The 144,179-nt window shown below is 40.7% G+C and overlaps 5 protein-coding genes and 1 long non-coding RNA gene across 11 annotated transcripts; 4 read left to right on the plus strand and 2 right to left on the minus strand.

Annotated features, from left to right (window-relative positions):
• The first annotated feature begins 243 nt into the window (after nt 1-243).
• prrc2b (proline-rich coiled-coil 2B) lies at nt 244-26,537 on the plus strand. Of its 4 annotated transcripts, none has more exons than XM_085414015.1 (31): nt 244-422; nt 5,758-5,935; nt 6,047-6,224; nt 6,538-6,640; nt 6,974-7,037; nt 7,206-7,349; nt 7,898-8,211; nt 8,351-8,475; nt 8,579-8,742; nt 9,739-9,826; nt 9,919-10,087; nt 10,736-11,075; nt 11,173-11,363; nt 12,062-12,245; nt 12,416-12,623; nt 12,869-14,908; nt 15,090-15,256; nt 16,374-16,489; nt 18,681-18,822; nt 19,381-19,457; nt 19,605-19,877; nt 20,016-20,117; nt 20,501-20,693; nt 20,783-20,880; nt 21,000-21,127; nt 21,271-21,511; nt 21,685-21,852; nt 22,004-22,083; nt 22,227-22,308; nt 23,770-23,979; nt 25,789-26,537. In XM_085414015.1, the coding sequence occupies exons 2-31, from the start codon at nt 5,821-5,823 to the stop codon at nt 25,954-25,956; spliced, it is 6,672 nt and encodes a 2,223-aa protein (XP_085270141.1). In that variant the 5' UTR covers nt 244-422; nt 5,758-5,820; the 3' UTR covers nt 25,957-26,537. The 4 variants fall into 4 exon arrangements, with proteins under 4 accessions (XP_085270141.1, XP_085270144.1, XP_085270143.1 ...); XM_085414018.1 differs by having other exon boundaries at nt 15,093-15,256; XM_085414017.1 differs by having other exon boundaries at nt 12,419-12,623.
• Nucleotides 26,538-27,852: 1,315 nt separating this feature from the next.
• Nucleotides 27,853-30,003, minus strand: LOC146666167 (uncharacterized). Of its 2 annotated transcripts, none has more exons than XR_014912747.1 (2): nt 29,864-30,003; nt 27,853-29,416 (listed from the first exon to the last, which is right to left on the minus strand). It is a non-coding gene; the product is annotated as an uncharacterized LOC146666167 (long non-coding RNA). The 2 variants fall into 2 exon arrangements; XR_014912746.1 differs by having other exon boundaries at nt 29,807-29,946.
• LOC146666168 (uncharacterized) lies at nt 29,905-32,979 on the plus strand. 2 transcript variants are annotated; one of them, XM_085414019.1, is made up of 4 exons: nt 29,905-30,058; nt 31,997-32,135; nt 32,234-32,338; nt 32,633-32,979. In XM_085414019.1, exons 2-4 carry the CDS (start codon nt 31,998-32,000, stop codon nt 32,795-32,797), a joined length of 408 nt encoding a protein of 135 aa, XP_085270145.1. In that variant the 5' UTR covers nt 29,905-30,058; nt 31,997; the 3' UTR covers nt 32,798-32,979. The 2 variants fall into 2 exon arrangements, with proteins under 2 accessions (XP_085270145.1, XP_085270146.1); XM_085414020.1 differs by having other exon boundaries at nt 29,918-30,058; nt 31,978-32,135.
• A 3,842-nt stretch (nt 32,980-36,821) lies between these two features.
• On the plus strand, nt 36,822-41,207 carry edf1 (endothelial differentiation-related factor 1). Its single transcript, XM_085414021.1, has 5 exons — nt 36,822-37,065; nt 38,109-38,160; nt 38,303-38,463; nt 40,432-40,525; nt 40,624-41,207. Exons 1-5 carry the CDS (start codon nt 36,988-36,990, stop codon nt 40,683-40,685), a joined length of 447 nt encoding a protein of 148 aa, XP_085270147.1. The 5' UTR covers nt 36,822-36,987; the 3' UTR covers nt 40,686-41,207.
• Nucleotides 41,208-45,169: 3,962 nt separating this feature from the next.
• prag1 (PEAK1 related, kinase-activating pseudokinase 1) lies at nt 45,170-65,563 on the minus strand. Its single transcript, XM_085414022.1, has 6 exons — nt 65,319-65,563; nt 60,431-60,769; nt 58,623-60,343; nt 51,887-52,032; nt 50,011-50,774; nt 45,170-47,677 (listed from the first exon to the last, which is right to left on the minus strand). The coding sequence occupies exons 2-6, from the start codon at nt 60,692-60,694 to the stop codon at nt 46,532-46,534; spliced, it is 4,041 nt and encodes a 1,346-aa protein (XP_085270148.1). The 5' UTR covers nt 60,695-60,769; nt 65,319-65,563; the 3' UTR covers nt 45,170-46,531.
• Nucleotides 65,564-119,984: 54,421 nt separating this feature from the next.
• Nucleotides 119,985-132,179, plus strand: tmem38b (transmembrane protein 38B). The gene is made up of 6 exons (XM_085414023.1): nt 119,985-120,420; nt 127,529-127,685; nt 128,064-128,248; nt 128,394-128,481; nt 128,948-129,065; nt 131,184-132,179. Exons 1-6 carry the CDS (start codon nt 120,297-120,299, stop codon nt 131,478-131,480), a joined length of 969 nt encoding a protein of 322 aa, XP_085270149.1. The 5' UTR covers nt 119,985-120,296; the 3' UTR covers nt 131,481-132,179.
• The last annotated feature ends 12,000 nt before the right edge of the window (nt 132,180-144,179 follow it).

Consider the following 144,179-nt stretch of genomic DNA (forward strand, 5'->3'; position numbering starts at 1 on the left):
AAATATCTCTCAGTTTAACCGCATTCACTATAAAATATTTATGAAAAAATCTATTTCATACTTTAAAAAACTGCTGTGCTTCATTCTATCGTGTGTAGGGGTCAATCAAAAAGGGCTTTTGGGGGTTAAGGGCCTAGAAATATCAAGGGAAGTGTTTTTGTGATTTCTGAAATTAAACGACAGGAGGCGATGTTGTGCTGGCGACGTCCCTCGGTGACGTAGGACGTAGTGAGCCGAGCCGATCCAGCCTCCACTCTGCCCTGTTCATTCTCAGGCCGGGTAGGACCCCAGCAACAACATTGCAATCGGTTAAACCTAAAGAAGATTCGGCTGTACAATCGCAAGCCATCCTTTGAGTAGACAACATTTTGTGGAAATTTCTCACCGTCACTGATCAGAAGACACTCCAAGTTGTTGAATCGGTGAGTTATACGTGCAGATAGCTCCGTGGGAGCTCCCGGTTCGCTCGTCTTCTCCGCTGCCCAGTTTTATTGTTGCTTTGTTCCTGGCAGCAGCCATTTTTAATCGTCTTGTCCTACATTCCCATCGCTGTGTTCAGGCCGTTCAAAAAGCCAAGCGGGATTGGGGAAAAAATAAGCACAGGTCAGAGTATTTTATAGAGAATTTCCACAGAAAAGCCTGTATATCCCCAGTAATAAAAGCACCACTGTAGAAGCACTGAAAAAAACACCGGTTGTAATTTGTCATCACTGGAAGTTTTACGGGATTGGCGTTTCGCTAATTTTCCAACAAGCTGCCAGAGTTAAGGCTGTTAGCTGAAGCTAAATTAGAGCTGTTGTTAGGGGGGAAAAAAAACAGAAAAGTAGCAGTTTACATTTTTTTTGTGTGTCTTCGTCGTTTAACTGTGAAGTTAGATGACTCTACAGGATCCTCACTACGACCATTTGCTATATACATAACCATAGCCAGCAGTTAGCACATTTTGTCGCCGAGTAGTAGCCGCTACATCTTTGGTAACGTTTGTGTGAATCTCTTGCAATTTAACAGACAGTTAGCCCGTCTTGATAGGTGTGTTAAACAGACCTGAGACGATCGATTTGTAGTCTAAACGATTGCATTAGCCTTTGACTTTCTTGTTTTTGTGCAGCACTCGCTAATGTCAGTTTTGTGCTGGAGAGCTTAGCATGTATGCTAGCTTAAAAAAATAAGAACAGTAACTCGGGGTGAAACTAAAATCCAGTCCAAATTTTTGTTTTACGATTACATAATGCCCACTTTATTGCTTGTGGTGTTTTCTTTGGGTTTTCTGGTGGATGTAGCCTTTTGAAATTCACACAAAGTCAAGGCGGAGCTAGCGTTAGCCGTCAAGGCGTTAGCTTACACATCTCAATGTATTTAAAAAATTGATTGTGTTTGGAGAGGTTGGTAGATTTTATGTTTTTTTGGAGTAGTGCGAGCGACCATAACAGAGTGTATTACATAACTAAATTTAGCTTGATGGACATATTTATGGCTACAAGTCTTTGTAAAACGCCTATGCGGAGCTTTTAACCGAGCGGCCTCCACTGTGCTATGGATTGACGGGTGTTAGCTTCAAATGATATTTACTATTATTTAGATTTGCAAATACGATAATCAACTATCCACTGATGGTTGAAACCTGCTTAATTTCATTCACACATGAAAATACTCCTAGTATACACTAGTGCTTGTGTCCTGTTATAAATCTATCAAGATGTATTTTGTTTTGATACTGTGTTATCCAACACTGAAAAATATGCTCATGTAGCCATCATGAAAAAAGACGCTTGACCAAGCACAACAACAATAATTATAACACTGGAAAAAAGAATACATGAAACTGTTTAAATGAAGACAAAGAAGACATTTGTAACTGTGTTACCAAGGTTGTGTATTGCTTAATCACACCGAAAAAGTAAGTCACCATAATACTATTTGTTTACATGTGGGGTTGATAAGCCATCTCTAGTTTTGTTCATGCTATGGCTTCTGTCAGCTTAACTTGATGTTTCTCACTAAAGTATCCTGTAAATTTAGATAGTTTCTGCAAACCTCCATCATTTGTTCAGAATAGTTCAACACTGAATAAAGAATAGATGGAAATGGAGTTTGAACTAGCCAGGAAAGAGAAGGAATTCTTGGCATTGTAACATTTGCTTCCTGTCAATATGGACATGCTTGAGTTTGATTTGAATTTAACATGTCACATTATTTTTCTCAGGTTGGATTGCATAAATTTTTTTTTCTGTTACCCAGAGATATTTAGCAATACTGGCAATTATAATTAGGTGTCAAGACAACTGCTTCTGAGATATTGGGACACAGTGCCACATGTATTTTTATATATTGAAACATTTTTTAAAAAGCAATATGTTGCATACCAAAAGCAAGGTTCCTGGCTGTAATAATCATACTGGCTTACTGTTTTCAGTGTAAACTATTTCCTATTAATCATAAAAATCCATCCATTTTCCTAGCTGCTGGTCCATTTCAGGGTTGTGGGGATAGTGGTTGAGCCCATCCCAGCTGTCACTGAGTGAAAGCCCCGGTACACCCTGTAGGTTGCCGGTTTAACATCAGGCGAACACATTAAAGACAGATAACCATTCTTCATGCTTACATTTAAACCTGCAGCCATCATTCATGTCAGGACCTTACTGTGGTAAAGTGGCAATGTAGGCCTAAGTGCATAAAAGAAAAAAAAAAACATAGGGATGTGCTTAATAATTGGTGTGAGGTGGTATTATTTTTTTCCCCCGATCAGTGTTTCTTGAAATGGTAGGGGAAAACTGGGTTTAACATAGGATGACATTGTTATTGATAATTTCTTGAAAGTTGGTGGCATTGTTTGGTTTTAGCACTAGACATCGACCTGGACATAATATCAGATATTCATTTAGAGACTGTCTTAAGCTCTGCATTTTTTTTTTTATTTAGCTCAAATATTGTGAGAGTAATTGATGTTTTTAAAGTTTATAGTGTTTTGTATCTCACGGTTAGTCACCCCGTAATGTTTTGTTGGCTGATGTTTACCTGCAGAAGATATTTGAAGACTGCATAAAGATGTTCTATGCATGCGTACTAAAACATAAGGTCTGTGCGTTGATAGTGTAAATTTTCTTTTTTGGGCGGGTGTTACATCTCTTTTAAACCATATCCTCAATACATTTTCCTGCTATAGATGAGAAATGGCAATTTAAAAAATGTGCAGAAATTCACCAGGAAAAAAATGTGTAAAATCATGTGAAACAACACGTTGAGTTACAAAGCAGATTTGGATCGCTTCAGAAGAAATTTAGTGTATCACAGTAAAAACTACACTCATGGATTTCTTGTATTACCTTGTTTCATGATTCATATAGAAGCTTCTTTCAGCACTTCCCTTATTCACAAGGGGTCACCACAGCAGATGGATCCACATATGCAGCTACTACCCAGGGATCAGAATAGATGGCAGTATTGTGGTTCAAGTTTATGTGATAAACCACTTGAATAATGTTGACTTGAGATCAGGGCTGGGCCATATCATACCGTTCACGGTAATACCGGTATAATGTTGGGCAACGATAAGAAAATGAAATATCGCGATAGAATATGGGTAAAACGCACATGCGCAGTGCCTTTGTTTTCATACGCACATGGCGGAAAAAGTATGACGGAGAATAAGAAGAGCGAAAGTGGATCGCTGAATGAAACGGATGAACCAGAAGTGGTTTGTAAAAATGCTGCAACTTCAGTGGTGTGGAACTGGTTTGGCTTTCGTCCGTCAGATACACAACAAAGCACTATTTTTGGTAGAGCATGCTAGCGGGCCGTCGTTATTACCGTGTTTTTTGGAAAATACGGCACACTTACAATCAATCCTTTGATTTTTCTGAAAATCGACAGTGCCCCTTATAATCCTGTGTGCCTTATGTATGAATTCTGATTGTTTTTACTGACCTTGAAATGATTTTATGTGGTACACGGCGCTCGAAAATCTGTCAAATGTTTTAGTACGACTTTGCTAATCTACGAAGCCGCACTGCTTGATGGATTGTCGGAGCATTGTGGTTATCGTAACCTCTTTTTAAGTTTTGTGGATATTATACATGGTTATGCTGAGGATATGTCGGCCAATTTCCACTGGAAATGCCTTTAGGTTAAACTGTCAGCAAGGAATTTGCATTTGCTCTGTTAAATTTTTATATAACTTTAATGCACATAAAAAACAGCTGCTTGTTTAAGTGAAAATACATTGATGTTTGTTTGTTGTTGTTGTTTTTTTTTGCACTAATAAAGTTGTGGAGTTGTAAAGTATTTCGTCTAGTGTCAATTATATCGTCAGTTATATCGTTATCGCAAATTTTCAAATGTTTTCATGATAAATATTTTTGGTCAAATTGCCCTGCTCTACAGTTGTAGGACAGTTGTTCAAGTATTTCCTGTCACCCAAAGACTTGTTCTTTGTAACACATGTGGTGTCTGAAGGGAGCATCTTTAAATTTGACAGTACAATATATATTGGATTGAAATTTGCAGTGAACAACTTGTTGACAAGGATTTTAGAGCCTATCTCCTGCATTGCTTCTGAGGTGCAGTTAAATTTATTTGTACAACAATTTCAGTAAATAACTGTTGTTGTCCCTGCCTCAAAGACATTTCTGACAATGTTCAGAGGTCAGATAGAAGGGAAAAACAAAACTCAAGTGAATGTCCACAATAGATGGTGGACAGGGGATATTTGCTTCAAAGAAAGAATAGCAGTAGTGGTTTCAAAATAATTGCATTTAGATAAAGTTTCCGCTACACAAAATGTGTTTTTATGTGGTTAATTATACCTTTGCAGAAGCATTGCCATCTTTGTTGAGTCTAGCTGGAAAGTATAAAATTACTTTTAGCACTTAAATAAATGAATTGCCATTTGTAGCCGTTTCGTGTTGGTTAACACAGTTCACCATATGGGTATTGTGGAATACTTACTTGGCCTCATTATTTATTGATATATCGAAAACACAATTCACACCAAAATGTGTTGGTCTTTTGGTTCTTGGTAGGTTTTAGGTTATGAAACTCCTATACATGTGGTAAAGAGACGCATTAAAATAAAACCCTGACCCCTGGCACCCACACTAAGGGAATCTGGTGACCTTGTTTCATTATGATGTCGGAGGCATTTTTGCTGCCATGGTTTGGGTTTCTTCTTCCCTCAGTGTGAATGGTCATTGTAATTCAGTGGAAGAGTTGATGAAACATTTCTGTAGGGAGCCGTGGACCGATCCAGAGAGGATGTGATATCACTAAAGTGTTTCGATCATATGCTGTCAGTGGGTCTTGAACCAACCGAAGATTTTGGGACATGTGTTTGATGCCACACCACTTAATCTCTTCTGGAGATAATGCAGTTTCAGGGACTTGTAAAATTGTTTCTAAGTGACTTAATGGCTGTTTTGGTTTCACACTTTGCTTACATGCCCTACTGGCTTACTTGGAGTGCATTAACTGATATTAATAATATATAATATTTATATTATATTAACTTGTATATTGTTTACTCATGTGTATTATTCCTGTGAACATTTATCTTTATTTACATGGGTATTTTGTAAACCAGTATTACATGTAGAATATCTCAGTTACAGTGTGCTGTGTTGTATAGTTATTGGTTTGGTCTATATTGGCAGATTAACACTAAATATTTACAAAGGTTGTGAATTAACATTGTTTATTCTTGAGGTTTGGTTTTTCCTTGGGTGACTTCTGTACTAAGGTGGATATTTCATTTCCTCTTTTTAGAATCAGAAGGCACTGGGAAGAGGCGCAAAGAAAAATTTCCATACTAGATGACATTACATCGCAATGTCCGATCGTTTGGGGCAAATAACCAAGTCCAAGGATGGAAAAAGCAAGTATTCCTCACTCAGCCTATTTGATAAGTACAAGGGAAAATCAATAGAAACTCAGAAAAACACAGGTAAGGCTCATTTTGTTTCTCCACTCGATACTTTTTCTTCATCTGTTATCTAGTTTAAGCCCCTTTACTAATGTTGGTCCTACTTCTTTATCTACATGTTTTGCCTCCCAGTAGTTCCGCGACATGGCTTGCAGAGTCTTGGTAAAGTGGCCACAGCCCGGCGTATGCCCCCACCAGCTCATCTGCCGAGCTTGAAGTCTGAAAACAAAGGAAACGATCCCAACGTGATTATAGTGCCCAAAGACGGTACAGGATGGGCGAACAAGCAGGAACAACCCGATCAAAAGAAGTAAGGCGTGTTTTATAGACCCGCTTTCTCCGATTTAAAAAATAAAAATATGTATGTCAAGTAAATTAATTATGCTATAATGTTTTATATTCAGACACCCTTTTTAGTTGATTACAGTGGCTGAAATGGAAATGTCCTTCCTGAAGTATCAACATTGACATTAAACTCACATATTTTTCAGGGATCAGTGTCAGGATAAAATAAGTTAAAGCTTTGATCTTGATAGAAGTCAGCTGTTCACCAGGAAGAAAGAGAAGCAGTTTAGAGGCTTTTGAGGGTTGATTTCTCACAGTTGTCTTTTTATTTTTCGTAGTTCTGTTGCATCAACACCACAGCTGCCGGAGTTGCAGCCGCCGCTGCCTTTGCAGAAATCTGTCTCCAATCTTCAGAAGTCCTCACCGGTAGCCAACCAGGAGGTGTGTATGAGTATACGTATGCTTATAAATCTGCTTCAGTCATATATTTATTGCAGATTTTCATTAACACATTGATTGTGTTTAAGTGTTTTCGGTTATTTGCTAATTGAGAGCTACTCGTATACAAATGAGTGTCTAGTGGATATTCTAATGAAGACTAATAATGGTAGAAGAGCAAAGAATTATACCTTCTTTATGGAGGAAAGCTCACACTACCAAGTTGAACAAGAAAGGTTGTGAATATTTAAGATAATTTCTCATTTGTGCCTCAAAGGTAGAGAAACTTCCATTAGGTCTGTGGGGATGGTGACTTTGGTTTCTTAATTTTCACAGAACACAAACACAAGTGGACCAAAGCAATGGGCCCAGCTAAATGGAAAGGCAGTAGAGCAAGATGGTGAGTCATTCATTAATTCAGAATAAAGTCTGTTTAAAATGAAATGTCACGCAGTTAGTGTTCAGTATGCTGTTCAGATTTCAAACCCCAGTTGAGAAAATGGCTTTCTGTTTGCTCAGCTCAGACAAGCATCTCTCTTTATGCGGTGTCTTTCAATGTCTACATCAGGTTCAAGGGCCTCAAACCGACTTCAGCCCTTCTCTCACGAGGAATTTCCCACACTGAAGGCAGCTGGAGAACAGGACAGGGCTGGCAAGGAAAGAAGCGGCTTCGATCCGTCGTATGGGCCCGGACCAAGCCTCCGCCCCCAGAGTAACTTATGTTTTGTGTATCACCTTCTTTAAAAATTGGCAGTCTCACAGATAAGGTAACACCTCCTGGAAGGCAAAGCTTTAAACTGGCAGACATTACTTTATTTAAGAAATACAGGAAAGAGGGCGTTTTTTTTTTTTTGTTTTTTGGTTCCTCTAACCTGCATTTCATGCTTCTTGATGTCATTTACTTGCATAGTTTCCAAGCAAGTTGTCTTTCAGAGCAGAAATCTGACAACTTTCTTACTAACGACTCCTGGCTCACACCTATGCAGGCTGGGAACTCGATTAAATATTTCTGATTAAAAAAAGTATGGAACTAATTCACTTGCAATTAGTTCTTGAAATTACCGCATTGAGATGAGATGAAACAACATGGTCAGTGGATGTTTTTAATTTATAGTCATTGCTTGTTTTCAATGAAAGTTGTTACCTATTGCTATTTGAAATTCAGTGCAGTTCCTAATTTCACAGGGCTTTAGACATTTTATTAGTTTAGCTTGGTCTGGTCCTCTAATTTTTTTCCCCCTTTTCCTTTTTTACTTCTAGATGTGACAAGCTGGAGGGAAGGTGGTGGCAGGAACCTTCAGCCCTCATCCCTGACCCTCAGCCTGCCAGCAGATCCTGAGGGTAAGGCCACTGCCCTGGCTGAGACTGGCACCCCTCCAGCCTCGTCTCACCCCTCCTCCGCCACAGTCACCACCTCATCTAATACGGTGACGGCTCCGTCACCAGGCCCTGACCCCAAGGAGCTTTCCCTGCGACCTGCTCAGCCTGTCCGCAGAACAGCCGTCCCTACTGCATTGCAGTACCAGCTTCATCACACTTCAACTGCTGTCTACCATGACATGTTGCCTGCCTTTGTAAGTAATGTATGACTCATAACATTACAGGTGATTGTGGAAGAAAACAACATGGCCTACTTTTAGATACAATCTAAAACAGAGTGTTTGGCATTTGCATGCCTGATATGATCGTCCCGTGTGGTGCTGCTGTTTTCAGATGTGCTCTAAAGAGACACGTGAAGCTACGGGTACAGACCATGTTCCCACCACCGTAGCAGCCCCCGCCCGTTTTGACAGCAAACCTACTTTTAGGCAGAGCTATGCCAAACCTGAGCTTGTAAAGTAAGTTCATTTTAAATATCCAAGTAGTTATCCATTTTTCAGCAGTTTGACATAGAGATCTGGGATACTTGGCAGTTGTTAATTTGCCATAATCTCATTGCAGTGGTGACGTAAGGAGAGAGAATCGCTTTGTCCGTGCTGCGCCTCGACTTTCTTCGCAGCCTATCCGTAGACCTACCGACAGACCAGTTCGCCCAGCCATTATTAATCCAGAGGATTTGAAGGATCTGGATGAGCTTGACAATGATTGTGAAGATGGATGGGCTGGTCAGTATATCTTAGACATGTGTAATGGTCCCAGACACTTTCTCACTGTGAGATTCTTCTATAGCTTGTGAATATCTTTCACCCTTATATTTTTATGTGTGGAATGCTGTATTTATCACTTTCTAGTATTCATTGTTGGCCATAGACTTATACATGATCAGTCTGTTAATTTATCTTACAGAAGGTGATGAGTATTTCCCATCATTTTTGACCATTTTAACAAAAAATATATTTCACGGTAGATTTCACTGTGACTGCAAGCTTTAAATTGCAGTCACAGTGATCTTTTTCCTTTGGGAGAGGGTCACAATCTCATTAGTGGCCATTAAAATTTCTTATATGGAAGAAAAACCCTGCGGATGCATGATATGTCTGTGGCTTATAAGTAAGAAAATAAATGTTAATGTTACTTTATTGAATGTGTAACATGATCAAGAGATTCCAGTTAAAGGCTTGGAGTGGTGCTTTCTCTTTATCTCGTCATATCCTCAATGGTGCAGCCTGTGTACTTTAGGGTAATGCTAATCTTCCTCACACACACTGCGAACGGTTATGTGTATATTTCCCAAAGCAAAGCCACAGAGGACGCAATCAGATGGGCTTTGTATGTACTATGAAAACCAAATACCAGCTCGGTATAATTTGGCAATTGCTGATGAGATCCAGTTCCAACTGTGGCTTTTTAATAACAGTTTTCTGGTTGACTGTTGTTAAATAAATGGGATGTCGGCCTACCTGTTTAGAGCAAGTCAAGTGACTTATTCACCACAGTCTGACAGATAAATGGGGAAAAAAGAGTTGTTTTAAACTGTGATTCTAAAGAACAGGGTGACTGTTCTTCACAATACAAATATGACCCAGGAGAACAAACTGTTTGTCTGCTCAACCTCACAGCTAGTGTTACCTCACTCTATAAATACAGCCAGGACAGTATAGTTTAGACCTCACCCTGATTCACCACTGTGACTGACTGTTTTGTTTTCCCCCTGCCCACAGGACTTCATGAGGAGGTTGATTATAGTGAGAAGCTCAAATTTAGTGATGATGAAGAAGAACACTCTTCCAGTGACAAAAACAAGATCTGGTGAGAGCGCGTCCCTAAAGGCTGCTTATTACTCTAAACACTCCAATTTTGTCTTTATTTAAAAATGTTTCTGGCTTTATTTTTCTTCATAGGGCTGACTGGGAGAGGGAGAGAGATAACCAGCGGGACTGCCATTCCTCCCTTAGCTCGGGGGAGGCATCTTACCCACAAGAGGGTCCAGAAGAGAGTTACTCTTTCCAGCATCACCACCACGAGCCTCCCAGGAAGACCAACGGCAAATATCTCTCCACAGACACCCAGGTAACCATGCACAGGGCAGTGTTTTTCCATTTCAGCCCTCTTTTGAGATTACTTACCTAAGATCAAATTATTATGATGATCACAGTCAAAACACACCATTTTCTTTAATTCCTTTGTGACTGTGGAACGTTAGAGACACCACTGTAGAGCATATGAATAGCTGTCTGCCTTTACATAACCTGAAGTGAGTCTGTCATTGCGAGTTAGGAGATATGACCTTGCGGTAACCATAGTGATATGTCTAAGCACTTTTCATTTGCCGTGTTTGTTAGTTGCAATTCATTGTAGAAAATTTGTCAAACCACTTATTTAAAATAAGCTAAAGATTCCACAATATTAAAATATGTCTTACAATAAAAACAAAGCTTTTATCTGTTCCCAGGGTAATTGTTTATTTTAGCAAGAGATACTATAGGATATGCAATTTAAGAAACAGGACAAGTGTCCTACGGGTAACAGCGAGTTTGAGTAGCAACTAATCTGGGAGAAATAGTTGCTAGTCCTTCCCCCCCCCCCCCCCCCCCCCCCCCCCCCCCCCCCAAAATAAATTTAGAGTGAAATAAAATCTAATGGACCTCCTTAAAAAAAAAAAAAAAAAAGTAAGGAATAATCTTCATCACTCAAGTTCCTCCCCTTTAACTCCTTTAGGTCCAACAGAGAAACCAAGGAGACCCACTTGCTGACCAGGATGATCACCAGCGGCAGTCTCAGGCACCAGCTAGGGCCAAGTATGTGTCGCCTGAGCTGTCTGAGGCTGTTGAGAGAGCCCGAAGACGGCGGGAGGAGGAAGAGAGGCGTGCTCGTGAGGAACGTCTGGCAGCATGTGCTGAAAAGCTCAAAAAACTGGATGAAAAATTCGGGAAGACTGAAAGGCAGACATCAAGGACGGATGACAGCCAGAAGGAGGTAGAGGGAAAAGAAGTTCCACTGTCCCCAAGTCGGGAACAGAGTCGAAGCCACCATGATAACTGGCACTACAGCACAAAAGGTAAAAAGAGTCCTTAGTCCTTTTTTATTTTATATAAAATATAGTTTTAAAAATGCACAAATGCAACTATTCAAGCGTGTTTTATCACGATTTCCAGATGGAAGTGAGTGTCCCTCGGACATTTCCCCTGGCCATAGTTACCGTGAAGAGTCTGGCTTCTCTACCTACCGTGGCAGTGAAGACGATGGCCCAGAGCCCTCCTCACCATCAGGAGACTACAGTGGGCGTCAGCCAATCAAACCAGTGCCACCCCGCTTTCAAAAGCAACCACAACACCACCAGCAGCAGGTGAGCACCAGCTGATGCCAATAGCTTCAACTCCAAATTAAGGAGAATTCTGGTTTCATTGCACTGTTCTTAATAATGTGGCCCATGGTCATGTTAACATTGCACTGTCCACCTTGGTTGTAGAGATTTAGGAAATGAGGAGCTGCACTAAAACATCTATAAATAATGTAACAAATGTGTGACAGTAGCCTATGGTGTATATTCGGGTGAAAACCATAAACTCCCCGCAGCTTTACAGAGGCACAAATTAGCCATCTGGAACTTCTAGTGTTACTGCATTCAGGATCTCTTAGAGATGGCTTACTTGCTGACCTTATTATGCGGCATTAGGCCACTAATACACCTGGGCAGCCCAGGCAAGTACAGCTTGTGTGTTGGAACTGGTCACCTTCATAAAGAACAGCCTCTTTGATATTGACCATGATGGGGTTGTGCTAGAGAAGTGAAACTAGGATATTTAGAACGTTAGGTCTAATTTCTTGAGAAGAGAATCTCCAGCATCTTCTTGGTTCATTCTAAAATATATGAGAATAAATGTACTTTGATTTTTTTGTTATGAATGCTAAATGGGGAACAATATCCTGCTGACTTTGTTAGCTTAGCCTGGAAATGTCTTCAATTAGTTTGTCTCATTTTACACAAAACAGACAGTGTCAATTTTGCCCATTTGTTGAATGTCTATTGTGTGGATTTTAAAGGAACAAATGTTCAAGATGCAGCATTGGCAGCAGTCAGGTCACCCTAATCCATCAGGGTCAAGCCACACTCAGCGGGGCTACTACCCTCCACATGTCCTCGGTTTTGATCCGCGCTGGATGATGATGCCACCTTTCATGGATCCCCGCATGACCCAGGGACGGTCTCCTGTTGACTACTACCCTGGTAATTACTAAATCCTTATATACTTATGTGTATTAAATTTAAACAAATAACAGGTGGTTTGGCCAGACACATTTGTTTCGGTATAAACAAACTATACAGTCAATAACGGAAGGACAGACACACCTGAAATCATGTTTAACATGATTAATATGTGATTGATTGATTTTCAGCAGGAATGATAAAACCTATGATGCACCAAGATCACTTGAACAGTCCCGGTTCTGATGAGGGATGCCATCCAAACTTCCCTCAGGAGAGACGAGCGCCTTCCACTGAGCCTTACCCAGTGTGGAATCAAGATGGCTATCCCTTGCGTAGCTTTACTCCACCTTACCAGAGACAGCGTGAAAGCTCGGAAAGCGGACATCCCGATGACAGGTAAGTTTATTTTGTTCGAATTCTGCAGTCCTTAAATTAAGGCATGAGGCCCTCTTGTGTTTTAATCTGTGAAACTGAGCATTTTAATAATTCCTTCCTCAACGCTGTAAAGTCCATGTTTTTTTTTTTTTTAATGGAATCTATGTTGTTAAGGGCATGAGGCTCTGTTAATGGGCCTCTGTCTGGTTTTTTCATTCCTAATCTTTTTTTTTTTTTTTTTTTTTAATGTCTCCTCGTATCCACAGAGGTGATATGGCCTCTTCCCAACAGGACTCCTATGAAGAGAGGGCCAGTGATTGTTTGTCCCACACTCAAGATGATCTTCCCCATCACAGTTATCAGAGCAGAGGTTCAGACAGAGAACAACATGACCAAGGCTTGCTCACCACCGCTCAGAACCTCTCTCAGAATTATTCAGATAGTGAATACCCAAAGCAAGAGTCGAGAGACAAGCATCTGAAAGATGGCCTTGAATCCCACGACGAGGCCTTAGATGGCTCCACAGACAACTGGAAAAGAGATGGTAGCCAGAAACAAGACGGAGGGGTTAACAGTGCCCAAAACCAGTGGTCTGAAGCCAGTTCCAGTTCAAGTAGTGTCAACCAGCCATCTGAGGCTAGTGGACGCACCTTGATACGCAGAACTGGTCCCATCAAGAAACCAGTTCTTAAGGCTCTCAAAGTGGAAGACAAGGAGAATGAAAAGCCTAAACCTGAGCCTGAGGAGAAGCCTGTCCCCTACCGCCTGGAGAAAGAAGTCCTTACTAACGTTTATGACTTGAAGAAAGACAACCAGCCTGCCAACAATAGGCGTTCTGCATCACCTGTGGTTGAAAAACAACCTGAAGAGAGGCAGCGCCAGTCTCCAGCTCCCAGTAAAATGGACAGACCTCTGAGCACCCACAGCGATGACTCTCCCAAGGAGAACACTTGGAGCAGTGCTAAAAGCCAGTCACTTAGAGTCAGTCAGGAGAACCGAGAACCCCAGGCACCACGGCGCAATAACTGGATCTTTATTGATGAAGAACAGGCCTTTGGTGCAGTGAGGGGGACGGGTAGAGGCCGCAGTCGAGGCTTCCGGGAATTTAACTCCAGAGGTGGAACCCGCGGTGGCCGCGGTGGAGATAATCTCAGAGGTGTTTATAACAACAATAACAACAGCAGTGGCAGCAGCACTCAGCGAGCAGGCAGAGGTCGAGCACCACCCAGGGATCTAATCAAGGTCGAGGAGTTTCAGAGGGGCAAACCCCGTAGGCGAAATGTCAGTGAAACATTGAGTGAAGCCTCAGAGTATGAGGAACTTCCCAAGAGGCGTCGCCAGAAAGGATCTGAAAATGGAGAAGGCTATACAGAGTCTGGGGATGTCCGTAAAGCTGATAGAGAGTCTTGGAGATCCAACAAGGTGTACACAGATGATCAGACTGCCCCAGATTCCAGAGAAAAGACCAAGGTCACCAGAGGCTTTGGAAATCGCGTGCTGCCTCCACGACTGAACACCACTGGTAGTTACAGTCGAAGCTTTGGAGGATCTAGAGATATTTCTACATGGAGGGGCCGTGGGCCTCAATTTAGTGGCAGCAGTAGCGGCTCGATGCAAGAAAATGGTTATGGTCCTGGAGCAGAGACTGCTTACTCCCGCAGACCCCCAGTTGAGCGTGACGCTCTCAAGTACACTCCTAAATTTACTGGCTCCTTCATGGAAAATGGAACAGAGGAGCGTGAAGGAGAATACTACTTTGACAGCGAGAACCCTGACAGACAGATTTTAAGGAGAAGGCGTCCTCCACGTCAAGACAAGCCTCCGCGCTTCCGTCGTCTACGACAAGAGCGTGAACCTGGCTCAAATCAGTGGACAAGTGATGAGTTCATAAACGGAGACTTTGCAAATCCCTGGCCAGGTCATTCTAAAAGCACTGGTGATGATAACTGGCCCAGTGGCCACTACTCTGGACGTCCTAGCCAGCATGGCCAGACAGAGGAATGGGAGACGGGTTCAGACAACAGCGACTTTGGTGACTGGAGAGAGAAACGGAGTGGAGGTGGAGGCATTGCTACACAGGGCCATGGCGATATTCCCTCAGACTCTGGCCAGGAGCCAGGCTCCAGTGAGAAGAGGGAGCTTTCTAAGAGAAGCTTCTCTAGTCAGAGACCATTGGTGGAACGGCAGAACAGGAAAGGAGAACCATCACTGCTGGACGCAAGCAAGATGGTGCGTGCACCTGATAATCCCCCCACCTCATCGAACAGGAGTGACAGCTGGCAGAACGGAGGCACTTCTTGTAAAAGGTGAGGCAAATAACTTACTGACCAGTCGTCTGTTATAGCTACTTAGAAACCAACAACACTTTGTTATTTGTATGATGATGACTATAATTTTGATTACAAGGACACCATTTTCAGTTACTCAATTTGGTTTATTTTGGAAAAAACACACAATTTAAGCACTTTTTCTATGTCCTGTTCACAGCAGGAGTCCAGATGAGTCAGGCTCTGTATACAGCATAGAGCAGCTGCCAGAAGAGAGGGAGCCCATTGAGCCCGCTGGGAAGAAATTAGACAAGGAGCTGAAGCCAGGACCTGTCAAAACAGACATCACTGAACCACTGTCCCCATATGAGCTCAGCAGCTACCCAAGTGAGTCCAACTTTCTTTCACATCTTTATGGAATGCATAGGGAATGCACTCTGATGGAAACAAAGTGTTGGCAATAGTGTAGTTTTAGTGTTAAAAATACTGTAAACACATTTGCTTTCATTCATTCCTCTAATCCCCTTGAATCTTGTTTGTGTTATGTGATTTTGTTTTTCTTAACATGTGTGGAATCAGACTAACTTGTTTAAAAATTAAGTTGCACAGCTGCAGAACAGCAACTCCAAGGTGAAGTTCATGTCTGTTAATATAGATTGAGAACTAAACACTCAGATAACGTGTTAGAGGTGTGAGGCCTACAAATAGTACTCTAATGTGCTCTTGTCCCCTGACAAGCTGAAAAGTTAGTAAATAACTTTTTATGGCAGTGTCCCCACAGCAGTAGGACAATCCTGTTTGCACGCAACCCAGCTAACGTGGCTAACATGATGATTAACTTTGATGTCATGCCCACAGGCCAAAGCTATGGGGAAAATTTAATGCTGAGGGATAACCATGGGTGGTGGAAACAGATTTGCAAGCAATAAAGAAGTTCTGGTGTGGGCTACTTTCTTTTTTTTTTTTAATCTCACTTCAGTGCGCTGGCTTCCTGTTTGCAATTGACGTCTGTTCTTTTTTCTCTCACTCTCTGTGCTCACATATGCTATATTTTATATACACATTTCTACCCCTCAGCTGTAAAAGGCGCCATTACCATGCTGGTGTAGGGGGTGAGGACACAAGTTTCTGAAAGCGATAACTTGAGAACAAGGAAACACAGGATTTTGAAATTGATACTATAGGTGTGTCTCGTAAAGCAAAAAAAGCTTGAGTCTTGGTGACCTCCTTTTTTGTTTTCAGACAGCAGAATAACTGATTTTTTTTCTAGGTGCAGTGAGAATACCATTAATAATTTTTAAATAGTAAAATTAATTGAAAGGTCTCATATTTTAGGTTTAAACTGGGAGAAAGTCTTTAGCAGCTTTACATTTTAGGTGGGGTAATTTAATTCACGGTAAAATGTATTAATGGAGCATTTTACACAGGTACAGATGCGATTCAGCACTGCAGCTTTTACTTGAGCACTCTTGATTTTTCCTCTGACAAAAACTTTGTTTTGTAGTTGAAGGAGACGCAGGGGGACCAGGTTCAAATGCAGATGGATACCAGGATGCCTTGTCCAAAAAGCAAAGACGCCCACAGGAAGATGACAGGAGGAGGAAAGAACAAGGGGCAGCTGTAAGTTTAACATACACCAAATTCTAAATACTCAAAAAATATTATTAGTTTGCTTGTTTTTTTAATAAAAATGGCCCTCTAAAATGTGTTTAATTCGGAAAGTAATTTTTATGACACTGTTGGCCCAATATGTGAACTGCAGTCCTATAAGTGCCCTATTGCTCCCTTTATGAGTCCTGCAGTGGTTGGTTGTTAATGCTCTTTAGTACTCAGTCACCAATCAGTGAGCAGTTGCCAGATGTTTTCAGGAAAGTCACTGTCTACTATGCAAAATACTGCTGACCATGGCAATCTCCCTGTGAATTCACAAGGAGGTTTTTGGGCAAGCTGATTTTTTGCCACATATTTTACCTGGCAGCAGCCAGTTAAAGCTACTTCACACCCCACTGAGAAATATACCTTTTTCCCCAGGCGACTGGTCGCCAAGGGTTAGCTGACCGATGTGATCTTATCTACCTAGAATGGTATAATACAGTCTTGACAAGGTTTACTTGAGCAAATCAGTTCAGCAATTCGCTAAACCCTTGCTTGTAAATTGGCTCGCCTCCCGCTTTCAAACAACTTTGCTAAAAAATGCTACAAACTAATCGTCACATTCATGCATTGTTGGAGTTGGAGAAAGCTGCAAGCTTACTTAATTGTTAAGTGATACAGCAATGACCTTCTGATAATACTGTTTGAGTTCAAGCTCCTTCTGCATTGGCAAAGCCTTCTTGTCTTTCCAGCTTGCTGCAGCACTGCTCATTTGTTTCTCTACAAGATGTAAGTCCTAAAAAGCGAGTCAGTTGTCAACCCCTCTATCATGACCTTCTGGTAGTTGACTTAAATCACACAGCAACTTCATGTTTAATGTTGTTTTATTTAAGATGCTCTGTTGGCTGCCATGCTGTCAGTTTTTGTTGCGTCTTTTCCTCCATATAATTGTCTCTGCCTGACTGACTGCTGAACATGTGCTAAATTTGAGAATAATTCAACCCTTACTTTAACATGTCCAAACAAAACAAACGGGCACAAATACATGGCAGTGCTACTCTTTTTGTATTACACAGATGATACCTAGTTTAGTAAGTGCTGGCTGTGATGCCTGGACACTGATCTCTGGGAATGTGGCTGCACTGATCCCTTAATTACACTCACTTAATTTAGGGCTGTGCGATATGACCAAAATCTCATATCCTGATATAAGAATTCTATCATCCGATAACATTATAAATCACAAAAATGTAACATTTTCTGTAAATTCTGTGAATCTCGGGCAGCTCATCTTGCTGGAAGTGTTTCCAGCTGCGCGTCGTGTAGCTGGAGTCGAGTGTTTTAACAGATGCATGAAACTATACATTTTTAGACATAAGTTGTAAAGCCCGTTTTCTTTGAGTATTTATTACACAGCGTGCTGCGGGTTGCTTGTTCTAACGTTTGAGTCTAAGGTTTATTTTTTAGCACCTGGTGGATCTTTTTTTACTTCTCATCCGTAAATAATCTGCTCTTTCACGTGATTCAGTTTATTTTGAAAAGTCTCAACAGGATCTTGAGCTTTATTGTGAAAGGTTTATGTGGAACATAAACAAGCAGACACGTGATGCTGTTACCGTCATTGTTGCTAACGACAATGCATAAAAACAGGCGCTTGTCCATCCGTAGTGTGGTTATATTAAATATAAGAGAAAGAGATAACTTTAAGAAATTAATATAGCCACTACAGTTTATTTTGCGACACCACGAAACAAACGATAGCATAAAATGAAACGATAGACGTTTTTATATCGTCACCCGATATATATATCGTTATATCGAACAGCCTTAACTTAATTACACTGTAATTAACTCATTACATCAGACTTTGCAAGCACATCGGCATGTGAAGAAGAGAGGGAATGTGTAATTTTTTATTTTTTTTTATCCCTCAAGCGTAAAAAAGTGATGGCATAGGAATTTCACATGTGTACCATAGGTACATTTACCAAAACTCTGGGACAAGTTAAAATTTCAGGGATAACTCAAGGAAGTGATCTAGGATTTTCACATTTCTAACTCAGGTGCATGTACAAGGAAGCTGAGGGGGGTAGCACTGGAGGCCGGCAGTATTTTCTAGGATATATCACATTATGTTTACACAAAAGTGTTCGTTCCATTTAGTTGCTTGCCATTTTTACACAGCGAACCTTGAAGCTTTTTCTTTTAACCATCTTAGGTACCAGTGAAAAACAGGACAGTCACTTCCAAGATGCCACCACGCTTTGCCAAAAAGCAGGGAAGCATGAGCATTGAACAACCCGAGGAAGGAATTTCTTCTAACAATCTGGGAACTGAAATCTGGGAGACCAACAGCTCAGGTATTGTTATTTATTAAATTTTTGGTCAGTGCTTCATTGAGATATGCATTTTGTTATATTAAACATAAACCTTTAGCCTCAACACACACTGACGGCACATACAGTCAGGCCCCATGAATTTTTGGGCAATTACACTTTTTGAAAGGTTACCTTTGTTCATCATCACAGTGAACTTGAACAATGAAGGCATGCTTTAAGTACAGACTTCTATATTTAATTTTAGGGCTTTAACAAAACGTTTTGCACCAACTTAAAGTAATTTTACTCTCCTTTTTCCTGGGACTCAAAATTAACTAAAATTAACTGACAAGTCCTTTCATAGCTTGTGGTGAAGCCTGGGCACTCGTTACTCCATGAGAGATTAATCATATAATCTAACCTACATATAGAACAAGAGCATTGCAGCATTATTCCTAGTATTTATGGCAAAGTCCATAAAGAACAGATGTTGTAATATGAATGTGCATAATATGAAAGCTTGAGTTTTTTGTGAACATTTTGTTTTTCAAATGATTGCATTTTTCATTAATAACAGTGAGGTTTGTGTATCTGTTTAAGCTCTTTCAGTGCAGTCTTCAGGGGGAGACTCATGGACCAAACAGGTGTCTTACACTGGGAGTGAGCCCAACTCTGAGGTAGTGTGATGCAGCTGCTACTAAACTGCATGTTTTTTTGTTTGTTTGTTTTTAATCTCATTTTAACTTTCTTTTTCACATTAGTTTCAGTTGTTCTAGTATTGCTTTCAAAAACATAGACTCATAACATTGCATGTTTTGGGACAGGACTCTGATGCGGGCCCAGAACAAAACAAAGAGCAGCACAAACCAGGGCCCATCGGAAATGAACGCTCCCTGAAACACCGGAAGGGCTCAGAAGGTGTCGATAGGCTGGAAGGTGGCCCTATCACACCAGTCAATGGTGTGGACCTCCATGTGGACACTGTGCTGCCTGTCCCACCCATTGAGTTTGGTGTCAGTGCCAAAGATTCAGATTTCAGCCTGCCGCCGGGTTCTACCCCAGTACCCGTGTCCAATCCTGTGAACAAGCTTCAGGACGTAAGTGACTTATTGTACTTTATAGAAATCAATGAAATTAGCTGTAATACACCTGAAACCATTAATGGAATAGTGTCTTATTTGAAAATAAGATATGTTGATTTGTAAGTATTTATAATCTTCTTTGTCCTCAAACAGACTGCTTTGAATCAGAGTATCCCCATTTTGCGCTCCAACCACCTGCAGCCTGGCATCAACCTCAACCCCATCTCCTTTCCCAGTGCTGATCTCACTCTCAAGGTATTTAAATCACAATCCAATGTCAGATAGTTTTGGTTTTTTTAAATATATAACTTAGAAAGAATGGTACTCCTGTTGATTTGTGGTGCTTTTAGTAGGAAACATTAATAGTTTAATAGTTTAATTATTTATATAGCACATTTAATTACAACAGGAGCGTTGACCAAAGTGCTGTACAAGAATACAACATACATAATAAAACAACTTAGAGTATTAAAAGCAAACACCAAATATGAATTAACAAATAACTCTCATGCTGTATTAAAAGCCAGTAAATAAAAATGCGTTATAAGATAAGATTTAAAAAGATTGACAGTATGAGCCTGTCTGATGTAAGAAAAACATTAGAAAAACTCTGATCTGAAATGTTTGTGTCTCTGCAGATGGAGTCAGCACGCAAGGCGTGGGAGAACTCCCAGTCTCTTCCTGAGCAGGGCTCTCCTGGTGGCAGCGCTTCAGGTGCTCAGCCTCCCTGCAGTGCCGGCTCATCCACTGGTGTCAGTTACAGCTCGTTTGGAGGCGTTTCCATGCCACCAATGCCCGTTGCATCAGTAGCACCTTCCATGTCCATGCAAGGTAAAACTACATTTTGTTTCTTGAGTTTGATGAAGGATTTATCTTAGAGGAGTAAATGAAAGCTTGTCTGGGTCTTGCCCCTGATGCAGGGAATCATATTCCCCCGCTGTATCTGGATGGTCACGTCTTTCCAAGCCAGCCACGCCTTGTACCACCTACCATGACCCAGCAGCAGACTTACCAACAGGTAACACACACACACACACACACACACACACACACACACACACACACACACACACACACACACACACAGGCTTGTGTACCAGCAAATTGTCATGATGCTGCATGTGCTCACTCATTCAGGCGGCTGCAGCCCAGCAGATTCCCATTTCTTTACACACGTCTCTTCAGGCTCAGGCCCAGTTGGGGCTTCGGGGAGGTCTGCCTGTTTCTCAGTCCCAAGAGATGTTCAGCTCCATCCCCCCCTTCAGGTACTGCTTGCTTAAAGAATTTCCATATTGCTTCACTTCATTTATTTAGAAAGCAGATAAAATCTTTTTCGAGAGTTTAAAAAAAAATACTTTTTCCTTTCGCTCATTGTGTCACTCTGCTTTTCTTTTCCTTCCTTTTTCAGGTCCCAGGTTTACATGCACCCCAACTTGTCACAGCCCAGCCCCATGGTACTGTCAGGTGGAGCCCCTCTCAAGGGCCCATACTCAGCTTTCCCTGGCATGCAGCCATCAGACATGGTTAAACCCCAGTCAGGCTCACACTACCAGCCTATGAATGGCAGCCAGCAGCTAGTCTATGATAGTCAGATGAACCAAGGGCCTGGCATGGGCTCTTCACAGTTAATGGACTCTCAGCTCATTCAGGTTTGTGGGCTGTTGCTGCTCAGGACTAAAATATCCATTTTAACGTATAAGAGGATTTTAAAATTGTTCATAGTGTTTGTTTTAGCCTAACAAATATAAGCCGTCATATAAATGGCATAATTGGACTGTTGTCTTATATTAAAGGCTTACAATCAATTCTTCATTCTCACCAGGTCACTATGCCCCTGCCTGGCTCTCAGCTGCGTTATGGTTCAGCTCAACAACACCTCATCCTCCCACAGTCCATCCAGCTGCAGCAGGGACAGAACTTGTCAGTGGGAGCCCCACGCCGAATGCTACCACCAGGGTCGCAGGCAGCTGTCATGACTGGCAGCAGAGAGGTGAGCCTTACTGGCTTCATGTTACTCAACTTTCCATCCATTAGATATCTCAGCACTGGTGTGCCATTTTTACCTGTTACACCGCTGACCATTACTGAAATTCCACTACAGTTGTCTGACAATGTACCTCTGTGTGTCTCTCCACTGTCAGGGTCCACAGATGGAAATGAAAGGTTTTCAGTTCTCTGAGAAGCCCAATCATTCCCCAGGCATGTCTGGAGGTTCTTACAGGTGAGTGGAAATAATTTGAGGAAGGTAGTAGAAGTTAGTTATGTAGATCTTTTTATCACTTCAGATGTGCTCCACTGTGTAACAGTGCACAGTTGGCTAATTCATTTGTAATATTATTATTATTATTTTTTTTTTTATATCAGACCTGGCTCTGCTAGCCCCGGCGGGAAGCCCTCTGGTCCTGGAGGACCTGTAGGCCCTCTGCCTACACATTTTGCTCAGCAGGTATGGATTTTTCACCTTAAAATATTACCATATTTTTTTTCTTTTTATGCGACCATTGTTTTAAAAGTGGGCCACACAATATATTCCTATATGTATGTTTTATTTTCTAGGTATGATTAGTTAAATGCACCATTATGCAATTAGAATAGGGCTGTTCGATATAACGATATATATCGGATGACGATATAAAAACGTCTATCGTTTCATTTTACGCTATCGTTTGTTTCGTGGTGTCACAAAATAAACTGTTTACGGCAATATTTTTCATCTTTTTGATGGTCACTGTAGTGGCTATATTAATTTCTTAAAGTTTTCTCTTTCTCTTATATTTAATATAACCACACTACAGACGGACAAGCGCCTGTTTTTATGCGTTGTGGTTAGCAACAATGACGGTAACAGCATCGCGTGTCCACTTGTTTATGTTCCACATAAACCTTTCACAATAAAGCTCAAGATCCTGTTGAGATTTTTCAAAATAAACTAAATCACGTGAAAGAGCAGATTATTTACGGATGAGAATTAAAAAAGAGCCGCCAGACTGAAACGTTAGAACAGGCTTTTCCCCACAGCACGCCGTGTAATAAATACAAAGAAAACGGCGGCCGTTACAACCTATGTCTAAAAATGTATCGTTTCATGCATCGGTTAAAACACTCGACTCCAAATACACGACGCGCAGCTGGAAACACTTCACGCAAGTCGAGCTGACCGAGATTCACAGAATTTACAGAAAATGTTACATTTTTGTGATTTATAATGTTATCGGGACGATAGAATTCTTATATCGGGATATGAGATTTTGGTCATATCGCACAGCCCTAAATTAAAATATAGTATACTGTAAAAAAACAAAACAAAACAAAAAACCTTTCCAGGACCATTACCTTGGTTTCTGCTCATACAGAGCACTAAGTACGAGTAAGCTCTACACTTTACTTTAAAGAAGAGACGGAGAATCATTTTTGTTTTTACATACGGTATGAATTTCAAAGTCATAGGAGTTTTAAATTCATACCGTATGTGTATTTACTAGGAGGCTGAGGGGTAGCACTGGCAGCCCCCCGGTATTTTATGTCTAAGCCAGTATCAGACTTGGATTTGAACGTTATTCAAGTAAACTGTCACAGGTAAATACAAATACAAGAATATGCACTTACTCGCTTGGGCTTTATTATTTTAAATAAATAACAGGAGGACCAAGATGTTTTTTATTTTTTTAAAAGGTATTTGTTACTGGTCTCTTTTCTGCTCAGTGAGAGTCTTTGATGCATACTGCTGCCAATATCATATCCTAATGTAGGATCGCTACATCCTTTAGCCTGAACATCAGTATTTGGAATCTAAAAGTCAAGTCTAAAAATGTGTTAAGAAATTCAGCACTTGCTAATTATTTGCATTTCATTTATTTCCCAACCCTTCACCTGCTTTTCCTCCTGTTGTTTCCTCTGTGACCAACAGGTCCCTCCTGCTCAGGGCAGCATGGTGATGCACATGCGTCCCCCCACCACAGGCCCCTTCCCCAACCCTATTCAGAGACCTGTTATGCAGGTCAATAAGCCCGTCATCATCCGTTCCCCCCCTTACCCCAATCCTGGCCGTGACCCTCCCCACTCCATCCCTCCTTCAGCTTCCGAGCCCCCAGTTAAAGGGCAAGAGGATGGCATGAAGGTGAGCCACCCACTGTAAATATAGGTAATTTAATTTAATCCATTTTATCTTTCTCTTATTTTGAAATGCTTTTCATGTTCACTGTTGTGTGATTTGACTTAAAAATGTAACATTTTTTTAGTGTTGAATTCATTTTCAGTAATGTGAGACTTTTATGGTGTTACATAAAACACTTGTTGGTGCATATACAGGGAGTGCAGAATTATTAGGAAAATGAGTATTTTGTCCACATCCTCTTCATGCATGTTGTCTTACTCCAAGCTGTATAGGCTCGAAAGCCTACTACCAATTAAGCATATTAGGTGATGTGCATCTCTGTAATGAGAAGGGGTGTGGTCTAATGACATCAACACCCTATATCAGGTGTGCATAATTATTAGGCAACGTCCTTTCCTTTGGCAAAATGGGTCAAAAGAAGGACTTGACAAGGCTCAGAAAAGTCAAAAATAGTGAGATATCTTGCAGAGGGATGCAGCAGTCTCAAAATTGCAAAGCTTCTGAAGCTTGATCATCGAACAATCAAGCGTTTCATTCAAAATAGTCAACAGGGTCGCAAGAAGCGTGTGGAAAAACCAAGGCGCAAAATAACTGCCCATGAACTGAGAAAAGTCAAGCGTGCAGCTGCCAACATGCCACTTGCCACCAGTTTGGCCATATTTCAGAGCTGCAACATCACTGGAGTGCCCAAAAGCACAAGGTGTGCAATACTCAGAGACATGGCCAAGGTAAGAAAGGCTGAAAGACGACCACCACTGAACAAGACACACAAGCTGAAACGTCAAGACTGGGCCAAGAAATATCTCAAGACTGGTTTTTCTAAGGTTTTATGGACTGATGAAATGAGAGTGAGTCTTGATGGGCCAGATGGATGGGCCCGTGGCTGGATTGGTAAAGGGCAGAGAGCTCCAGTCCGACTCAGACGCCAGCAAGGTGGAGGTGGAGTACTGGTTTGGGCTGGTATCATCAAAGATGAGCTTGTGGGGCCTTTTCAGGTTGAGGATGGAGTCAAGCTCAACTCCCAGTCCTACTGCCAGTTTCTGGAAGACACCTTCTTCAAGCAGTGGTACAGGAAGAAGTCTGCATCCTTCAAGAAAAACATGATTTTCATGCAGGACAATGCTCCATCACACGCGTCCAAGTACTCCACAGCGTGGCTGGCAAGAAAGGGTATAAAAGAAGAAAAACTAATGACATGGCCTCCTTGTTCACCTGATCTGAACCCCATTGAGAACCTGTGGTCCATCAACAAATGTGAGATTTACAAGGAGGGAAAACAGTACACCTCTCTGAACAGTGTCTGGGAGGCTGTGGTTGCTGCTGCACGCAATGTTGATGGTGAACAGATCACAACACTGACAGAATCCATGGATGGCAGGCTTTTGAGTGTCCTTGCAAAGAAAGGTGGCTATATTGGTCGCTGATTTGTTTTTGTTTTGTTTTTGAATGTCAGAAATGTATATTTGTGAATGTGGAGATGTTATATTGGTTTCACTGGTAAAAATAAATAATTGAAATGGGTATATATTTGTTTTTTGTTAAGTTGCCTAATAATTATGCACAGTAATAGTCACCTGCACACACAGATATCCCCCTAAAATAGCTAAAACTAAAAACAAACTAAAAACTACTTCCAAAAACATTCAGCTTTGATATTAATGAGTTTTTTGGGTTCATTGAGAACATGGTTGTTGTTCAATAATAAAATTATTCCTCAAAAATACAACTTGCCTAATAATTCTGCACTCCCTGTATGTACGGCTTACCAAGCACTGCTGTCTCTTTAATAAGTCCTCTTTCTTTTTTGTACAGAATAAAACAATAAGAGATGTACGCAAGGCGGTGGGAGAGGGCAAAACACCGTCCGGGGGCATGACCAGCAAACTCCAGGAGCCCCTACCTTCCACAGGCCAAGCCAAACCAGCACGCACTGGAGCCATCAAACCCCAGGCTGTCAAAGTAGAAGAGGGCAAGGCGTAATAATGGACCTTAAAATCCTCATCACCACCAAGCCTGCCAACACAAAGCTCATTGACCACTGTCAGCCTTTTTAAAACCCACCTTACCCCCAAGGCTCCAAGGCCCGGGGCCTGCAGGCAGACAACATAATGAAATGCCCCCTCTTGAACTTTCAGAACTGGACACTGTTATTTCACATCACGTATAGAGATATATAAATATATATAAATATATGCATAAACACAGTCTTTTAAACAGATCTCTTCAAGGTCCTCTTTAATTTATTATTAGTCACTTTTAAGGGGATATTGGTAAGAAGAAAAGACATTTTGTTTTTGTGTGTGCGTTTTCTCTGAAGTGGGGGAAGAGGAAAATGGCCAGCTCACATGGTTCATTTTCCATACTGTTTTGCCAAACTGTAATTACTCCCTGTTTATGGACTGCATCCCTTAAAGACCCGACAGGAACTTCATACAACTGAGAAACAAAGTCTGTTAACTTTTTTTTTTTTTTTTTTTTTTTTTTTTTTTTAAATGCAGTGTGGGGCACTTTTTGTTTTTCTTTGGTATTTTTTTCTGGTAAATAAAGTCACGACCCAGACATCCATACTAATGCTAAAAGACTTATTTCATTAACCCAGGAAAAAAATAAAACGCAATTGTTGGGCATCATGCATGTCAAACATAGCAGAAGTCAAGTGGATCACCTCAGAAATGCGTCTTTTTTGGGCTACTTAACCCAACACATGAACTGCGTAAAAACTGCTTAGATTCTTAGAAACATTTTTTTCTCTTTAAACCGTTCTTTGCTTTTAGATTCTGTTGCTCACTCTGTATGTAAATTGAAAGGAGAAAAAAAAGAGATGGAGGTTTTACCAAAATTATGTTGCTTCCATGGGAAGTTCACTGGCATCGATGGCGTGTGCATGTGATGTGTTGAATGTGTGTAAACTTGCAGGACATCTACCTAGAAGCTAGCAACATTTCACAAAGACTGTACCTGAACTCGGCATTTATTATGCTGACGTGTGCTCTGTGTGCGTGCGGGGGTGTGTGTGTGGATTTGGATTGACCACGCTGAAAACATTTGTGGGTTCATTGTGAAGTTTTGGAGGGCTGAGAGGTGGGCATTCAGTTGCTGTAAAAGGACTCTCAGACAGCTGATTGAAATGTTTGCTTTCTTATCGCTTTGCTTTGGGCTGTAATGAAATCAAACTGTGTTAATGAACATGTGATGTAAGCGATTTTTCTTTTTTCCTTCTTTAACATCCATTAGCGTTTGTTTTCTTTTTCTTTAGGGCTCCTGAAAGACTTCCATATTGTTCAGATCCCATTTCAAAATCACTGAGGGGAGTTATTGGAAAAAAAAGAAAAAAAAAAAAATCTCATCACTATTTGATAATTCAAAATCTGGTTTCTGAGGTGGCACTAGCAATAAATGCAGCCTAACTATAATCACAATCAGGGTCCAATTAATTTTTTTTCCTCCGTTAGAAGCTAATTATCACATAACGAGGGGTGTTTGCTTGTTAAACTCAAATCCACCCTTTTTTCTTTTCTTTTTTTTTGTGTGTGCGAGCACAGCAGATCCAGCAGACTACGAAGGACTTTAAAACAAACAAACAAAAAAACAAAAAAAAAGTGTTCTGTTTGAAAATGTGAAGCTGATGGAATCATTTATTTTTGTTCGTCTTCTGTTTTTATAACGGGCGCTCAATTTGAAACTCATGACGCCCCTGCCATAACTGTTACTGCTTACTATAATGCTCCATGACACTACAAATGTTTATCTTTACAACAGTGTTTCACTGCTATATGTGTATACGCATACTTAACTGTACAGTTGAGCCTTGTGAGCAAAGGGAGGCTTAAACTTGCATTTCATTTTAGATATTGTGGCACTATAAAGGATTCGATGTTTGAAAAAAAAAAAAAAAAAGGTCACTGTGTTCTCAGAACGGACTGCTTTCACCTGTTAGGTTTATCGGGCTTGGAGTGTGGGTTATTTTTTGTTGTTGGTTTTTTTGGCCTCTTACCCCTTTCTTGAAAGGATCTTGGCGCTTCTCATCATTGTACCTGCACCGCAATGTTGCCCATTTTGAGGTTGTTTGTTTTTTGTTTTTTTTTTAACTTTTAAGATGCATATTTCAGTTTTTGTCAGAGGACCAGTGCTTTCTACAGCTGATCCAGCATTCTATTTATCCTCTCTGACCTTTATCCTTTCAGGTATTTGGTCATTACTCTCCCTTGTTAAAGAAAAAGAGCTTATTGAGAGAAAATAAATAAAGCAGTTGTGATTTCTTAAATGCACAGTTGTTTCTGTACTCGCACTCTCGTACCTCAGATTCTTCTGATGGCAGCAATTATTGGGATGAATAGTTTGCAGTTTGTTGAATGTGTGGTGTCCTTGATGGGCACTAAGGTTAACTGTGTACTAAATATGTGAGTTTCAAAGGAAAGTTTCAAAAAAAAAAAGTTTTTTAAAAGTTTTAGGCTCTGCTAACCATGTTTGTTTTTAACACTGAAGATAGACAAGTTCAGTCTGAGGTGTTTGCGCCACACACCTGAGGACTGCCAGCTCTTAGTTCATCATTGTTTTCATTTTTGTAAGGAGACCCAAGATTGGAAGTCACTCTTAATCAAATCTGGCCCACTGAAAGATGTGAAGGGGAACATGGATTTTGTGCTTCTCCGTTTATTTTTATAGGTTTTACAGCTTTTCCTACTGATAAAGACTTCCATGCCATTCATACTATCCTAAGGAAATGAAGTAATAGATGAACATTAAATTAAGAGAATATGAAAACCTTTTGGCTCAACAGTTTAGAAAAAAAAGAATAAACAAAAACTTTATTTTAGTATTATAGGACAGCCTGGCCAACAAGCTACCATCATTTTTTCATTAGGACACTTTATTTATTAGAGAAATATTTATTATATATTTATTTCTTACAGTTTAAGCCCTGCGAGTCATGTTGACAGATTTCTTTCTTTGTTACAGCAACATTTCTTTATCATGTAGAAAAAAAATGAGACATACTGTTGAAATTATACTTGTTTTTTCTTATACAATGATATCTTAAGGATTTAATGTGTAGTTAAACTTCTTTGTGCTGACAGAAAAGAGAATTTCATTTGGTCTGGCCCACTTAAGATCAACTTTGACATACCCCATGAAATCCATGCAGGAAATACACTTACCAGACACCAGAAAGGCAAGACTGGGTTGGACTCAACCTTTTTCCCTCAGGTTAAACTTTTTTTTTTTTTTTGCATGAATTCAACAAGTTGCTGGAAACATTCCCCAGAGATTTTGGTTCCATTTGTTGACTGCACATCAGGATGCGAAACTCCTGTTCCAGCACATCCCAAAGGTCCTCTGATGGACTGAGATTGACTGTGGATTCATTTCAATGTCCAAGAAAGCAGTTTGAGGTAGTCTGAGCTTTGTGACATGGCATGCTGTCCCGAAGAAGCGCAAACTGTGGACATAAAGGGATGGATATAGTAAGCAACAATACATAGGTAGGCTGTGGCATCTAAATAATGGTTTTTGATATATTTTGTATGATCATCAAGCACTCTGATTAGAAATTCTGGTAAACTCCCCAAGGCCCACAAAATAAATGTAAGGGTCACGAAAACTGAGGAGGCACAAAAAGAAAACTGAAAAAGCTCCACGTATTTTTCTGCCTTTTTTTTCTCCACTCTAAAAAAAACCCCACTCTAACTCTCTTCAGATTTTTTTACACCCACTCTATTATTCGGTCAGCAGTGGACACACAATGCAGGTTTTTGTGTCTTGGGAGCAACGCCTTTGCTGCTTTATTTCTTTTGTGCTGTACATTGTTTAACTGTAATCACAAAGTTACCTTTAGTAAACGTCCACATGTATTAATAACTTCCGTAGTAACAAGACAACAACGCACTTGTGTAGTTCAGGCACGGTGACGTCACTCGGGTCAGAGATTCCGGAGATTTTTGCGGCGTAAAAAAACCCAAAGGAGGCGAGTCTGGACGAAGAAAGTTTCTCCTTCCTTCCTGGGTGCGGAGCGGGAGTTTGCATACCTCACCGCGCGGCTTTCCACGAAGCTTTTGGAGTGTTTCTTATCCAGATAGCTAAGGTAACTTTTCTTTCTTCTTCTTCGCTGTCTGAGGACAGAAAGCTGCACCATCTTCTTCGACGTTTTTCTTCCTGTGCTGCACTCGTGACGATAACGATAAACAGCGAAAAAGTACCGCCTCGCTCTGAATTTATCTGAAAACTTAGATTTAAAAAAAAAAAAATTAATTAGTTAATTTTCTTTTTTTTCAGCATTTTCTACTACAAACAGAATCCAAACAGGGGAAAATGGCTCTTGGCTAAAAGCTGGCTGTTTTTCCTCATTACTGCCTGCTCACACAGACGATAATCGTTAATAGGATTTTTTAAATATTTAATATTCGTCAGACCCCGTTAGCAGTTCACGGAAAAGTTGCTTAAAAAGAAAAAAAAAAATCCATATCGCTCCTTAACAGAACATACGGCAGCCATCTTTGCCGCATAAAGTTAACTCTTCAACTGATTTATGAAAATAAAAAATAGAACATTTATGTTCGAATTATTATATTGTCATTTTTAATTAATAGATGACTGTCGACTGATTTTGATTGCTAAGTTTATTTGCACTCACATATTCAGCTTGCATTTGAAGACAACGCAATGTTATTTATGCTGTTAATATTCAGATGGTCTAGTTGTTTGTTGTATAGTGTGTCTTAACTGATTCAGAATAGATAAAGAAAAGGAATAATTAACACATTTCTGTGCCTGTTCAAAACAAAGGAAAATTCTACATTGTTGTTCATTTGAGCCTTCTACCATAAATAAAGAGCTGGCAAAAAAAGAGAAAAAAAAGCTGCTTGGTAGAGTTTTGTTACTTAACACTATAGAGAAGGTCAGTCTGAGGTGTTTGCTCCACACACCTGAGAACTGCCAGCTCTCGGTTCATCTTTTTTTTTTTTTTTTGTAAGGAGACGCAAGATCGGAAGTCACTCTTAATCAGTGCATTGCAACAATGCTGAAATTGTTGCAATTCAACTCAAGGTGCTTTATATTGCTGGCATATATGGTATCTATATTGGTATGAGCACCTTTATTCTTCACACTCTGAGGCAGGTTTTCTCGTAATTTCTTTAAGTAGTCTCCGGGAATGATTCTCCAAGCCTCTTAAAGAATTACTTCATTCAATAATGTCAAACCAGGCTCCATGAAGGCCAATCCATGACTGATAGTATCAGATTGTGTGTTTTATCTATTCAGGGATCCTTGGGATCATTTTCATGCTGAAAAATTAAGCCATTTTCAATGCATGCTTCCTAAGATGTGACTTTTTTTTTCTGTGTTCATAATTCTGTTAATTGCGACAAGCTTTCCAGTACCACTGGCTGAAATGGAGCTCCAAATCATGAAACAGCCTGCACTGTGTTTTAAATGTGGCTTTAGACACCCACAGTCTTACCTTTTTTCTGGCCTCATATGTATTGATGATGATTTGGATTCATCACTCAGTCAGACTTTTTGCCACAGACTTTCAGTCCAGTTCTTGTTTAATTTTAATTCCCCCCTGTTTCCCTTCCTTAAAAATGTCTTCTTGACAGCCACTTTTCCAGTGAGACCATTATATGTGTTTATGTGAATTCAGATCAACAGGAAGCTAGATGTGTTCCTTTGCATCACAGAAGGCCACTCTGCAGCAAATCTGTGTGGAATGAGAACTGTGTCGTCCCCTGGTGGTTTGTTAATAAACACCAGTTTCTCAGATTTCAACCCCAGAAATACAGAAAATGTTAAAAACCTGCCCAGTAAACAAAACAAACAAAAACAGTGTATTCAAAAAGATTAAAACAAATATCAAAAATCAAAAGCAAAACCTCAGCTAACATATCGAACTGTTTACATGTTCACAAAAAACCAAATGACATTAGGCATAACATGCTCTTGGTTGATGCCAATACATTCCTATAGGGTGGTACTATAAGCTGAAACATCTTTGCATAACAGGTCTGCTTCTCTGATCCAGGATGACCGCCAAAAGTGCTGTCAGGCCCGATGAAGGCCTGATGATGATGCAGGAGCTTGATGACCGCCTGAAAGAGCAGATTGACAAACTGGAGCATGTTCGCCTTGGTGCTGTTGAACTGAAGGATAACTTGTCTGGGGTACTTTCATTAAAATGCTTATCTATCATATAAACAATTGTTTAATAAAATTGTATTATAAACAAACCTTTTTTTGTTTTGTTTTGTTTTAAATTCAGAGCAACAGTGATCTAAGCCAGTCTATCAGTGACCATTTGGAGTGGCTGAATCACCTGTCTGAGCGAGTTGAGACTCTTCACATGAACACCACTGTTTTTATTCAGGTGGGAACGGGATGGGTTGTCTGAGGGGATGTAATAAAACGTCTGTCTTTTTCTCATAACTCATTTTCCAGCATTATCAGTCAAAAAACTGTCACTTCAGCAATGAAGACAGGACTCCCTTCCACTTTTAAAAAATGATGTCATTAGGGTTCGCTTGGGCACTGGTAGGAAGACCTGAAAGTATACACCAAAAACTCTGATGGCAAAAAGATTTAGGATCAGTTGCAATGATTGTTAGGGTAGCTTACTCATGAATTGGAAAATAACCGTGAAAATTCTTTGTATGTTTTCCAGATGAATCCAAAACCTCGTGCATGGGCAGGAAAACAGAGTTCCAAATATGGGTACCGCTGGGGTCGTCTCCACCAAGCAGATGATGCTCTGTCAGAGTGTGGCTGGTCCCCCATTCGCACACGACGTGGCAGCGATGCGGCCTCTGAAATGTCCTGTAATTGGTGACCGTTTAACCAGCTCCATATGTCAGCTGAGGTTTCAAAATAACATGACAATGCTTCACATTTTGTTATAGCTATAGTTTTCATGCATTTAATACTTTAATGTGGTTTTCTTCTGGTGTGTACTATGTTACTGAACACCCTGTATTGTTAATAAAACCATGGCTTTTGATTTTTATTTTGTAAGATTGTCTCTTCTCAGCTCTGTCTTTTAGCAACTTGAACATTTTTACATAGTCAGTTAAACTATCTAAACATTTTTGATATATTGCAAAGTAGGAAATTTGTTACTTTGTTAAGTTATGTTTCAAAAACTGTAAATAGTGCGATGACTTCACTCTTGTTTCGGCTGCCCTCTTTAAGGGTCAGCTACTTCCATCCCAAACATCCTATATCATTCCACAACCACAACTTGTCTACTTATTATTCATTCATGTATTCTGTCTTCCACTGACTTTAATTCTTAATGGAAATCTTGTTCTCAATGATTCACATGTTTGATTAGGTTTTATTATTATTATTTTGTTATTTTTCGGGCTTTGGGGCCGGAAATAATGGTATACTGGCTTGTGTGGTGACTTCACACAAATCTCGTAACAACAATATCCGATTGTTCAGTCTGACGTCACTAGCCGTGTCTGGGTCTAAACTCCGCTGCAGGTCCATATATCAAACAATCACTATGGCATTACTGAGAGTTGAAAAACTGTCTAAAGTCTTTCATCTTTAATAAAATGATCAGCGTTCTGCTCTACCGGGTGTAACAATTGAGTTTAACATCCAGGCATCCATGAAAACGGAATTTATGACATTTAACGGAGTTAGAAGTTAGCAGGAAGTTAGCTCGCTAGCTTCTATCCAAATACAATATAGCATGTCCTGACTGCGGGGTTTTGGAAACAAATTAAAACGTACAGCTCTGTTATCACTTCCAGCATAAATGAAGACAGAAAACTAAATAGCAGTGACGTTTGTAGGGTTACTGAAGTTTGGCTAGCTGGTATATAATGATGTGCTACGTGCTTGCGACACAGCTATGTTAGCATAATATAAACAAGCTAACTTTTTTTCCCACTCGATAAAAGTTAACGTGAGTGTTCTCGGTGGTCAGGAACAAATGTAATCGCATGGCAGGATGCTGTAAAAGGACCAAACTTCAGCCAGGAGAACAACTGAGATAATCCATCCACAATACGAGGTTAGTCATTCATATACTGCTGCATGGGCTGGGCTGTAGTTACATCCTAAGGTTTTAAAAACTGAGCTTAAATAAATGATTAGTGGTAATAAAAGCCGAGGGAGGTCAACAGTGATCACTGACTGTTTTAGGAGCTTTTTGAGATTAAATAGAAGAAAATACATAACATTAAACATGTTAACAACACAAAAGCCATATTAAATGCAGACTACTTTAGACCCGGAAGTAGGATTCGTCGCGTCATCACTGAACAACCGGATAGGGGCACTTGGGTTTGTGTCCGAGACACAGTCTGGTTTTATGACAAACAGACACATCTCCAATAATATTAGACTCGTCTTGGATATTCTGGACTACTCAGCATTAATATCTGATGACTCATTTATCCTTCTCCTGGACTTCTATAAAGCCTTTGACTCAATTGAGCATGAATTGATATTTCTTACACTTCAGAAATTTGGTTTTGGTGATATCTTCTGCAGAGCTATCAAAACTCTGTATTCCAATGCTAATAGTTCTATTAGAATGAAAAATGGCACCACTTCTCGTTTTAGTCTTAATCGAGGTGTACGCCAAGGTTGCCCGATTAGCCCTTATCTTTTTTTACTTTGCACCCAAATTCTTGCCTCTCATATTTCGAATAGCCCTGTGAAGGGTATAAACATAGCAGACAGAGAGATTGTCATCAGTCAATTGGCAGATGATACCACAATTTTTCTTAAAAATGCCAGCCAAGTGCCAATTGCTTTACGTGTAATAGAGGATTTCTCAAAAGGGTCTGGATTGGTCCTAAACTTAAATAAATGTCAGTTATTACCTGTCAAAGAGTGTAATGTTCAGAGTATTTGTAATATAACAGTTAAAAATGAAGCAACATATTTAGGTCTGATTATCTGCAAAGATACAAAAGACAGAATTTTACTAAATTTTCCCCCAATTATTAAAAAATCTCAAACCAAATTAAATCAATGGTTGCAGAGAGATTTAAGTATAAGAGGAAGGGTATTGCTCTCAAAAGCAGAAGGTCTGTCTCGACTGACTTATGCAGCAATTTCTCTGCATGTGGACGGCAAAACTTGTAAGGATATTGACCGAATGCTCTTCAACTTCCTTTGGAAAAACCGGACACATTACAATCTGAAAAAGTGTATTAATGAATGACTATGAACACGGTGGTCTCAATGTTTTGGATTTTACTACTCTAAACAATACATTTAAGATTAATTGGGCTAAACATTTTCTTAAAAATCCGGTATCCATTTGGAATTTTATTCCTCACTACATTTTCTCTAAGTTTGGTGGTCTAAGTTTTATCTTAGGTTGTGATTATAATATAGATAAGCTTCCAGAAAAGCTCTCGATGTTTCACAAACAAGTTCTATTAGCTTGGTCCCTTATATATAAACACAACTTTACACCCCATACGTATTCAATTTGGAATAATAGGAACATAGTGTATAAAAATAAATTATTATTTTTTTCTAGGTGGGTTGACAAACGGATTGTTTTAGTGAATCAGCTGTTTAATCCTAATGGGCAGCTCATGTCCTACTCAGAATTTTTAAACACCTATAAATTTCCAGCCACACCCAAAGAATATGCCATATTATTTGATGCAATACCTACGGGTATTATAATGCTTTTTAAAGGTATTCAACCTTGCATATCATCTGTTTCTCTCCCCAACCCTTTAGATTCACACATAGGAAGAATCTGTCTAACAAACCACAGTAAAAGTAATAAGAATATTCGTGCTTTGTTCCAGACAGAATCTCTAACTATCCCACATGTGGTCTCTTATTGGAATTCCTTTGTCAGTGACATTAACTGGAAAAGAGTATGGACAATTCCTAACAAGTATCTGGTAACGAATAAAGTGAAGGAAGTCTCATTTAAAATATTGCATAAATTTTATCCTGCTAATCATTACATGACGAAGTTCAAAAGGGACATAAATGTGAACTGTGGATTTTGTGGAAGCCATCCTGAGACTGTGCAACACCTCTTCTGGATCTGTTCATACGCTAGAACATTTTGGAAAGACTTCAGTAGATTCATTGCTGGACATCTCTATAATGACTTTACTGTGAAATGGGAAAATGTTGTATTTTGTTTCTTTCGAAGGCAAAAAAAAAGAAGATGTTTACTTTATAATAAACTTATTAGTTATCTTAGCTAAATTTTATTTTCACAAATGCAAATACAGTAACAAAAAACCTAATTTTAAACATTACTATAATGATGTTTTATGTTACATAAAATTGATTAGTGGATCACTTAACAAAAAGGCTATGAAAACTATTACTATTTGTAGTAATTACAAATTATTTGAATGTATGTAATTCTTTGTATTACACCCCCTGGCATATGTTAATTTTGTTCTGATTGTATACATGTTCTGTATACTGTTTCTTAATAAAGTTTAATATTTTGAAACAAAAAAACAAAAACAAAACAAAACTTGGGTTTGTGTCTAATTTTAAACATTACTATAATGATGTTTTATGTTACATAAAATTGATTAGTGGATCACTTAACAAAAAGGCTATGAAAACTATTACTATTTGTAGTAATTACAAATTATTTGAATGTTTGTAATTCCTTGTATTACACCCCCTGGCATATGTTAATTTTGTTCTGATTGTATACATGTTCTGTATACTGTTTCTTAATAAAGTTTAATATTTTGAAGAAACCCCCCCCCCCCCCCCCCCCCCAAAAAAAAACAAAAAACTTGGGTTTGTGTCCGTGTCTGATGCAAGGTGCTCTTTAACCGTGAAATCACCAGCAGAGGTCGCTGCTGACAGGCCAGCATTATGTCATTGTTAACCACATTGTTGTAAATAAAGTTTTGGCAGAACGCATGGTCGATAATTCTGGAAGGTGCGCCTGGTTAGTTAAAGTAGAAACACCTTTCCCCGAAGGAAAATTGTCAGCTAAACTTATTTTTATATATATATTCAACGTTACGGGTATTGTGTGAACAACCGACAAACATGGCAGAAAGCGACTGGGACACCGTAACTGTCTTGAGGAAGAAGGGGCCGACTGCTGCCCAGGCCAAATCCAAGCAGGTTAGTGCGAACGCCGTATTTCGTTTGTGCTTCCGTACTTTTGCTGACTAACAACATTTTCGGATATCTACCTTACTGAGTGAATTAATCGTGTGTAATGTGTTGGTAAAAGCTCTTTGTGCACGTGGTCGTTAGTTGAAGCGCTAAGAACCATCGCACATCCTTCTGGTTTACTTCAATAACAACAGATATGAACGCCCGTTTCCGTTAATGTTAGCTAGCAAGATGAACCGCCTCTAGATGACCGGTCGTATTGGAGACATTTAAACCGTCTGTTTGAGTGTTTTTAACTAAGCAAGTGCTAGCTGTCTTCGAAGGAGGGCTAGCTAGCTAACCTTCCTGCACTAACTTGAAGTGTATTTTTCTTTATGCCACAGTTTCTAGTAGCATATGGTACCTTCAACAAAACAAACTTCACACGGATAATGATCACACTAATGCCGGGGTAGCCTCTATATTATCAGTAGTGGATGGTCAGGATAAAGGCACACTCACTTTGGTGTTTATTTATACGAATGGTGGGAATGCTCATCAGCAGGCACGTAGCGAACGTCTTTAAATGCCACAAGTATAATTTAACTGTAACTTAAAGTGGTACTTCAAAAAAACATTAAAATGACTCGCTAAACAATTAATTTTTGAAGTTTAAGAACTGATTGTGACACCATTTTGACATTTTGTTGTTGCTGTTTTAAACGTGTATTGAAAGGGGAGGGTTCAAGATGTCATTTTGGGCTCATATGGGTTGGTTGTAGTGTTATAAATCCTTAGGACACCTTTCTTAAAAGAGTGGACTTAAATGTCACATTTCTGTGTGTGAATGCTTATTCTATCTTGAGAAATCTGAAATATTGTTTGTATTCAGGTTCAGTTTGTGTGCTAAGGTGAACTGTCTTAAATTCAGTCAATATGCTTTGATAAACAGATTGGTTACTTATTAACTAAATGGCATAAGGCTAAAGAGTGTGTATCAAGAGCTGGGCAATCTGCTGCAATGTTATGACCTGTACTTGTCCTATTTTTTTGTTTTGTTTTTTTCCCAGGCAATCACATCTGCTCAGAGACGTGGGGAGGAAGTTCAAACATCCAAGAAATGTAAATTCCCAGTAGTTGGTTTTACACTATAAGAATGAAGTCCTCTTACTCACCTGTGTTATGATTACTGCAGTCTTTGCATGCCCGGCATTATTCGCATTGCCCAGTGATGCTTTGATTTTATCCACGGCTTGTCATGCAGGGGCTGCAGGGCAGAACAAACAGCACCTTGTGACAAAAAATACAGCCAAACTGGACAGGGAGACAGAGGAGCTGCACCATGATAGGGTTCCTCTGGAGGTGGGCAAGGTCATTCAACAAGGCAGACAGGAAAAAGGCCTGACCCAGAAAGATCTAGCCACTGTGAGTAAACAAATATATTATGCTTGTATAAACAGTGCATAGACTGCTGGAAAATGTGCCATGTCTGGTTTTATAAAGCATCTCAGAAAGCAGTCTACACGTATCGAAAGAAAAAGTAGTACTTAGTAAGATAAACCAAACCAAGTCAGTGACGAATTGTTTGAACGTTGTTGTGAGATCAATATGATCCATGTTTTTAACATGATCACAGTCATGGGCAAAGGTTTCAGCAGTTTCAGCGGTTTGACATGTTTCTGGGGTATAGTGAAGAACAATGACAGGCCTTTCTAGAGCTGGGCGATATAAGATTCTTTTCATATCACAATATGTTTTTTTTTTTTTCATTTCAGGCGATAACGATATATCACGATATAAGCCAAATAACTATATTTGTAAGATTTAAATGTGCCGTTGCTCACGAGTAAAATGTGAAATAATCAGCAGCTTGTTTTGATTGAAATATTTATTTCCCATAATAAGTTCAACAGGGTAGATGTACTTAAGGAACATGAGACTTTTTCAGATAAATAAAGGCAAATATTGCAAACTACACAAAAGGCAGCCGCTAAAGCGTTTAAGTTTCAAAATAGAACAAACGAAACAGACTACTAAATTGTCAGTTCCACTTAGAAATAAATTATTAATTCTAAAAATAAATCTAGTTTGTTTTACAGAAGAACAGACAAAACTGACTAACTTTTGTCAATATGAAATAAACTGAGAACTAAAAGGAAATTCTCAATCTCTCCTTGTTGTATAGCTTAGCTTTTCAAACAGTTTTAAAATAAAGATGCTAACAGAACATTCTTCAAATCCTAGGTGCACATCCAAGGTGCAACTTTATCTATAAAAAAAAAACAAAAAACGTTAGTCGGACAAATGACGAATTAGCGCTTTCAGTTAGAGATTGAGCATGCTCTAGTGGGTGGCACTGCTTCAGGTGATAAAAAAGGTTTATTGTATTTCCAGACTTGCTTTCGGCACAATTTACAGTGCGCGCTACTCTGTTTTTTGTCAGACTTGAAATAGCCGAAACTTCTCTGGCCTTTCCTTTCGACAATCTCTCCGGCATTGGAACCATCATCTGTTTTCTCTTCGGTAACCTTCGGTCACGCTCTCGGTTGATTTTTCTAGTCGGCACACTCATTTCCTCCGTTACCCGGGTGGCACGGCGGCTGGCTGCTTCTCAAACAAATACACATGTACGGCTTGGCACTTGTGCTGTGTGTAACAAGTCACGTGACGTGACGCTGCGGCTGTGATTGGTTCGGCTCTGCGCTACTTAATTTGGATTGGCTGTTCTTTTGGTTTTTTGGTTTTTTTTGAGAGAGCAAGAGAGATGAGGCCTATCGCATTAGTTAAATTTTTCTATAGAGAAAAAGTTTTTTCGCAATGCATATCGTTCTATCGCTCAGCTCTAGGCCTTTCAGAAGTTTCAGAGTTTTATTGTCAAATAATAAATAAAATAATTTATGCAAAGAGGTGTGCTTCAAGGCCAAATCCTGACTGATAGCTCTCCGTTCCCATCTTATCAGGACTCAAAGTCGAGTAAAGTTTGTAGTCTTCTGCTTGGTTCCATTTGCTTTTTAAAGGATTGACCATGTTAAGAGTGTTATCAACTTCTTCAAGCAATCCCAGAGCAACTTGGGGGTGATGTGTGCATGATCATGCACTTTTCTACAAGGCAAACATGATAGCTTAGCCAAGTTGAGAATCTATGGTGAGTTTTTTTTTTCCTCACTGTAATCATAGAAACTTAAAAAAGGAAAGGAAAGTTGTTGAAAAAATTAAAATTTTAGCCATGACTGTACTTTAGCTGTGTTTTTTTTTTTTTTTTTTTTTAAAGTATTTGCTAGCAAAGTAATTTTCCAGTGCAAACCTTACAATGAGTGTTTATTATCACCCTGCAGTTATGTGAAATGTGCTACCCACAAGTTCTAAATGATCTATTCCACACTTTTTCCTCAGAAAATTAATGAGAAGCCTCAAATCATTGCTGACTATGAGTGCGGGAGAGCCATTCCCAACAACCAGGTCATGGGGAAAATAGAAAGAGCAATCGGTAAGTGTGTTACTTTAAATTTTTCCAAAACAAAATGTTGAATTATGTTATTTTCTCGGCTGTATGACCCACATGTTTTTACCTTTGACCATGAACAGGACTGAAGCTACGTGGGAAGGATATTGGCCAACCCCTGGAGCCAAAAACCAAAAAGAAATGAACACAAAGCCTCGAAATCAGCCCTCCCCAACCCCTCCTGTTATCTGTAACTGAATCCTGAATCCCCCTCCCACCTCTTAGAACCCTTAAAAACTTTCCTTTCCCCTCCCATCCGATCCTCTTTCTGGGCTGATCCCACCGTGTCCTGTCATAGGACCTGGTGCTTCACTGCAATGCAGGCTACATACTAACAAGTCATCTGAAACACTCTGAAACACCACAAAAAATGAATGATTGAATGCTCTTTAAAGCATCACAAAAAATGTTCAGTGACGTTCTTTCACCTACGTCTGCTTGGGCTTTGACACAATAAAAGTCAAATTTTTCTTTTCTTTTTTAAAAAAAAAGGTGAATTATTTTTCATCTTCAGACTAATGTTAATTCTGAGCATGATGATAAACCAGAAGTGCTTGATTGCATCTTTTCACTCTCTTCAGACAGTGGGTGGATGTCATTACAGTGTTGAAATGTTTTAATGCTGTGCGTTGTTTTGATCTATAAATAAAGTTTGGCAGTTCATGAATTATTCTTTGTGTGACTTTAAAGCTAGTGTGGCACAGAATGTCTTAACAAAACCAGTGAGATGTATATAGATACAGATAATATATAGACTTTTAAAAACTACGTTTATCCCAGTAACACTTCAGTAACTACTTCAGGTAAATTTTGGCAGCTATCTTTGAAATGTCCCAGGGCGCTTATTTGGAAAGTTTTGTACACATAATTTCCAAGTTAAACTTTAGGTTCAGTGGGCATGAAGACACAAAAAACATGTAAGGAATCACCAGCCAAATCTTTGATTTCTTTGATTGTCTGGCGCCTTTGTAATGGGCATCTGCCAAAGATTTCCATTCAGGATCCTTGGAGTGTTGTTTCTTCGTCATGCTATACCTCTGTCACAAGAGTTGGTGTTTGCTCTAGAGCTAGTTTTTGTATTCTTCAAACACATCCTCCAGAGATGAAGCCCAAACTATATTTCCTCTGTAGTAGACAAAGTTAAACTGAAAGATACTTTAGTTTTACTCGGATCTCAGGAGGTTAAAAGGCTGCCTAAATTATTTTGTTAGAAAATACTATAGCATTGAATACAAAAGTAATGACAGAATTCAGCCACTAGATGTCAGAATACTGCAAAAAAATTCATAGATTTTTGCATTTTGAAGTCTGTAAAAGCAAGTTACACAAGAAACAAGTGTATGCAGGATCAATGGGGGGGGGAGACATGCCTCTGTGTTTCAGTGTTTACTACTGCTGATAAAGTCCAGGTGCATAACTGTAAAACGTTTCAAGCACCTTTTCAGAGAAATTTGTTTTTGTTTGTTTGTTTTTTTTGTCTTAAAAAGCCAAATTTAAACACATCCTAAAATTGAGACGGCACCTTCTAACTTCCAAAGATTGACCTTGATGAAGCAGCAATTTGCATTTCTTCATAGTGCCCCCCTTTTCACAATGACTTACTGATTTAGGGAATATTCTTTATTGCCATAAAGGCTGCCTTATGTTCTTATTAATGATTCATAGAATTGTTGCAGAGCAGCAAGGACATAATGGAAGAGGAAGTGCAAGTGGGACAAAACACGTTCAAGGGTGAAGGACTGAGGAGCTCGTCAGTGTGAGAACTTAAAGTGGGGAAGGACGAAAATTACTCTGACTTCCTATTTAGCTCCAGCAGCAGGCTGCAAGTCCTTCAACTGCTCCGCAGGAAACACCTGAAGGAAGCTGCAGCTGTGTGCATCACTCGTTTGGGATATATGGGAAAGCTGGGTGACATGAAGAGTTGCTGATATCATTGTGATTAATTAAAGACCAATGCCATGTCAGTGACTGTCACTATTTAATTCAGCTTTATTTATATAGCGCCAAAACACCACAGCCGTCACCTAAAGGTGCTGACTATTTCAAGTTAAAGACCCTAGAATAGTACAGAGATTAGAATTACTACTACTTATTAGATACTGAATGGGCCTTTGTCATAGCAAGTATTTTCACTCATAATGTTAATATTAACAATTCTGGTCAATTAAAGTTGTAGTAAATGACACATGTTAATAATATATATAACTTTTATTATTTTTCTTTCTTTGTGGTATGTCAGATGTGTCCTGTGAAAAAGCCCTGTGGGCCTGTTGACCTGAGGCTGATTCTTGGCTATAGGGAAATGGAACTAAGGCCATGCTAGATGTGCCCCACATTTCCACTGAGCTGCATGTAACAATCCTCCTCAGTGTTAAAAGAGCATTTTTTTTAATGGGCAGCTTCATACAGTAAGCACTCTGATATATAACATTATGAATGGGTTTTCTGTCTTTCTTAAGGTATAAAGACCAGAAGGAGATAATAAAGTGCATAACCAGATTTTAGTTTTAGCTTTTAGTCAAGGCCCCAACAAAACAATCATTCTAGAGTTAAATGAGCAATAACTGGTAAATTAGCGTTTTGTTTTTTTTAAAGTCAATTAAATACTCATATCGTTTCCCCCTCACTATAGCTAGATCTTTACCTTAATCATATTTTAGCTGAGCTGAGCCGCTTTGTACTCTCTTATGTCTTCTGCTAAAGACAGTTTGCTGGCATTCCTTTTTTCTCTTAAATAAAGAATGCAACCTCTTGACCGGTGTTCACTGCACAAACAAAGAAGGGGCTTTGCTGTTGTTACCAGGGGGTTATTTAGATTCTTGCTCAACAGGCTGCTTCAGTGTGTGTGTGTGTGTGTGTGTGTGTGTGTGTGTGTGTGTGTGTGTGTGTGTGTGTGTGTGTGTGTGTGTGTGTGTGTGTGTGTGGGTGGACTGGTGAGCTACTGAAAGGGAGAAGAAGACAGAGACTGACTGCTTTCCTGGAAATGCCATTCCATTGGTCAAAACACCATAGCAACATAGTTCCACCTATGACAAGGCAGCAGCCAGTGGTTTTGAAGGAGTGATGTGAAGCAGAAGGCTACACTGTGTGGGGGGAGCAGGTGGGAGGTATTGAGTTTGGGGGGTGTTTGGGGAAGGAGGGGGGTCTGGGGTCTGTTTTGGCCTGAGGCTCCAAACTGAAATTGAGATTCCACCACATGACCAACCTGTTGTCTTCCACAGCGGCAAATGTTTTTCTCTTTTGTCTGACAGGAGTTTTTGGCTCCTTTCATCCTGTACTTATTTTACTTTTTCAAAAAAATAAATAAATCTAGTTTTAATTTGCTCACGGCGCTTTAGTCCCTGCACAAAAAATAGTTTACAAGACATAGAGAAATTATTCTAAATAGAATCAACAGAAGTTAATTCCCTATTATGTTTATGCACAGTCTCTCAGCCAAGCTACAGAAAGGCTAGGACCAATAGGAGGAGGTATCTGCAACATCGTTTACTGCTGTGGATTTTTTTTCAGTACGGAGTTAGTTAGTTAATTTGCATGTGTTTCACACAGTCTTACATAGCATACTTTGGAGTAATAGGATCCACAAAACACACAACAACATAACAAAAGGCTGGTGTTTTCTCCCGTTCATCAAAAACACCCTCTATTTCCTGTGTGACCCCTTCAGATCTGCTTGCTTGATGCAAAACTCCCTTTCTAACACATCCCAAAGGTGCTCTGTTGGACTGAGGAGACCATTTCTTCAGCACAGCGAGCTCACAGTCATGGTCCATGTTTGAGCGTTATACTGTTGTAAGCTGCCATTAGAAGATGGGCACACTGTGGTCATGAACAGAAACAATACTCAGGTAGACTGTGTTTAAACAACGATCAGTTGGTACAAAGTAATCCAGTGTGCAGAACCACTGATACAAGGCAGGATGGATCTGTGCTTCCATGTTGCTTACAGCAGATTCCGACCCTACCATTTGAATGTGGCAGCAGATAGAGACTCATCAGAGCAGGTATTCCTCCCCCGATCTTGTAGCTTGTGTGATCTGTCACATCAGGTTCCTGTTCTCAGCTGGCAGCGTGGCACGCTGTGTGGTCCACCAGGTGTGGAACCTTGAAGCTGTGCCCCATCTGCTTCAAGGTTCAACATGTTGTGCGTTCAGAGATACCGTTGCTGTCCTGTGAACTTGAAATGTTCTATTCCATTCTAAACTCTGGCATCAACAACAGATTTCCACACAGAGAACTGCTGCTCACTGGATATTTTCTCTTTTTCTGACCATTTTCTGTAAACCCTAGAGATGATCTGCGGGAAATTCCCAGTAAATCAGCAGTTTCTAAAATACTCAGCCCAACACGTCTGGCACAACAACCATGTCCAAAGTCACTTCAATTCAAAAATCACCTTTCATCTTTATTCTGTTTGGTTTGAATGATTTCTACGTGCCTAAATGCAAAGAACTGCTGCCATATTTGCGTTAACAAGCAGTTGTGGAACTAATAAAAAGGCCAGGGAATGTATCTATCAGTTGTCACAAACAGCTTGCAGATATTCATTAGCGGCACCTGCTAATAGCCCAATCATTAAAATGGATAAGTACAACAAAACAAAGAAAAAAACTACCTCAACACACCACATCCTGCAGTGAGAAAATATATGCAGTTTATTGATAGATGCAAATAAGAGGCACACACACAAAATAATTCCAATCAATAATGCATTAGTCGTGAGTTCAGGGCGTGTTTTACTTTTCTTCCACATTAGAAACAGTCGGTCATGAATAAAAACCTGCGTGCAGGCTGTTAATGTGTTGCCACACTTTTTGTTTTAATATAATTTATAACTTGAAGCTTTCATGACACATAAAAAAGCCCAGCTGCTGCTGAATATCATGGAAATAAACAGAAATTCCAGTGACTACTACAAGATAACAACTTAAATCATAAATATCATCTTGTTTTTTTAACTACTGCTCATATTCATGGCTTTTTAAGACCTGCTTGGGCCCATTCACTTCTATTATCATCTACAAATCACTGTACAAAACCCCCCAAAAAAAAGAAAAGAAAAGAAAACATTGTTCCTGTGAAAGGCCAGTTTCACAAAGGACAAATGGTGGGGAGTATTTACATTAGGCTCGAGTCACTGTAACAAATACAAAAGAACAAAAGGCACTGTGACAAATGTCAACAAACATTTAAATATATAATAAAATTGAGCGAAGGAGGGAAAAAACTGCATGTAGTAGAACAGTAGTAGTATTTTTTTCCAAAAGGCTGTGTTGATCATTTCCAAGTATACACAGAATAAAAAGAAAAAAAAAAGGATAATCCTGCAGTAATTCTGCAATACAGCACTATGTGCCCATGACAAAAAACATGAGAGTAAAAGGTGCAATACGGTAAAGCCTGCAGGTGACCTCACATTTCCATTAGCAGAGAAATTAGCCGTACAGGTTACATGTAGACAAAGTTAGCTGCACATGTATGTGCGACACAGCATTACTGACACAGAATTAGGTTATGAATTGCTATCCTGTCGTCAGCGCGTATAAATGTCTCCACTGACATATAATAAATACACAAAACACAGTGCCAAACATGAACTTTGGTAAGTGTATTATTATGAATACTGTCCATGTTCTTTTTCCCCCCCTGATGCATCCACCGGGAGCGCGAGAGAAAATGAAAACAGATTCTAGTTGTCATGAGAATCTTTCTGATTATTACAAAATCAGTGGTGTGTTCACAGGTCTTTTTTATACTAAGCTCACTGTCGCAGGATACTGTTGGTATAAATTAAAAAAAAAGTTCAGACTGGACGGCTAGTTTGACGCATGGATCTCGTGCATGAAGTCGATCGAATACACGGGTGCGGGTTTTCTCCAGAGGATTGTGCCTCCTTATCCCATTCTTTGACATCATTGGTCTCTCTTGCACCTACAGTCGCATATAACTATGTTTTCGCCCACATGGATTTTTAACCCATAAGGTGAGCTTTCACTTTAGTGAGTAGAGCAGTTCAGCTGTATGGCAGAGGGACAGAGGGTGAGCTGAGGAGAAGTACTGACAGCACAGCCAGTCCTCCAGCTCTGCGTTCCTCTCTGGCTCCAGCGAGCGCTCGGCAAACTTCATCATCAGCAGCGCCCTTTTCACGTCGAGCCAATTAAGGAGACCCTCGTGTCGGGATCCATCGACAAAGTTTCCCCCTTGTCCTTGTCTCTCCCACTGCTGATCCATGAGGTCCTTCCTCGGTCCCCAGAGCAAGCTCTGCAATATACGCTTGGCCTCCTGGATGTGGATGCGTTTGATGGGGTCAGGTTGGAGAAGGAGCTGGGCCAGCCTCTGGAGGCCAGCTGAATAGAGGGAGACAGAGGGGATTGGAGGCAAGTCCTCACAGCGGTAGTCTTGTTCCTTCAGTGCTGGACTGACCTCGAACGGGTTTGGCTGGTGGAGGAGCTCATAGATCAGGATGCCCACCTGGAACTCATCAAATTTGCGGTACTGGGCTGCTGAGAGGATCTCAGGCGCCAGCCTGGCGTGGTCACGTTTGATGCGAGGGTCCACGTTGGTTGACACGGCATCCTCCGAGGAGCGACGCTTGGCCTTTGCGTAGTTACTGATCAGGAGCCGGGGAAGGTGACGCTGAGCCTCTGCACCGCTTGAACCATTACTGGAGCTGTTTTCAGTCTGTGGAGCGAACAGAGCGGGCCTGCGCTGATGAGGTACCAACAACAAATTTTCTAGGCAGAGGTCACGGTGCGTGACCCCATGCTCTTTCAAGTGCTCTAGGCCATTGCAGAGTTGTAGGAGGAGGAAGCATATGCGACGCTCGTAGACCTCTGGCTGAGCTTTGTGGAATGCCTCCCACTCCCGAACAAAGTCAGCTGCCGTCTGCTGAGGGATCTCAGGTGTGATGACCACCACTCGCTCTCTGTCTTCCGGCTGGCCCTGCATAGACTGAGGCAGTGGCGAAGCAGGTGTGGTTGGCTGGGAGACTTCATCAGAAGGCAACATGCTCTGGGGGACACAGGCGAGGAAGTGACCACAGTCCTGCTGAAGGTTGAAGTGAGGAGGCATGCTCTGCTGCACTGACAGGCCGTAGAGATGGCCCTGTTTGGCTTCAATGCTTGAACTCTTGCAGATCTGCAGAGGTATGTACACAAAGGAAGGGAGAAAGGGGTGAAGCAGAAAAGAAGAAAGGGACAAAGAGGGAGGGAGGGAAAATTCCAGAGACGGGAAGGGAGTGGAGCCAAGAAACATAAGAAAGGAATTCTTGTTAGTTAAGTTCCAAGGTCAGTGCTAATTCAGTTCCTGTTCCTATTCATGTGAAATCAGCACCCCTGATGGACATGTAAGCTCAAGCCTCAGCTGAAAAGCTTTCTCAAAAATACTTTTTATACCACAGTTTGGCAAGTTGATAGCAGTACCAGATTCTGTTGGGATGAAAATAAACTACTACAGCCCTCCAGTGTCCATTCTCAAACTGGTCTGTGTGAAATATTACATCAAATTTTTTAAACAACACCTCCCATTAAATTACATTTATTTTAAGTCTTTGATGGGACTGGTTTTTTTCCCCCAAAAATAATGATCTCGTCTTAGTGAGAAGGTTTAGGTGGCAATACAGTAAACAGCATTACATGTAAAAAAGCATGCTGACTTTTTGTACTGACTTTGCTTAAATGTACAAAATTATCGTTAGCACAGGGATGAGTGTCTTCTAAGTAAGTTTGTCTTGGCTTTGGACAACAGAAAGGGTTTGTCTGGACTGTAAACCCTGCCTGGAATGTAAAGATTAATCAGCCCAGAGATATTAAGCAAGAGTCTGGGCACCCAGGCTGTGGCAAAACACACAATACAAACAGCTGCTACATTGTACAGCACTAATGACTTTCGGGCAAAGATCACATCACCCACACCCTCCTTCCTCGTTATTTGCATTACATGCCTTTAAGGTTTGCGCTGTAGTGGGGCTATCCCATCTGCAGCCTTAGAACAAATAAGACTGCTGCCCAGTTTTAAGCTCCTCATCCTGTCCTCAAACTGTCAAGTACCTGCTTAAAAGTTCAACACCCACTAGGTCAACTGTACCTCAGACAACTGTAAGTTTTCACTTCTCTCAACTGGAACTGACAGTTACGAGCAAGCAAAGTCCCCGACTCTGTTACTATACACTTGCAGGTTATCTTCTGCACAGTTTTAACAACAAATGTTTTCCTTAAAATTTTCCATTTCATTTAAATGTTAGCCTTGCAAATCCAAGTACATTATATGAAAACCAAGAATACAAGTACAATAGGTGGTCAAAGTTTAAAGTTTACACTTCGCTAAAAGTAATGGATAAGCAGTAAAAAAAAATGGCAGCCAAAAAATGTGTAAGTGATTAAAATGAATGAGTAACTATCCAAGTGATAAAGATACAGCTTGCTAATGTTTGGCCAAGAGTTGAAACTACTAGTTAATATTTCAAATCAAACTGATTTATGAATACATTTGCAAACTGTTGTTCTGAAACATGGCTAGCAGTGAATCGTTAGCTAGCAATATGGATTAGCAGCTGACTAGCTAGGTAAAGTTGAAAGTGTTAACAGGGCATATACTGGATAAATGGGTAGAGTTGGTGACACCATCCTTTGATATTAATATTTGATAAATAGAGTGCTGCTAAAAGTATCACAACAACAGTCCCCTCAAGGTGCTTTATGCTGAAAGATAAACTTTACTATTAGCCTATTGCAAACCCCCAACAATCAAACGACCACCTATGAGTAAGCACTTGGCAACAGCTAGAAGGAAAAACAGGAAGAAACCTCCAGGAGAACCAGTTTTAGAAGCCATCTGCCTTTACCGGTTGGGGGCATCCAAAAGTAGCCCAAACCAGTTTGAAATGAATTCTGCTGAATATATATTTAAAGATAAAACATGTTATATTAAAATAGTTTCGAAGTATGTTAGGGGATCCAATGAAAAACATTGGCAACCACTTGTTTAAACTATGTAGGATATTATTAATAATATGAATACTGTAAACTGTACTGTATTGATGATCCTACAATCCCATTTTAATGAGAACCCACTTCAAAAGAAGTCAGAGGTAACTGTTATTTACATTTTTATTTTTTAGTACCTCCCTATTTATCGTTTACTCTCCAAACAGTGCATCAAAGCTGTGTTCAGTTACTGACAATCTAACTGAACTACTGCTTTTTCATGTTAGGTGTGTAGAAAACGGCACTGAGGCTTTTATTTTGAAGTAGTGACAGGAAGCATAACAGGTTGCACACCTGCCACCCTTTCCCTGTTTTGCAGAAAAAGTGCTTGGGTGCTCACAACAACAAACAAAAAGCTAGTTGTTCATTCGGTTGCCCAGTTAGTCTTTTTGGGTTAATTCTGATAAAGTGCTCACAGAGTGTGTTGCGTGCCTGGAAAGTAAAACATCTCTCACTTGCAAATGAAGCTCAGTATTTAGGGATTACCTTTACAGCGTAGGAGCTGCTGGGGTCTAAGGCACAGGCGGCAGAGTAGTATACAGCGTCTCCTGCATTGCAGCTGGGCTTGCTAGACGTGAGCCTGAACAGAGACCAGTTGCTCTCTTCAAACCTCAGCGGGTTCTTCTGTGAGCGAGTGAAGTGATCTTCACATTTTAGAGCCAGGCGCCGCAGAGACTCAGCATAAAGCCCGCCCAGTTTTGAGTACACTCCTTCTCTACTGTCGATGTTGCTCAGAAGGGTCTGGAGCTGCAGGCTCGAGCCGAAGTTTCGCGCTGAACCTGGTTCTGCAGCTGAGAACGGCACGCTGAGCTGAGGAGAAGATAAGCAAGTGATGCTGCTTCGGCAGTGCACGCCCAGCCGACCATGAGTCTTGACTGGCTCGTCCAGCGTCCTGGACCTCAAGGCTCGTCCCAGGGGGGCGTGACAACGTTCTAGAGACTCACTGGAGGAGAAAATGGGCCGTGGATCAACGGGGCTGGATGGCAAACTGGAACGGGAGCTGGCATCAGCGGTCCGGCACACATTGCTCTCTGAGCCGGTAAACGGGAGGCGCGGGTACGCTCGAACGAAAGGCTTTCCGTTTCCGTCGGGAGCGGACACGGTGCGGCTGGCCATTTTTTTCTCTGGGAGTGGAGGCGGCTGCTTACTCGGGCTGGTAATGGAGGGAGGGTTAGGAGAACCTGGAGCTGAAGCCACTGGGCTTCTAGGAAACGGAGAAGAACAAGACATTCGTGTAGCATCCTGAGAATCTATGGAAGAAGAAAAAAAGACGTTAGCAGGTCTACCAATTAAATTAAAACCAAACTCACAGACATAACCAATGAAACACAAACTGTGTCAACTTGGGAATTACAGGCTTCCACATGCACACAAACTAATACAGACAAAAACAGAGAGAAATGTCTCTTGGCAGACTTTCGTTTTCCTGCCTTTGTGGATTCACACAGTGTATCCTTTGTGTCTGTGCGTCCTTCTAAGTTAATTTTCCTTAACAGGATTCCCTGATAGAATATTCCCAGGTGACAGCTGCAAATCTGATTTATCTACTACGCCCCTCATGTCACTGCGCACTGCTCGGCTATAATATAAAGACATACCTTGTTTCTACAGAAGAACTGGAAATTTTCCACAATCCAGGGTCCATGGTGACAGTCAAAACATCTTCCACCCAGTTATGAACCATTTATCAATTAAAGACTTAAACTTGGAACCTGACATTACACCAGAGAAGACTGAAGATATTTAGATAATTGTGCGGTGCAGTCTTCAAGAACTGCTTTCGCAAGGGGGGGTGGACAGTAAAGGTGGGTGGGGGGTGGCTCTAGGATGTAGCCGAGCCCTTTTTCCCCTCGTTATCAGAGTCCATAATTATCTCTTCAAACAACATTGCTCAGGAAGTTGCAGCAATTACAAGTGTCTGAGTGCCACCGAGGTTTAAAGCTGATACGTGAAGGATGACGACAGTTTCCAACGCGAGGACAGATGCCTCTCATTCTGAGCCATGTCTCAGGCTAGAAGACCGTGAAAAACGTGAACTAATGAACCCGTTACAACAAACTGCATGTGCACTGCATGCGAAAAAAGGAACCAGGGACAAGCTGACAGCCACTAACTGTAAATCCCTGCAGAGCTTCCTTTCCTTGTTTCGATGTTGCTGCTCAGGTTAACTCTGAACAAAGTGCACCTTTATGGTTCGCAGTCATAAAAGAGCAAAACAACTTCCACGGATACCCAAGTGTACATGTCAGAAAATTCACTGACATTGCCATGTAGATATGTCATGCTCGTTTCAGTTGGATTACACGAATGTTTATTACTGCTATTATTATTTTTATTAACTGATTCAGTATGAGCTGCTTACCAGTGTCAGTTGCAGCCAGGTTGTCAGTGGAGGCCATTGGGAGGCTGGAGTTGCTCAGGCCCCGTAGAGACGAGGTAGGGCTCTCTACTGACCCATGTTGGCCACAGCGGTCCATCTCCATGTTGCTGCCACTCATCCTACCCACTCTGTCATGGAGAAAACAAAAAAGCAGAGATAATGTTACACAACTTGATTTTTTACCATTTACTTTTCTACAACAGGGCCCGGTGCAGTGTCTCGAGGCAGTCAATCTGCTGATCTGCAGCAGAAATGGGCATTTTTCTTGCATGCCCGTTTGTAAATGTGGAACCATCCCTCTTCCTCTTGCTTGTTTTACGCCTGCACCATGCAATTAATAAACCTGCGGGAAGGACGACATCATTTCAGATGAAACGATGAATAAGTCATGTCAAGTTTCACTTCTTTGTTAGGAGTGCAACGCTTCCTGATTCAACGTTGCCTCATAATTGCAATAAACAAGCCTTGATGAAAAATGTACTGCCAATCACATCGGAATCTAAAAGTGAGACTGAGCAACTGCTGCTGAGCGTTAGCCCCTCTGTGTCCACAAGTGGCAATAAGAGCATAGGTGCAAACTGGATTTCCCTACATTTAGTTGCATTTTCCTAATTTATGCTTGTGGCTAGGGACTCAGAGTTACATTAACGACTAAAATCTGTAAAAGAAGAATAAATGCGAGGACCTCTCTGGTTTTTTATAATCTTTTTAAAAACTGCACTATGGTTCCCAAATATAGCTTCAACTAAAGGCTACAAATTTAAGCACAAAGTACAACCAAAGTTCCTCCTGTCCATTTGCCTGATTACCTGACCATCTAACCATTGTGACTGCGTCTTATAATGCTAGTGAAAACTGTTCATGAACACTTTCTAATAAATTTGACCAATTAGGGTGACTGACAGCTATTCGCTCTTCTCATTACAGCTGCTAATGGCTCAGGGAAGCAGGGTCCCATCCCTCCCCTTCATCTGCCCCTCTCCGTCCTCTCCTCCGTCACAAAATGACTCCTCTATCCATTTATCTGCCGGCCCCTGACTTCAGTTCCACCATAAATTAGGAGAAAAAACAGAGGAGCAGAGGAGAGAAGCACAGGGGGGAGACAAAGGGTTAGGTATTCTCTGTTGGTAGTTAGCTAAAGGATTCGCTATCATTTTACAGACAAAAGAGGCCATGATGAAAGGCAGTGGAAACGCTGAGGCGCAGGAGAAATGGTAATGAGCGCAGGGATTATGAGCGAATGTGCATGTCTGCGCCCGTGCATGTCTCGGTCTAGATCTCTCCGATTTGTATCCAAAACATGAGATTTTCCTATGTGAAAAAAAATAATGGCACTGATTTATACTGGAGGATGAGCATGGATAAGCAAGCTTCTTTAGGAGAGGCACGCAAGGAAGGAGATACAAGCGTTTAGGGTGGTACAATATTTGTCCTCATTATTGTTTGTTCCATTAAATGCACATAAATGTTTCAAGTGAAGATTTTTATTGCTGTGAACACTTGGTATCTGCAGTTTGAATTTAATTTAATTTAAAAGCCCCCCACACACACACACTTTATACAGTGTTGTATAAAATGCACATTATGCACCAAAAGACAACATTTTTTCCAAGATCACCGTGACTAGAATGTCTGATTTTAGACTAAACATCTATTAATAACCTTGGTTTCTCATTTCCTCTGAGTAGATCTGATCAGCTTTCCAGCAAAAAACAAAGCTTACTTGAGATTCTCTTATTGCCCCAGTGAATCGGACTGGCGTTGCAGCCAACTAGCTAGAGATAGCAGTGTAACAGTGTAAAATGAGACATAAACCAAACTGCAGCAGTGTTGTTGTTGTTGTAGGTTAGCCTAATTGAACTGATTTCACTTCCCGACTCTTACTTAGGACGTTCTTTGTGGTAATCACATAAAATGATGCAGTGGGAGCGAAAGCATGCATACGCTTTGTATGTTTACGTGCAAAAGGTCACATGCTCACCCATGTACAAATATACTTGGATTTTCAGGGCCATTTCATGTAGAGATGTAATCTTTTAGTCACGGGCTTAGCTGGTTAAAGAGTATTAAGAATACACCCGATTAATTCATAATACACCGTCCCTCCTTTATGTATGCTGCAGGAAGCAGAGGTGGTAGCAGACACACCATGCAATGAACACAATCCCCGCAAAGCTTGCAGTGTTAGTTTTTATGAGTCTCTGCCAGAGAGGAACGGATTGAACTCTATCTCTGTGATATTATGGACAATATAAATATCTCATGTCCTCCTTTAATATAAAGACTCACAGGAGGTAAAAAGCTGTATATTGCATTTCTGTTACACAGGGTTATATTTTCTCCCGCCTGTTGTGCAACCTCTACATGTTCCAACAGAGAATAAAGAGACACATTGTTTGCCTCCAAAGACTGTAGGACAGTTACCAAGGCTGTACAGTTTTATAAACCAAAGATCCATTAATGTTTGACACAAATCCTTGCTATCTCTTGCAGACTGCTCCAGGCCTACCTTGTCATCATTTGTCAGCCTTTTCCCCCCTTTTCTTATTCACCGCCGCTCAGCTCACGTGTTTAAAAAAAAACCCAAAACAATCTTTGAAATGCAACTCTGTCGCTCCTCCTGTCTAAGAATGTAAAATCTATTAGAACTATCAAGCTTTTCATCTTACCACTTCTTTCTACTGTACCAGCGAGACTTGTTAAAACAGAGAATTAGATCAAGAAAGTGGAAAAACATTACATGAGATTAGAAGAAGAGCAAATGGCAGTTTGTAAAAGAGGAAGGAAACAAATTTGACCACATGCAATGCTACATCTAAATTTTGGCATCTGATGGAGATGTGGGGGGAAAGAAAGAGAGAGAAAAGCAACCTGAAACACAAACTCTTCACCAGCCTAATGACATAGCAGTCCGATTTTGTGTCTCACTGGTGATGCAGGAGAATAATTTGTCGTCAGGTGCCTACCTCATGCTGAGGTCCTTGCTGGGCCGGTTGGTACAAAATGCCCCTGGATCATGCTAGCGGCTCCCTAGAGCCACGGCGTGTGTAGGTAACACAACCCTGGTGCCACACGAGTAATGTGTGTATTTAAAGTGTCTCACAAGAAAAGCAACAGCATCCATTAGATGCGGGGAGTTAAAGCGCCCACATTTCTAATTTCATTCACCTACGAGTTCACTTTAGAAAAGCCTTCAAGTCTGCCAGACTGCAACAAGATGCTATCTGTTGTGCAGCAGAAAGGGGATCAGGAAGGCTTTGTGCAGGGAGGGGCAGCAAATCTTGGAATAGCAGATCACAGAGCGAAGCCAATTCAAACCCAAGTCAAGTTGAGTCCACAATGCTGATCTATAAAATCTACTTCTATCTGTGGCAACTGATCGCCAGGCTGGAACAGTTTGGGAGTTGCCCCGGGGGGCAGCAATCTGTTCACTAAAGCCCCTCCCTCTTTGGCAACATTTACACACCAGTTGACACGCCTTCCTTGTTAAGGAGTAGGCTACTTAATCATGCACACTCATCCATGACGTAGGCACATGCACAAAAGCGAACACCTCCTAGGCCCGACCCGACATATAATCCATTGGATGACCTGTTACATGGAATTAAAGAGCAAAATCTGGTGTTTTATGCCGTGATCAAAGGCTCTGAGAGCCAGATTCTTTTAAACCATCTGTGGATTTTAAATGATTCAGAACTTTAAAATGCTCCTTCAAAGGGGACGTGTACTCATGTCTTTGAGTCGGGAATGTGGAACTACTCTCCAGTACTGTGTCTCCAGTAGTGACCAGGGTCGCTTACTGCTTAAACAAATTAAACCCACTGATAAACTTGGAATGCCACAAAGTGAGAGCTGTCACTGACTGGGTAAAGGCGTGTTCCCACATGTGTCCCAACAAGGTTTTTTTTATCAGCGCAGAATGTTGGCAATGTCATAACAGCAAAAACGGTTCCTTCCTAGAATTACCACAAACATAAAGCCCCACTGAAATGTGATCAGCGGTCTGTGTCGTCTTCTGAGCTTTGGCCGAATCTAGCTCAAGATGAGAAAACGCGTGCTTACGTAGGGGAAGTCACATTGTGTGTGTGTGGCTTGCACCTCATTGCACTGTTATAGACAAAGCAAAGTTTATTTTAAGGGGGGAGGGGGTTCATTTGATGCTCTAATAACTTCAACACAGAGCCTCTTCTCTTTTTCTTGTTTGGAAAACTGACTCAGACAGCACAATGTATTCTTAGACTCACGCAACTTCAGTTTAAGGCAACTGTGCATTTTTTTATAGCTTACATATGACTGGTAAAACCAGGAGTGTGCAAAGAGGAGCATTCATCATTTTGCATATATAGCACATGATGTAATAAAACGTGATTATCAAGCCACACAAATGACCAGCATGTGGACTTCAGCAGAAATATCATACACACAAACAAACAAACAAACACACAGTACTGTGAAAATTTCACCTCTGGTCTCATTTCTTTATATTTTTCTTCAAAGAAGTCAGATTTTCTTGGAATGTTTTTTAAGTGGTCTTGAGCAATAGTTCTCTGGGCTTTCTGAAGTTTTTCAAAGTTTTTCTTTGGATAGTGGCTGCTTTAAAAAAAAAATCATATTTAGTCTAGTCCTTGCATCTGCCCATTTTCTGAGTAATGCTTTTTTTTGGGTTTTGTTTATTGAACCTCTTAACACGGACTTATGAATCACTGAAGGATGAAAAAAGCTCTTAACACAAAGGATGTGAACCAGTGTTGTTTTTACATATAAGAGAAAACTGACCAGGGGGCCCATTTTAAATTGGATCTTTGTTACAGACATAATTTGTTTCCATTCCTTTAGCTGATTGAATCTATGAAACTCACAAAAATAACACATTTTGACAGACATACAATAGTATTTTTCGCACCAACAAAGTGATTCCCAGAGAGATTTCAGCTTGAATTTGGCACTTCTCAGCATGTGGTGCAGTGTGTCCTTAAAATATCTGAACAGCACCTGAAACTCATGTCTTTAAAGAGTGAGAAAAATCTATTACGGTCCTGAAAAGGAGCTGAGAGATGTATTTGAGCCTTTAGTTGATCCAAAGAACTGTTCACTAAAGCCTCATCAGAAATAATTTTAGTGGACAGGTGGCTGTCAAGAAGCCATTCATGCAGAAGGAAATTGGGGAAAAAGGTGGAGGTATGTCACTTTACATAAGAATTTGACTGAAAATCAGGTCTTGGAGCGACTAATCCAAATGTGAAAATTCCGATTCAAACCACTGTCAATATGTACCAAGGACATAAGGAGAGATGCAGAACAGTGACTGGCTACAGTCATCTGTAAAAACATGGTGGAGGCTCTGTCATGATTCGAGCATGCATTTCAGCCAGGGGTGTTGTAGATCTTGTCAAAACTGATGGAATTATGAACACAGAAAAATGCCATCAGATTTGGACCCACTAGCATCTGACTGACAAAGATCCCAACCACAATACAGTAAAATGCCACCAACATCCAAAGAAGAGCTTCGACAGTCTTCCAGGAAGCCCAGAGAACTATTCCTGAAGACTACTTTCGTGCCTAAGAGAGTTCAGGCTGTGTTAATGAATAAATATTGGCTTTCACGCTTGTTAGAAATCTTTTATATAAGGCTCGTTTTTGCTGTGCACACTGTATTTTCATGCATGTTTAAAGATTTCTCCCAATTTTCTATTAAAATATAAAGAAAGGAAGGGCTACTCAAGAGTTTTCCACAGTACTACAAATGCTTTTTGCATTCATCGTCTACAGTGGTGCAGCCAAAACAAATTTACAGTAACTTGACATAGCAGCGGGCTACTTAACAGACGTACTTTGTGCATTAATTACAATTGAAAAAGGTCACGCTGCTAGCATGAATAGAACAAGGCGTGCATTAAGGAATATTCTGCAAGAGTCTGAATGATCACAAGGCATTAGAATGGAGGCTGAATAATGATGCTATGAAAGGAGAAGGCACTGCGAGTTTCACACTAATGACTGCAGTTAGATACTGTATCTGCACATATGTATGGTCACAGACACCGAATAGTGACTTGCATGACATAAATGCATCAGAACTGCCTTTGTGGAGAGCATTACATTAGGCCTAAGTGGATGTTATAAGTGCTAAATTAAATAATATAATCAAACCACAGTCCCAAAAATCCTAATGCAAGTCACTGAGACAAAACAATAGAACAAGTATTTGCTACAACAGGCAATCCACATGTGATAAACCTGCGTTACAGTTAAACTGCATTACAGTATGTCAACAGCTTACCTCCATATAATGCAGTATCTATCACACTTTTTCACTGCTGCCTTTGAATAAACAATATTTCAGTTCCCCTGTCCTTAAGCCACGTTGTGCATTTGTTTGTGTTACATGTTTGGATATTAGATGATCAGCTAAAAGGATTTCGTGCCTGTGATGTTTTCCAGCTACTCTGAACAAAGTTAGTGAACACCTTCTGAGATATTTTGTGTTTGTTGGTCAACATGAGTGATGGAGCAGTGTCGGTGCCTCAGATAGGCTCAGCCATCTTGCTGCTATTCTGCCATTGCTTTTGACAACACGATTAACTGAAAAAGCAGATTTAGTAATAAAAAAAAAGTCATAGATCTTTCTGAGATCTGCTGCATTGCTGCTCTGTCCTGTTCAAGGGTCAACCAAATGTGTGACTGTAAAACAAAAACAGTGCTTTGCTATTCTTACCTGTGCAGTTTCTTGGGTGGGGGAGGCGGTGGATTGGGGTCATGGCTGGTAGCTCCCTTCCCTGGTGCCAGCGGCTCTGATGAGCCACCATGCAACGGTTGCTTTGCCGGCATGCTCCCGTTATGCTTGCCCTCCGCCTCTGCGCCGTTGCCCTTAGTTTCCCCCTGATAGGCACCATTGTTAGTGGCAGCTGGGGGGGCCGTGCCTGGCTCTGTCAGCGGAGGGGGGCCGCTGTGGGCCTTCGAGTCCCTGGCCTCCTTCCAGACAGCAGCACCATTGACTACGCCTGTCACCCGAGAGGTTGCCTCAGCACTGGCGGCTAACTTTTTCTTTTCAGTCTCTTTCCGGTCTCTTTCTTCCTCCTCCTCCTCTTCCTCAATGCGGCAGTTCCAGCCAGAGCTGTGGTGGTGGGGCTTGTGCCATCGCTCGGGCGCTGGGCTCTGGTTCTCAGCAGTGACCTCTTTAGTAGAGACGAAGAAAAGCATGGGGAGTTCAGTGAGAGGGACGGGAGATGAAACAGACGGAGAGAGGCTGGAGGTCAGTAGTCTGGGAAGTTCAGGAAGCGGGACTGGAGAAGACATGGACGATGAGAGGCTAGAGGTGCCCAGTTTTGGGGAGCGGGTGTTCCTCTTTGGAGGAATTGGTGGGCTGGACTGGGGCTTGGGGTGCAGAGTAGGGACACAGCCTACTTCTGTAGCAAGAGAGCCTATGCTGTGGCTGGGGCTGGGCCAACGGAAAGCAGGACTGCTCTGGTCTTTTCGAGCCGTGGGGCTGAAGTGGCACTGGGTGCTAACAGCTGAATCCGGGCTGCTCAAGTAGAAAGTTCTGTTGTTCTCCTCCATGTGAGCAGCCATTACAGTGATGGTGGCCCGCTGACTGTCTCCTGAGAGGTCATGCTCAGAGCTTAGGGACTCCTCAGTCTGGTTTGGGGACTCCGGTTGAGATTGCAGTCCGTTTTCTTGCTGCTTGCGCTTTTTCTTAGTGCTCTCAGCATAAATTGGCTCTGAGCTTTTCTGTCCACTGAAAAAGGTGGGAGTTGACTGTGGGCTACCCATAGATGGTGGGCTTTGGGGGCTCCTCGAGCTGTCTTTTCTTGCTCCTGAGCCTGAGCCTCCAGGAAGTGAATCTGTGCTGCTACGATAAGAATAAGAGGAGTCTGATAGGTTGCTCTGTTTGGACAGGATGTGACAAAGAGATTTAGGGCTAGCAACATCCACACAGGAAGTGGTAGAAGTGCTGGATGTCTTTGTGGTAACACCCGTCGCACTCCCACTGCTCATACCATTGCTGTGGACTGTGGCAGGGCTAGTAGGGACAATATCCAGTGAAAAGGGTATCTCCACAGCTGCCTGTTGACATTCTTGATAATTCGACCTGGTAGTCACAACATTTCCATTAAAAGTGCTTTTGGTTCGGAGAGCGGATGTACTATTCTGCTGCCTGCAGGAGTCTTCATTGGCATTTTTCTTTAAACTCTGAGAACCTCGACCCTCCTCCTGGGTAACATAGATATTGCTGATGATCTTAGAGTCAGTGGGCAGGATAGTGGGGGACAAGGGAGTCAAAGAGAAGCAGTTGTTGCAGTCTTTCTTGGCGTCGGGACTCTGAAGAACTGCGTCTCTGTGGGCCTTATTGCAGCCGCTGTTATCAATGTAAAGAGACGACAGGTCTAAGAGCTGCTTGAGGCGCAGCCTCTCAGTTGGGCTCTTTGTGTTTTCCTCCTACAAACAAACATGAACACACATTACCAAACACACATCCAGCTGACAAAAAAATAAATAAAAAATGGAAACATTTGAGAGGCTCACCTGCTCAATGTTCATGTTGACATCTGCAGCATTGCTGGTGTCGAGGCTCATCATAGTAGGTTTCACAGCTATCGTCGGCTTGCTGTAGGGTGAAGGCGCAGTCACTAAAGCTTCCTCATCACCTCCCGGGCTGCTCTTCAAACACGCAGCTGGTGCGCCGCCATCCCGGAAGCCAACGGTCTTGTGTGCGCTGAACGGGTGGAAGCAGTTCTTACAAGAGCCGGGTTTCCACACGTGTTCTGCAAAGTCGTTGCACGCTGACATCTTGGGTTCGCTAAATCCGGTTTGGTCAGAGGTGGCTCTGGAAGTATCTGGTAGATGCAGGATGACCTGTCATGGCTGATTTTGCGACACGGGGTGTCGGTCGTAGGGCAGCATGTAAAAGGCAGAGAGAAGAATGAAGCACAGGTTTTTGAGTTAGACATATGGCCTAAAAGTGATTACATTAAGTCATAATAATAATTCCACATGTCTTTGTCACCAAAAAAACCCCCAAAAAACAAAACAAAAAAAAATTGATGTATAAATCTCACCCAGCCCTTAAGTTCTTGTCTGACAGCTCATATCTCTTTTGCAGTGCCCGGAGAAAAGGTATCAGACTGTTTTCATTAATTTTGCCTTTAACCTAACATATGCATGATCTTCTGCCATAAATCCTAACAGATATTTAAAAAAAAAACAGTGAAAAGTTCAAGCATCTATTTAAAAACTCAAAGACAAGGAGGCCCAGGCTGACAAGTGTCTCTGACTCCATAGAAGACTTGTTAAGACTCAAGTGTCATTCATGGATGTAACTTGAGAAGACCTGATGCCTGCGTGCACTGCATGTTCCCATGCCCTCTTAAATTAGAGGGTATGTGGTTTCTGTTCAACCAAAGGGTTTTGCCGATGTGAGCCTGGCAACTTAAAAGCCGTCCGGAGCCCTCCGCAGCCCCCAGCGTGCTACCAGAAGACGGAGGAGCCTCAAGCATCCCGGAGGTCGGAATGTCAGGAATGTCTAAAGGCGCAAGTCTCACCAGGGTGAATCTCACACCCACGATGACCCCCCACCCCCCTTCTCTCTTCTACACATGAACACACAAACAACATGTGCGTCCTACACCTCTCACAAACACAACTGAACCACGCACCTTCTTCCTCTCCCTCGCTGAGCCCCGTTTAACTGGGCCGACAGAGAGAAGATCAACACCTTTTCAGAGAGATCATTTGTTTCCTCGCAGCCGGGAGCGGGGTGGGGGTGTGTGTCTCTATTTATGCTCCTGACACAGCTTTAATTGCCTTTCAACAAGGTGATGCAGTGACATACGGCCACATTAGCTCGCTATTTAAGATGCACCGGCTGGAAAACAGTCGTAAGAGGCAGGAGGATCCACAATTCCTCTTATGACTGAGGAAAGTTCTCAGCTAACTTGCGACTCATCACAGAGAAACATTAGAGCGACATCAAGCATTAACGTAGCCATGGATTGAAAAATACTTAATAGAGGTTAGGCCTATTAAGACTCCAGTTAATTCTTGCTTTATGACCCAGTAATGCCACAGGGTATGACGAGTGGTCCCGCTGGCAAAGATAAGATGCATGTTTACATTTTTCTTTGTTCTGTCTGACTCAGTTCATGCAGGAAGGCATCCGCTAGCTCACTGTTTGTTTTACCGTTCCTGCGACAACAGAGGAAACTGCAGCTTGGCCAACATCTTACAGCCTCGTGCATGAGTCATGCGGATAGATGACTGATCAGAGGCGCAAGGGATTATTGGGCCACTGGTTCTCGAGTGCACAGACCTGCTGCCAGTCAACTTTAGTCTCTGCTAAGAGAGTCGCAATCGTCCACGCAGGATTTTCACCTGAGACCACTTCTGGCACTCGTGTCTGCATTTGCACAGCAACACTGGGACACAAATGAAGCTGCACACGGTTTTGGTTATTTTGGCTCTTGTTGGCATGGTCAGAGCTACTTGTTTTAACAGAGATAGACCCTGTGGTCTACATTCCCCACACCTTCTCAAGTTCACCGTTCAATTTCTCTCACTTCCCCTTGCTAAAAGTAAAAAAGTAAAAGCTCTCACACGCAGCAACAAGAAGTTGAAAAGTGAAGCAGTACCTTCGATATAAGACAGACTAGGGCTGGGCCATATTATACCGTTCACGGTAATACCGGTATAATGTTAGGCAACGATAGGAAAATGAAATATCGCGATAGAATGGGAGTAAAACGCGCATGCGCAGTGCCTTTGTTTTCATACGCACATGGCCGATTGTTGAGTGAAACAGATGAACCAGAATTGGTTTGTAAAAATGGTGCAACTTCCATGATGTGGAACTGGTTTGGTGTTTGTCCGTCAGATACACAATAAAGCACATTTTTTTGCAGAACATGCAAGCGGCTGTTGTTATTGTCATATTTGTCGGACTAAGATGCTCTTAAATCTGGGAGTAATCTGGGTCCTAAACTCCGTATGCTTCAGGTCAAACAACACTGCAGCATCACTTAGAGTTAAAAACTGTCTAAATTCTTTCATCTTTAATAAAACGATCAGCATTGCTGCTTTACCAGGTGTAACTATAAAGTTTAACTTCCAGGCATCCATGAAAACAAAAGTTATTACATTTAACGGAGTTAGAAGTTAGCAGGAAGCTAGCGGAAGTTAGCTCGCTAGTTTCGCTAGTTACCTAAGCATGATATAGCATGTTCTGACTGAGAGATTTCTGAAAAAAATCAAACGTACACCTCTGCTATCACTTCCAACATAAATGAAGACGGGAAACTAAACAGCAGTGACGTTTGTAGGGTTACTGAAGTTGGGCTAGCTGGTATATAATGATGTGCTACGTGATCGCTAGCGACACAGCTATGTTAGCATAACATAAACAGTGAAGCTGGAGGACGAACACTAACACTTTTCCACTTATAAAAGTTAACGTGAAGGTTCTTCATGGTTAGAGACAAATGCAATCGCATGGCAGGATGCTGTAAACGGACCAAACTTCAGTCAGGAGAACAACTGAGATAATCCATCCACAATACGAGGTTAGTCATTAATATACTGCAACAACATGGGAATAGAGCAGCTGCCAGAGAATTCAACATTAATGAATCAATGGTACAGAAGTGGAGGAAGCAAGAAGAATGAGTTTAATAAAGTTTGATTTATCTGACTGCTTTGTTTCGCTTAATGTGCCTTATAATCCCGTGCACCTTATGGTCCGAAAAATGCGTTTAATGTTGCAAAGCACCTCTTTTTAACTTCAGTGGATATTATACATGGTTATGCTCAGGACATGTCAGCCCATTTCTACTGGAAATGCCTTTTGGTTAAACTTTCAGCAAGGAATTTGCATTTGCACTGTTACATTTTTATAAAGCTTTAATGTACATAAAAACCAGCTTCTTGTTTAAGTGAAAATAAATGGAAGGTTGTCTTTTTGCGCTAGTAATGTTGTGGAGTTGTATTTTGTCTCGCATCAATTATATCGTCGGTTATATCGTTATCGCAAATTTTCAAATATATATCGTGATAAATATTTTTGGCCATATCACCCTGCTCTAAGACAGACTATGGAGAATATCTCATGAGCGTGTGAGAAGCTGGGGGCTAGAAAAATGACTTGAGGATGGATGTGGAATTTACAGTTTTGAGCCACCACCTCATATAGACTGTGCAAACCTTAACAAGCCTCCGCCCTCATTTCTTTCGACCTTTGTACACACACACACACACACACACACACACACACACACACACACACACACACACACACACACACACACACACTGATATTTCAAACAGATCCAAAGGTAATCTCAAAGATTCTAAACCTTATAACCAACCGCTGAACCTAAAATTGGTTCTTTTCCCTTTGATGAGCAGGGTGTGAGAATGCACTTTGTCTGAATCCTGAATCTTTACGCAGCAGCGCATAACCAAGGAGTCAACCACCTACATACACACATGACACCCCCCCAACCCCCCCCTACCCCACCTCATACCCCGACAGACACACACGCGCGCACATGTACGCGTAAGCAAACAAGCGCAGAGACAGTCGCTATGAAGTGTAGGTCATCTGATGGTTATTACTCGAGTCTAGGGTTACTGTAATCCACCGACTTGTCCTACTGACTGCTTTTTAAGGAGCTGCTCTGTGCCGTGCGAGCAAACGCACACTTAATTGGATGACAGGCCCACAAAACAGGGGAAAAACACACACAAAACAAAAACAAAACACATCCACTCGTACATAATCAAAATAATTGGACAACCTCTAGTTCACGTCACAGTCTGATAAGCAGGTCACCTCAGTGTGTAGTCCCTCACTTTGAATACAAATCCCTTTTCGGGCAACATTTGTCACGCCTGCTCACTCACACGGCCCCGTTCATTCATTCTGGGGGCGCAACCAGGTTTCTCCACAGTCACGAGGGGGGTATTTCCAACCCCGCCACCCTAAAATAACTTGTGAACTTTCTTCTAAACCCCCATCTTAGATAGATTATTGGTCTATTTTGCGAGCATCAGCTTTAACATCCGCTCGACTTGCGGTAAACACCCCACGTGTTTCGGTCTGAGATTCTGTTTTTAGATGAGGTGCGTGAAGATTTGGGTAAACGTTGCTGTCGCCATGCCAAATTTGGTCGGCGATGGGTTGTTGAAGATTAAATGTAAAAGAAAAACGATGTCCTTAGAATATTGCGTTATTTAGAAAAAAAATCTATTACCTGAATGAATAATACAACGCGCACGCCTATAGAAAATTCAAGTGAAACAACTTTGTTCAGCAGATGAAGCAGGTGTCGCCTATGCAAAGGAAATAAAGGGAGGGAGGAAATAAATGGCACCTACAATGAAACCATGCTGAAGTAGCCAAGGTTATCCGCCGACTGCTTACCTGCTCGGACTTCGTCCTGCCTGGTAACACAAAAGCGTTAAAAAAAAAAAGACCTAAAATAATGAATACACGTGCAAATGTTCTCGTGATTCCCACAGATGTCGATATCCGTCTGTCTTCAAGTATTCCACCACCGACAGGTTAAAGACGCAGGAGACTGTGCGCTGCTGCGGGCTGTTTTCGGCTCCAGCCAGGCATGCTGGCGCTGCTGCTGTTGCACTGTGCAGAGGTGGAGTGCTGGAGCGCAGCCCTCTGCAGCAACGTGGGGGAGAGCACAAGGAGGTGGGAGGAGCTCCTAACCAACCAGCCTGCCTGCTGCCTGCCTGCCTGCTATGCAGTCGGCCCAGTGGCCACACTCCTGCTGGCTTACAGAATACACACACACACACACACACACACACACACACACACACACACACACACACACACATACATATATACGTTTTATTTATTAAAAATACACAGCCCAACTTTTCCTAATCTTAAACTTTAAGCTTCAGGCTACAAATGATGGTCACTACTTCATGGCTCCAAGGGCCACTGGCTTGTGCAAGTTTATTCAGAAAGCCCCGAGACTGGATCAAGAGATCCTTTGAAGCAAAGAGAGTGTGGATCAACACAAGCTTCTCTGGAGTTCTGTTGCCCCCCCTCTCTTTTCCTCTGCTACCCCCAGGACTGTGCCTGCTTCTGTTCATCACGGTGACAGAGTAATAGAAAAACACTGCTGCTGCTACTGAGTCTGGCTGGACCCCTGCTGATTTCCATTACTGGCAGCATAGCTCAGGGACTGACAAACACAGTCAGTGTGGATGAACTCAGCCATAGAGATTAACCTTTTAACTGAGTGTGTCTTCTAACATCTTATCAAGAAATGACGTTGAAACGAGCAATAACACTTGTCTCCTGACTAATTTAAAAAGAAAGTACTGTTTAAAACAACACCAGAATTAGTTTTTTGAAGATTTAATGTTGGTTTTCTGTAGTAGGACATAAATACAGCAAAGGAGACAGACTCTGATGGCTCCTTGAAAAATCTAAGAAAAAACAGTACTCAATCTGTCAAGCCTCAAATCCAAGTATCCCATTGATCTGATCTATTGCCTGTGAAGAACACATCCATGAATATGAATTGATTGGACACAGACCCTCGCAGTATCCTGAAACTCACCAAAGATTTATAGCAGAGCTAAGACAATCAGCATAAGTGGCAGAGCGGAGACTGGATCCAGGAAAAGGGATATCTTTTACAAGACCACCTGTTGAATTTGGAAAGAGTTGCAATCCTCTCAAGAGGATTAAGAGTTTGTTGCATTTCATCTATTTTTGGCAGCACAGCACATGTAATAATTCTGCTAATGGGGTAATTCAGATTGGTGCGTTGCATAAGAGCGCTGGATGATGTGTGAGAAGCTTCTAGGCACATTCAGCTATTCGACATAGCCCAGGCAACAATGCATTGCACGGAAAATGTATAGGTTTTTTCTTTTGTTATATGAAATTCGTACAGGAGGTGGTACGTGTTGTTCCTGTACTGAAGTGTATCTGTGCTGAGAATCTTCATTAGCTTCATGCAGTGTCATTTTGCAAAGTCACAGGAGGAAAGGCTGTCATATAAAACTGAGATACTGTGGGAACATCCAAATGAGAGGAACACAGCAGACGGATAGGACCGCTCGGAAACACTGCATTACTACAAGAAGTTTTCCACACCGAATGTCTGAATAACAAGTGTGTGGGGAAATGTGATTTCACTCAATTCTTCCTAATTCATGTTATATCCAAGCAGAAACCTCTTAAAAGTCAAGCAGATGTACCAAAAAAAGGATGAGGATAATTGGAGTTCCTTTAATCACCACATGAGGCAGGTCCCAAAAGGAAGTCATTCTCCCTGAGACTACTGTGTTAAAATGCCCAACTTTACAACAGGAATTAACATGTTTGCAGCCTGCTACAAAAAAGTGTTGGTTTCTACAGCATATTATCCCCTTTGTTAGGGGTTCATTTACTTATAACTCACTAAGTTTTAATGATAAGCATCACTAAGGGGTGTGGCTCCTTGAGTAGCAGGGCGCCCAGTGAAAAACAGTACACATCATGACTCAGGAGCTTGAGGCAGCTTGAAGCAATTGTTTTCTGTGTGACTTTATCAGTCTCTCACATCGCTGCGGAGGAATTTTGGCTCGCTATTTCCAAAATTGCATCAGTTTATTGAAGTTTAAGGGCTTTTATTCAAGGCCTGGCTACAGCATTTCAACCAGTTTGGAGTCAGGACTTTGACTGGGCCATTGCAACACCTTGATTCTTTTCTGCTGTAAAGCTGCCGATGCGCTGGGATCATTGTCCTGCTGTGTGACCCAGTTTCAGCCAGGTTTGTTCCGATGCAGCTTTGTAAACCTATGATGTGCTGCAACGCTGTTTTTGGAGAAACTTGCTCCTGGCAATTCTTCCAAACTTGTCAAACTTGTTCAGTCTTTTTTCTAATTGCGCTGTTGTGAACTTTAATATTTAACATGATAACTAATACCTGAGATGTTTTTTTCTTGTTTCTCTGATAATTGCATTCTCTTACCTTGAGGTAAATTTGCTGGGACATCCACTTCTAGGGATATTGTAGCATTGTGTTTACACACTCCTGAAACCTTCAGACTAGCAAACTGCCAAAACCTCTGCTCTTACAGAGGCGCCTACACCAGCTGATAATCAGTTAAGTGTATTTATTAGCAGCACCTGGCTGTGACTTACCTTCTTAATTCCTATAGAAACAGGATATGAGTGACCTTCGTCTGTATAAAGCATTTTCTTTGCATGACTGTATAGAGTCTTCTGTTATTTCCACTAAATACACTATGTCTACTATACTATACTGTCTAGTATACTAATGAAATGTACAATAAATTCCTTATGACTGATAACCGAAATGTGCTATGAGCTTGTTGTTGGGATTGAGTACAGTGTGCTCTATAAAGCATTTTTAGCTGCTTAACTTTTACAATGATGCTATAAATTAGGAAGAAAGCCAAAGCCAGTGAATGGTAATTTGGCTGGTATGAAGGACCTCTGCCATACTATCAACACTGTTGAATTAGCAGTTTGTTGGCATGCTGCAGGCTGCACTGAGTTTGTGTATGCAGCTCAGGAGACTCAGATGGAGCTAACGTCCCTATACGCTGCGACATGAGGATGCTGTTGGAAAAGAGCCAGTCACACATTGCCCAGGTCCCAGCCACAGATACAACACGAGGATAGTGAAATATGAGCATGGCCTTGACACCTCTGCATGATGTAGGTTGTTTTCCCTCCTGATGTCCCTTTACTTCTACACCATCATCACTTCCACACAGGTACAGAATAAATTAATTAAAATGACTCTGTAACGCTAATGTTAGTGCATTTTTATACGCAGGGCAAGATGGATTTAGGCTTTAAACACCCACATCTATGTGTCCAATCTGCTGCTGGAAATAACACCACTCTACCCGCTCTCGCTTCCCTGTGAATTACTAAAGGGGCAATCCTTTAAAATTAAATTCACAGAGAAGATAACTGGGTTTTAATGCAAAGTAGCAAGAAATAGAAGGAAATAGAAGAAATAGTCCTCTGGTAATTAAAGACATTACTGAGGTCAGACAGAAACAGCACTGTCAGTCCTGATAAGTAGAGTGATAATAAAGTAGACTATACAGCTAAGAAGCTCGCAGTTTTACATTAATGCGCTGCAGAGTGAATTACTGGGCTGTAAAATGAAAGAAATAATGTGAAAACTGTTCCTATTATTCAGCTAGAAAGCCAGTCCAAATTGAATATTCAATAAAATATATGTCTTGCTATTAGGTTTTCTTCTTTTAATACATAGACGCACATGTATGTACGGTAATGGGAAAAAGGTGCAGTCGTTTTTTGGAAACTAAGGAGCTTGAAAGTCAATATTTAGTCTGAACACCTTTATTCTGAGCCAAGCTTTCCTCCCATTTCTGTAAGTAGTCTTCAGGAACAATCTCCAGGCTTCTTGAAGAGCATTCAAAGCTCTTCTTTGGATGTCGGCTGCTTCACATGATCCCACACTGCTTCAATAATGTTGAGGTCTTCATGCTGAAAAATGAAGATTTTGCCAATCAGATGCTTTGCAGTGGAGCACTTTTAAATTTTTACAATATCCCGAACACCACTGGCCGTAATGTAGCCTCAAACCATGACAGAGTCTCTAGATTGGTTTCCAGATGGCTACAGAAACTCACTGTTGTACCTCTATTCTGACTACCTCCATACACACCGATGATGATTTGCACCAGAAGTTTCAAATTTGGACTCATCACTATGTAAAAACTGTTGCAGCTTCTTCTTGTATAATTTGGTGCGTCTCAGACTTTTCCCCCTGTTTCTCTTCATTAAGATGGTTTCTTGACAGTTATAAATGAACAGTAGATGGATCAGTTGAAGGCTTGAATAGATCTCTCAGGTCTTATTTTAGGTCTGCGCATTATTTTCCCATTTCTTATAGATATGATGTTCAGGTATTGTTCGTCTGCTGTCTTTTCAGGCCTGGTCATGTCAGGTCATGTTTTTAAGGACACACTGCCCAGTATACTGAGATATGCCAAATTGTCTGCTAATAGCCCATTAGGCAATTACCTTGTTGGTCCAAAATACTTGGACTGTCAAACTGTGTTATTGCTGTAATTTTTCATAACTTCAGCTAAAGAAATGGGAAGAAATTAGTTAGGTGTTAGGTGTCCTTTTTATACTTGGGTGCTTCAGCGGTCGGTGTTTAATGGTTTACGAATCAAACAAACAAAAAATCACTCTGGAAATGATCTGGTACAAGGCTGGGACTGGAAATGAGAGTGGAAAGGCAGCTAATGTCCAAAGAAAAACTTTGAAAGTCATTCAGAAAGCCTCGAGAACTATTGCTTCAGAGCACTTTGAGCACTTTTAACCACATGTAAAAAATGAAGAGGGTAACTCAAGACTTGCACAGCACTGTGTATTTCCTCATCATAATTGTCTTACTTAATTCAGAATTTTTTTTAAATATCAAAACCACATTTCCTGCTCTTTAAATTTTTTTTAGGAAAAACAAAAACAAAAAATACCAAAAAACACATCAGTGCTTCTTTTAAAGTCCATCTTCAGGCCGGTTGTTAAAATGTTGACTTACAGATTGTGGCTCAAGAGTTGGGAGTTCGCCTTGTAAACGGAAGGTTGCCGGTTTGAGCCCCGGCTCTGACAGTCTCGGTCGTTGTGTCCTTGGGCAAGACACTTCACCCGTTGCCTACTGGTGGTGGTCAGAGGGCCCGGTGGCGCCAGTGTCCAGCAGCCTCGCCTCTGCCAGTGTGCCCCAGGGTGGCTGTGGCTACAATGTAGCTTGGCATCACCAGTGTGTGAATGTGTGGATGACTGAATGTGTAAAGCGCTTTGGGGTCCTTAGGGACTAGTAAAGCGCTATACAAAATACAGGCCATTTACTATTTACAGCATCCCTTTAAGCATGTACTGTAGTGCAGTGAGTGACTCTGTGTAGAATAAGGAGCACTGTTTGTATAGACACATAGGCTGTATCAGTATGTTTTCAGTAATAAACCGTTTTTGAGTGTATACCAGTGTGGGGTTGGTTATATGTAAGGCACATGCAGACATTTAAGTTGGGAAGATTTTCAGACCCATAGATAGTAAAGCGTTGGTATTATGTTCTCATTGTCCTTTTCATTGTAGAATTGTATGACCTGCAATTTAATCATTCAGCCGTACATTCAACTTGTACATGTCCTAAAAGTTAATGTGTTTGTATCCCGTTTTTATTGGTACAAGAAGTGCTCTCCAATGCCCCGTTTTTTCGATTATTGATGGTCCTGTTTGTAAAATGGCACGTACTGCTGTGATTATTGATGCTTGCTGTGGTGTGACAACACATTTGCTTGATCAATCGTGACCCACATCACAAGTTCCCTGAAGATGCATTCAGGGCTGCCTCTCCAGCGCTCTGCTGACATTCAGCCCCAAAGCGGGTGGGGAATAGTTAAAACAAAAGCAGCACATATCAAATGACGTGGTTACAAGAACTTAATGAAATGCTGTTTTGGTCATTTCCCATGCCATTCAGTACACATGAGCAGGCACTGTTTTTTGCTAATTGTGAAGCCTCTTCACATTACACAAATACCCTAGCCAGAAGGAGAGGTTCAGAGCTTTTGCACTCTCACTCAGTTTGTTTGGGCTAATTCACAAACCAGGTACTGTGCTGCTCAGGTTTCTGTCTGTTCATGAGTGTCACTTCCCATTACCACAGGAGGCCCCATAAAAAGATATCCTGTCACAACGCCAAAAGGTCTTTGTTTGCATTTGGCCTTGCATGCGAAGATTACTCTTTAAGCCATCACTGGAGACATTCAACTTTTCATTTGAAACTCAATACTTCCCTCAGCTGAAAATAAAATTACATAAAGAAAAAAGTGAAATTGGAACATTTTCAACAGGTGCTTGAAAGAAATGATGAAAGAATGGAGAAACCTCTGTTTGCAGTCAGTCTGTTTACTGCTTGTCGGAAACACTACACAGAGCGAGAGGGGGACCTCAGGACTCGCTTTATTCTCTACGGGTTGTCCCTCTTAAAACCTGAGCATTCAAAGGTATCCCCCTTGTGTAACCGTATGCCTCTGAGACCCAGGCAGCAGGAATTAATAGCGTGTTCAAAGGAGAGGTGGGTGTCTGATTTATAGTGCCTTGTGAGTTGCCATAGCATTCGTGCAGTTGAGTTGGTGTAGTTTGGAATGCAAAGGTAATGCAAGGCAGAGCCACACCCCACACACAAACACACACATACGTTACACACAGATGAAAACAATACGCACAAACCCACTCTGTAAACTCTTCTATCAGCTACGCAGTCATATTTCTCGCTGTGTCCTCTGAAGCATTCCTATACCTGTCCTTACAGGCTGACTATCTGATTATGAAACAAATTAAACACTGAGACATTTCAGAACACATCATTTGTTGATAGAGATGGGGGGAATTTCTTACATAATCTCAATGCAATTTAGTCAGAGGATATACTGTAGCCTATAGTGTGGCCAAGCCTTTACAATGGCACTTATGTAATCCAGGACAATCTGTGACCTTAGATTCAAAAGACTGCCGATGAGACAGATTAAAACTCATGATTTTCTACACAAAGCATAGCTCAAAGTTAAAAGAAAGAAAAAAAAGAAGCAGGGGAGCACGCGCTTGTTGCAAAAGGTTAAACATTATCAGATAACTGTCACAGAGGAAGCTAGCTGGCCTGTAATGTAGTGGTTTACACACTTGCCTGACAAGTGAAAGATCCCCATTTTGCAAAGCCCTACTGGTTGCATCAGGAAGGGCGTCCGGCAATTTGTAGTTGAGTTTAATTGTTCTTCAGGGGTTGATTTACTTTTGTTCATTAGGGTTTTATGGTTTTGGATGCTGATTTGTTTTTTAATGTGTTTTCTTGTATTCCGTGTTCTCACTTCCCATTAGTTCGATTTTTGGTTACTGTTTGTTTCCTATGAGATTTTGTTCCCCTTCCTGTGTTGAGTTCTCCATATTCACTGTTTTCAGTTATCCCCTTCCTGATTTACTGTAATGGTAATTTGTCTCTTGTACCCTGCAATTTTACTTCCTTGTCTTCCTTGTGTTCAATTCATTTTAGTTGTGTCTTATCACCCTCCTTTGTCCACTTCCCTTGATTTACCTCGCGTGTATGCTTAAAGCCTCAGTTTGTCTTAGCTCTTTTGCTGAGTCATACTGTTTTATGTATTTCTTCTTCTGTATGTGATCTCAGTGTAGTTTCTTTCTTCCGTGGAGTTTATAATGTATAATTATTTCCTTCACCTCAATATAGGTTACATTTTGTTTAAGAAATCTGCATACCTGCAACCACAGATGTACCACAATACATGGCACATAACCTGGTAAGCACCAGATTGATTTAATGTCCTGCTGTGAAAAACCTTAGAATTAAAACAGGGTGTATTTTCTTATAAGCATGACTGTGATTTTCTTCAACTTGTGAGCTAGTTAACATGAATGTGTCAAGAGCCATACAAACTTGATGGATAAACTAAAAATATATAGGCGCACTGCAAAATTTAGAAGAAAACGGTTACTATAAATACTGATATGGTTTCCTGCTAATTTTTGGTTTTGCATCAGCTGTGATTGGTAGATATTTGTGGGATTTGTGGTATTTAAAGGCATAGACTGACCAAAATTTGAGTCAGTGTTTTTCATAGCATGACATTTTAATAAAACCGTATGGTAATATGGTAATTTAAATCAAAGTATTGCAAGTCCTGCTGCTTTGCTCTGGGTCTATATTTGAGGCGTCCTAGTTTGATTAAAATCAATTTTGCACTTGCTTGCTAATCAGAAATCATCCTATAATATTGCATAATTTGCATGATAAATCTACATGGAATACTAACAAGAAGCACTTAAAATCTTATATGGTTATTCAGAGAAAGTGTCTATTTACAGTCTCACTGAAAGCTGATAGATTTCTGCAGTCAGGCATATCAGCAGTTTAGTTTTTGATTTGACTCACAGACACACTATTGACCTGTTTGTCCTGGGGCGCTGTTCTGCTTGAATAACTAACACAAATAAACACAAACATGAATGTTAATATCTTCACAGATGTGCACACACACACACACACACACACACACACACACACACACACACACACACACACACACACACACACACACACACACACACACACACACACACACACACACACACAAACCATCTGCCAGAGGCATTAGTGGTCTACAGATGCTCAGGTCAGAGCAGGATCAACTACCGTAGCAGCATGTGTGAGTTCATGGGTTCACAGGGGGCTTTGATCATGTAGGAACACTTTGATTTTTTTTTTATTTAATCGTATTAACATTTATGCACCCACTCTGAGCTTTGTGTCAAAATCAGAGACTGAATCTATTACTTGGACTTTAAGCACAAATCAGAGACACACACGGTGAAAAAAATTCAAGAAAGTGTATATATCCTGATGCAATATTGCACATAAAAATAATGGATTATGGTCTTTAAAGTTAAAAATAACTATCAAATGTAATGAATGGGGAAATATACCATATACCATATATATCTGTTGTTATAAAAACGATGTGGGCTTCAGTAACAGCTCAGCACTGGCTGATGTCCATACCACGCTGCAATGATGCAGGAATTCCTGTTAAAGTCGACCCAACTAAGAACTGAGTGTGTAAAATACTTTTTTAGAAGTTCTCTATTATATGTCATTTTTAAGATGTGCTGACTAATGGACTTTGCTTGTTCTGCTTCACTGACTGTATCTGTTTCTTTTTCATGCTACAAGTTTCTAAAACATCTGTTTCAAAACTGACTCAGATTTCATGGTTAGACTTGTTCCACGTCTTTTCTGTCTCCCTCAACAAATGTGAAGTCATACAGCCCCGCAATTAGTAAAAAAGAGCCAGTGAGATGCTTTATACAACTAGTTTGGTTTACTTGTACGGTTTCACAACAGAACCTTGTCTGAAATGACTGTACAAGAGTGTACTGACAGGACCAGCGAGTAATAACCAGCAGTCAGAAACCAACTGAGGTAAGAGACTGAAAAAAAAAAGCACAAGAGAAAACAAAAGAGAGAGAGAAACCACAGCTCACAAGGTAATTGGATATCCCTCTAGGGCTGCTGAGAGCGAGTCATGTAGGCTACTAGAGGTGATGTGACATACCATTAAAATGGGCAATAGCAAAATAGATACACTTCATTAAGCCACTATGAGTTAAATCCAATCTGCAGGTTTATTTATTCCACATTACTACTATTCAAGAGAGTGAACATATAATTACTAAAGAAAATGATTAGTCTCAGTGGGAACTGCCCTAATTCCATGCAGTAAACAACTGTGATCGGCCTGTTTCAAAGTGCAAATACAATGTTTTTTTTTTTAAAAACAGGGATGCTTTCACATATTTTCCAGCTGAGACTTTCATAGCTGTTTTTAAATTTGAAATTACCACAAATATTGCTAAATCGTCCAATAATTTAGATGATTTCATCTAAAGGCTCCTCCTTCTGTCTGCCTCTGGTTTTCCAGAAGATTGATCACCGTCTAAGTGAAACTCTGACAGTCTGTCTGTCTGAGTGACTGGATTTGCACTCTCTCTTTGTCAGTCTTACCATGAGATCACTTCTTATCATTCACAAAGATAAGGCAGTGGGTAAACAAGTAGGCAGGGGTGGCCTATCTTTTTAGCTCTCCTTTAAACGTTGCACTAAATCCATGCAGTAGCCTGTTATTTAAGAACAAGCATTCGTTTTAGTGACTGTTATGTTAATGAGAAGTAACACTTGCACTTTGCAACTGAAAATGCTCCAGTCTTTCAACCACAGTGCCTGAACATTGCGGGTTTCACAGCTTGTAACTGATGTTATCCCCACAAAAGGAGGGGGTCCAAAGCCTCTAAAAATTGGTCACTGAAGTCAGTTTGATGTGTATAAATACTCCAATATGTTACAGTGTGACAAAGACTGTTAGGGATCACGGTAATACCGGTATAATAATGGGCAACAATAAGAAAATGAAATATCGCGATAGAATATGGGTAAAACGCGCATGCGCAGTGCCTTTGTTTTCATACGCACATGGCGGAAAAAGTATGACAGCGGCGACAGAGAATGAGAAGAGCGAAAGTGGATCGTTGAATGAAACGGATGAAACAGAAGTGGTTTGTAAAAATGCTCCAGCTTCAGTGGTGTGGAACTGGTTTAGCTTTCGTCCGTCAGATACACAACAAAGCACTATTTTTGGTAGAGCATGCTAGCGGGCCGTCGTTATTACACTTAAAATCAATCCTTTGATTTTTCTGACAATCGACAGTGCCCCTTATAATCCCGTGTGCCTTGCCTGGTTGTGTTTACTGACCTCGAAATGATTTTATGTGGTAAACGGCGCTCAAAAATCTGTCAAATGTTTTAGTACGACTTTGCTAAGCTACGAAGCCGCACCGCTTGATGGATTGTCGGAGCATTACTGCAGGCACCTCGCGGAGTGATACGTACTGTGCTTCAACATAATATTACCGTATTGTGTGTGTATAACCCCTTTTTAAGTTTTGTGGATATTATACATGGTTATGCTGAGAATATGTCGGCCAATTTCCACTGGAAATGCCTTTTTGGTTAAACTGTCAGCAAGGAATTTGCATTTGCACTGTTAAATTTTTATATAACTTTAATGCACATAAAAAACAGCTGCTTGTCTAAGTGAAAATACATCCATGTTTTTTTTTGCACTAATAAAGTTGTGGAGTTGTAAATTGTTTTGTCTAGTGTCAATTATATTGTCAGTTATATCATTATCGCAAATTTTCAAATGTATATCGTGATAAATATTTTTGGTCATATCACCCTGCTCTAAAGACTGTTACCTTCCATGATTTCTTTTGTCTGTTTGATGCATTTGCCTTTTTTCCAGCTTAAATAAAGTATTTTTGATGAATGAGACCTTAGCATATTGCATTTTTGTCCTTTCAGCCTTGACACAATGGTTTTAGAGCATTTTTTTGTTGTTGTTTTGGGCTTTGGTGCAAATTGCATTTCTGTCAGGTGGCTACGTAATTCTGCACATAAAAGCAATTTTGATTAATTTTCTGCCATACGAATACAAATACAAATAATTATACAAATAATTGAAGAGCTTCTCCAAAAGTTGATTCTGTTCATCTGGATGTCTCCCACTGTCCAGACGAACAGAATCAACTTTGGGAGATTTACTTACCTGGATGATTGAGCATGCATTCAGACGAAATTGAAGAGCTTATATAATGCACCTGTTTGATTAGCTGTTTTAATACGAATAGTATATATCATAGTAGTAATCTGTTACTTGACACTAGTGATGATGGGTGAAGATGAAGTAAACATTTTTTTTCTCAGCTTGGGAATCAAATAAGTCATATTAAAGAAGGAACATGTAAACTCACCTTCCAGTAACTGCCCAATGATGAGAGCAGAGGGTTACCAAGGTAACCATGGTTCTGTGAATGAAGGTCAACCTTTCAATGGGCGTGGTCACTCAGAATACTAGCATGCTCCTCTTGTAATTTTTTTTAAAATTTAAGTATTTCCAGATTAATTTAATGCTGGTTGTTGAAAAACAGGCCTGAAATAAATTTAGAAGTGTCAGTGAGGCAATTTACATGGAGCTGTCTGTCATTTTTAGGTGCCCAACAGAAGGCAAGAGCAGGTGCATTATATAACACCCCTCTTCAAATTGTTACACTTCTCCACTTATGGTGAAACATCAGAGGTCAACGCTTTTCCCCTTCACCCATGCACTGCAGCCCTTAACTTTCCCGAGCTATTATCTGAAGGAGGTGCATGTGAGCATGTGGATGTCAGACTCTCATTGTCAGCCATCTAATGCAATATCATGTCTGGTGGTGTGATTTGTACTGATCGGTAATAGTCTCATATTGCGTGTGGCTCCCTTGTGTCATGCCTCCTACAACCTGTACACAGGGAGCACACTCAGGTTAAAAAACAAAACAAAATGAGCGCTTTGTTCATTATTAAGAATGTAGCATTGTCTTGTGCTCAATTCCTGGTGAAACAGATAATATCTCTGACCTCTTCCTCCAGGGTGTTGAGTCAGTAAAACAAAGAAAATGAATAAATGATGAACCCTTGATCAGTCAGGTGGAAACAAATGAAGCGTACATTTGTTTCATGGGAGGTCTTTTTTTTTTTTTTTAAACTCTCACTCACAAATACTCAGAGGACTCCAAACAAAGCCCCCCTCTTAGTGAAGTGCCTCAGGCTCTTTATAGAACAGAGTTGTATGGGGATGAGTAGCGTGTGAATCACACTTGGTTCCCAGACGCATGCTTGCTCCAGACTTCACCTCCCCCCTCCTCTGTGGCTCATCTCTCTCCTAGAGGTCAACATGTCTTTATATCATGTCAAACGCCAAAGCTGCGCATAAAAACAGTTGTAACCAGCCTTCGTGTGTCCGATACATGCAGTGCATTCAGTCAGTGCTGACCGGTTCTTTTATGTGTTTTTTAAATGTATTTATATCAATTCCCATTCTGTTACACTTTACTAAGCTGTTGTGCTTGAATGGCTGTTTTTCCTCAAAGCTGGACTTGCCTAAAAATATCCTGTTCTGTTCCCCAATATGAAACTAGTGCCTGGAAAACACTTGTATGTTAAAAAAGTAAATGTGTTTTGCTTAAAGTCACCGAGATTTTTCATTTCATAATTGAGACACCTTAACCAATGCTGTGACAATCTAAGCATAACCATTGAAAACAAATTATGAATAAACACATTGCATATATTTTTAGTCAAAAGATATTGTGACTGGCTGAAAAGGTTGTTAAAAGTTTCTTTAAATTTGGATTAAAAAGACGTTGTTACATGGGGAGATCGTGGCTCAAGAGTTGGGTGTTCGTCTTGTAATCGGAAGGTTGCCGGTTCGAGCCCCTGCTCGGAAAGTCTCGGTCTGGGCAAGACACTTGCGTCCTTGGGCAAGACACTTCACCTACTGGTGATGGCCAGAGGGGCTGATAGCGCGATATGGCAGCCTCGCTTCTGTCAGTCTGCCCCAGGGCAGCTGTGGCTACAACTGTAGCTTGCCTTTACCAGTGTATGAATGTGAGAGTGAATGAATAGTGGTATTGTAAAGTGCTTTGAGGGTCCCGAAAAGCGCTATATAAATGCAATCCATTATTATTTATCATTATTTTGGTATCATATATAATTATTGATCTAAGATCAATGCTGATGTCTTTCCTACTTTGCATTGTGTTAACACACACCTGAAAACTCAGCAACCTGCCAAAACAGCTTCTACAGGGATACTCACACTTGCAGGTGACCAGTTGATCATGTGCGGCACCAGGCTGCCATTTACCATCCTATTAAGAGGGTAAACAAAACACTGCTTCTACATTTCAGACTCTTTTTTTCAAGAATATTTCATTAGTCATGACAAGTAATGGCATTAATGGAAATAACATCCTCAAGGAGTAAGAAGCTGGTTAAACAAAGGTTTTTTCAATTCATCCAAGTGTTAGAGATCTATCTATGAGTAACAGGTTGAACATCATCTTCATACATCTATCAATATATTCCACAAATTCAAGTTTTCATACCTTAAAGCCTCATTTCAAAAAGTTACAATTCATCTTTGAGCACAAAGATTACAAAGATTAACACAACAATCATGTTAAAACAAATCTGGCACCAATGTGCGTTTGCACATATTTAACTGGATCAAGTTGTGAGACAGCAAAAGTTATGCGTGCTTCAAACATTTTCATCGAGAGCCTGGAGTTGTTTTGCCAGTGGGCCCGACATCGCTGCTGCGTTTGCCAGACCGATTCTTTCAAGTGAGATGTGCTTTCTTTCACCCACAGATACTGTTGCTCTGAACATGGTTTACCTGCAATAAATATTTCCAAATACAAAAACATTTACAGATTTAAAAAAAAAGTATTGACCAAAGAATGTTATAGAGCAGACCATTTATTTTATGCTAGAAGGTTTCAAAGGAAAACAGATCTATGTATTAACTGGTTTATTTGCATAAAAGGAGAATTGTATTAGAAGACACAATTCTGTCTATTTCTCAACAGCCATTGCAGTTAGCTCTAACAAGCTAATTTTTCCATGTGTATGCAAACAGTTTGTTTGCTACAGTACTGAGAAATATCAAGATTTCATTTGACCCCTTATAACATGAATTTGAGAGCATGAAAACAAATATGGGAATGTGAAAATAGCAAAGCATGCTTTTCACAAAGCGCAAGAATACAAGAGGGCAATTTAGTCAGAGTAGATGCAGACTGGTATGAAATTACAGGAGCAGATGAGGAAAACACATTTCTTAAAGAGTCAGACTCTGGGTGTGATTCACTTGAGTCTTCATTTTTTCTTGTTAAATTTGTGGTTTTAAGCACAGACTGAGTGGGATACAGAGAAGACAGACGGGTGAAGCGGGTCAGAGAAACGACAAACACGAAGGTGACATTTCCAGCATGTAAAAATAGCCGATAGTGTTCTCAGAAATAGTTTTTGTCCGTCTTGGTAACAAAAATGAAACCAGCATATTTGGATGGCTTTACTTTTCATTTTATTTGGAGGCTGTGGTTTATTGCAACTTTGTATCTACGCTAGTATGAAGTGAGTGTGGCAGAGGTTATTCTAAGTTTAGATGAGGTTTTTCACCCTGAAGCCAGTTTTTTCTGCATCTCCAGTAAACTTGCTTGCACATTTGCGTAGATGTGGTCAACTGTGCAAAACAAAAGGAAACCATGTTTCAGCAACTATTTGTGATGAGCACTTAGTCATAAGCATCTATGCGAACATTCAACACCCTGTATGATGTAGTCATTTCTTAGCAATTAAAAATACTTTGGGTTGGTCCATGGAAAACTGTAGCTTGAGCCCAGTAGACCTCTCTATACTCTGCTTCTGAGGAAATGGTTTTAAAACAATGTACATCATTTCAAATTCTGTCAGTCTCTCAAATCCAACTTGATCACAAAACCTTGAAAGGTTAGCAAAAGTCAGATGAATTTGCAGAGAGCCTTTAAATCCACTGATTCTGACATTTTTTGCATAGAATCATAACCAGAGACAATAAGCTTTGGGTTTAGTGGAGTCTGTCACGGGCTGTGTGCGGCAGGCAGGAATGGAGGACCCAAAATGCAGGCAAAAGGTAAACTCAAAAAACAGCTTTATTGCTGAACACCTGGAAGACTGTCGCTAACTAAACTGGGAACACAAATAAACTAAACAAACAGGCAGGCTGGCAGACAGAACACACAGTGAGGTATGAGGGAGAGTGTGATGATGAGCAGAGGAAGACGCAGAAACTAAATACAAAAGGGGAACAGGGCAAAGAGGAAACACCTGGGAAAGACAGACGAGACGGGGGAGGGCAAAACAGAACATGACGAACACTGACGGGAGACTATCAAAGTAAAACAGGAAGTACACCGAGATGCAGACTGACTAGGGGAACAGACAGATGCGCATGAAGACAGGACTGACCTAACAGGGGAGGATGCACAGGGGCGACACCAAGACTAGAAATCCAGAATAAACCCACGAGTACAAGCATAATGGATTAGGAAATATAAAATACACAGAGCACCTAATAAATAAACCTAGGTACCCTAACAGAGACTGCATGAGGCTCAATGATTATTTGTTTACATGTTGCTTGACATTAGTGTTGAAACCGGGAAACTAGGTGCAGTTTCACAGGAAACAATTTGCAGATTCTCAAGAGTCGTTTCTGCTAAAGATGTGAGTAAAACGTGTGCTCTTGCTGAGTATGTTGGAACAGCAGCATCATTGTCCATAAGCTTTACATCGCCATGGGGTGAGAGGGTGCTCACCCAGAAAGAAGACACCACCTTCAAAATCAACACCCTCAAGCTTTACTGAAATCTTCATCTGCCCAAATGTCCGAGCCAAATGCTTTCTGGAGAAAAGTTTTATTGTCAGACGAGACAAAGATTGAGCTACGAGTGGTATGACTGGACACCGTATATGCTGTAAAGCATGGTGGTGGTAACATCATGCTCTGGGGCTGTTTTTGCTGCATGTGATGTGGTACATTGTTCAAGTTCAAGTTCAAGTTGGCTTTATTGTCACTTCAACCGTATACATTTAGTTCACAGTGAAATGAAACAACGTTCCTCCAGGACCAAGGTGCTACATGCAACATAAATTTACAACATAAGTTAACACTAAACTAGCCAACTAAGAGGCCTAGTTAGCTGGCTAGCAGAGACAAGACAAACTGACCTAACATAAATTACAACATAAATTAACAAAAAACTAACTATCTAAGGAAGACTAGGAAGTAAAGAAGTTAGTGCAAAAATCCAGTAATAATATTGTGCAAAAAGAGCATTTACAGGTTGGTGTATACGATAGTTTAGTTTTCTATCCAAATACAATATAGCATGTCCTGACTGCGGGGTTTTGGAGACAAATTAAAACGTACAGCTCTGTTATCACTTCCAACATAAATGAAGACAGAAAACTAAACAGCAGTGACGTTTGTAGGGTTACTGAAGTTTGGCTAGCTGGTATATAATGATGTGCTACGTGACCGCTAGCGACACAGCTATGTTAGCATAATATAAACAAGCTAACTTTTTTTTCCCACTGGGCTGTTGTTACATCCTAAGGTTTTAAAAACTGAGCTTAAATAAATGATTAGCGGTAATAAAAGCCGAGGGAGGTCAGCAGTGATCACTGACTGTTTTAGGAGCTTTTTGAGATCAAATAGAAGAAAATACATAACATTAAACATGTTAACAACACAAATGCCATATTAAACGCAGACTACTTTAGGCCCGGAAGTAGGATTCGTCACATCATCACTGAACAACCGGATAGCAGGCTATAATTAAGCCTCTAAAATGGCCTTTTCAAAGCCCTGGCCTCAAAGCTATTGAAAATTTGTGGTTTAAGCTCAAAAGCCAGATCAGTGCTGGGAAATTGGCCAATTCTGCCAAAAAAGGGTGATCAAATATCCAGCCAGCTTGTTAATAACTATTAAAAGCAAAAGAGAAACACACCAGCTGAATTCAGAGCTAGTCGTGTGAGGGTTATTAGAGTACAGAAGCGTGTCACAATAAATATATTTGAGCAGTGACAAAACAAAACAAACATTTCCGCAGTGTAACGCAGAATATGATGTCAGATGAAAGAAATGTGCAGTGTGTTTCCTCCTGGTAAGCCCCTGAAGATAAACCTGTTTTACATGTCCAAGTTTCACACAGAGAGAGGCATCTATAAACATTCCTTCTCCCGCAGTAGGATGCCTCATCTGCATTCTGCATCGCAACTTCTTGCATTGAGCATGTCAGCAGCTGTGATACACTGAATCATGAATGCAATGGTAATCATACCACCTTAAGAGAAACTGTCAACACTGAATATAACGCTTTTATTTGAAATTAACTAGATCTCTGGAATGTATATACTGCACTCTGCAAAAAACACCAATTTCCTTTAAATACTGTCCGTCCTCTACCCTTCATAAACACAGTGAGTCAGATATCAAATCAGTGTTTAAGCAGTGTGGTAAGCTGTGGCGGTCATGGGAAGCTTTTAGCCACACAACAATTTACCCCAATCACCATACTGACTGACAACACCCAGGTAGTAATCATACTTCTGGCAGATGTTTATATTTCCCAAGGGTTTGCTTAAATGTCCTGCAGCAACCATGTAGGTCCTTTGTCCATGAAGCATTTTACCTGTGATGGGTGGACAGGTGTACTTTGGCCCAAAAGGCACAAAACACGTTATACAGAAGTAGAGAGAGGTCAAATTACTGTAGCAAATACAAGATATTTGTCATCGTTTGTTATTCATTTTATGATTAACTTTTCCAGGTCCTCCTCATGCAGACATGGTGGCTCTATCATGGGTGCATTAAAAAGCTGGCAGAGAGCACAGGAACTACTGCAGCAAAAAAAAAAAAAAAAAAGGAGGAAGAAATGAGCCTCCTCACACAAGAAAACAGGAGAATTCAGGTCCAACCTTCAGCTCATCAGTAAAACACTGCAGTTGCTGTCTTGATTGTAAAATCGTACTTTCTCAGGCAGTTCTGTTCTGTTCATTGATCTTGACCTTCTTGATCGCCCCGCTAACTGCCCCACTTCTAATTCTGTGCCGCCATTGGTCATTAGCCTTCATCCAAACAGCCTCAAATTTGGCACCGCAGCAGTACACCTGCCAAGTTTGAAGCCGATTGGATGAATGGTCACAGAGAAAGAGAAAGAACAGATGGACACAGACACATACAGACTTTGCAATTTACTGGGGAGACGACTCGGTGGATTAACAGCTTGTTCTTGTGTCACAGACAGACTAATTAATCAGTGCATGTTTGCTCTTTGTTTTTTTGTTTTGGGGTGGGCAGGGTGTCAGGTTTTTGCCCAACTTTACAACAAGGAAAAGGCAAGGAACAAAAGGCAAAAAGGAAAGCTGAAAAGAAGACGAGATTGAGGGGATGAAGAGAGGAAGAGGAATATTCTCTCTTCTATACTCCTTCTCCAACACTTTTCTCTCCACATTTTATCACCGTCACCACCTTTTACTTCAGAACTGTTTTGTGACAATAATAAAATTACAATAAAAAAAAAAAAAATCAGAACTACTCCTTTATCATCATGTTGACATAAAACAGTTAACAAATGCCTATAAGAATGTGCAGATCTACTGATAATGAAGGATGGCTGTGAAAGTGCAAGTACGTACTTTTTTTTCCACGTTTTGGATGGTTCTGGCTGAAGCTGCAACTTGTCTTCTGCACTTTTAAGTAAATGTTTTCTTAGGTTCTGTTGGGGGCTGAATACAGCCCAGCTCTCTGAACACATACACCCCCAGTCACCCTTTAATCAAACGTAACTATCGGCTATAACAAACTGCTTGTAGTAATGACTAATAGGGTCTCTTTATATGACACAACCGTCTTGATTAAATCCCCTGTCTTCTAAGCAGGAAGAAAAATGGAAGCTATGCGAAGCAAAGTGTGGACGTTAGCATTATGCCGATGAGCCAGTGTGATCTCGGAATAAAAGGGACGGAGTAATTACTTGGTTATATTGTGATTTAAAACGTATAATATAATAAGACCATACTTTGAAAGCCATATGAGGCGCTCTGAGAGAAGATATACAGTCCTGCTTTAATTAAATGAACATGTTGCCAGTGAGTGTGTGTATGCATTAATCACAATTACTTTTTAATGGCATTAAACATGACTTTGTGCACAGGTCTCAGAGGAGATGGGAGAATGATGCATTAGCCTTTGCTGCACCCAAACACCTGCCCACCAATTACAAGCTGAAAGAGAAGAAAAAGGAGGAAGAACGAATAGTCTTAGGAGTTTAAGACACACTCAGACAAAGCTGCAACATATATATAGACAACTTGCGTTTATTTTGTGTTTATTTATTTATTTTGAGAATGTTCTGATCTGTTTTATGTATGCCTTACTCCCTTCAGCACTTGTTTTCAGACACAGAAAAGAAGAAAAAGAGTGTTGCTTCAGATCACACCGCCTCCATATCGTATTTGGATCATTCTGTCTCAAATCCACACTGACCTTCTGCTTGACCATCTCCAATTTGCATAAAAATGCTATGGCACAAAATTTGAACATATATAATGATTGCTGTGAAATTTTACCTTCATATACCAAAAGGTTTTCCAGATACATTTTTTGGAATAACCTTCCATTGACACGCGTTCATGCCATTTTTGTTGCACGCTGAAATGTGCAGTCTTATTAACAAATATGGGTGTGCATTTGATATATGAAGCTAAAATATCACAGCACTCCTTATATATGTTCAGACTTTGTGCCATAAAGTTTTTACACAAATTGGAGATGATCCAGCAGAAAATATTCTAGAAATCGTTTGATTTAATATGGAGTGATCTATTTGTAACTTACCCTTAAATAAGCCTCTACAAATGTTCTCTACAAGAAATGAGAGAGACCAGAAGTTCTGACATAACTTCTGGTCTCTCTCATTTCTCTCTCACTCTGTTAGTTGGGGAAAATAGGATTTAAAAATAGAAACCACTAACTGAGAGCCATGCCAAAGCAAAGATCTGTTGAAGCTCTTATTAAATTAAAAATGTGTTTTCCTAAGAGTTGCCAAAATCTATACTGAAACTACAAAACATCAATAAATACTTGGTAATACTTTAAAAACCAAACAAAATAAGGTGCTAAATGATTTTAGAGTTGGGCAAAGAAGGGACAATGTGCAGCAGACAATCATGTTTTCTGACACTGTTGTCATCTATAATGTATCAGGCCACATCTGGCACTCAGGGCTATATGGCTGATGGTTGACCACACGGATGACTTTGCACACTTGGGGACTAACTGACAAGACACTTCCCTGTCACGTATGCCACGTTCTATCTCAGCCTCGAGAAACAGAGCAGGTCTTTTACACTGTGGTTTTACGTAGCACGTTAGAAATGCGAAACATCAGGAAGACGAATTCTGCAAACAATACCTAGGAAAACAAAACGCAAGATAGGTGATCTAAGGTGACAAATACAAAATAAATCCCCTGATGATAAATCATTCAGACTTATGTCCATTTTAATAATTCAGCTGAGCGTAACTTTTGCCCCGTGGGATTTGAAGAGATGACAGTGGGAAACTGCTCGCTTAAAACCTGTCTCTCCAAGAGATCGCATTACTGCATTTAGACGATGAGAGCACCTGCTCCCCTTTATAGCTATTATCAGACACTGAGTGGAGGTCGGTGTTTATGATGCTAAATTAAAATGTGATGATTAATAATTACGTGTGCTGATGGAGGAAGAGCGTGAGATGAAGCTCTGACAGCAGATTGGAGGATATAAATCATTACAGTCTTACATTCTCTAATGACTGCAGCTACCAAAACAGCATCAATTTTCTCCCCTTGTAAAGATGAGTGAGTGAACCCTCCATGGTGTAAGTATATGTTTGTTAGGAGGGCTTTTGCATTCCTGCTGAGAGCTAGGAGGGATATTATTCTCATGCGTGTTAAATATGATGCTACAGAACATAGTGATGTGAAAATAACTGCATGCTATAACATTTGGTAATGTTCGTAGTGCTTATAGGGTGAATTATATGAACTCTATACTATACTAACTCTGAATTTTGTTTTGGAACTATCAGTTGGAACAAATGTATACTTGTAGCTGCTGCACTTTGTTTCTGCCGCATTTGTGAGGACAGAAACTGAGATACTAACCCTACACACCATTCGTTTGCATGTAAACATTACCATTGTACAAGGAATGCTACAATTCCTGCTCATTAACTATTTTTCTTTCTTTTGAAGGTTGATCTGTTGTTTGGCCTTTGTGATTTGGGTTTTTTTCTAGGTTTATTATGTAGTTTCTTTCTAGTTGCGTGTATCTAGCTTTTCCTTGTGCTTCCTAGTTTATTCATTTGTATTTCTAGCTCTTAGTTACTTGTTCATTTAGTCGGTTCCCTTTCGTATCCCGGCATTCTCGGTCTTGTCTGTGTTTTCCATCGCTTTGTGTCTCTGTGTTGTGTTTCCTGTTTTATTTTGGTAGTCTGTGTCTCACGTGCATTGTGTTCAGTTTTGCTTCGCTAGTCTCGTTATGCCTGATTTGTTCCTCTTGCTGCTCATCCTCTTGTTATCCTGTGTGAGTAAGTCCTCAGTCTCCCTCTGCGTGTTGTCCCCGTTTCCTGTGTTTTCATGTTTCCCTCGTCTCCCTCGTTAAGTTCTAGTGGTAAATTCCTGTTTGTTTCAAGTTTTTTGCTTCAAGTTTCTTGTTTCTGAGTTTTGGTTTGTTAGTGCTCTTATGTTTAAGTAGTCACAAAAATAACACTGTTTCTTTCAGTTTATCCTTTTGTGTCTGAGTCCTGCGTTCGGGTCCTGCCTTGCCTGTCATACAGTTATACTTGACAGTGTAAACTTTACTCACTTCCTTAATCGGGTTCATAGCTTTCACACTAGTTTTCTGATTCCATACACATGCACTGACCCATGCCAAAGTAGGAATTAATGAGTTACAGTAACCATCCAACCAAGCTTAATGAGGTCTTTAAAGTCACACAAACTTTCTTCTGAAGGAGAGTCATAAAGTAGTGCCCGCCCACAAGTAATGCAACAGACACATGAAAAATGCAAAAAGTGGTCTACAGTTTGGGCAGCTGTCATGTCCGATCCATCACTGCACCAATGCCTGCTGCTCATATAAAGAGAGGGAAAAAAACAAAACAGCTTGACCACAAAGTTCCCATCAACCCACACAGGAAATGCTGTCCCAGCTCCCACACCATCTAGCCGATCCTTGATTCATAAAGAACATACCACTCTACATCCATACTCACCACAAGAAACCCTGGAGCACTTTGGCATCACATATCAAACAACTTCCAGATTAAGAGCAGGGTTAGGAAAGCCACAACAAGCGCGAGAATATTAAAAGCAGAGCTCGCTTCAGAGTGCCACACTCAGCAGAACCGACGATCGTCCAGAGTCACTATCACTGAGAATGGGAGACGCCCGCTCATGAAAAACAAAACAGTGACAAAACAGAGGTTTTATAATGCCTTATAAATAAGGAGAGAGAGGGCACAGAGTAACAAAACAAGTCTCTAATCTGTTTTCAATAGCTTTATTAATTATATGGATTTCCTGTCTGTCTGGGAATTCCAAAACAGGTTCCCAGGAAGCTGACAAAGCCCAGGTTTTATCTGCGTTAATCTAGTAAATAGAAAATCGTTGCTTATTTATCCTAAACAGAGCTCTGAAGGGTTCACAAAACAAGCAGCTGACAAACTGCGGAGGGGAATTTGGCACATTGTCCCACTTTTAGTTACTCGGAAGAACGAAAAACAAGGCATCGGTCCTGAGGATGGTGGGTGGCCTGGATAAAATCTCCATCTCACTCTCTGTGTTGCATTTTCTCTCACATTCAGGCTCTTGACCTCAGTTAAATAGGCCACGAAAAGGATAAGAAAGAAGGGCTTTGCTGTCTTGCTAAGCACCTGTCTTAGAGAGACCAGAAATTCCTGTCTGGTTTTTGTGTGTCTGGTAAGCCCCATCACAACAGGGATCACTGATTACTTGTCATTTGTTGATGTAACAGCCACAGGTGCAGGTTTTTCCTGCTCTATTACTCTTTTCAGAGGGGGCTCAGTGGAGGATTTGGGCCTTGAGTCTAACCAGTGACTGCAGTCAAGTCATCTCTTTCTCTCCTCAGTCTTCAGCTCATTTCCTCACACTCATTTGTGGGATGATTCAGGAATTTAATATATGGACAAATGGCAACTTTGGGTTTGGCAGTGTCATGTTGAAGAAACACAGCAATCTTTCTGTGGGGATTTTGTGAGACATTCCAGATGCACTGTTGGTTTTCTTTTATATTACACAGGACTGGGTCATAATTGGGCTGATATTCTGCACAACGAGCCCACCGCTGGTGGTTACTGGTTTGGAGTTATGCTCATTCATCACTGGATGATTAGCATTTCCATCTTCAAACGTTAGATAAATTAAAAACAGAGAGTAAACTTACATTTATATGTTTGAATGCATGTATTCTCCCTCTTACAAGATCAAAGTCCATTTCCCAAATTGAGAAAGTAGTTTTAATCAAGCGTTGCGACTGTGGTGTGTTAGAAGTTAATCGAAATGCTACAGCGGTTCATCAGCTCGCCCACAGAGCCATTACAAATGGGCCTTTATGCAAAACCTTCCAATCAATCTGCTTTGGCTTTGGAATTAAAATAAATAAATGGGCAAATGGCCGCATGTGTGCTAATGTTTTAGACATGATTATTATTTTTTAAAAAGTAAAGAAACCATGATATAAGATATAAGATGCAAATATGATGGAATACATGTCCAGTTCCATTTTAATAAATGCAAAAAATCAGGTTGAGGGTGATTAATGGGATCTTTATTGTTTCAAATAAGAGACGATCCTGAGTGATGAGACAAGAGACTTCTAAATCTTCCTATTGTGCAAACCTCAGCAGCGGATGAGGAGGAGGAAGATTACCCCGGTGGGCTGCAGACAGCATGATTAGGCAAGATGGAGAAAAACTTGTCCCTGATGCGGCCTTGGAGCATAACCGCCCATCGTTCCGTGTTTCACTTCACATCATCTGAAATAAGACCAAGTGAGCGCAGCAATAAACTGGATCGCTGTGGGACAGTTCTGATTGCTGTTCTAACACCGGGGAAACGCTGAATCAGAAAATGGGCTCTGTGCAATTATGCTGGCCTGCAGCAGTAATAGATGATATGAAGACTCAGAGACTGACTCTGCCGCTGGGAAGAGAGGGGTAAAAAATATCTCCTTAGTTGATTTTACACGTCGTGGATAAGGAAACACGCTGATGTTTTCATTATTTATTTCTAAACAAGGCTTTACTTTATTTAGTAGCAGCATGTGAATGACCCTGTAAATGGCTGAACAGATGTGATCCTTGTTTATTTATAATTAATTATATTTAAAAAATGCTTTGAATTTCAGCACCTAATTCTGAGGTTCTGCTGAAAAGTGCGATCTTGATGCCAGCACTGAGCAGTTACCCTGCATTCTTGCATGCTGCATCTGTGTCAGTGTTTATTATTATTTCATCCAGCCCTTCTGGGGTTGTTCTGTTTGGTCTGCAGTCCTCTTTTATACTTGACAACCTCACCCTCACACTTTAGAGCAGCAACTTAATGGGCTGTTTAAAAAGAACCTTGCAGTAAGGCAAAGTTTCCTCTAATGCACACGAGGCCAAGAGTGTTTTAATTGCTTAAATATTCAGTCTCAGAGCAGTGTGGACTTTGTATCATAAACATTTTGATGCATTACAAAGTAATAAACTTGATTAACACCAAGTTCAGAATCCTTGGCAGCGAAAGGCTCGACATATGCACAGTGCACCTCAGACTAAACACTCAGATGGAAGGGTAAGCTAACGCTAGCATTCGTGAATTTGGCAAAAACATAACTTAAAGCTGCTTTTTAGTATTTGTGACGCAGCATGGGAAAAGCAATCCACAGAAACAGACAAAGAATCCTGGCAGCTCAGTAAAGCACCCAAGCAATCATGCTGTCGTATGCAGCATTCTTATCTGAGCTTTATTGTCTACAATATCACTCAAAACTGTTGCCAAAAATTTAGTTTACTGATCATTTTCTGATATGCGAAACAGCAGAGAAAAACGCACTACTTTGCTCTGGATCCTCTTCCAGCAAACCTCGGGGCTTATGAGGGAAAACACTCCCGCTCAGTTTTTGTGAGCGTTTCTTTTTGTGACCGGTTCAAGTACTGCACAACAAAGAAGTATAACAGGAATGACTACTCGGCCATGGTGTCTCCAGCTGTCCGTGTCCATAACAGAGGATAATCGAGGCTTAGTGATGTTGGCGGCTTTTCTGTCTTTGGCATGTGGATTGTGATTGGTTGCTGGTTTCTTGTCAGCTTAATGCAGTTTTTAATTAGAAAATTATATCTTTATCTATTTTCATGGTTACTACACTAAATTAAATTAAGAAACAGGGTGGCGGTAGTCAGAAGTTTGAGCCCCTGCTACTTTAGTTTGCATGCTGAATTATCCCTGCTGGTTTCCCCGAATTAAAGTTAGAGACAAGGTGCTTAGGTATATTAATGGGACTTTGTACTAAAAAGAATTTTAAGCGATCAGTTATAGTAGAAATTCACATTGGGCGTCACAGTGTATCCCTTCAAAAATGTGGCATTTTTGTGTAGTCACTGTTGTGGGACACATTACTATGGCAACCGTGGAAATGGAAGAGAAGCTTTGTTGCAGATGGGAAATGTTAGCTTTGTAACCCCCAAACTCAAAGGATGTAGTTTCGAAACTTAACAAACTAGTTCATAGAAGTCATATCACACAATTCACACTCTGACTCTTCACAAATTTTACTTGGAAGTACCTCACATACTGGAAAAATATGCTGAAGAGATAAAGTTGTAATGTGACAAGAAGGAGTTCAGAGCTGTTGATTTAGCAGTGACCGTGTGCTGACTGCTATTTTTTTCTTTTATGGACAGATTTTCAGGATGAAATACTTAATGGGATGAACCTGTTGTGCAGTCCTTTCTGGTAGTATTAATTTACATTCTGATCACCCAGTCCTCACTGGTATAAAGACTAGACTCCTTTGTGCAATTAAAGGCCATTCAGCATGATGCAATGCAAGCTATTAAAGACAGGTCCAGTGATTGCATTGCTTATTTCCAGAGGTGTGGACTCGAGTCACATGACTTGGACTCGAGTCAGACTCGAGTCATTAATTTTATGACTTTAGACTTGACTTGAAAAAATGTTGTAAGACTTGTGACTTGACTTGGACTTTTACACCAATGACTTGGGACTTGAATTGGACTTGAACCGGTTTACTTGAAAAGACTTGATATTTTACCCCAAATATAAAATTTAACATGCATATTATATAGAGATTGAAAATGTGACGTCATTCACGGGTAGAACCGCAAAGGATTCTGGGAACTCGTGGCAAGCGGTACTAGCGCATGCAGGCTTTCAATTGAAATCAGTCACACAGCGATAAAAAGAAACACAAAATTGTCAAGAAGCTGTTGTATTATTAACTGCAATAGCCGGTCGCATGACAGCCACGGGAAGCCGACGGGTAAAGAGATCGGTTGTTATCGGATTACGTCGTTGAAGAGAAATTGTTCGAGCCATGTTTCCAAAGTAACAAAGACGCGACGGATGGTCTGGATTGCAGCCATTCAAAGATCAAATATAACGTCCCAGAACACTCCAGCTCACAGGTTAGTCTGCTCCAAGCATTTACACGAAGGTCAGTGTTTTTTAGTAGTTAATACGTCATTTTTCTTAACATAATTGGTGATATAGGTTACAAGCAAGTCTGGCGCTGAACAGAAATTGTCGCGCTATGCTCCTTTATTTATTGTGCATAAATAGTGAATTGTCCTGACACAATATTGCGTTTCGCTTCTGTTATTATGGTACACTGATAAAAACATATACTTTTATTCACAGGATAAAACAGGTTTTTTGTATCACTAATTGCCCAGTACGATTACAGCATACAATATTGTTGTCACTGCTACATTTCTGTGATGGGTACCAGAAATTATTTCCACTACTAATTAATTACCGTTGAGCTCAAAGGTCCTATTAATAAACGGTTAACGAATGTGTATTTATGACGACGATTTGTGAGACTGGTAAACTTATGATACGTACGATGGTCTTTCGTTCTACACGGTGCATTTCAAGGTCCTGCACCCATCCGTCGGTAAACTGTACCTGGGCTTGTTGCAGTGACCGGAAGTTACTAAACTTCATGAGTGTATGCACTCACTCCAAGAACCGTATAATTATAAATATGCATATAAATATGCTAAGATGAGATAGCTGACTTCATCTAACTAGCAAATGTTTTCCAGGCTACGTTGGTGATTCAGTTTTTTTTAATGTGTATGATATTTTTATCATGCGATTTTAAAGCTGGTCCTACAACCGCATCCAAGAATAACATGCAGCTTATCTCAGAACTGTCGGTGAAAATTATCCTTGGAGCTAGGTTTAATTGAGCTGCATTTTAAAGAGGTGCAATTTCACAATTTGTGTATATTTTCTAAGTTCACTATTTTGTCATGTGTTGAGAAAAACACAGATTAAAAAATTACATGGTCTAATATTTACATTTAGCATAACTGCAACATTATTTTTTCGTTGTTTTTTTTTAAAGACTCGAAAGGACTTGAAATTCAAAGTTTCAGACTTGTGACTTGACTCGGACTTTTACACCAGTGACTTGAGACTCGACTCTGACTTGCCTGACATTACTTGAGACTTGACTTGAGACTTGAGGATAAAGACTTGAGACTTACTTGAGACTTGCAAAACAATGACTTGGTCCCACCTCTGCTTATTTCAAATGCTGAAATCCGGCATTCATCTAATCACCCACAGATCAGTGTTTGCTCAGTTGCCGGAGGCTATATTACATGGAGAGCACCTATCAAACATCGTCGTCACTGTTTACTAGCTCATCAGGTATTGAATTCTGGCAAGTGGAGTTATCCTACACATGCAAAAACACCTTGTAAGACACATGCCATAAACTACCCTTTTCTTTGCAGATAGCTCTGTGTAGCAAGCTATCTGTCAGACGGTGGGGCAGCACACTCTCCCTTTCTCTGTGTCTAAATGGAAAGTGTAATGACTACTTTGTCGTGGACCATTTCCTTCAGTGGGAACGATGAGACCCACATTCCTTATTGATGCTGTCACCATCAAAGAGGAGAGACACATCAATCCAGCGAGTCCTTAAGGGTTGTAACCTTTGTTCCTTGATCCTGCTCTGAACAGGGAGGAAACAGATGCATCACCCCCCCGATCCATCTCGCATGAAAAACAAGAATCAGGACATCTCCGGTTTTTGAGCTTTACATGTGATCCACATAACATGATCATGTGATCGCTTGAACAAACGCACGTTTCAGCATTTGCCAGATGTTTTTATTCACTTTGCAGAGTCACATGAGAGAGAAGATGACCACAAGAGGCAAAATATGGTTAGCTTAGCACATCACAAAGGTCAGAAAGGGTGAGCAGAAATTCTGGTTTGCCATGCCAAGATTTTTGTTTCCCTTTTTAACAGATAGTTGTATTAGCTTTGCTAATATCCAGAAAAATCTTTATTGCTTGAAAGACGAACAACCTTCTGAACCATCTCACAGCTCTTATATAGTCATGCAGTTCAGACTTTTAAATCTCACAGGTTTGACCCTGAATGCTTTTGGAGGGCAACACCGGTGAATGTACTAGTTGTGTGTGTTTGTGCCTTTGTGTGTGTGTGTGTGTGTGTGTGTGTGTGTGTGTGTGTGTGTGTGTGTGTGTGTGTGTGTGTGTGTGAAGATGAATTATTCAGTTCTATAAGGACTTGTATAGATCATTTTGGAGCAGTGGGTGTAATGGAATCAAAACAAGTGTCTTCATTTGTATGCTTGTCAGTGTCTCTGTTTGCATGCGTGCTGTCTTCTATGTATGGATTTTGTGAGCTGGCAGGTGTTCATCGAGTGGCTCTTAGGGCTCCGCACACTGCATCTGTTTTCAGCTTGACTCTGTATTTGCAGCATTTTATCTAAGTGCCATCTGCGTTGTCAGATTAGTGAAGGTGTGCTCTTTATTCAGTGGTGCTTTGTTTTTGCTGAGGCACACTAACATCTCAGAGCCAACATAACTTAGAAATCAAACATAAAAAGGGAAAGGAAAAAGGAAAAGGTGAAATGTCCTATAATGCAGTAAATGTACATTTGCTACAATTTTTGCTGCTGCTATACTCAGAAGATAATTCCTGTGCTATACTTTATATACAAGAACTCCCACAAGATATGAATTTATAAAGCTATGCACTTCACGCTTGTCTTTTCTGTGTTTCCTTTACAACAGTGCAAAATATGGCAAGTTATTATCAGAGTAGACACTGTATCATTCAACTATTGTCTGTCTAAATGAGCCAAGATGTGCCCACTTCTCTGTCCCGACTCTCTTTTCTTACTGTTTTCCTTTTCTTTGTCTCGTAGTGATTCTTTTTCTGCCTGAACAGTGATTATTATTCTCTTCTTTTTTGCTGAAGGGTCAGTCTTTGTCCCACCAGTCCCCCCCCCCACGCCACTCAATCTCCTGCATTTTTTCTCTCTTTTTCTCTTTCACCATCGGCTTTCTCCCCACTACAGTGTATTTTCCTCCATTTCTGGCCACAGTTTTCAAAGTTTCCATTTTTCCCTTTGTTTTAAATGATAGAAATGTTAGATTTGCCTAAAGCATTGCTCGAATACACAGGAAAACCTTCAGGATGTATGATGAACGTCTTTTTACAAGCTGCAGTTCTCCAAACAGTTCTCCAAATAGATTTTAATGTGATGTATTGTGAAGATATAGAAAAGTGCAATGCGTGTGAATCACACTTGTTGATGCTTGCTGGCCACATTGTAAAGCACGCATGGTTAATCTTTTCCCATACATTCAACCAGTGTGTGTCACTTTGAGGCAGCTATACAAAAGCCTTTTGTGTGCTTCCAGTAACCCCAAGCTTTGCTGGTCATCTTACTTAATTGGCTATGCTCTGTTTGTGGTATTGAGGGAAATGTGTCTGTGTGTGTGTCTGTGTGTTTGAATGGGGGTAAAGGATGTGCATCGGATTAGAGATTAGACATGTAAACAATGCTGTATGCTGGTCAGGAATATTTTAACAACGAAGATGCCCTTTATTCAGGACCAGACAACTTTTTGCACACAAATGTCTTCACAAACAAATTATTCAAACATTAATGTGGATTTTACCATCAAAATTTGGGGTAATGGACGGCACAGTGGTGCAGTGGCTGGCACCGCTGACTCACAGCAAGAAGGTCCTGGATTCGTATCCAGTCTGAGGCCTTTCTGTGTTTGCATGTTCTCCTTATGTCCGCAAGGGTACTCTGGCTAGCATCTGCTAGCAACCTAACAACTCACAATAAGGTTTTTAGGAGAACCATCTGGTGAGACCCAGGAACCTCCAGCAACTATTCACCAAAGCATTTCTCCCTCGTGAGTGGATTTTACCAGTGGGTCAATGATCAATCTCAAGGCCTGTGTGATTGAGGCCTAATGTGCTGAACGATATTGCAATGAAAGAGTCAACATCATCATTGTATACTCTGTGTAAACAACATGCAAATAAAAAATCAGCTGAGGTTAGCTCTATGCATAATCATGATTTACACACTATTCTATCTCTAATTCTATCTCTAATTGTAAGACTACACAGTGGATGTGCTAGTTATGAAAAATGACTTTTTTTTATGTTAAACAGCACACAAAAAAACAACAACATGTAACCCAGGATATATAATCACATGCTCTTAGGACATTGAGGGTAATGCTGTGGATGTAAAAATAGACTGTAAAAAGAAATAGACAGTTTAAAAACCTACTGCTACTATACCCCTAACTATCCTCGTGTGTCTAAGTCCTAACACAGTAAATGTTGAAATGTGCATTTGTTTAACTCTACACGCAAACTTGAGCATGACAGATCTGCTACTTCAGGTTCTGTTTGCTGCTGTAGTGAGTGTATAATTACTGTGTAGAAAAAAAGGGTTATGCTAATCATCAGTTACTTTTAACCTCATTCAGCGTGGCATCTAGAATATCTCTCACACACACACACACACACACACACACACACACACACACACACACACACACACACACACACACACACACACAAATCCTCATCTCCGGATGACAAAAATACCACTGTGTGACAGCCTTTCCATCTCTTTTCCTTAAGGAAGCATCACTACCAGCAGGACATCCTTAACTGCGAGTCTGCAGGTCCCTTCACTGATGAACTCACAGAACCGAAACATGCAGTTTCTCATTGCTTGGACAGCAGCCAGCCTGCCGCATGTGATTAATTCTTTCTCTAATTCACACAGACACACAGTGTAGCACTTTTCCTGGTGCTGATTAATCTTTGAATTATCTGAATGTGTGCCTGTGTGCATTATTATTTCCAAACTGCGACGCTGCACTTGCTGATTCCATTTGCGAGCTCGGAGCGCAGTCCTTTGTTTCCATCAGGCCTTTTTCTTTTTTTTGATGAGAAAAAACTTTTTGTGGGAAATATGATGAATTTTGGTCATAGCGGGGGGAAACTGCCAAGTCTTTTTCTGCAGATAGTGAAACAATAAGCTCATTTAGAGTAGCGCACAAAAAGGGAAACAAAGCAAGCACTTCTTTGGTCATGAATCATGTTTCGCAATCATCAACTCACTCTCAGGTCAGTCAACTGATGCATATAGGCCTGTGACCATGCACTAATTTTGTGGTATTGTATTTTACAGTTGGTCCTTGTCTGTGGTCACTCTTGCTTATCGGTCTGACTTCCTGCTTTTGAGTTGGCAGTGGGAAGTGAAACAAAATCAGTAAGTGACCAACTTCCTGTCCATGTGACTCTGGCAGGTGACAGCTACTTCTCTCTCAGGTCGAGCCACATCACGATCTGAAGTCACACACTTCCCTCACTGTTTAAGAGTTTTCCAGTGATGTGGTGCCAGTGATCAATGCTTTACAGGAATGTGGAAGTGATAAGAAGGCAAATGACTGACACAGCAGACTCACCGGCAAGACATAAAGCCATAAAAGTCTATTGTGTATGAGCTGATTCACACGAATACTGACTTTTTTCTTCAGTGTTACTCATGACTTATACTGTATATGAGTAATCACATTTACAGCAAATTACTGTGAAAAATATTCCCAGGTACATTAATCTCAGAAGGAAAACACCCTAAAATCAACAAAAGTCACTTAGTATGTTGATTGTCAATTTATGCACTCAAATGAATGCAGTCAGAAAAGAATCTGTAAATCTACCGATTAAAAGGAGATTGTTGCAAGACTCAGAGTCAGCAGAAAGATGCACAGACAATGATTAAGAGGTCAGATGAAAAAAATGATGCATTTTGAGCTAATGCAATGTCAGCAAAAGTCCATCCATCCTCTTCCGCTTATCCAGTTCAGGGTCAAATGGGAGCTGGAGCCTATCCCAGCTGTCTTTGGGTGAGAGGCCTTGTACACCCTGAACAGGTCACCAGTCTGTTGCAGGGCTAACACATGGAGACAGACAACCATTTGCACTGACATTCACAGCTATGGGCAATTTGGAATCATCAGTTAACTGAACCTCACTAACTGCATGTCTTAGGACTATGGGAAGGCGCCAGAGTGCCAGGAGAGAACCACGCAAAAAGGGAAGAACACACAAACTCCAGACAGAAAGACTCCGGCCTGATGGTGTAATTGAAATCAGATCAGCTAAAGTCAAATGAACAAAAAGTCATTTTTGCAATACAGCATGTTTGGTGACCATCTACGGCAGGGGTGTCAAACTCAAATACACAGTGGGCCAAAATTCAAAACTGGAACAAAGTCGCGGGCTAACTTTAATATTTATTGAAAAAAAAATCTTCCTCCAGATATAAGAATGAATCTTTTCTTATGGACTCAAATAAGTTTTGCTGGAAAACTGAATATGGAACAAGCAAAGCTTAATACTAAACAATATATATATTAGCTGGATAATACCAGTAGGCCAGCTCTAATAGTAATTTGGTATGGCTTCGCGGGCCAAATGTAATTAGGCTGCGGGCCAAATTTGGCCCACGGGCCAGAGTTTGACACCTATGATCTACGGTATATCTCCTTATTCTGTCACTACAATGTTAATGATTTCGTCAATTTATCCCTGATTACTTTGGTTAATTTTTTTGTTTTAGTGGTTATATAAAAATATATCCATCCACCCATCTTCTTCCGCTTATCTGGGGCCGGGTCACGGGAACAGTAGCCCAAGCAGAGAAGCCCAGACCTCCCTCTCCCCAGCCACCTCCTCCAGCTTATCCGGGGGAACACTAAGGCGTTCCCAGGCCAGCCGAGAGATATAACCTCTCCAGCGTGGCCTCCTCCCGGTGGGACATGCCCGGCGCTCAGGAGGCATCCTTGTCAGATGCCCGAACAAGCTCAACTGGCTCCTTTCGATGTGGAGGAGCAGCGGCTCTACTCTGAGCCCCTCCTGGATGGCCGAACTTCTCACCGTATCTCTAAGGTCACTACCTACAGTTCGTGACCATAGGTGAGTGTAGGGACGTAGATCGACCGGTAAATTGAGAGCTTCGCTTTCACACTCATCTCTCTCTTCACCACAACAGACCGGTACAGCATCCTGCAGCTGCAGCACCAATCTGTCTGTCGATCTCCCGTCAGTCATGAGCAAGACCCCGAGATACTTAAACTCCTCCGCTTGGGGCAAGAACTCATCCCTGACCCGGAGTCGGCACGCCATCCTTTTCCGGCTGAGGACCATGGCCTCAGATTTGGAGGTGCTGATTCTCATTCCCACCGCTTCCCACTCAGCTGCAAACTGTTCCAAAGTAAACTGGAGGCCATCACTTGATGAAGCCAACAGAACCACATCATCCGTGAAAAGCAGAGATGAGATTCTGAGGCCACCCAAGTGGTTGGTATAAAAATATATTGGGATCTTAATGGTACCACTTAATAGTGCTTCATTCTACCCATCAGTTTTAACAGACGCACATCTAAGTTCACATTAGTAGGTGTAATTAGCACTGGATCAATATATAAAAATGGTGAACTTTTATTTATTTTGGCTGAGTGGATATACTGTCTTGAAGTTATGTTGTGCACGTAAGAAGAAGAAGAAGGCCAAGCAAGATAAGAAGAACTACAAGCATGCTCATGGTTGTAGTTCTTCCCAGTGTTCCACGCTGCACCCACCAGCATTCATAGTGGCCATATGATTGGTTTCAATATGTATGAATGATTTCAAATTGTGGTAAATTGCATGCTAAATGGTAAAAGAATAACGTGGATTGCACTTGATAGTGTAATGAGGTGGCTTTCAGCCCTTTGCTTGGTTGGTATTCTTTGAATGTTGAATATATAGCAGTGAGCTTATCTACCTCTCTTCTAATTGTAACTTTGTGAACCACTGTGCAATAACTAAAAGATATTTTTACTTTATTTCATCTAGGTGTTGGCTGGGCTTTGACAGGAGAAGAATGCACACGTGAGGAAAATCACTTTTGTCTTTCATACCAGTGACTTTAAGGCACAGCATGAGATTTACAGCTAACACTCTCCTGGATGAAGGCATGACTTGACACGTATACTTGTGCAGTAAACTACCACTGAAACCCGAGTGAAAAAACCCCATACACGCACTCATGAAAGGAATGGTTTCCCCTGAGACAAGCGCACATCTACACAAACATGCGCAGAAAAATGCAGCGCCCACTGAGCCGTCCTCAGCAAAGCCCAGGAGGCAACACCTGGTAAAAGTTTACGTCAAACCAGTATGACAGCCACAGCTGTCTTAGACACACACACATCCTGCCATCTGTCTCTTCATATCAGTGGTTTGATTAATAACTTCTGTGGTTTTGCTAGCTGCCTCTTTCTGTCCTGTGGCACAAAGTGCTTACATATGTCTGTGCGTGCTGTCTGTGTTGTCAACAAAGAAACAGGAAGTCCTACTGCCGCATGTTTGTGTTGCTTTAAGGTGCTGCTAGATAAGAAAACATCTTTTAGATGGCATAGAGCTGAAAGAAGATGAAGATGTGCTTGGTGTTACAGAGTGCTTTGACACTACTGAGATTCAACATCAGAATATGGAATAACATACTCATGTTACCAATCTCATCAAGTAAAAATGATTTGGCTATTTTTTTTTTCTTTTTAGATTTGTTGATTGTTTTTTATTCCCTGCATGTTTTTTTGTTGCTTCATTTCTGCATCGACCCAAGAGAAATTGATACAGAAATACAAAATGATCAGATTTCATGTCTAGACTAAATTATTTATTGCATCTGAAATAACAACACAGCCCGCTCCCTCCTGTCTTTGACCTTGCAAAGCCAGCAAATTTTGAAGGAGAGAGGCTTACCTGTTGTTTCCATTCAACCACAGACAGAGGCAGAGAAGTGAGAGAGGAATGTTCAAGGAGATGGAGAGAAAGAGCAGACAGAATAGGAGATCGAGAGGAAAGTCTGCAGATAAAAACCGAGTGGGGAATAAAAGAAGGTAGAGTGCTGATCGTGTGGAATGTGCTGTGGAGAAACAGACAGACAGTCTAAATAATTGTGTTTTTGATAAATGGATAATGAAAACATCACCAACAGGGGCAGAAGCAGTCAGTGCACTTTTCTGCACTGACTTCATATGCTCTGTGCACCAACTTTAACAGTGGATTGGTCTATTGATATTTTTTGGGAGCTGCAAATCTGCACAAAACCTGATCTCTCTATTTCTATAATACCTCTATGAATGGAGAAATAGTTAACAAAGATTATACCAGAGTCCTATTAGGGAAAACAGCAGTTGGAGACTGCCACATGACTAAAATTATTGCCGATGTGGGCAATGAACTTGCAATCTCATTGCCTTTGGTTCCTTTGAGGATGAAGACCCTGCAGTCAGTCCACATATTCAAAGTGACTTTGGTGCATCATGACTGCAATAAAATGGCAATAAGATGGAGTCAGGCTGCTATCTGCTGTCAGTCTGTAATCGAATGGAGTTGAGTTGGCAATTACATGCAATATGTTTGTGGTAGGAGTCTCGCGGTCTTGTTTACGAGTGATGGGAGAAGGGAGCGGGAGATTGACAGACGGATTGGTGCAGCGGCTGCAGCGATGCGGACGCTGTACCGGTCTGTTGTGGTGAAGAAAGAGCTGAGCGTAAAAGCGAAGCTCTCAATTTACCGGTCGATCTACGCCCCTACCCTCACCTATGGTCACGAGCTGTGGGTAGTGACCGAAAGAACGAGATTGTGAATACAAGCGGCGGAAATGGGTTTCCTCCGAAGGGTGGCTGGCCTCTCCCTTAGAGACAGGGTGAGGAGTTCGGCCATTTGGGAGGGGCTCAGAGTAGAGCCGCTGCTCCTCCACATCGAAAGGAGCCAGTTGAGGTGGTTCGCGCATCTGACAAGGATGCCTCCTGGGTGAGGTTTTCCGGGCATGTCCCACCGGGAGGAGGCCACAGGGCAGACCCAGGACATGCTGGAGAGATTATATCTCTCGGCTGGCCTGGGAACGCCTTGGTGTTCCCCCGGATAAGCTGGAGGAGGTGGCTGGGGAGAGGGAGGTCTGGGCTTCTCTGCTTGGGCTGCTGCCCCTGCGACCCGGCCCCGGATAAGCGGAGGAAAATGGATGGATGGATGGATGGATGTGGTACTAAAATGATTAATTGGGATCACTTTCATTCAGAACCTCCGAGATTTGAAACAGTTCACAAATTCCTTTATAAAGAGTGACATAGTTGCTGCCGGATGATGATTTGACTCTAGAATGACATAGGCGCTCTGCAATCGACTTTTCTACTTTTTGTGACTGCAAAATAAATAAATAAAAATTCACTGCGATCACCACATTTTCTAGCCACAAAAAAGTTGCCTTCCTATTTTTACTCTACTAGTATAAGTGAGCCACTGGCTAGCAAGCATAACCCCTCCAGCTAGTTACATTTTGGATTTTTCGGTCACAATAAAGAGTTGTTTATGGAGCTGCAGTAAGATTAAAGAATTTTAAGGTTGTTGTCCCTTTTTTAATTTTTCCAAAGTAAAAAATACAATAGTAATGAATGGATTATATAAACACTAACACATACAGTGGCCAAGCAGAGGTTATGCATAATTACCCTAAAAGCCTTTTTAAAAGATACAGTTATGAAGTTAAAAATCAACTGTGAAAAAACAAAACCAAAACTGAAACTGTATATACAACCGAATGATGAATATGCTGAGGAGCCACGTGGGAACCTATTTTAAATTTGCTTACTACCACCTTGAAGGCTGTTACCTTGAGCACCTCTGGACTCCTTCCAGCACTCCAACGTGAAAGATTTTCTCCAATAAACTGACTCACTGACTCAGACTAGAAATGCTAGAGCCGAATAGTTAATTGGTTCGGCGATGCTCAGATACACTCGGATTATCTGGGGTGACCTCTCCGAAGGGCAGGACACACTTTACTGTCACAAACAGATAAAATAGATAAATAGATAAAAGTCCCTCTGTGATTACACTTAATCAGTGTTGCTAAGCAACAGCACCCAGACTTGAGCAAACTCATGAAATTTTCATGGTTCGCACAGCTAGCAAGCAAGGCCATATTGGGTCTTTTCAATGAACCTCACTTCCTGGTATTCATCCACTTCCTTCCTGACAGCCAATTAGAAGCGTACGTCTAAGTTTCTGGCCGGTCTGGTCCGCTCAGCTGCTTTTTAAGTGACACGGTTGACAGCCTTGACCTACTCTATGCTTCTCTCTATTGTTTAGATGCACTGAGTCGGCTGAATGTGGGAAGTAGTGTGAGGAAGAGCGAATCGAAGACGAACAGTACTGTTTTGACAGATGTGGAAAGACTTTTATTTAAGTCTATTTGACTTCATGTATATCCTCTTTGGACAGATAGAAAAAAACGCCACATGGTGACACAGCTAAAAACAACACCTGTTTACATTTCTAATCAAATTAGCTTTGTTTTTAAAGTTTAGATTCATTGTTGGACATGTGTGCAGTTATGTGGAGCCTCTGTACCATTCTAGTAATGTGATCCCTGTCACTAAGTGCTGTACAGTCCTATGAATATTGCCGTTATATAAAGAGTGCAGCCATGAGAACATAACTGCTCCCTGGGGAAACTCTGGAATAGATCTTTCTGGTAAGAGCTGATTCAGCACACTGCAAGTGACCTGACCACCCTCAATACCCCGCTACACACTCCACCGCCGTTCTTTCTTATCATCCCATCCTTTTTCCCACTATCTCTTCTAATAGTATTCCCTTTATCGAGCCTATCAGTCTGGGAACATGAAACAAGAGTAGGGCTCGGTGGTGGTGTGGCGTGAGATGGGGGGTTACGCAGGAACAGAGATTGATAGAGACCAGAAGGGAACTACAAAAAGAAAAAAAAAGCCCCAAAACCCAAGAAAATAATAAAATTAATAAAATCTTTCTTGTATATTTACAGAAGTGCAAAAACTGCCTCATCGCTTACGGTGTTATCTGAATTTGATCTTAATCTGCCTTCCAGAGAAAAGTTTGTGTGCATCTATCCACACATGCATATCAGCAGACCCACAGCATGCAATCTGTGCATCCTGTGAACCTCACAGACATGCTGGCAAAACATTCTCTGTTTTAGTTTGTTCTGGCTGCATCCTATTGCTGCAGTTTTGGACAATAAAGGAATGTATGCAGTGTAAACTATTCATGCACGCTAACTTCCCAGACATCCCTGCAATCCTCTCCAACATCCACCTGTAGGCTCCAGGGGAATCTTTACTCATCACTGCAAATTTCAGTATGTATAGAGGTTCCGAGCGCTAAACCCAAACCCACGTGGCGTTGCTGTAACAAATCGATTATTTCAAATGTGAGCTGTCTGACTGAAATGCTTTTGTGGCACTTTAAAACACTTCCTGGCATTTTCACATCAATAACAGGCCAGAGCCGAGGGCAGGCTCGCGCGCCAATATTTTCCGTCTGTGAACACATTAGTCCATTACTGAATGTTGGAAAGTGGGTCATAAAAATATAAAAGGGACACGTCACCTAGAGCAATAGTATGACTCGCTGATGTGTGAAAGTTTTACTGATGATTGCAACATTTTTGGAACTGAAATGAGCAACTGATGCACAGGAGATTGTGCTTTTTTCAAATCGAGTATTTCAAGGGGTTTGATTTTTTCATCAAACACTTGATGGCTGGGTATACTCTTGGGATGTAATAGTCTGTACATGCATCTATTCTGCATCTCTTATTAGAATGGCACATTTTGGGCACATTTTTCTTATATTTAGACATCTCTGGGGCTAGATGTGCAGTTAATTAAATTAATATGCTTTCACTTACAGAAAGGGCAGTTTCAACAGTCCAGTCCACTTAAGATCAAAATGGGTTGTGTGTGGCTCAGACATCCCAGACCTAGATGATTATCAAGGCTCTGTTTTCTTGGTTGCCTCAGCCCTACAGAGGAGTCTTTGTGGCCACACGTCTTAACATACTGTGTTAAGAAGCCTATTTTGTTTTTATTTTTTTTAAACAATTTCAGGTTTTACCTTGAAATTATGCTGGTACTGTGCTTGGATAAGCAGATGCCTCTGCACTCTAAAATTAAGTGTCTGCAGTTGTCATTTATAGACTTCAGAGTCAATTGTTACTGTTACTACAATCATAAACTCTGTGGCTGTGGACTGTATATTTATATCTTTTTATGAGAAAATATAATAAAGTCCTTTATTTTGATATACGGCCATAGATGTCTACTGCTGTGTGGCCTCTAACAAAATTTATCACGTGCTCTGTAAAGAGTCACCGGGCACATGCTAAATCAAAATGCCGTTACGGCACAGAAAGAGGCTCTTTTACAGTGCAGAATGAATTGGCTGGGCTCAAAGTGTGATGCATTCATCTCAGTGTTTTTCACTCCACAGTCTAAACTCGATGCTAAATACACTGAAGAAGTTTGCGCTGACATTACACGTGCATGGACTTGCATGCATGCATGCACGTGAATATGCCAGACACCTGCAGGGTATAAATCAGTTTCCCAGGGCACAGAGCTGCCCCTCTCTGGCAGCTGGTGCTGAGAAAGAAAGGGAGGGGATGGGTCCTTCTTCTCCTGCTCTGCTTCTTTGGCACTCCAATGTCTGGGGTGTCTGGTTTCAGCCCCCCCACCCCTCAGAAAAAACACTTCTGATATAAGCTGACAGTGGGAGCATTGGTGATGCTGCAGAGGGCCGAACGGTGCCTGTGCATGTGTGTGTGTTACGCATCAACACACAGAGCAAACCGTTGTCTTCCGTCACTACTCGTCTGGCAACAGGAGCCACATTGATAACATCTATTTTGCAGCCACACAGTTCAGGGCAGAGCTCCACGCTTGTGATTTTGGTTTAAATGGCGTCTCTAATGATAGCCAGATTATCCAGCCCCCTTTTTTAACGCATGTTGCTGCCCTCTTTGTAAATCTGCCGCCACTCTTTTAGCCTTTGTATCGAGCGGCAGCATGTTGAGTTTAGACACAACAATAAAAATACAGTGGTAACAGTGCACCATTAAATCCTCTCATCCAAATATCCTTTCTCTCACACACTCACTCACACAAAACCCATTTCCTTTCTAAACAACTTAATCTGTGAGAGAGTGTGTGAGTACGTGTGTCCGTCCCGGCATGGTCTTTAATAACATGTCTGGACATATCTCAGAGGAATGTGCGTTATGTCTCACAGCAGATAGAAAAGATATTTTCAGCAGTTCGACAACACACAGTCCAAAAGGTCTAAGGCCCTAAGCCCATCAAACTCCAGCCTTAACAGCTACCAGCACTACCCACAGCGTGGGAAAACCCCTCTGGAATGTCTTTAAGAGGCAAAAATGGCTCAAATAAACAAACTTCCTCTGCTTGCAGGTATGTACTGTGGGAGATAATGGGTGAAACTCGGCGTATCTGCATGCACACCTCTTGGCTCGCAAACACGCTTTGTGTAATATGCACATATTTGTGTTTAAGCCATTCCTCTTCGGTGAGCAGTGAGCACACACAGTAAGAGGTGGTAATCAGTACCAATTATCCTCAAACACGAGCAGAGTCAAGAGGAGCTTTCCCCCTCAGCACGACGACCGCTCAAGTCAGGCTTGATTAATCTAAGTGTCTGTCTGAAGCAGCACGGGGAATTAGAGTGTATGGAAAAAAGGAAATTAAGTTACTCTTAAAAGATGTAACTTGAAATGAAGCTGATTACACAGCTATGTTTTAATTATGTTGAGAAATATTGGAGCATGTTTTTTTTCTTTTTTTAAGGCAGGATTGCAATCAAGGGCTTATCATAAACATGTTTGTGTCAATCAAGACTGAGCTGAGGAAGTGCGGAAATGAATGAGTGCCCTTGACTGCCAGCTTTTGAGTGCTTCTGTTGGGACTTGGCTGTGATTTTAACACCGAGGGCCATATCTTTTCACTAGGTGTAAAAGATTGGTGATTTTCCCACAGCGCATCCTCGCACACACTGACACAAAAACAGCGTAGTTAAAGCTGTTTGAGGTCATCTTTGGTCTGATAAAAGCTGGTTGCTGAAGTGAAAAGGAACACTTATTACTGGATTATGGCATGCATCCCTCAAAGCGTGATGGTTGTGACAATGAATTGCTGTTACTAGAGTTCCAGGAAATCTTTGTTATTAATGATAAATTTGGCCACTAGATTTGCTTCAGATAGGACAGTGCCTTGACAAACACAAGAATTAATGTAGTTATATTTGACTACTCTAAAAAAGTTCAAGCTCTAAAAAAAGTGTGGAGATAACTCGGACTTTAAGATTGTTTGACTTTCCCCAAATATCATTTACATTCCCATTTGGCCGCACAGACCTTAGTAGCTAAGTCATGTTGTGTTTGTGTTGCACTGAGAGCTGATCAACTGTTGAGCTTGGCAGACAGGGCAATGGAAAAGAGACACTGAGACTGGTATAAACATATCATCCTGCCAGAGAGATGGCCTCCAGGCAACCAAGACAGTGCATCTCACTGTTAAATGCCATTAATTGCAGTTGTTAGTGTTCTGACTTCTTGTTTTGTGAGTAACTGTAAAATTATGAGGCGACAGATAATGAACAAAAGGTTAAGGAAAGCTAACCTATAGAAATACATTTTCAGTGGTTGTTTAAAACAAACCACAGATTCAGATTGAGATAATATTCAACTTATAAAATAGTTAATTTCATTACATGTCATTAACACTACCTGCTAACCAGCAGTGACTAAAGTTAATTATGACAACTGTATCCAGTAACTGGCTCTTATTGATGTTTAAAAATACCTTAAAGGGACTGAAAATTAAACTTGTGGTTAAAAAAGTATTTAAGGAAACTTCAGTGTGCAGTCTGCTAACCCTGTTTTCCTTTATTCTGTCAGCAAACAAGAATGAAGCTTTGACAAAAAGATGTGTTTTTACAATTAACTGCATCCTTTGTGGACAGTACATTAGCTGGCATGAAAATTGAGACTTTCTAGACGATTTAGGACAATTTTATCCTTAAATAGTTATCCTTAAGGTTAACTGGGATTACTTTAAGGATCTGTCTGTCATGAGAACAACATGGCTTACATTCCTCTAGTGCAGTGTTGTGGATCATCTGCTGAACAAGTTAAAGGTCAGTGTTAGAGGTCAGCATGAGAGTCCTGGCCTGCCTAATGTCGCAGCCTCTTTCATGTCTGCTTTTGCTTTCACTCTTTTATTTATTATCAAAATTTTATGTTTTTTTGTTGGTTTTTTTGCCAAACCTGCATGAGTGGGTGTGGATAACCAAACACACAGACACACACATACACATACATGCAGATTTAGGAGAAGCCTTGTCCTACTTAATTCTATCTGACTAACACAAATAGTCATAGTTTCTGTTAACCTATTTCTCCACCCACCTCTCTAACCAGCTGTGTGGCATGTTTTTTTTTTAACTAGAAGAGACAACACCCAGCTCGGTTGGTTTTCCTGAAATGATATGGTTTAATCTGGCTGCAGAGAGAAAATTGTGCATGTGCACGTTTATGATAGAGAGGAGGTTGTAGTTCACTCTCCACTCTTTTCCCTGTGGTGTATGCAGCAGTGAATTGTACTGGTGGACAAGCTAGAAAAGAAACAAAAGCTAAAGTGGACGGTCTGTTATTCTAAGTGCTGCATGGTATGGAAGATAGGAGCATTATCTTCTCTTCACTTCCTGGCTGTATGCAGATGGAACGGCTACATCCGGAGGGAGAAAGAGAAGGAAAATTGAGAAAGACTTAGCTACACTGTTTAAGCAGTCAGATCCTTCAATAAAAAGTAAAAGTACTAATACATCTACAACCAACAGTCCATAAATTGTGCTGAAAATTGTAACTCGGCAAGCAAATGCCCCATTTCACAGATATTGTGTGTATACTAGAATATATTATATGTACTGTATTATTGCGTGTTTAACAACTGGTCCAGATCAAGTGTGTTTTTGACAGTCAAACAGAAGATAAAAGGGTTTCTGCAATGAAATTATTATGAAACTATCACATCTCAAGCATGTTATGATTCAGATATTATATTGTGTTAATGGACTAAATCCAGTTGACTGACATGGCTTTTATTTCAGTGTCTGTCCATCAATCGCAGATGTAACACCCTCCTCCAGCCTCATGACGAGTCTTTCCATTGTATTCTGAGGTGATCCAGTGGTGTAAGTTTTCCCCTTTAGTAATAATTTTCTCCAACTATCTTTAGTACAATAATTATTGTCAAAAATTCTTCTGTGTAATCAAAGAGGGAACTTTTAGGCAGAGTCTCGGGGTGTTTAGGCTAAGCCATCATTTGGTGCGCTCGTAATCAGAGACTAAAATCATCTGTTTATAACATGACTACTAATTTACCACAGAATGACGCCAGCCACACGACTCACTGCATCGTTGTGTGGTCAGGCTGACACAGATGGACACACACACAAGCACACCCACGTGCTTGGGGATGCTTTAGATAGAATTCAGTGCAATCGTGTGTGTGTGTGTGTGTGTGTGTGTGTGTGTGTGTGTGTATGTATTTGGCAGTGGAGAGCACTGTGGAAAGGTCTTGAGGGTGAGAGGTTTTTCCAACCAGACCCAGAGGCAGCCAATGTCCCACATACATCTAGTTCCCTAAGGCAGAAAGCAACAAGCTGACTCACTGATCCTATATGTACATTCAGTGTGCTGGAGACCACACACTCCTGTTGGTCATGGTTATCTGGATAATTTTAAGCACTTTTCAGTTAAAAACAAAACTCTCAAACTGGTTTCTTGAACATGGCAATGAGTTCGCTGTTCTCAGATGGCCTCCACAGTCAAGAGATCTCAATCAAATCAAGCACCTTTGGGATGTGAAATGCAGGATTCACTTCACTGATGTGCAGTCGACAAATCTGCTGCAACAGCCTGATGCTATCATTTATGGACCAAAATCTTAGAGAAATGTTTCCAGGACTTGTTGAAATGGCCGTTGTGTCTACATGTACAAACGGGTAGTTTTGTGGGAGAAATTCCTGCTTTCTTTAAACCATTTCTTCATTTTGGAAGAACTCTGACTGTGTCCCAGTTTATCCTAAAGGACATAAATTGAAGTGAGATGCTTAGACTGCACATATTATGGCTTCACTTTATGTTGCGTTCATAAGCTGCGGCTTACTAACTTGTCTATTTGCTGTTTGGTGTTTGAGAGACAAAGTACACTGGGTTTTCCCAAAACACCTGAAACCAGTGCTGATGAAAGTGATGAGTTAAATGGTGATTGTCTGTGGGTTTGTCACGAATCACTCTCACACTTTACATTATAACTTGACATGCAGCTTAACAGGAAGGGAAACAAAAACAGACCAAGGTTTAGCTGCTGTACAAGCAGGTGTAAAATACAAATTAGGTATTGAACTATTTTTAGAGGAATAACAGAATAAGACCTGCGGGTTAAAAAATGTTAACATTTGCCATGAACTGTACAAAGTGCAATCTATAAGTTTCCATAAGACCCAAACTATACCTAACATAAAAACAAAGAATATGTAAATCAGTGCACCTCTGGATTGTTCCGACAAAAGACCAAAAGAGAAATTTAGTCGATACAGGGCAAAATGGATGTTGCATTGCTGTAGCTCGTGGGGATTCCACTGAACCAAAGCTAGAAGTAAAAAGCAGTCTACATTTAAAAACGCTACCATATTTTAGAAAAACACATTTATCATGTTTCCTTAGATCTGTTACAAGCTGTAAAGTACAAAAGCTAGTTTTAAATCCTGTCTGTAAACATATTGTATCATGTCTCATTCAGTGATAAAGTACATTTCTAATATGAAGCCATTTAATTTTTAAAAGAAGTCCAAAACATATGTTTTACGAGTTCAAGCAAAAGGATTAAATCACTGTTAGTGTCTCATGGCTCTTGAGCAGTGTTTGCTTATAGTAAACTAAGTCATTTAGATCAATTATTGGATATAATTGCAAAAAAAGTGTTTTTATTCAGCTGATGAGGAGAAGGAGGAGAAGGAACGGTTTGGTATTACTTGCTGGAACAGATCCTGAACACCTCCTGACCTTTTTAGTCCTTCTGTTTTTATACAAACAGGGTGTTAAGGAGGAAGACAAGCCAGTCTTTGTGTAATCAGCTTCTTTGTGTCTGCCGAGGAACCTTGATCATGAGACTCATGGGAGTGAACGCGAGCTCCACAGTTTGTGACACGGCTGAAATAAATAAAGCATCCTCATGCGGCGCTGTGGCTGCTGCTTTGTGTTTCTCATTGGAGTTGTGTTACATTTTGTTCATTCTTCTTCTTCAGGGAAGACGACCCCAGCAGGAACTGTGTTTGTGTGTTCTTGAGAAGTAGATTCATTGGAAACAAACACAGCCAGGTAAACGTGCATAACTTCAAACAGCTGTAACCTTGCACGACTGGTTTTATGTTGCTGTCACTTGACATATTTAGCTAACCACAAAATGCCACTGGTTATTCTGAGGCATTTTGGGGTTAGTTTCCGTTTTAAGCTGTGTTGCTGGGGATTAATGTGTCAAGACATCGCTTCACAGCGCCTGAGTCATCAGGCCTGAGATAGAAGTTCCTGTAAACAAATCTCGTTGACATTGTTTACCTTGCGCTGGTGTTCAGAGCAGTTTTATGCTTATGTGAACTTGCAAAAACAAACAGCACCTGTTCTACACCCATGACTGATTTATGACGTTATCAAATTTTTAAGCATGGTCGCACCATTTTACTGGTTGTTAAGTGAAGCCGAGATGTTTTTTGTACTTTAAATACAGTTAAGTAGTTACAAGAACTTCTTCCCAAGTCTACAGCTTATTTAACTTTGAAGTTAACAAAAGACCAAAGTAGACCTTGTTCGAAGGGATCACAGGACAAGCAAAATTCATGGGCTTAATATGAAACATGGACATAAAGAGAAAAAGACTTCAATCAAAATTGTATTATCAGAAAAAATGAATGACTAAAAAAAAAAAAACCCAAACAAATATTAAACAAAAAGAAACAACATCCACCTTCTAACACCAAACGTGTTAATCTTTGAATTCAGGTCTTTTCAATCCTATTGCTACAGGCGTATAAAATCAAGCACCTAGCCATGCAGTTTACCTTTATACACATTTGTGAAAGCATTGCTCATTCTAAAGAGACCACCGAATTCAAGCATGGTACTATGATAGGATGCAGAGCAGGTTGCAGAGTTCTGATGCACACTGTGCGTAAAAAGGGGCCGATGCTGACTCAATAACTGCTGAGCTTGAAAACTCCTCTGGCATTAACATCAGCACAAAAACTGTGCACCAGCTCTTGGTTCCAAGGCCAAGCAGCTCTTGCAGTGCTTTTGCCCATCTACTCTAGTTTGTACCTCCATTGGTGCGGTGCTAAACATGTTTGTTTAGGAAGTGAAAGGTTGCTGGCTCAATTCATGCATAAAATTCTACCTCATCAAACATGTGGAGCTACCTGCTGTGGCAACCCCGTTTGGAAAGGGATGAGCTGAAAGTAGCTTTAGTCTGTTTGGTGCAGGTTAAGAAGTCAAGCTTAGCCAGCATTCCTAGCAGATCACATGATCTTATTTCCAGACCACATCAGCTGACAACCAACTGACAACAAACTATACTGCATGGAGATGTTATTGCTGCTCTTCAAGAACAGAGATATGCTGCCAAATATATGGTACTACACATAAGAAACAACACATTCCTTGTGACTATAGTGATCCTGACTTAAATCCAAGACAGAACACCATCAATCTCTGACAATAGGGCATGTCTTTGAAGAATAATTGTTTTCAGAAATATAAGCCCAGACTTTAGGAAGATTAGAGTCTGAAGACATAATTAAAAGCCAAGTGAATGAATGATTCAGAGAGTTCAAGAATGCAAGGGGGAAGAAATCTGTCACAGCTGGGAAGGAATCTTGGAATGAGGCATCAGATGGCTTGGCTTGTTTCTGTCATTATTTGTTTTGTTTTTCTTTGTGTGTGTGTGTGTGTGTGTGTGTGTGTGTGTGTGTGGGGGGGGGGGGGGGGGGGGGTTAAACCGATTTTTGGTCATCCTGTGGAAGATTGGGATATTTGGACTTTTAATACGGCTCTTCTTTCTACAGAGAACTTCACCAAGATGAATTAAGCATTAACTTAAATGTACTTTCATTATGACCTTAGCCGTTACCTGCCTTCTGTCTGTGAAACTGGAACAGTCACACAGTGATGACTCCTCACTGAATTACTCCAATTCATGCCAGAGTTTATTTCTAACCCACATTTAAAACAGGTCCAATGACACAAGCTACGTGACCTTTCCGGGTGTTGTGACCTTTCCGGGTGTACCATGACTGCGATGACTTCAGCCCACCCCATCCCCTACATGCTATACAAAATATACATTATATACATAATGTATATTTTGTATACATTATGTATACCAAAAAAAACACACAGTTTCTTTCTTTTAAATTTTGTTTTTACAGGAAGACAGACTGAATTAAAGTCATTTCCTGCAGAGATATACTTTCCCTACCGCCCAGCCACAAAGCCACAACTTGCCTGGGCCTAACCTTAAAACAAGTCTCTACGTAATGATTTGCATCATTTGGACTTGCTTTACACACACACACACACACACACACACACACACACACACACACACACACACACACACACACACACACACACACACACACGAAGAGATCCTCAGCAGTTCAGTGTGATTAATGGACTTATACACTGCCTCTTTCTCATCATACCAAAAAATTTGCTCTGTTGCTACATTAATACACAACAACATGCCCACTGGTTATGTTGTTTACAGCAAAGCACGTCATGAGTTCTGTGTTTTTGAAAAACATGTTGTGGACCAGTTTCCCAGTTGTGTATTTATGGCTATATTTTTCAGGTGCTTTGGATTTTAAAAGACCCACGGTTTAAGAACAGCTGCGAGGCATGTTTCAGGATTACTCAGTCTTCCTTTATGTCATCTTTCCTAAGGTGTGGCTTTTTACCTGTTTTCACCTTCTTCTTCCTTAAATTTCCTCTTTAAATAAAACTATAATCCAAACATCTGTGCTTGTTGTTTCATTAATTATGAGCCATCGTTTCTCTCCCTTTCAAATCAACACATCTTAGAAAAGCCAGACACCTTTCACTGCTCATCTGCTCAATAAGGAATAAACTAAGGCTATAGTTTACAGAGCTGCAAACCCTTAACTACACAGCAGCTACTAAAATATCCCAGAATGACTTCTAAGTGGCTGCAATCAACATTTTTACATTTGCTTTCCATTGAATCTTGCCTCAGCTCTCATCATCGTTTTAGCTTCTTTCAGCTCATTGTTTTGGTTTTAAGGCTCAGAAAGTTTCTCTTTTAGTTTACCCTCAGGCTTCAGTGGTTTCACTAGCATGGCCATCACAGATGAAATGCGGAATAAGTTTCCACATGCGTTCCGATGTAACTACAGTCACTGTAGTGTTGTTGGAGCATTTCGCAACTCAAAAATATTCAGCCCTCAAAACCAGTCGGAGAACTACATCCTCCCTTCCAATGTACAACAAATAGCTGAAAGAACTTACCAGGGTCTTTATACATTTATCCAAGCCCCATCCCTTTTTTTACCCTCACTATATATAAGCTTAGTTGAACTATACAGCTCCAGCTGCACTCAGAGTGACAGTAAGGTTGTTTCCACTTCCCAGGATTTCTCAAAAATCCACAATCTAAGGCAGAATCTCACCTGATAGGCTTGGAGACACTGCATCATGTTTCACCGAAGTTAAAATATTTTGCACAGATGTGTGTTTACCTCTCTTTGCTTTGATTCGCATCTTTAGCTCCTGTTTGGCTACAGACACAATCAGTTCCAGATGCACAAATAAATAAGCAAAAGCAGAAGTGATCAAAGAAACGACAGAAAGAAGGTAATGGCTGGTAAAGATAGTGGCCTGCTGAAGACAGCGGGGTACATGTTCTTTATAAACAGCATAGACTGATAAAAGGAATTTTTTTTTAAACCTATAATAGCAAACAGGGAAAAAATGTGGACCACACAAGAACATGTTTCTCCTTTTAAAATGAAACAAGCTGATTTTTTTCTTTTGTTCTTCTGGTAGGATGGGGAATTACAGGTGACTTAATTTAGCTAAAGCCTTTCCTAGAATGAGTTAGGCAGAAGTGAGAGGAATGGTTAAGGAAACATTGGACACATTTCATTATGAGTTAACAATAATGTTACTGTTGTAAAGTGAAACGATGGTTTACAAGAAAGTACAACTTTTACACACACAGCTGCCGGTAGAGCTTTACCCGACTACTAAGTCAACTATTTCTATTAAAAACAAATATTACACACTTCAGCCTCAACAGTTGTTTAACATGAATACAAGACTTACACGTCGATACAGTATATCTATTAGAAACCCATCTGACTTCACCCCCGCCTGACTTGCTCAACGAAGGCTTCATTAGGGGGGGCTTTGAACTGAGGAGTAACCCGCTGGTGACATGCTTGTCGGCCACAGACATAATTGAATAAAGATTCCAGTTGTTCTAAAAACCTCTGGATGTAGCCTCTGGGTCTTTGAGGTGGGCCCCAGAAATCTGAGGAATGAGAGGCTGTCCCAGGGCTCTAAGAGCTGAGGACATAGTTTAATCCCACACCACTGGGAGAATACTGATCAGAAGAGCTCAGACAGCAGGGGGGCTGAAGGGCGTGTGTGTGTGTGTGTGTGTGTGTGTGTGTGTGTGTGTGTGTGTGTGTGTGTGTGTGTGTAAAAAGCATCGGCAAGCACTGAGCCTTGAACCTGAAAGTCTCCTGTAACATACTAATGGGAAGTGTCCTGTCTTAAATGCTGTCTGTGGAAATCACCCACAGCTTCCGGTGATGACATAATGTAAAAGTCAGAGGTCTTACAAGATGGCACAGATCTGTGTTTGTTGATACCATCACAAACACAGGAGTGGTGTCAGGCAGTTTGCCTGTGAATGATGGTTTCAAGTGTATGATTACATAATCACCTTGCCATGTTACAGCAAGTACTGTCTTTAACATCTTCACTGGGGCTTTGTGATCACATCAGCTCCAGTGGGAGCTCCCATCATGGCTTTAAAAAGTGACATAAAAGCTTTTGTGATGCACAAACCGATATATATATATATATATTTTTTTACGGGCCTCACTTCTGAGTTAGAAGTCCAACACCTCTCTGCATGAAGTGTGATCATTCACTTCTTTATTTATATTAATAACAGAACATGAAACCACACCTCATTACACTGCTGCTGGTGACTGGGAGTATTTCAGTCGGTCAGGGGGCAGATGTCAGCAGGGAGATACGGCACTAGGTGTTTAACTGCTGCCACCTATTGGCCAAGAGTTCACATTACAGCTTCTTGCAAAAAAAAAAAAAAAAAAAAAAAAAAAAATATATATATATATATATATATATATATATATATATTTTTTTTTTTTACCTTTATTCACCTTTGTCACCAGTCATTTAGTATCACAAAATTAATGACCAATGTATGGTAAAATAGGTAAATATTATAATTTCTTGTAACAAAGAACAAACTTTTGAGCTAGAAAGAGACACTGTGATACCAGTGATTATAAACTATAAATTATTATATCTAATCATTTTATTTGTATTTATGTAATGAATGAATTCAGTTCAGGTCGGATAAATTGTATTTGTGTAGCTCAGTATCACATACTGAGGTTCAAAAGGCTTCCATATCCCTAAAACATATTAAGGCACAAAATACAGTGTTGTGAAAAAGTGTTTGCCCCCTTCTTGATTTTGTATTTTTTTTTGTATGTTTTTCACACTTAAACATTTCAGTTCAGAGAACAACTTTAAATAATATACAACGACAACACAAGTAAACACTAAATGCAGTTTCTAAATGAAGGCGTTTATTATTAAGGGGAAAGGTCCAAGCCAACATGGCCTTGTGTGAAAAAGTGATTGCCCCCTAAAACTAATAACTGGTTGGGCCATGCTTAGCAGCAACACCTGCAATCAAGCGTTTGTGATAACCAGCAATGAGTCTTTTACGCCGCTGTGGAGGAATTTTGGCCCACTCATCTTTGCAGAATTGTTGTAATTTAGGCATACTGGAGGGTTTTTGAGGACCTTTTTAAGGTCATGCTACAGCATCTCAATTGGAGTGATTTTGACTAAGCCACTCCAAAGGCTTCATTTTTTTAAGCCATTCAGAGGTGGACTTGCTGGTGTTTTAGATCATTGTTTTGCTGCAGAACCCAAGTGCGCTTCAGCTCAAGGTCACAAACAGATGGCCGGACATTCTCCTTCAGGATGTTTTGGTAGACAGCAGAAGTCTGTCTACTAAAACATCCCAAAGACTTGGGGATCATCAAGATGTTTCTGGCAGAAAGACAAGCCTTTATGTTCCTTTTGCTCAGCGGTGGTTTTCATCTTGGAACTATGCCATGCAGGCCATTTCTGCCCAGTCTCTTTTTATGGTCTTAACTGAGGCGAGTGAGGCCTGTGTTTTAATACTGATAAGTAAATCACACTGAGTTGCTTTGATCATCATCATGCAAAATGCAGGATTTATGTTGAAAACAGGTGTCTTTTACTCAAACTATAATAATTTCTCAAAACAAACCAAATTGTCTTGATAATTAAACATAACCAAACATCAGTGAACACAAACTAGTTCTTTTTTTAAAATTTGATAAAAATCATTTTCAGCTGTTTGCAGATGGTTTACATACCAATTACTAATGAGTTTATTAAGTTGTATCAATTGTCATTCTTTGTTTGCTAACAGTGAAGCTATTAAAATGCAAATATTTACCATTTATTAACCATTGTTCTAATAAACAAGCTTTAACTCGTTTGACTAAAACTGTTACTCGTCCTGTTTTTATATGATTTGACTGTAGCACAGTGACAAGCTGACACTTGTCAGTGTCTCAGTGAGCCCCAAATTAATACATGTGATTCAGCAGTCAAACAAAAAAGCAAGCAAGAAAGCAAAAACTTTCCCACGTTGCTTGTCTGTGTTTATTGTGCTATGGTGTGTTGATATCTGTGCATTCCTGTATTATCCTTTTGTGTTACACATTTCGATGTTTTTTTCCTCGCTACCTAGCCTGACCTGTCTCCCCAATGTGATGTTTGTGTATTGTATGTACGGTCGGCAAGGTCTGTCATCTCGGTTGTGGGCAAAAGACCTGCAACTGACAAATAAAGGCTATCTCATCATCATCATCATCATCATCAAAAAAACAAACATAAGACTGGGAAACATTAACATGCAGTCACCACCAGGTGTCATGCTCCTGCCTGAACACTGTAATAGCAGTTAGTAACTTATGGCAAAAGGGGAAGGGTACAGCCTTGCAAAAGTTCACAAATAACCCACCAACCTGAAATTTCTCATTTTTATATTACCCTCTGTAAGCTGGTTAATGTTTTATTAAGCACATGATTTAAACCTGTTTTCTTTCTTTACTTTCCCCCCCTTTTTGTTGTTGTTCTTGTTACTGCCACAGATGTGTGGATGTCCACACATTCTAACGCTGTTTAACTGAAGCGTTTTTACAGCTCATTGTAAAACCTGAATACTACTGTTCTTGGAACTGGTGGGTGGAGGCTCATGCTGCATGACAACAGGGTTCACGATTGTTATGTCGACACATTTTTAAAGCTTGCCCAATGAAGTTAACCCATGCAAAAACAACAGCATATAGGGATTTCTAGTATCATGCCTGCATCCTCTCACTTAGATAGTTTCTCTGATCTTTGATTTTAGAGTGCCAGGAGGTAAAGTAGACCTATCCTAAACATTTGGATACATTTATATATGGCTCTTTTTTTTAAGTGCAGCCTGCTAATTTCTGAAACAGATAATAAATCACGTTTTGTAGGCTATTATGTCCAACTTTCAACAATAAAAGTGTGATATTATATTATAAGTAATAACAACAGAATAATTAGGTCACAAAGAGACACAAGGGCAGCTTTTACAAGAGGGGAATAGTCAACAGGGGTAATTTACACCTGACCTGACTTTTCATTATATGTTAATTTTCTACCCATCCAGCTGGCTATGCTATTTATTCTGATTACTGCTTGCCTTTCATGTAGCATCGATGTGGTGAAGTAGCTACTCCAATTTCGTTGTACTATTGTATAAAGTGTGACTGTGCAATGACAATAAAGAGTTAAAGTTAATATATACTGAGTAAAACAATACCAGTGGTTGAATATATTTCAAACTGACTACAGCATGTGTCATGACTACCTGTAAGCTCCACCTATTAAAGGCACAGGCAAACAAAAGGTACGTAAAGCGGTTTGTTTACTTTTACCCATCCCTGGTCGATCACCTCAGAAAGCCACACTCTGACAACCGATTGGTTCGCGGTGCACTCTTTCCCCCAATCACCGAGCCTCTCTAGCTCCGCCCGCCACATCACTAGCATGGCGGCACGTAGAGCAGGAATTCCGCCTATGCGACGATGACAGCGTCGCTGAAGAGATAACAGCAGTAATGACTGTTGTACGATAGTGCAGGTCTGTTGCCCAGCAACATAAACCCCAGTTACTCTAAGGGTCAGCTAACCTGGTGCGAGCGGCTGGGCAGCAGCAGCCTCTCTGACAGACTTGACAAGACTGCGGATGAAGCCAAGTTTGTGCCCTGATGCTCTGAGCTGGACCGGTGCCTTTACTCCGCTTCAAGTCCTCGTCTGGAAGCTCATTCCTGCCGAATTGTTCTAGAAAGATGGATCTTCTCAGTGTGCTGCATTTCGACGAACTTTCTCATGGACTGGCAAACTTGTCCATGTTTCCTTTCTTTGACATGGCGCATTATATCGTCTCTGTCATGGCTCTGAGGGAGCAGCCAGGTGAGTGTTTACGGGACGTTGACGATTCTAGTTCCTGCCAAGTTTACTCTGTGAAGTGGCTTTTTTCTTTCTGTTAACTTTGTTTGGCTGAAGTTTGTAATATCAGGCCTCCAGCCATCCTGTTTAAAGTTTACCTGACTGCGTGGCACGTCGGTGGGGAATGGGGCTGTTTCGAAAAAGGAAAAGTTTTCCAGGTTCTTCACATTGAAAACAACGCACAAATAGCCCGCACGTGCTGCTTAAATGTGTTTATATAGCCTCGTTTCATAGGACTCATAAAACATTTACGATGTCATGTGCTTATTTGCATATTTCCTAGCTGAAGTGGTTCTTAATATGTCACTGGGTTCAGATCTGAGCCACTTAGTCTAATTTTTTAAAGTGCTTCTTTGCTGTTTTTACTGGTAATATTTCACATTAAACTAAATAGTATTTTGTTATGCAAAATCAGACACGCTGTAGGCATCCGCTTTGCTTCTGCAAAGTTGCAAGCGTTTTTACAGATTATAAATTATTTATCAGTATTGTAAAACATAACAGCTGTTAATTTGTGGGTTAATTGGCACGCAGCATAATCTGAACCTTAATTGGATAAGTTTGCATATAAATAGTGCTGCCACATATAGAAGTGCACTGCATCCAATTGAATTGATAAATTATGCAGTTAATAAATTAAAAAATTGCTATGGCTGAATTACTGGACCTTACTATTAACTTCTTTACATAGACTGATTGTTTTGGGCCAGACCAGGTGATGAGTTTGAACCATATCATGGTATGTTGTTCAGAAAATGCACAGATTAATGAATTCAAGCAAACTATAGCCAGAAGCATAATCAAACTCAGAACAGTCCGAGTTAGGCATGTGAAGAGCTTTGTTCAGTTTAAGTATTCAGATCTGTTAAGTTTAAGTAGTAATACTAATGGATAAATTCCACTCAAATAAACAAGGTCCTGCATTCAAAGGGACTGTCCAATCAGCTAACTTTACTGTCAGTGGCCTTTGCTGTTAGCAAGGGTGGAGCTACTTCATATTGTGTGGTCTTTTAATCTATGGACCCATATGCTGACTGAACATCAGCAACAGCCATTATCAGTCTTTCTGGCAAATATCAGCCTATTAGCACAAAGCTAATGTTCACAAATAGAGGCCTGTTTATATGCTGCGTCACATCAGCTTTTCATTGATTTTCAGCTACTTGCTTTAATGAGTACACTTGTTTTTCTAGATAATGAAGATTTCTTAGTTTCTGTCAAAAATCAATGATAAAAAATATTGGTATCAACTCAGAATTTCACAGTACGTCCACCCCTTTACCTGCTGGTTACCTCTCACTTTACCATACTCATTTAGCATACTGGTGTTCTGCGGATGCTTTGCAGCGCATATTCAGAGGATTTTAAACACAGCACAAAAGATTACTGGCTTTCCTTTTCCCTCACTGGAAGAGATTGCAAAAGCGAGATATATTTCAAGAAGCCTTAAAAATGAATAGGGACTCTTTTTCACCCTGGACCCTTGCTGTTTGACCTGTTGCCCTCTGGTAGACACTACAGAGTCATCAAAACAAGGGTAAACAGATTGCAGAGTGGTTTTTAGCCTAGTGCAATCATGGCTGTAAATCAAACATTTATTGCGGTGCATCATGGTACTTTTTATTTAACCCTTGACACCTTTATATTCATAATTATTTATTACCTTCTGCACCGTGAGAACAACTCTGTTTGATGGTGTGATTGGTTTGTTTTCATACTGTGTGATATTTTTTTTGAGGAACTTGGAAAAGTGGCAACTTACTTTTGGTGTTGGAGCCTCATGAGTCATTACTTGTTTATCTCAGGAAAGCAAAAGCAATTAAGCTCTCCCCACAGCCTCAGTATAAACCTTTTAGTTCTGTCGTCTGCAGTCTGTCATTGTAGCAGTAGTTAGAGATCATCGTCACAAAAGTTTAAAAGCCCAATGCTTTATCTGTGTCACAGCCTATTGTATGAGCTAAGACCAAGGTTGGACACGAGCCATGTTATGTCACCAAGATAGTGGCTATGGAGACAGGTGGACTTTAACTGCACAGAGAGTTGACTCAAGCACGTGGACAGTCCATTGTAGTCCCCCTGCTGTAGGTCTACGGGCTATTTTTGAACTTGCCTTGCAAAGCATCTGAGCTACTGTGACCTTTTTAACCCTGTGTCCTCTACTCCGGTCTGTTTGTCTCTGGCTGGCCGAAAGAATCACAGGGAGCGACAGTGTTGACAACACCGTTTGCAAAATTCTCATGTCGGTCGTTGCTTGTTCGCTCACTTCATGTTAGTTTGGTGACAATCAGTGACTTGCTTAACAAACAAACAAAAGGTCACTGAGAGAATGGCCGAGAGCAGATTTAAATCTCTGGGTCATTTAAAAAGAAACAGTAAACTCTGTCAAGGCAGAAAAAAAAACAGAGGGCCCCCCAAAAAGGAAAGGAATGCCATAAACCATTCAACCCTCCTTCGCTAGTCTCTTTCCTCTTTTCTCTTTCCTCTATGTCAAATCCACCTTCGTGCTGTGCAGTGGTGGGGCGGCTCCAGATGTTCTCAACCGTTAGCAAGAAGAAAAACAAGTTTCAGTTCAGCTTAATTGCACGTTAGACACACATATTGTACAAACGAGTATTTTGAAGGCGCTTGTCTGTTCTACCCCCTGTGTTTATGCCATTACGGAGTTATTTTAAGCTCCTTTATAAACACTGCTGAGAGTGGAGTGTGAGGAAAACGGAAGGACGGGGACAAGGAAGGAGAGCAGTGGTTATATGTCAATCAGTGGGCCTCTCTTTAAGCCAGAGACAAGCAGAGGTGTTTTTTTTTTTTTTTGGGTATTTAAAGCTAGCTATAATTATGCTGTCCACAGAGGGAGGAAGAAGAAGACTTGTAGATTTGCATATTAAGAGGAATGAAAAAAACAGTTTCCGTGTTAGATAATGCTGTGTTTGGTCTGTATATTTGTTAGATGTTATCCTGGTTAAAACGGAAAGACTTTTGTTAGACTGCTGCTGCGGAACAGGTGAACTGCAAGAGAGAAAAGAAGGAAGGAAGACATCTGCATTTCTCAAATTTGACTTGTAAATCCACTTCCTTCCAATGCAAAACCAGAGGAAGGCATTTTGCATGTCAGAGCACTCTAAGCAGTGCATTTATATTTCAGCGGAAATGGTATTTTTTTTCTGTTGTTTGCTTCTTCATCGACCTTTAGATGTCATAATGTTTTATGAATTGATCTCCCTCCATCTTTAATCTCTCTGCGACCCATCGGGAACACACACTGACTACAGCAGTTTGCTTTGCTGTGGAGCTAAAGGTGATGACAGTGCAACAGTGTTTACTGTGTAAGCAGTGTGGTGCATTGGTAAACTCTGCACTGTAACAACCACAACAACAAAAAGCAGTGTCGAGGGTTTAGGCTGGGGGCTATCACAGAGAACAGGATGTAAATAACTGTCACGATGTCAGACTTTTTTTTTTTAAATTGCTGTTCCCCACTGAGATTTTTATTTACCCTCCCCAGCATCGTTTTAACCACATGAGGTGTGTTACATAAGATTTCTTGAGCGCAATCATGGAAAAAAGAAATCATAGTATTACACAGTGATGGCTGAAATCTGCTGACACTGAGCTGCAGCCACTTTATAGTGTATTCCTCACTCCATTTGTTTATTTGTCTGTGGCATGCTGGAACCCACACTTAGTTGTGAGGAAAAGTGAAGTTAACATACCTTTTTCCATCTGTTTTCTAATGCATGTGACTTTAACATGTTTAAGCATAAGATTACAACTGTGGTCAAAAATTTACATCCACTCATTGTGGGCACAAATGTCATTGTAATTTAGATTTATCTATTCCGAAACCAGCTCTGATTTGTGTTTAGAATCGTTGTTCTGTTGGAACACCCAATTGTGTCAAAGTTACAAGTTAAAGAATGTGAAGGTTATCCTTCTGTTCCATTATTCCAACCACTTTATGAAATGTACCAGTACCACTTGACTACCAGTACCACAGCCCAGAGTATGATGCTACTACAACCATGCTTGACAGCAGGTATGTTGTTCTTTTCACTCACAATTATTTCTCCAATCATACATCTTGTCATTGTGGCCAAAAAGCTCAATCTTTCTCCAGAACACATTTGGCTCATCAATGTGGGAAGCTGCAAATTTCAGTCAAGCTGAAAGGTTTCAGTTTTGTTGCCAAGGTTTCTTTCTTGGTCAGCATCCTCTCAGTTTATGGTGATGTAAAACTCACTTTGCAGTGATGCTGGTATTCCAGCAGTTTCCAGTTCATGGCAGGCTTCAGCCTCTGTGTTCATGTATTGTTCCCGAGCATCCTAACTAATTTCCTCCCATCTGAGGCTGACAGTTTGCGTCTTCTTTCAGACCTTGGCAAACTGGTGACGCATCTGAGCGACCGGATGACCATCCTGCAATCTGTAGTTTTTTTAGAAATGGTCCATAAAGATTCTTGAATGGCCTTCTATACTAAAAAGCTGGGGCTGTGCCAAGGAAAACAAGTCATTCATTAAAGTCATACATCTGTGTACCTGCTTGTTTTTTGTGACCACAAAACTAGTCAGAGGAGACAGTCCACCAACTATGCATCAGCCCAGGCAGTGGACCTCAAATAAGTATAATAGGATTGATCACTCGGCCGTCTGGTCTCCAGCTGTCTGTGTTTGCAACGGAGTATAATTTCAGTTTTATACAAAGACATATCAGTGAATAAGCTCCTTTAGTACTGGCTGCTTACCTGTTGTATCTTTATGCCAGGTGCGTTTCTATTCGTATATGTGATATCTCAGTGCAGGAGGAAGTCCAGGTGAAATTTAAAACTTACTGTATTCAGTGTTGAGTTTTACCCGTGACTCATGCAAGCAATTAGTGAGATGCTATCCTGCATTTACTAACAGGTTCATGTGTCTGCTACCAGACACATCAGCTTTCACATTTTCCTCCACTGCAAATTGTCTCATGTAGAAACTTTGAACTCATTTTAAAGTTTTTTTTTTTTTCTTTCTAAGGAACTGCCACTCTATAGAAAGTTAAACAGTGAACAACTCAGACGTGAGGCCGAGGGAGGCTACATAGGAAGCAGCTTTAAATCCTCCTGGTTTACCAATCTCACTCCAAGAGTCTTTAATCTTTCTGTAATCCCCAGATTACCATTTTGGTCCTGTGTTTGGCCACACTGACTAAGGGCAGGTAACACAAGGACTGACTAAGAGCTACCTGTCTTAATTTCAAAACATATGTATATTCCTTGGCAGCATTAATTTTGGTTGAGGCAGACAAGGCATTGCAGGATTGTATTAGAGTATGTCAGAAAAAGTACTGCATGAAATGTGTGTATCTCATTGATATTGTAGCATAAAAACATATTAGCAGTTCAGGCCACCCATGATGAAGTCCACCTTTTAAAAGAGAGATCTAATGACATCAGTGCCTACACTGATTGCTACACTACTTAAGTTTAGCTCTCCACGCCACAACAGTGGATTTAAAAAAACAAGACAAACAAACAGTCAAGGTATGATTGAAGTGTACACTTGCAGCTTTAATTCAAGGGGTTTTAACAAACGTAGTGTATTAACACTTTAGGAATTACAGCCTTTTTATACAGCCTCCTATTTTCAGAAACTCAAAAGTAAATTGACAGTTGACTGACAAGTAGTTTCATGGCCAGGTGAGGCCTGTTCACTTTATTATTTCATGTCAAATTAAGGTAATGAATGAAATGGAATGGATTCCAAGTATTCAACTTGCATTTGGTATTGCTTCACTGAAACTCTCAATAATAGGTCCCAAGAAATGGTGACACAAGTAAAGGAGCCCATTATTAGACTGAAAGACCAAAATAAACCTATTAGAGAGATAACATTAGGAGTGGCCAAATCAGTAATCTGTGACTCCTTCTTTCCTCCTAAGAAAATTCCCCACATAGCATCTATACAAGTCCATAGTAGTATCGAGGAAGCAGGCGTATCATTGTTGTTTAAGTCGACAGTATAGAGACGCCCTCATGAATGTAAATGGAGAAGGTTTACAACAAGGTTACTGTGGTTGGCACAGAACATGGAACAGGAAGTTCTTTCAGATGTTTTCTAGACTTAGCTAGAAAACATCTGAAAGAGGCTGTACATGTCTCAAAGAATTGTTTTGACAGATGAAACCAAGATGAACTTGTACCAGAATGATAGGAGGAGGAAAAAGAATGAGAAGGGGAGAAACAGCCCTTGATCTGAAGCATACACGTCATCTGTCAAAGTTATGGCATGTATTTCAACCAGTGGTTGATGATGTGACTGCTGATAGAAATAGCAGGATAAATTCTGAAGTCCACAGGGCTATACTCGCCGCTCACATTTAACCAAATGCTGCAAATATCAGCTCTTCACTTCATTTAATGGATAATGAGGCAAAGCATACCACAAGAGAAGCCCAAGAATTTTTCAAGGTAAAGAATTGTGATTCTTCAAGGCTAAGCCAGTCACCTGACCTCAGCCTAATAGAGCAGCTTTTCAATGATTAAATACAAAACTGCATGGAGACAGAACCACAAACAAGCAGCAACTACAGGCCGCTGCAGTAAAGGCCGGGCACATCTAAAGGCCACTACCGCTCGAATTAAAGCTTAAATCCTGCACTTGAATCATATTGATTGTTTGATTTTAAAATCCGCTGGTATAACAACATCTACACCTGAAGGTCTTAATAGAAAGCAGCTTCCTTGCTAATTCATGCTTAACAGTCCATTTTGTCTTTTGAGTCTTGGCCGATCCTGTCATGTAGATGTTGTGTAAATGGTTTCAGTCACTCATACTGCAGCTGTGATTGACAAATAGACTGAACAAAGAAAAGGAGCTATCTGTGAACCTCAAACAATGTCTATGAAAGAGTATCAAACTCCATTATGTTCCAGTTATCTGTTATCTTCAAATTGAACTGGTTTATGTATCAAGTTAAGCCCAGTGTAAACGACATCTTACTCATTCACAGTGCTAGTCTCTTTATTCTAAGAACCTGCCCAATAATAGTGATCATTTATGTTTATTGTTCTTTATTATCCATTTTTGCTGTTGTGCAGGAGCTCTCGAGGTGTCCAGAGTCAGCCCCTTAGCCTGCTGGTTCAGCTCCATGCTCTTCTGTTTTGGGGGAGCGGTGCTGTCGGGGATCATGCTGGCAGAGCCACCAGTCGCTCCTTTGTCCAACAGCACCGGTGTTCTCCTTGCTTCAGTCATATGGTAAATATCTGATGGTTGAAATATCTAAAGCTGGAAAAATAAGGTGTGTAGATTGTAGTAAAGAAAGAGGCAGAGGGGTTTGAATTAGTGAATAATAGATAAATAAAGTCATTATCCAAGTTTTCCAAATGTGGAAGAAATAGAGACGTTTTCAAAGAGTGTATGTATCTAAATAAGTCTTTGGCCCCCTCTGCTGGTGGCTTGTATTATTACACCTGTCTCACAAACAATTTACAACACCCCCTGCTGGTGAATGTAGGTACTTGACAAAGACCTGAGGGTAATGCTGTCAAAATCACCTTGAGCCTTGTTTAGTGGCCATGTCATTGAAATGTGCATGTGTCCACGTGTTAAATGAGCCTTGTGTGTCTCTATTAGGTACTTGGTGTTTTACTGCCCCATGGACCTGGTGTATGCATGTGCATCGCCGCTGCCCCTCAGACTGGTGCTGTCAGGGATGAAGGAAGTGACGAGGACGTGGAAGGTCCTTGGAGGGGTGACTCAGGCTCACAGCAAATACAAGGACGGCCTTCTTGTTATGATTGCCATCGGATGGGCTAGAGGTCAGTAGGTATGAGTGTGACGGGGCTTCTTTTTTTTTTTTGCATGTTAGGGCTTTCAAGTAACCATAAAATATTTGAATATTTAACACACACATTTTACATATTAATGCGTAGCAACCATATATCTCTTTACTCTCCCTACCAGGTGCTGGAGGTGGTCTGATAAGTAATTTTGAGCAGCTTGTTCGAGGAGTGTGGAAACCAGAGACAAATGAGCTCCTCAAAATGTCTTAGTAAGCCTCACACAGACTCTCGAATATCGATTTTATGATATTTTTGTGGTCATAAAATGTAATTTTTAATGCACATTAAGTATATTGTCCTATCTTGACTGTAATTTGTTATATTAATGCTATACTATATACCAGGCAAGCAATTTTTTTTTTTTTTCCATGGTCCCTTGTAGCTTTTCAACAAGTCATACAGAAATTAAAGTGGCATCAATCCCTCTCACTTTACCCGCAGTAATAACATAAACATGAGCATAAACATGAGGGTAATTTCCAGACTTTCCACACTATTCAACCATGCTGAAGATGCAGTTTATGCAACTGGAAGCCTGACACATCTAAAGTTAACAACATGCCCTGGTTTATTTGTGCATACAAGATGTGATTTATTTCAGTTGTATGTATATACTTATCTTCTATTTTTCAGTTTTTGTTAGGATTTATCTTTTTTCTCTGCTTTTCTCTTTAGTCCCACAAAGATTACCCTGATCGGGGCGGTGTTGTTCGCTCTGCAGCAGACACACTACCTGCCTCTCCAGAAGCACCACCTGATGTTCATTTACACCGTCTTTATTGTTGTCAACAAGGTCAGTCTGGTGCCAAACCTGGACTCCAAACCTGAACCTATGAGTAGGCTATAACTCAAGATTGTAGTAATTTGGAAAATTCCAAAGAAAGGAGGTCTATTTTTGATCAGTTTAGCTTGACTACTTGCAGCAAAAGAAATGAATAAATGCCACTCTTGTTATTAAGTTAAAACTTGGGTATAGCAAAGGTTTTAGTGCCACAGCTTCCTCCCAAATCGGTGCTATCGTGTCTTCTAAATGACCTTTCTCGCTCTGCTTTTTTTGAAGTTTTCGCCGTGGTGACTCACATTAGTACGGTATTACCCGTAGGGCTGGGGCTTTTGCATCATTTTCATCAGCTTGCATCATCCACTTTTCTCTACTCTGGGAAACTTGTGCTCTTGACTGAGACACAGATAAATCTAAGACGTCTTCTTTCAACTCTCATTCTGTTAGCTCCCTCTGACTCTGATCTGTCAAATTAACAGCAAACAGTTTCATCACGTTTAAGAGCTGTGTCCAGGCCTGCTGTTTGTTATTTTGGGTTCTCGGTGTTGCGGATGTTCGCTTTTATTCCCAAATGAAAAGTAAATGCTCATAAATTTACTTTGTGTGAGATGGACTACAGTTGTTCAGCTTTCTATGAAAGGTGACAATTTGTTGTCTATAATAAGCTGAAATCTTTTCTTTCTTCTTATTTGCTTTTTGATTTGACCTCATTGGTGCAACGCTGCAGTCACGAGCAGTGGTCAGAGACCACACCAGCATTGTTGTGACTGTGTGATGAACTTGCTAGCTTGTTATCTTTTGAAATGGTTACTTTGAAGATGGGGATCAGTTCTGCTGCGACCGCTTGCACTCAGTTGCCATCTTCAAAGTGGCTTTGGTGCGGTAATACCTAACTTGACCTCATAATTTTGAAACAGAAGTTAAAACACCTTCATAAATATGTGCTCTGCAACATTGGTTTTATATATGAATATAACCAGCATGCAATGACAGATCATAGACAGGTTATGCTCATCGGGGCTGCTGAGCGTAACTGGACCAACTCAGCTTCTAAATTAGACGGCAGCTGTTTGCAAACCTTGTCTCAGAGTGATTGCAGTCACTATCAGTCAGACTACAGTTGGAGGACATGTGCAATCAGCTTGCAAATTGATCACTCACATGTGCGCCTTTCCCACTAACACCCACTCAGCTTGGCTCAACGTGGTTTTCATTTACAATTAAGTGCCACCTCAATGTGGGTGGGGTTGTTAGAACAAGGCAGCCCAAATTTCCTGTAACGTTATTTGTATGATGCAAACACGACACAACAATGAAGGGCATTGAGGCGATGGTATACCTACCGCTAAACCGATGTTACAGGTACGCAGTAGGTCATTGGACCACGATGTTGGTTTGTGTGTGGGCATTTCCTTCGTTGTCAGGTCACTTGGACACCAGGCTGAGTAGGTATTTAAAAAAAAAAAAGAAGTATCTGGTACCAGGCACTACTACCTAATGGGAAACCCCAAGACTGAGTTAAGCCAAGTAGGTACAAGTGAAAAAGAGGCTAAGGTCACCGCTACTACTTGCAGTCAGTCTCTGACAGCAAAGGAAATCAATATTTATACATATGTTTAAAAATGTGTATACATGTGGGCTTTTGATCTCTATATTTGCCAACTAGTAACGCCCTGTTACTAGTTGGTGTGCCTATTGGGTGATGCAGAAATTAACACTGTTTCTTGATATGAGACCAAGGCGGAGACACATGACAGTAATGGGGGAGCATTTGTAAATAGGAGGTTTGTGTAATGATGCCGATTGGCATATCTGTCCCACACTAGATATGTCAATCCATCCATTATGGCAAGCTCTGAAAATACAGGAGCAACCGAGAGTACCAAGCTAGCCGGGGAGCATAGAGAAGTTCCTGCTGTGGCTGAGGGAACTATAAGAGCAAGGTTTCAAGTAAAGCGATAGAAGTAGCCATGTGATCCATTCATTATTTTAAAAAATGGTCATTATAGCTGATTTCAGGACATCTGCTCTGTTGAAGGACAATTTATTCTCTCCCAAATGTCATTAAATGTCTCATCCTTTTCTAAATTTTTCACACATGTATTGACGCATGTATGTTTTGCTCTGTAGTCAAGGATGATGCTGACGGGCTCCTCCACCTCACCCTTTGCCACCATCGAGTCAGCCCTCTATAAGACCCTCTTCGCTGGCTACTCGCCTTATGCCGCCCTCACCAGTGAGGTGAAGAGCGCTTGCATCGATAATAGCAGCATGAACAAGACAACCACCGCCACCAAAGAGTCTGGTGAGAATGGATCGTCGGGGCAGCAAACCCCAACTTCTCCAGCCACGGGACAGAGCAGCTCGCTCGAAGCCAAAGAGGAGTCACCGAACGCCGCGGCAACAAACTGCAAAAAGACCAACTAGTCAGCCTTCGCCCTGTAGCGCCTTTTCACCTCTAAGCAGGGCTGGAGTCATTTATGATTCACACATTTCAAGTCAGGAGTTCACTTTAACTTTATTTTTCCATTTTGTCTTTTGTGCAGGGACACGCTTATTGTTCTTCAGGCTAAAAGGCCATGTTTCTTTTTCTCTAAACGATTTCTTTTGCATTTCTTAGAAAGTGATTTCAAGCTGGCTGCTGAAAAGGAATTTCAATAAAAGCCAACTCCAGCAAAAGCCCTGCACCTTATATTCTGGGATAATCACCACATCCTTAAAGTACTGTAATGCTTTTCCTGCTGTTGGATATGAACATCAAACTATCTCTGGGCTGTAGCTTAATTTTTGAAATATATATTTATAATGGGAACAATCAATTTCAGGGGTTTTGGGGACCAGTGCTGTGCACCTGCTGATCTACGAATGTACTTCATTCCTCTCTGTATATATTCTGCTTCGTGTAAATGCTAAATTTCTTACTCTGAAGTGGTTACATTTTTTTAAGGAAAAAAGAAAAGAAATTCTATTCTATGAGATCCAGAGATTTTATTTTATTTATACATAATGATTTCACTCTTGAATGTGTAACATTTTGAAATGGAGGACCGTTTTATTCAGTCACTCTGGCGAATGCTTTGAATGGTGATTGAAAGCATGAGAATAAACAGGTTTGAATGCATGTGATTTCCTGCCTATGGTGTTATTGTACTGCTCAGTGAACACGAGTGCACTTGGGTTTAAATTGCCAAACATATCAGTAGTTACATTTTAAAATGTGTCTATCCTTGAAAGAATCTTCTCCTTATTAATGCAGCTCTCTTAGCTACATTTGTTCAGCTTCATGTGTCAAAGGAAAAAAAATTAATGACTACTTTTAGCTTCTTGTAAGTTGATACAAAGCAGCGCAACGTCTAGAAGTAACCTCCACTATAGGCTGAAACATTGCATCAGTTTATCATCAGCACCTGATTGATACCTCAGCCTCTTTAAAAAGCTGCTGGAGAGAGATCCCCCCACCCCCCGAAATCCCCGCCTCCCAAAGTTCTCATCTATGTAACCTCAGACAGCAAAGAACCCCCCTGTGAATACAAATTAAAAACAGAGGGTGGGTGTCAAAGAGAAAAGAGAAGCTGTTCAAAGGCGATCAAAAGCGATACTGGTTGAGATGATGTACCTGCCTTTAAAAAAACGCCTCAAGTCCACTGATGTCAGACGTGTGCGTGTCAATTACGGGCTCGTAGCTTGAGGTGTTTGTTGCAAAAAACTGCTTTGTGTTGCTTTCTGACTCTAATGGTGAACTGCGTGACCTGGAAAACGGAAAGACATGTTAATAAGCCTCTGTTATTCCCTGTGATGGCTGTTATGGTAAGAAGGCAGGTGACACGGCAACAGCTCAGAGCCTGAATGGTCCCAGACAATTCTCTTAATGAGGTCCAGACCTGTATGACCCTCCCCCCACCCACCACATTTACTCACTGAACTGAGCAGGCCCTCCTCTACTCCCAAGCCCCGACTTATTTCTCCACGACCCTTCGCACCGTTTTCTCCACCTGCCTCCATTCTGCCTCTATTTAATGTGTCAGGTGCAGGAAATTAATCCTTAAACGGTTTCCCACAGGCTGTCTTCCACACACACACACTGTGTACACATTGACCTTCATGACTCATGAACCTGAATGCGATAAGGATTCAGCGCACTATACCTCAGAAATATTTTCTTTCTAAATGCGCTACAGAAACACGATTATGTAACAAGACGCAATGTGAGGATACTGTAAGCCCAAACATTCCTATACACATTTGATTTTGAGGAACAGTCCAAGGCCACGGGGCACACACAAAGACCTAAATGTCTTTCTATTATTTCATTTTGATATAAAACAGTATGCTGAGATTTTTAGTTTTTAGGTTACTTGGCACCTTTAAATAACTCTTCACTCTTGTATTTCCTGGACTCCCCTCTTTAGAATTTATTCTTTGCTTTTTTCTTTTTTTAATGGATCTAACCTCCATCCTAACTTATAGTTACTCACACAATAGTGGATTTATAAAAAGTGTAATGGTACCACTGTAATTAACATTATAAAGACCCTTTTATTTGTAGCATGTGTCTCCAACCCCCATGAAGGCTTTATAAGCACTCAACATTACATTACAGCCTTTTGGATGAAAGGTGCAGGACGAGGTAGTGAACACTTGGTGGCGTGAGGAGGCGTCATCTCTGATGGCTTGATGCCTGGGAACTGACAGGTTGGCCAGCAGCTGCAGGCAAGAAAGGATAGGGACAGGAGGGAACCCTCTTTGCAGAGCCAATGGTGGCTGCTTGCATGTGAGGGTGTGTGGTCTGGTTTAGCCGTGCTTGTGAGGAACATGAGTAGATGGTTCACTAATCTTTTGGGGACATTTTGTATGCTGGGGACATTGTGGATCGACAAAAACGCTAAATCCAAAGACATCGTCTGTTGGATGACCCAAGTCTTCAAAATTATTTTCTCGGTGTTTTTAAGGTCAAATGAGATTTTCAGAGAAATGTCCTCTCATGTGTAACAAACCAGCTGACTTGCATTCACAGCATGTGTGTGTGTGTGTGTGTGTGTGTGACATGTGGAGTGGCAACAAAGGCTGAGTCCATCAAAAAAAAAAAAAGGCACAAAGAGCTTTAGGGCACAAACACTCACACACGTGCATACCTAAAAACACACACACACACAAGCACCCACCCACACAGAAACACACACTTACCAAACCCCTTCAATGTCCAGGATTCTTTGTTTTTCTTTCTTTCTCCACAGAAAATAACATAACCCACATACACACACACACAATCACAACTCTGCTGTCAGTGCGAGTGCATAGTCCAAATTTTAGTCACTTTGTTATAGGGCCTAAATACTGGGCAGGGCCTTCTTTAGCTCTCAAACATCTCTTCACGGCATGTATTCCAAAGAGACAGTCACCCTACTACAACGAAAGCGTTCCTGAAAATTGGTTGGCTGCATGTTCATGCAATGAATCTCCTGTTCCTGCACATCCCACAGGTGTGCTATTGGATTCAGATCTGGTGAGTGGAGAAGTTCCTGAAGCACACTGAACGCGTTGTTGTGTTCATTAAACTGACTCTTGCTTTGCATTTGGTGCATTTTCACAGTGGAAGTAACCAGAACTGCAGGCCATAACATAGTCAGCAACAATGTGAGCCTGTAGCATCTGATCACTGGGTGGTCCAAAGTATGCAGAGAAAACATACCAACCTCAACTATTGACACAAGGTTAGCTGGGTCCATAGATTTATATTGTTCATGTCAAATTCTGAGGCTACCATCTACATGCCTGAGTAGAAAGATTCCTCAGCCCGAGCTACCTTTTTTATTTTTTTTCATCTTCAACTGTCCAGTAAGGTTAAGCTTATTCCCACTGAAGCCTCAGATTTCTGTTTTTGGCTGACCGCAGAGGAACCCAGTGTTGTCTTTTGCTGTTGCAGCTGTGCTGCGCTGCAATGCTGTCCTGTTCACCAGAGTTTTAAAAAAAGTAGTTATCTAGAGGCTTTCTGTTAGCTGTTAGCGTCGGCCATTCTCCTGTGACTCCTCTCATCAAAAAAGTATTTCCTTCTGCAGAACTGGAGGTTTTTTTCTTTTGTTTGTTTGGTTTGACTCATTTGGTGATTGGACAGTTAAATAATTTAATAGGTATAGAGGTGTTCTAGATTTCTGAGATAGCAATTAATGGGTATTGTGCCCTACCACATTGTATGCTCTAAAATAGGTGTGAAAGTGCTAAACTTGTGCCAGCCTTTTGGCTTATGGCTGTGCACCTGCTCCGACTCGGTGGTGCCTTAATCTGTTGTTACACGCTGCAGATTGTTTGGCCTCTCAGTCTCGCACTGATATGATTGTGTTCGTGCATTTATATAGGTGCTTCATAGCAGCAAAGACATTAATTAGTTTTCACTGACATCTTCTTTCTCTTGGGATTTTCCTTCTTAAGCAATCAAAGTCAGAGTTCTTAAAACCAAAGTTTTAAAGACAAATTACTCGGCGGGTGATGCAATCAAACTCATTATCTCTTCAGATGAGATGAGATGAAAGTAGGGAGAGAAGTGTTTGGGACCACACAGGAAAAGACTCAGGGAAAGAAAGAGAAAGGCATATAGAAGGCAAGAAATTAATAAGTAAAGAAGGAGGAAGATGTGTGGACTGTATAGAAATGAGGCGTCACATCATGAGATCTCTTTTTTTCTGCTTCTCTCTCTCTCACACGGACACACTCACAAGCAAACAGAGAGGTCTCTTCATGGCGCTCTCACTTAACGCCAAATGGCCTATGTCTACAGCTATTCAAGATCTGACTTGTAAAGAACAGCTGCAAGGAGAATGCCAAAAAATGAAGCTACTGTAATGTGACTAGCATGCTGGCTCTGTGTGTGTGTGTGTGTGTGTGTGTGTGTGTTTGTGTGTAACACAGTGAAAAACAGAAACATCTGAGACAGGGTTACTTTATTAAGCTGATCGTTTATTTTTATTTATTTTTTGGCATATAAGTATAATGAAAGCAATGCTGAGATTAGCATTTTAAAAGTTTAAAGTTTATACCCTATTTATGCTGCACTAACCTCATTTGCCCCCTTCTGTTTTAGCATTTCAATGTATTACAACAAACACGAACGAACGGTATTAACATTTTTTCTATAAAATATTGGTGCATAGTCCAAACAATATTCTCAAGAATCCAGATTTTAAGCTTTATATAATTGGTATAGTTGGTAATATCTTTGGTGTGACCACCTTTATTCTACATCACAGTTTGAACTCTCTGAGGCAAGCTTTCTTGTAATTTCTTTAAGTAGTCTTCAGGAGTAGCTCTCCAGGCTTCTTGATGACAGTCAAAGCTTTTCTTTGGATGTTGGCTGCTTTTTGTTGTTGTTCTGCTCTTTGTCAAGATAATGCAACACTGCTACAATAACATTAAGGTCTGGGCTCTGGATAGGCAAGTACATGACTGATAGTGTTTAGTTGTGTGTTTTTATGTCCAGGTGTGCTGGATTGGCAGCGTGTTTGCGATCACTGTCATGCTGAAAAATGAAGCTAATGCCAGTTGGATGGTTTCCAAATGGTATTGCATCATGCATAAAAAATCTGACTCTACTTTCTTCATTTATAGTTAACTTCAAGTCTGACAAGACATTTAACTCCAGTGGCCGACATGCAGACCCAAACCATGACAGAGTCTCCACCGTGTTTCACACATGACTGCAGACACTCACTGTTTGTGCCTCTCTCCTGACTTTCTCCACACATGTTGATGGCACTTTGAACAAAAGATTTAAATTATCATTTGCATTCATCGCTCCATAAGACCTGTTGCCATATCTCAAACTTTTCTCCCTGTTTGTTTTTTCCTCAGGAATATCTTCTTGACAGCCACTCTTCCACTGAGACCATTTCTGTCGAAACTTTGGCAAACAGACGAATCAACTCAGGGCCAGATGCCTCTCTCAGGTCACTTGTTTTAGTATTTTGGAATGAAAACAGTCTGCTGACACTGAAAGAGAAGTTTTTGTTATGTTTTGTGGCCACATCTGATGCTTCTAAGAAAATAATTTTGACACCTCCCAGTTGACTTGTGCCAGCTTTGTTTCATGAATTTGTGATAAAGTAGTATGGCCATATTCTGGAGGACAGTTTGATGTGAAGTTAAAGTACCTGCTCTGACTGGTATTTCATTTCCAACTTGGTTTTTCTGTTGGAACCTTTGCTCCCATATTGGTTCCTTTTCCTGTTTGGCAACGAGGTGAGCTCGGGGTATACAGTCTTCTTTTGTTCTCCTCTGTATTTCTGTTCACATAAGCACGGCCAGTAGTTGGTACATGGTGAGCTTCAGTCACTCCCCCTCCTCTGTCTTACCTCCTCCTCTTCTTTTCTTCTTTCACCGAGGAAGCAGATGGCGTTTACTGTTGGTTATTTTCCCTTTCATAAAGGACCTACTAGATATTCTTAGCTCAGGGTCTGTTTGGGGTAAATGTGACCTTGCTAGGAAAATGACAGTGGAGTTACCATTGGACAAGTACAACCTGGAGCAGTGTCTTTTGCTTTTTGTTTTTGTTACTGCAGAACAGATCTCCATAAGAGTGTCACCTCACAAAAAAAGAATGACATTTTGTGGTCCAGGTGACGGGATATGTTCATGTCTCATAAAAAAAACCACAAAAAAAAAACCAAACCCCAAACATTTCTCTGGGTTCCCCTTTTACTTCAACATTGTGCATTATTTTCTTCTTCTAATCTGTTGTTAGTCCTCCTCCCTCCTTCCCATCTTCTCTCTCCCTCAACCGCTCTCTCACATCCTGGGGGACCCTCATTTCAACATCATTGCCCCTCCCCTGCTCACCATTTGGTCCCTCCTGTATGCAAAGCAGGTGTCAGCCAGGACAAGGAGGACAGCGACTACCTCACAAAGAAGGCGACAGGGTCTTGGGGGCAAAAATACACACCCATACACACTCTTAACGTGTGCATTCTCCTTCTCTGTCTCTACTTTGCTCGCTCTAGGTCTACATGCATATGCACTTCACACATATGAGCTCCTTTTCTTTCACTTACACTTTCACACACACCAGCACACGCACATGGACGCACACATCTCCTGTGGGCTGGGCTGTGTTGGGACTGGGGACAGGGAGAGCTGGAGCTGTCTGTCTGTCATTAGTATTCCAGCAGGAGGCTCCTGGCCCGGCCAGACATCTGAGCAGAGCAGCCGCAGCAGATAAAGAAGAAGCCATTAATCCACGGAAGATTACCAGGACTGATACTTTATCCCACCGTAATACAGCAATGCAACCAGACTCATTCCATTTACAATGCCGTCAGTGGAAGAAAGAGGGAAGGTGGAGGTAGAAAGGCTATAGGCATGTTCACCTTGTGGATGGAAAGATGGCAAGACACACAGTCAGCCAGTGTCCCTTCTCAAGTCTCATGATTTGAATTTCCTCTTTGATGGGGAAGGGGCTGGACAAATGTGGCAGTGTGTGTGTGTGTGTGTGTGTGTGTGTGTGTGTGTGTGTGTGTGTGTGTGTGTGTGTGTGTGTGTGTGTGTGTGTGTGTGTGTGTGGTCTTGCATTTGATTCGTGAATGTTTCAAATTCAGAATGGGTCACCCCCTCGATCGGTGTGCCGCAGATGGTCACAGTTTCAGAAATCTAAGTTGGTCCAGAGAACAGCTGGCTTTCTATCCTACACCATGCTGTGCCTCTTTAAATCTAATATCCTTAATAAGTGTGTTTGTATGAGTCCGTGTGTGTGTGTGTGTGTGTGCTCAGAAAAAAGCACCAGTGGCCAACTCAGCCACACTGAGTGGCCTTACATCCAAACAGGCTGTCACCTTTTTTTTAAAGGTGAAAGTTCATATTCACAGTTGAAGCTGCAAGTCATGTGATAAGACTATCAGCACAGTCTTGAGAATATGATAGAAGAAAGGCCAGCCAGTGAAGATACAGTGAAACAGAGGAGAGAGGAACAATACAACAGCAGATGCAGGAGATTAGATTGAAGTTAGATTTATACATGCTAACTGATAAAGCCCAGTCATGGTTGGGATTTCCGGATGATAGAACAAAACTAGGCGGAGGAAGAGAAGGGACTGTTGACTCAACAAGCAGTGCTGACAGATGAGCTGAGGAGAGGAGGAGCCAGATAAAGGAGACAAAGAGATCCTGGGCCAGCGAGGAGAAAGCAATGAAACATTCAATAGAGGCAGAAAGAAAGATGAAGGTGCAGGAGGAAAGGAGAGAAATAGTGGGAGCAGAGTGTCCACCATTGGTAGTGTGCTGAGCTCATGTGTCCTGTAAAAATCCAATCCTTCAGACTTGGCAGATAGTGTTACCATGAGAACAGCAGTGGGGTTATTGTGAAGAGAGAGAGAGAAGGAGGAAGTGAAAGAGAGAGAGAGCAAGAGAGACGGGGAAAGGCCAGACTTGCTCCAGCAACCATCTGTTACTCCAGCTTACGCTGGCACCGAGACCGACCTGCCTCTGGAAAGGAATGTAGAAGTCCAACCATGAGAAAGGCTGGAGCAACAAAAAAGCCCAGCACCATGTGGGAGTATTCTTTTATGTGTGAATTAACAAAGATAACTTTCTTTATTTTTTATTTTTATTTATTTTTTTGTTCTTCAACCTTTTTTACAGAACGTGTTAGAACATAAGTGCTTCAGAGTAAGAACAGTCTGTATCTGTAGTAAAAATGTTTTTCCTCTGAAAGTTTTATCATTTTACTGAAGATGGAGGTTTTTTCTTTTCTTGCAGTTTTGCTAGTTTTCTCAATCAGTGAGCAACGGCATTGACAAAAGGAGTTTTTATTATTTGGCATCACAAAAACATGCTATGTCACGATGACAAGTGCATAATAAGGTGCTAATAAGCCACATGTGTTTCCTGCATAAAGGGCTTGTGGTCCGCAGCTGCTGGATGCTTAAGCTCCAGAGCTAGTAGATATGGCCCCAACGTGGCATCAACACAACACACTCTCTGAATGGCTTGTTTTTACTGTTAAAGATTCATCACTCCATAGGACCCGTTGCCACTCATGTTCAGTTCAGATCTTGTGTGGTCTGGTGTATCTCAGCCTTTTCCCTCTGTGTTTTTTTCTCCTTAGGAATATCTTCTTGACAGCCACCTTTCCACTGAAACCATTTCTGTTGATACTTTGGCAAACAGATGAATCAACTCAGGGCCAGATGCCTCTCTCTGGTCATTTGTTTTAGTAAGTTTTTGTTACGTTTCGTGGCCCTAGTTTTATAACGTTAAAGGGAGTTCCTCTATGGCTGGAAGAAGTTTTGACAACAGCCACACCAACCAACGTGCACAGATCTGATGCTTCTAAGAAAATTATTTTGACACCTCTTAGTTTCATGAACTTGTGATAAAGTACTACACCCACATGCTATTTTTTCTATGAAAAGTGCATAAGAAGGTGCTAATAAGCAACATGTCTTTGCTGCTTAAGCATGCAGTTGTTGCATTACTGCAAATATGACCCCAATGTGGCACCAACACCACAGACTCTCTTGAGCGGCTTGTGCTTACTAATAAAGATTGTAGAGAATAAAGATAGTACGACAGCTTCTTCTTCTTCTTCTTGAGAAATCCACCAAAGGCCTATACTCTTATTGCTTGGAAAAAATGGTGATGGCATCTAGATGCTAATAATGATTGGGCCCCTGTTTTTACCAAATAAAATGCTCATACACTTAAGGTACTTGTCTTTTGTGAATTTTAATCTGCTTCTTAAGTCTGATACTATTAACACTTTCCAGGTCTCGCAGGTATTAAATTAAACATCCAGGCATCCACAAAAAAGAGAATTTACAGTGTCTAGCAGAGTTATAAGGAGCTTTAGCATGCTAGCTTCCAACTAAAGATGATGTACCGAGTTCTGTCTTAACTATTTCAAAAATACTGAAATATATAGCTTTGCTGCCACAGAAAACTGAACAGCAATGATGTTTGGAGGGTTACTAAATTTGGGATTGATGACATATAATTGTTTGCTATCTGGTGGCTAGCTATCAAGCTATGGTTAGTCTAATATAAACACATTAGCATAGGAAAGGTATAAAATGAGGGCAAAATTGTTCCTAAAAAAATTCATGTTGAGACTCTATGATGGGGAAAGACAAACGCCATCTCAAAACAGATCAAACGTCAAGAGAAAGTCCAAAAACATCCCACCACTTAGCAAATAAACTTATACAATGTGAGAATGTAATCAAACTATTTATTTTTAGAGGGAAACTTGTAGGAAACACTTGTTTTTATTAAATAAAACAAGAGAGAAATATTAGAACAGGTTAAAAAGACAATTGCCTCAGTTAGTGCAGTAGGAGCTTGGATGTGGAAACAGGACACATTTTTACATCCAAATAAACAGAAAATATTGAAAAGACTAAATTTAATGTGACTGCTCCATTCTACGTCTTTGTAAGTCTAAAGCAGAAGAGCTTCCTTTTCAAAAAAAGATGAACTGCTGGTTATAACTAGTGTTGTGACTGCCAAATGGATCGACAGTGTCTCCTTGGCATGCCCATAAAGGAATAGAGGTCAGCGCTTCTTTTTAAGTCATTAAGCACTCAATAAATATCTGATGTGCCTTGAATTAAAAGTTACTACCTAGACAAATGTCAAGTGCTGTAACCCTTTAATTTCACCTCAAGGATGACTTACATTAATATTCTTAAAGCGGCACAAAAAAACCTTCACTTTTCTTTTAACTTCAAAGAAGATGAGTGGTAATGATAGAGCCCAGAAACTCCAGCGTGATTTCAGTTCTTCCAAGCTCCTGTATTTATAGTCGCGTATTTCCCAGTGGTATATTTCTCACTTTCTCCCACTTGTTTTCAATCATTAATCCTGACTATCTTGGGAACAGATTTTTGCTCATGAGTCACTTCATTTTGTTGCTCTCCCCAGTATCAATATAGAGCCAGACAGCTTATGCATGCAAATACCAACTTGATCCAGATAAGATCAAGTAAAAATGATGATGATTACATGCTTTAAGAAAAAAGCATACCCAGTAGTATCTCACAAGACAGAATGAGTTTGCATGGATATCTTTTATTTGAGTGAAATGTGATTTTAAATCAGCTTCATCAATCAGAATTATCTGTCAGAATTGTGTTTGTTTCTTTTTATAATTCTGAATTTTATTAAATAAAATGTGTCGTCTAATGTAGTGTTGTAGCAGGGATATATCCGTCTTCAGTTCAGTTTCCTATGTAGGGAAAAATAAACAAGAGTTGTTGAAAAGAAATGGTGCTATAGAAATAAAATTCTGATCTGTTCACCTAGAAGTCAAAAGGCCACTGGATGTGAAAAATGAAAAAGAAGTACACTCGTTTTTACTCTACGGTTTTACTTATCAGGACATGACAACAAAAATCATGTCAGCTGGCTTTAAAATGATTTAAACACAACCTCTGATGAACATAATAATAAAACAAGAGAATAGAAACTTTATTTCAACCTAAATTTTAATTCTAATCCAGATAGATTGGAAATCCATCATGTGGAAAACAAGCAGAGAAAAACAAAAGGATTTTTCTAAAGGTTGTTGGTCTGGACTTTGACTGGGGTCATTGCAGCACGTTGACTCTTTGTTATCAGCCATTCTGCTGGTTTAGCCCACCTTTGGCTGTCAGACAGATGGCTTCACATTTGAATCCAGTATGCACTGGTTTACAGAGGAGTTGATGGTCAGCCTAATCACTGCAAGGTCCCCTGGCTCCAAAACCAGTCCAAACTCTTTACCCCTCCACCACTGTGTTTGACAGTTGGTATGACATGTTTGTGCTGATTGGGCTGGTTTTGTGCAATTGGCCTGTCACATGTTTTCACATGTTATACATGTTAACTGAGGCCTGCAGAATCTATAGCTCTTGGGTTTTTGCTGATTGTGTGAGCATTGCACGGTCTGGCCTTGGTGTGAATTTGCTAGGACAGCCGCTCCTGGGAAGATTGGCAATACTGTACAAAGATGGACTACAAATTGTTGGGAAATGGCCATTTAACCCTTCCCAGATTGATGGGCAGCAACGTTTTTTTGTTTTGCTTTTTTAAGATCACTGCTCATGTCTTTCATCTTTGGCATTGTGTTAACACACAGCTGAACACCCTTGGACAGCAAACGGCCAAAACTTCTACTTCGACAGAGATGGTCACGATCGTTCAATTAAGATTAATCAGTTGTATTTAATTGCCAGCACTTAGCTGTTACATACGCTCTTAATTCCTGTGGAAACACTAAGAGTGTCCTAAATTTTCACTTCTTCTGCATTTTGGCTCAGTTTTTGCTAAATAAATAATGACACAGCGTAACACAATATGTTATGTTAACATTTTTTAAATTATATTCTGATGCATAAAATGTTAAAATTGAAAGGTGTGCTTCAAAGGTCACATGAAATAAAAAAAATGCCACTGTAAAGATATAAACAACAGGAAGTTTACTTTTAATACATGTTGTGGTCAACTGGGATAGAGGTTCAGGAAAAATAGAATCGGATAATTTGGTTACTATGGAATTTTTAAGCGATCCCTTTCCCACCTGCTAGATTCTTTTGAGAGGCAACATAGAATTCCTTCCACTTCTATGTGGGTGCCTTAATTTTCTGGTCCATATTGCAAAAATGTCACCAAGAAAAAGCTAATATCGTGAAATCAAGGCCCAAACTGCTGATCACATGACCAGCCCACAATACGCAATAATTTTAATACATATTTCAAACAATCAGATATAAGACATAAGTAAATATTACGGTTGTAAATTTCCAAATTAGAAAAGGATAAAAATAAATGTAAGTGAACAGCTTCATTTAAAGAAATTTCAGTTTTGTTTGGTTAAATTAATTCAAGTTGATGTAATTATATTAGACCTTTTTACAGCTGTCTTGTTAAATATGATTGTAAGGTAACGACCGTATATTATATATACTAGGAATAACATCTCATCTCTGTTAGTTGCTCGTTCTTCTTACATTTACCATAATGGAACTCATTCATTTAATCCCAATTTGCAAATCACCACATGATCTTCCACAAAGGACGAAGCCATGGTCACCATCAATCCTTATTATTACAGCAATATTTTATTTCAGACAATACAGTCTCCTTTTCAGTGATCTAGTTTTTGAGGTC

Source organism: Rhamphochromis longiceps, linkage group LG7 (genome assembly GCF_057381845.1).
Source record: "Rhamphochromis longiceps isolate RC_006_pf linkage group LG7, R_longiceps_female_GT1.1, whole genome shotgun sequence".
Classification (NCBI taxonomy): Eukaryota; Metazoa; Chordata; class Actinopteri; order Cichliformes; family Cichlidae; genus Rhamphochromis; species Rhamphochromis longiceps.

Coding starts and splice junctions, on each gene's coding strand:
- prrc2b (XM_085414015.1), top strand. CDS start 5,821: ATGTCCGATCGTTTGGGGCAAATAACCAAGTCCAAGGATGGAAAAAGC. Junction 16,490..18,680: donor GGAAAGAACAAGGGGCAGCT/GTAAGTTTAACA, acceptor TAACCATCTTAG/GTACCAGTGAAAAACAGGAC. Junction 20,118..20,500: donor GTGCTGATCTCACTCTCAAG/GTATTTAAATCA, acceptor GTGTCTCTGCAG/ATGGAGTCAGCACGCAAGGC.
- LOC146666168 (XM_085414019.1), top strand. CDS start 31,998: ATGACCGCCAAAAGTGCTGTCAGGCCCGATGAAGGCCTGATGATGATG. Junction 32,136..32,233: donor TGAAGGATAACTTGTCTGGG/GTACTTTCATTA, acceptor TTTTAAATTCAG/AGCAACAGTGATCTAAGCCA. Junction 32,339..32,632: donor ACACCACTGTTTTTATTCAG/GTGGGAACGGGA, acceptor TATGTTTTCCAG/ATGAATCCAAAACCTCGTGC.
- edf1 (XM_085414021.1), top strand. CDS start 36,988: ATGGCAGAAAGCGACTGGGACACCGTAACTGTCTTGAGGAAGAAGGGG. Junction 38,464..40,431: donor CCCAGAAAGATCTAGCCACT/GTGAGTAAACAA, acceptor CTTTTTCCTCAG/AAAATTAATGAGAAGCCTCA. Junction 40,526..40,623: donor GAAAATAGAAAGAGCAATCG/GTAAGTGTGTTA, acceptor GACCATGAACAG/GACTGAAGCTACGTGGGAAG.
- prag1 (XM_085414022.1), bottom strand. CDS start 60,694: ATGTCAGCGTGCAACGACTTTGCAGAACACGTGTGGAAACCCGGCTCT. Junction 50,775..51,886: donor CCTGGCTGCAACTGACACTG/GTAAGCAGCTCA, acceptor CTTCTTCCATAG/ATTCTCAGGATGCTACACGA. Junction 47,678..50,010: donor GCAGCTCCTACGCTGTAAAG/GTAATCCCTAAA, acceptor ATACCTCTGCAG/ATCTGCAAGAGTTCAAGCAT.
- tmem38b (XM_085414023.1), top strand. CDS start 120,297: ATGGATCTTCTCAGTGTGCTGCATTTCGACGAACTTTCTCATGGACTG. Junction 120,421..127,528: donor GGCTCTGAGGGAGCAGCCAG/GTGAGTGTTTAC, acceptor GCTGTTGTGCAG/GAGCTCTCGAGGTGTCCAGA. Junction 127,686..128,063: donor CTCCTTGCTTCAGTCATATG/GTAAATATCTGA, acceptor TGTCTCTATTAG/GTACTTGGTGTTTTACTGCC.